Source organism: Hyperoodon ampullatus, assembly GCF_949752795.1.
Source record: "Hyperoodon ampullatus genome assembly, chromosome: 19".
NCBI lineage: Eukaryota > Metazoa > Chordata > Mammalia > Artiodactyla > Ziphiidae > Hyperoodon > Hyperoodon ampullatus.
This window is the reverse complement of record NC_136932.1, coordinates 32,972,887-33,117,065: the sequence shown is the minus strand read 5'-3', so window position 1 is coordinate 33,117,065 and position 144,179 is coordinate 32,972,887. Positions and strand designations below refer to the sequence as shown.

The following is a 144,179-nucleotide window of genomic DNA, read 5'->3' as shown; positions in this document are numbered from 1 at the left end:
TCCTTTCAGCGGAAATAAGCCTATTTCTCTGGAAATAAGATGCTCTTTGGATGAACAGCAGAGAATTGCTGTCACCAGAAGCTGATGGGAATCAGCCCATCTCCTCCACTCCAGTGACATGTCCATGTTTCTGTAAGGAATGTTCAACGTGTAAATTCCAACCTCACCTGAGACCCCAACTCTGGAAAAGTTCCCCACGATTCCAGGAGGACCTGGCACAGGGCAGTGTAATTGTGGGTGTCAGCTTGGGACCCATCTGAGAGCCGGGCTGGACTTCTCTGCTGCAGAGTCATCACGCCCCAGGTCGTCCCTCCCAAATGCCTCTCCCAGTATCCACTCTTCTCCATCCCCCCACGGCTCTGTCCCTGCCTGCAACCTGCCCAGCCAGGAATCCAGCGTCCTCTGGCCTCTCTGCACCCAAGCAAGCACTTCATCTCCCTCACGATGGTCAGCAATGTCCCGTTGTCTCCAGGGTTCTCTGGCACGTGCTGGGGAAAGCCCAGGACCAGGAGGCAGACGTGTCTCTCTGTGTCACAGCCTCATCACTTAGTGGCAGGAAACCACACACCCAAGTGTTCTGCGGCACAGACCCACGTTTCCTCCTGCCCACGAGCCAAAGCCTGGTTGCTGTCCTTCTCTGAAAGCCTTCCTCTATCCATCCTCTCTCCAGATTCTAGTTCTTCACGTCCCATCCCTCTCCCTGGGCATCCTTCCCCCTGCTAGGACCCCAAGTCAGTGGGGCCTGCCTGTCACCTCTCCTCGGGCACCATGAAGGGCATTAATAAGAGATGGAGCCTGCAGGGCCTGGCTGTGCGGGCACACTGTGGGGTCTGCACGGGCAAGGAAGGAGATGAGTTCTGAGAAGCTCCACCCTCTCTCCCGGCGGGTCTAGGGAGACTGTGGACACCTTCGTGTGCAAAGGCCAGGGGCAGCGGTAGGTTTGCAGTGTTGGGGGTGGCAGGTGACCACGGTTTCACAAGAACCTCCACAGACACAACCCATAAAGCCTTCCACAGCTTGAAGTGGCTCTTTGAGCTCTTCACAGGACTAGCGCTGCAGGTGACAGGGACCAGGGCCCAGCTGGGAGCCAGGTCCCTGGACCGACCAGTTAAAGAGCCTTTGGGGAGTGACATCAGCCCCGCCACCTGCCAGCACACAGGGGAGGCCATGATGCTAACCACACCCGCGTCTATGTCATTCATGGCGAGGCTCCAAATCTCACAGAGAAAATCCATGGCCCGAGTTATTTTCCTCCTACAGGGCCTGCCGGGCCTTTGATTGTCGGCTTTGGAGAGGTGCATTCTTCCCTCCTCTGTGGGCAGCAAATTCCCCGAGAGTCAGCACGCTGTGCCTCTGGGCTTATCCCCCCACTGCTGTCACCTCAGAGGGACCAGCCGAGGCAGTGTCAGACGCCCCAGGGCTTCCAGGGTCCCTGGTGAACCCGACCGGCCTCAGCAGGTGCTGAGCCCAGCCCTTCCCTTCACTGACAGCACAATGAGTTAGGGCACCCGGGGGTCACCCGTACACACACCCCGTGCCGGGGACTGTCCTCAACTTCCCACACACTCACCGATCTGACGTTCAAAATCTCCTCCACGGCCTAACAGGTAGGTTCTACTACTTTAGCTTGACAAGTGAAGACACTGAGGCACAGAGACAGTGAGTGAGTTTTCTGTGGACACACACTCTGTAAGTATGAGAACAGACTCCAGAACATACGCCACCGAGAAGGGGAAGCCCAGGCAACTATCTGCATCAATTCATCGTGAGGTCCCACTCGAAATCCATGGGGGGACTGCCCGGACCCCTAGCTCCCACCTCTCCTGCAGGCCCTCCTCTTTCCCCTCCCCCTTCCCAAATCACTGGCTAAACAGACTCAGAAATGTCTCTTTAGCACTCAGACTTTCTAGGAAAAATGAGAAGAAAATCAGTGCTTTGGGTCAGAAGTTGATCAAACCTCTCTCTGGGTCCTCAAGTTGCCTTCCAGGTGCTAAACACCAGCACACATCACCCCTCCCTACGAGAGTCCCCCATGGCCCTGCACGTCCACTTGAGTAAGTCAAAGATGGACAGATGATCCCAGCAGGTGGTCCACTGCCTGGTCTCTGACCTGTGGCCTGGCCTGGAACAAAGAGAGGACCTGGGCCAACCCAGTTCTCTCGGGAACGCCAAGAGGAGGGAAAGAAAGGCCTGGCACTGACAGCTGGAGCCCAGCCGAAAGGATGTCCTGAGGAGCACAAGGCCATGAGGGGTCACGGCAAACCCAAACAAGGCCTGTGGGCTGCAATCGGTCCATCCACCTCTTAAGTCTCTTTTATTGTACAGGTTTGTACAATAAAAACTTTGGTTCCTTGTGTGTAGAAGGAACTGAGTTTCCCACGGTCTGGATTGTACTGATTACATCCCCATGGTGTCCTTGAACTACGTGTTCCTCTGTCCCCTATGAACTGGCTATAAGATAGAGAGCCTTGACTGGGTCCAGTTTTGCTTTTCCAGAATCGGTGTTGTAAATATCAGCAGGCATGTCGTCTACTCGGTAGTGTCTCCTTTTGTGATGTTAGCAGCTGTGGATGATCCATGACTAGAAAAGTTACTTCATGGGCAGTTTCAACAGGTAATATTCTAATTCTATCATTCCTTCTTCATTTTTCATCCAGAGCTCTTCTATAAGGAGACACTTCTCACCGACTCCTTGGCTACACTGAGGCGCAGTTCATGGGAAAAGCAGGACAAATCCTGGATTGTTTCCCCTTATCAGTTTTCTTTTCTTTTTTGGCCATGCCACGAGGCTTGTGGGATCTTAGTTCCCTGACCAGGGATCGAACCCATGCCCCCTGCAATGAAAGCACCGAGTCCTAACCACTGGGACTGCCAAGGAAGTCACTATCAGTTTTCAAAATAATAACCTGGGTGCTTTGCATGCCCCAAAAGTGACTAGAGTTATTGGGTTTTGTAATGAATTCATGGGTTTAAATATATTTGAATTGTTTCAATCCATTACAGCTCTTATTCTTAGGGATGTTCAAGTATCCCTCCTCTAGCCAGTCAGAGCCTTTTCACGCTAGTTCCTGAGTCCTTTTGACATGACCCTCGAGGTCTTTGATAGCTTCCTTGCTATTTTTACAACAAGCTGCTCCAGGCTCATCTACAACATGAGATAAGCAATTTCCCTAAAGAGCCCTCTTCCTCTGGTGGGGATTGGTTGTCAGAGGCTGCATGGAGACTCACTCCCACTGCTGTCTGTGGACCTGTCCTCACCCCTCCAGATGTTCTATGCAGGACCTTCCCGCAAAGCCCCGCCCAGGGACAGCCTGCAGACCCCATAACATAGTACCCCAAGGTAGATTTCCAGAGATCCAGTGCTGTACTAAAAACCATGCTTATTTCACTTAAGCTCTTATGGGTCTGGAATTCAGGAAGGACTTGGCTGGTCAGTCCATCTCTGATCCACGTGGCATCAGCCAGGGCAGCGGGACTGGAGGATCCATTTCCGAGACGACTTCTTTATTACACGCTGGCTTCTGATGCTCCTTGGTCTCTCTCTCTCTCCCCCGCCATGGTGCCCCATCCTCCAGGCCTCTCCATGTGGTCTGGGCCCCTCAGCAGCAGGGTGGCCTCGGGGTGGCCACACCTCTCACGTGGAGGAAAGAAGTGGAAACCTCAAGGCCAGTTAAGGGCTGCTACTGGAACCAGCAAGGCATCATTTCTTCCATATTCTATTGGTCAAGGGGGTCACAGCACTTAGCCAGACTCAGCGGGGTGGGGGGGCCAAAACAAACCACACCTTCTGATGGAGTGACAAGAACAAGTTGCAGAAGAGCACGTGAAGTAGGGGTATTATTGTGACCGTCTTCAGAAAATAAAGTCTGCCAGAGTAACTACCTCACAACCCTAGGAATCACGCACACGTTCCCTTGACTCATTCATGCATCCATCCAACAAATAATCTCTGAGTGAGGCCAATAACTCTTGCTAAGGACTTTATACAGAATTTCTGAGAAAATGAAAAAGGTTCGGAAACAATTTCAATTTTTTAAATTGACTTTCCCCTTTAAGTCCCAGCTTTTTTCTCTTAAATCTCATAGAAAGAAAACCTTGTCTATCTTGGGCCAGCTCCATTGTCACCTCCTCTAGGAAGCCTTCCTTGATCTCCCTTCAGGCATACTGTTAGCCCTCAAGCACCCTGTTCACAAGCCAGTGTGATGCTTATATCTGATCTGTATCTGAGTTCACATCCACCACAAATAAAGACTACATTTCCCAACCGCTTTTGCAACTAGATGGCCATAAGACTACGTTCTGGCCCGAAAAATGTAAGTGGAAGTGGTATGTGTGACTTTCCATAGAGGTCCCTAAAGAGAGGAACTGTACCTTTATCCTTTCTTTTCCTCCTTCCTGCTGCCTGGAATGAAGTCCTGATGGCTGGAGCTAGAGCAACCATTTTATACCATATGATGACTTTGGGAACAGAAGCCACATACAACAGAACAAGATAAAGAGCTCAAGTTCTTGACACTATGGAGGGCCACTCCCACGCTGGACTTCCTACACCCACGTTTTTACATGAGACTGAAATGAACTACTATCTGGTTTAAGCCACTTTTGGGATTTTCTGCCACTCACAGTTGAACCTGATCCTAGCTGATATGACACATCTCAAGTGGGGGAAAAAGGCAAAAATGCCATGTGATGCCTTCTTCACTGAACTATATGCTCCTTGAATTCAGGGTTTGTGTCCCTGTCGTGCTCACGTCTCCAGAGCCCACATGGGTGTACAGTAGGTGCTTGATAAACATTTTCCAAATTAAAGACAAGCACACAACATTTTAACATATCAAGATACATAGAAATGAATTATATGAGCTTCTAACAGACACAGACAGAACTTGCAGCTACTGGTGGGAAATACTAATTCTACTAACAGCCCAGGCAGGAGAACGAGTACCTCAAATAGTAACATAATGGCCTCCAACAATGCATCTGGGGACATTGTTTATAATGTCAAAAGTCTGGAAACAACCTAAATGCTGATTGAGGGGGCGTGGATTAAAATATGGAACATCCCCATAATGGAAATTCTATGTCTCTATTTAAATGAATGAGGCAAATCTATATATACAATGATCACAGTAAGTATTGAAGTAAAAATGGAAAATACTATCACCCTAAGGGAAACCAAAGAAAGTAGGTTAAAAATGAAAAAGGTGGTCAAAAGTGGATAACCGCTGAAGCTGGGTGATGGGTATGTGAGGGGTTGCTGTATTTGCCTCTCTAACTGAAGTGTACATTTGAGAAAATCCTGTAATAAAAGTGAAAACAGAAACAAAACCATGTGGTTCTGAGCCTTGTTTTTGTTTTCACATTTGATTAAAAATATTTTCAAAAGGCTGCCCTTGTGAAAAACTACAGGGAAGAAGGGAGATGAATATACATTTCAGTGCTTAAGTATGCACAGAAGATTTGTCTCTGGCATGCCACAAAATTCCAGCTGCAACTGAGGAGGGGAAGATGGGAGACGGGAAACTTACTCTTCATTCTGTCGTTTGTTTCACCATTCGCCTGCGCAGCCCTGTCATCGTAGACAAACTCATTGTAAAAGGAAGCATGGGAAAGAGTGTCACTAATCACCGGTAGGGTTGTAGGCCTGGAGGCAAGGACATAAGAAATCCCCATCTCCCTGCCGGCCCCCCATTTTGCTCCCTGTCTGGCTAATTCAGAAACAACCTTTAAGTTCCAGGTCAAAGGCTATCTCCCACGGTGGGGACCAGAACCTAGGGGCCTTGATGAACAGGGTGGAAACAGAAATGCCCCCCAAAAATGAGCTTAATTCACTAAGGAGCGATGGGGATGACGGCCTGCCTAAAGATGTTGAATTTGAAAATCGTTAAAACACAACAGCGGGGCTTCCCTGGTGGTGCAGTGGTTAAGAATCCGCCTGCCAATGCAGGGGACGTGGGTTTGAACCCTGGTCCGGGAAGATCCCACATGCCGTGGAGCAACTAAGTCCGTGAACCACAACTACTGAGCCTGTGCTCTACAGCCCGCGAGCCACAACTACTGAGCCCACACACCTAGAGCCTGCGAGCCACAGCAAGAGAAGCCACCACAATGAGAAGCCCACACACCACAACAAAGAGTAGCCCCCGCTCACTGCAACTAGAGAAAGCCCGCATGCAGCAATGAAGACCCAATGCAGCCAAAAATAAATTAATTAATTAATTTAAAAAAAAACTCACAACAGCAGCCCAAAAATATCTGTGTGTCAATGAGGTCTGAGCCTTGACTCCAGGCTGCCATCCTGCAAAATTGCCTCCCCTCCCCTTCTACCTGTCCCTTCCCCACCTAGAACTGACTGTTCCCTCCACTGGGCCTGTGGCCCTTTGATCATATGTCTTTCAGGGAACGTACATTGTACTACAGGCATTCACGTGCCTATCAGACTGTAGGTCTTTGAAGAATTAATGACAATTATTGTCAGCCTTTACTGAGGGCTTATCAGGGTCCAGGCAATAGGCCAAGAGCTTTACATCTATTTTCTCACTGGGTCCTCAAAGCCAGCCTAGAAAGTAGGCTTTTTCAGATGAGGAAACTTGAGTTTGAGGAAGGTTAAATAACCTGTGGTAGGTCACAGAATGACCATTTGGGTGGCGAGCAGAGCTAGGACTTGAACCCAGGCATTTTGGCTCCAGAATCAACTTGCTTAACCAACACTTTATTTTAGAAGAGAAGGCGTCTGTCCCAATCCTACTGGGAGATTGGGCGCCTAGCACCTTAGCTGAAATCCACCTAAATTAATGCAATAATACTTTATGGGGCAACTATGACATGCAAAGTTTGCTCCCTACCCCGATAAAAGTCGTAACAGGGAATCATTTTCATCGTGTCTCACCTGACCCACAGGTTCTTCTCAAGAAAAAGAGCTGCTACGTGGATAAACCTTGAAAACGTTAGGCTAAGTGACAGTAGCCAGTCACAAAAGATACCATATGGTATTAAAACAGAGCAGGACGCTATGGTCCTTGTGCCCCCATGTCCTCAGCCTGCCTTTTGTCTGTGGAAAAGCTTTAGCCAAAGAATAAGTTTAATCAGAGAAGTGAGAAAATGCAGAAACAAAGGAAAACAGTCAAAGGAGACCAAATAATAATAGTTTAGTCATTAAGCAAAGTCAAGGACTTTCCTCCTTAAGGGCTATAGGTAATATTCTGAGCCATGTCCTGGGAGCTGTCTTATAGATACTGAAACCCCACCAGGTGGAAGAAGTTAACTACATGATGACCAGGCTGTAGCCATGACATAAGCTGCCACAATTCCAAAAACTGGCCTCAAGGAAATGGAAACAAACTGACCCTGGAACTGAAGACTAACTGTACCTGCAACAATCGAGATGACGCTGGTCAGACCACCGATGACCAATTTCAAGGTGACTGTCAGAGCTGACTGCACTGTTTCTGCAGGCAGCCCCCTCCCTCTGTCTATAAAAGCTCTTGCCCCCTGATTGTCGGTGGGGGGAGTCGGCCTTTGGACAAGTGTCCACCCTCCCCGCCGCCCCCCGGTTGCTGGCCTCCGAAATAAAGCAACCTTTCCTTACCTACCAACACTTGTCTCTCGAGAACTGGCTTCCGAGCATCGAGCAGCTGGACCTGGGTTCGGGAACAGATTTTGGCGCCCGACGTGGAGCTGTGCTCTCGCGGCATCTGGCTTCCCCGGGTCTCCCAGAGTAGAGCCACCGGCTACGGCAAACGCCGGGGTAAGCCGCGATGAGCCAGCTGCTTGTGGCTAGCCAGCCCCGAGAGGGGGATTTCAGAGGATGTTCCCAGCACTGCCGAAAGCATTTGTTTCGGGGATCCTCCCTGTTTCTCCCCTGCTCGGCACTGGCTCGCTTTTGGTTGGTGGAAATGAAACGTGCGTTTGGGACGAGCTGATGAGCGCCAAGGCTGGGAAAGTCCACCCGCGTGCACCCGGGCAACCTTCCCATTTGTGAGCACTAAGTGCTATCTGGGCCTTTTTGCCAATTGGTTCTGATGTGTGTCTGATGTTGAGGACCGTTTGTGAGCACTGACTGCTCAGGGGTGGGGCAGTCGGCCTTTAGACAGGCGTTCGCCCTCCCCCCACTGGCGGCTGGCCTCTGAAATAAAGTAGACTTTCCTTTCCACTGACGTGGCCTCTTAATTGGCTTTCGAGCGGCGAGCACCCGGACTGGGGTTTGGTGACAGTATGATTCCATTTATATGAAACATCCAGAATAGATAAATCCATAGAGACAGAAAATAGGGCTTCCCTGGTCTGGGAAGATCCCACATGTCTCAGAGCAACTAAGCCTGTGCGCCACAACTACTGAGCCTGCACTCTAGGGCCCGCGAGCTACAACTACTGAGCCCACGCGCCACAACTACTGAAGCCCGCATGCCTAGAGCCTGTGCTCCACCACAAGAGAAGCCACCGCAATGAGAAGCCCGCGCACCACAACAAAGAGTAGCCCCTGCTCGCCGCAACTAGAGAAAGCCTGCGTGCAGCAACGAAGACACAACACAGCCAAAAATAAATAAATAAATAAATTTAAATCAACTGTACTTCAATTAAAAAAAAAAAAAAAAAGACAGCAAACAGCAGAGAGAGAGCCTTAGACACCTAGCTGTGTATACACAGCACATTCTGACCACTTCTGATGCCCCATGTCATCTGGGTTGACTGTTACTCTGTGCACCACAACTCCCAGCTTGGAATGTGTTATCATGTCAGAGCACAAGACATATTCTACCCAGTCAGCCCTCACCTTTCAACTCAAGAAAGAATGCTGCGATACAGTGATCCAGACCCAGGCAAGCCCACAGGAATTTCTTTTATCTCTGGAACACTTTATGTAATTTATTTCTCAAGACATCCAGACACCTAATTCCATCTTTCATTGGCGACTATTAATAGGAGTTCACGCTGCTCCCAGATGAAACTCTGGAGCTACAGGGGGTGCTGGTGGAGGGTACGGGAGAAGAGGTGGGGAGAGAGCAGAGTCCGCATCAGGAGCCCTGCAGCCCTGAGAGGAAGGGACTCTGGCCAACCTGACCTCAGCTGTGGACCCTGACTGACCCATCAAATGCAGACACCTACCATCCAACAGCCCCCTGAACCAAGCAAGAGGAGGGATTCAAACGCCTCATAAGGGGTTGGGGGCACGAAACCAAAATCTTTTTTTTTTAATTTTTTAATAAATTTATTTATTTATTTATTTGGCTGCGTTGGGTCTTCATTGCTACTCGTGGGCTTTCTCTAGTTGCAGCGAGCGGGGGCTACTCTTCATTGTGGTGCACAGGCTTCTCATTGCAGTGGCTTCTCCTGTTGCGGAGCGCGGGATCTGGGCGCTCAGGCTTCAGTAGTTGTGGCACGTGGGCTTAGTAGTTGTGGCGCACGGGCTTAGTTGCTCCACGGCATGTGGGATCTTCCCGGACCAGGGCTTGAACCCATGTCCACTGGCAGGCGGATTCTTAACAACTGCACCACCAGGGAAGTCCCATGAAAGCAAAATCTTGCCCCGTAGGAACCAAACAGAACCTCTGGGGGACTTATTTCCCTCTGAGCCCAGTCAGTGGGGCCAGCGTGAAGCTCCGAATGCTCCACATTCCCAGCTCCATCAGGCATGTTCACACTGTGCCCTCCACCTGGAAAGCCCTCTTCTTCTCAACTGTGCACAACTGTGTTCACCCTTCAAGGCTCACTTCACCTCTGTGAGGCCTCTGACCCCACCAGTCAAAGCCCCTCATTCCCACCTGGAGCTCCCCCAACACGCCACTCATACGTGTCTCACTGTAACAGCATTGCTTCTTCACATGTGTGTTTACCCCAGCAGGTCAATGGCTTCTTGTTTTGTTTTCGTTTGGCCGTTAGGTATTCATTGGTACATGTGGTCTTAGCAATTCTCTCCTAATAGTTTCAGAAGTGTGTAAATAGAAATAAATTACACAAAAACAAAAAAATCTAAAGGCATGAGAACAATATTGTAAATAGTGTCAAAGTGTTTACAACACAATAATATATATGATAGAGCTTAATTTTGTCTTTAGTTTTTTTAAATTAACTTTTATTGGAGTATCACTGCTTTACAGTGTTGCACAGGGAACTCTATTCAATGCTCTGTGGTGACCTAAATGGGAAGGAAATCCAAAAAAGAGGGGATATACATATACATATAGCTGATTCACTTTGCTCTCCAGCAGAAAGTATCAATGGCTTCTTAAGGGTAGCAATCGTGTTTTTAGTTACCATTCCATCCGAGGCATAAAGGGCTGGCGATGTGCCTGGCACACCTCCTGCCGTACATTATTGAGCTACTGGTTTTTAGAAATCCCATGATTAATTTAAGATACTACAACTGTACTGCACTGGGCTTTTAGTCTATTGAAAAGTATTATCTTTTTTAAGACTTTATTTTTTTAGAGCAGTTTCCAGTTTAAACAAACCTGAGAGGGTGGTACAGATCTCCCTTTTCCCCATGCCTCCACACGTGCATAGCTCCCCTACTATCAGCATCACTCTCCAGAGTGCTACATTTTCTGCCGAGGATGAATCTACACTGGCACAGCATAATCCCCCAAAGTCCAGAGTTTACCTTAAGGCTCCTTCTTGATGTTGTGCATCCCATGGGTTTGGACGAGTGTATAAATGACCTGTGTCCATCATTACAGCCTCATCCAGAGCATTTTCACTGCCCTAAACATCCTCTGTGCTCTGCATACTCATCTCACCCTCCAAGCCCCTGGCAACCATTGATCTTTTTATTGTCGCCATAATTTTGCCTTTTCCAGAATGTCATGTAGTTGGAATCACACAGTATGAAGCTTTCTCAGATTGGCTTCTTTCACTTAGTCATATGCTTTTAAAGTTCCTCCATGTATTTTCATGACTCGATAGCTCATTTCTTTTGAGCACTGAATAGTATTCTATTGTCTGGATGGACCACAGTTTATCCGTTCATCTACTGAAGAACATCTTGGTAGCTTCCAAGTTTTAGCAATTATGAATAAAGGTGCTGTAAACACCTGTGTGCAGGTTTTTGTGTGGACATAAGTTTCAGTTCATCTGGATAAATACCAAGGAGCACAACTGCTGGATCATATAGTAAAAGTATGTTTCATTCTGTAAGAAACTGCCAAAATGTCTTCCAAAGAGTCTGCACCATTTTGCATTCCCACCAGCAGCGAAGGAGAGTTCCTGTTGCTCCACATCCTCTCCAGCATTTGATGTCATCTGTGTTCTGGATTTTGGCCATTCTAATAGGTGTGTCGTAGTATCTCATTGTTGTTTTCATGTGCAATTCCCTGATGACATACGATGTGGAGCATAAAATTATTATTTTTTCAAATTAAACATCAAAAATATCACAGTGAATTTGGAAACTTGTTTTCTCATTCCTGCTTTTTACAAGTCCAGGAACTCTGAAGCGGCCTGTGGCTCTCTTGACCTCCAAGAGACCCTGTGCCTACATCAAAGTCCATACAGAAGGTATTCAGGAGATAACTGCTGATCAATTGCTACTTTATGGCAAACTTCCTTTGAGATGGACCAAAGCCAGAGACGGTAGCTTTTCTATAGGAAGACAAACGTGATACTTCTCGATTTGCTTTATGGAACTTGATTTGCTTCACGAAACTGAAAACTTAAGCGTGTAAGGCTCTCAGCTGCAAGAGATGCACTCTGGGCTGAATTGCGTCCCCCCAAAAAGATGTTGAAGCTCTAATCCCTAGGACCTGTATGTGTGACTTTATTTGCAAATAAGGTCTGTATAGAGGTAATCAAGTTAAAATTAGGTCATTAGGGTGGGCCCTAATCCAAAATGCCTGGATTTCTAAGCCATCCAGTTTGAGGTACTCTGTTATGACGGCTCTAGGAAACTTATAAAGATGAACACTAGCTGAAGCAGAAAAAGCAATGTCATCAGAACTTGGTGTTTCTCGGTTTCTCTAAGCTCTGCTTTCCTCAGTCTGGGCTCCACTCCCAGGCAAGCTGTCATGACAGGGTGGGCCCCAACAGCAACAGATACACAGCCTTCCGGCTTCAAGTCCTCTGCGGGGAGAGCTTCTCTGCCCAGGAAATCCAACAGAAGACCTGGGATCCAGTCTTAGTGACTTGAATATTGAGGGTGAGATTAGCCTCCTCCCACACCCCAAGGTCTGAGAACAGGAGGAGGATTTTTCTTCATGGAAAACCAGGGTTCTCATCCCAAGAGTGGGGGAAACAGATGCTGAACGTTAGGCAGGTAAAACACAGGAAGGTCTCTGGAACACATCTGAACACAAAGGATTCATGCATCCATATTCAGTCAGCAAGTCTTTCTTGAGTGCACGGCATTATTCTAGGTCACTGGTCCTACGTCAGTGGGCAAAATGGACAAAGATCCCGGCCCTCCTGGAGCTTACAGTCTCGTAGGAGAAAGAGTAAGTTGCTGAAGGCCGAGGAAATCACTGTGGCAGATTCGGTGCCGGTCATCCTGTGGGCTCTGAGTGTTTACTGAATGAATAAATGAACAGCAGTGAGAACAAGTGGCTCTGCCTAGTGAATCCCCGCTGCGTCTGAAGCCCATAGAGACGGGTTATGGGATTCCCACACGCCATGTGGGATGGGACTTCAGTACAGAGAGAGCCAGGTGGACCTCTGAACCCCAGGGAGGTGATAAGAAATAACTTCACCCAAACTGGAGAACCCAATGCCCGGTGATGTGACATTCTGTGACAGACACACGGAAACGTGATAAAAGTGGACACACACACAGAAAAGCCTGTTACAATGGTCCTTTATGGAGTGAAAACCGGATGTCACTGTAACACTGTTTTTCTGTTCTTTCAAGGAACGCTTGCTAGGCTGGCCCAGTGAGAAGAGAACTATGCTTCTTCTAAGGGGAAAAAAGAAGAACATGAACTCACCCTATTTGGCAATCAGGATTTTTCAACATCCAAACATGTTTAAATCCAAAACGCTCCCTCCCGAATGAGATCACGGACGGAGTGAGAACTTGCAGCTCAGTCGGTGAGCTTTCAGAAAAAGCAGAATTCTAAAATAACGGCCCCAGCACATGCAGCTCCCTCTGAAATTCTGAACCATTCAAACAGGTTCTGCTCTCTGAGTGAAGGACATAGTCTCTTTGTTTGCTTTAAACCAAGGGCAAAGGTGGTGCCACTGGCAAAGGCTTTAGTGGAAATTCACCACCTTCCAAATCATCAGTGGCATTTTACTCATTTATGTATTTGCCCATCAACAGATTTTTCTGAGCACTGTGTTCAAGCATGATCAGCAAAAACAGACTCAGTTCTACTCCGATGGAGCTTAGGGCCTATCCTAACTTACAGTTTGTAAGAGCCTACAGACTCCCATCGATCCATCACAAGTAAACATAGAATTTCAAGTTGCATGAGAACATAAATGTGGAGATTTGACCCAATCAAAGGGGTCAGAGAAGACTTCTCTGAGGAAGTGATAACTCAACTGAAATTTAAAGGATGGAGCAGAAGGTACATGATGACGAGAAAGGAGAAGCAATCATTCCAGGAAAAGGAACAAAATGTACAAAGCAGCAGATCTTGCTAATTAGACTGGATGCAGAATTGAGTGTGAGAAGGTGTCAAGGTCAACTCCTGGATTTCTAGCTCACATAATTGGATGGTTGGTGGAGCCATTCACTGAGATAGGGCTGGAAGAGGAGAGGGGTTGAAGAAGTTAGTTGCCGAGTTTGTTGTTGTTATTGTTGTTTTAATTAATAGACTTTACTTTTTACAGTAGTTTTAGTTTTACAGAAAAATTGAGAAGTACAGAGTTTCCATACAGTCTCTCACCCACTTTCCCATTACCAACACCCTACACTAGTATGATGCATTTGTTACAACTGATGAATCAGTATTGAAACATGATTATTAACTAAGGTCGGTAGTTTACATTCGGGTTCACTCTTTGTGTTGTATAGTTCTGTGGGTTTTGACAAACGTGTGATGTCATGTATCCACCACGGCAATACCACACAGAATAGCTTCACTGCCCTAAAATTCCCCTGTGCTTCATCTATTCATCCATCCCTCTCTCCTCCCACCCAAATTCCTGGCAACCAGTGATTTTTTTTACTGTCTCTATAGTTTTGTCTTTGCTAGAATATTGTACAACTGGAATCATACAGAATATAACCTTTTCAGATTATCAATATGCATTTAAACTTCCTACTTGTCTTTTCCTGGCTTGATAGCTTATTTCTTTTTCACACTGAATAATATTCCACTGTGTGGATATACCAGAGTTTATTTATCCATTCACCTACTGAAGGGTATGTTGGTTGCTTCCAAGCTTTGGCAATTATGAATGGAGCTGCTATGAACATTCTGATGTAGGATTTTGTGTGACATAAGTTTTAAACTCATTTGGGTAAATATCAAGAAACCCAATTCCTGATTCATATGCTAAGAGTATGATTAGTTGTGTAAGAAACTGCCAAACTGTCCTCCAAAGTGGCTGCACCATTTTGCATTCCCACCAGCACTGAATGAGAGTTCCTGTTGCTCCATATCCTTGTCAGCACTTGGTGTTGTCAGTGTTTTGGATTTTAGCCATCCTAATGGGAGCGTAGTGGTGACTCCTTGTTTTCACTTCCCCTTCCCTGATGGCATACGATGTTGAGCGTCTCTCCATGTGCATATTTGCCACCTGGATATCGTTTTCGGTGAAGTGCCCATTCGGATCTTTTGCCCACTTTTTAACTGGCTTGTTTGTTTTCTTATTGTTGAGTTTTAAGAGGTCTTTGTATATTTTGGATACAAATGCTTTATCAGACATGACTTGTCTGTGGTTTGTCTTTTCTTTCTCTTAACAGAGTCTCTTGCAGAACAGAGGTTGGTGAGTCGACTTTGAACTTGATAACCCTGAAGAGCCTTTGTGGGGTCAAGGTGGAAATGCCAAGTAAGCAGGGCAAAAGCCCTGGGACAGGAGAGAGCGTGGGAAGTTCCAGGAACCCAAAGAAGGGAGTGTGCTGAGCAGGGTGAACAAGCCCTGTGGGTTTGGGAGAGGAGTTTGGTCTTCATCCCATTGAAGGGTTAATTCCCGAAATGCTGATGAGTCACCTCTGAAGCCAAGCCTTTCACGTTATTCTGATAGAGTTAACATCATAGCCAAATTCCCTTCTCAAAGGCCGTGGGAAATCACACCTCAGGGTTTAATGCAGTGCCTTGGGTTGCATATGTGTTTAATCAATATTTGTTGAGTAAATGAATTAAATGTCTGATTATGTTGTATGGTGGCATTTATATAAATACCCACATAAATTATTTCATTCATTCAAAATATATTTCATGAGTGACTAACACATGCCAGGCATTATACTAGTTGCTGTGAACCAAACAGACTAAGATCACTGCACCCCTGGAGCTTACATCCTAGCAGGAGGAAATGGTGAATAAAATACAAACATAGCAAGTAAATTAAATCAGCCATGAAAGGGATTACCAAGCTCTGGGAGAAAAGCAAATGTAAAGCAAGATAAAGAAAGTGCCCAGTTTGTGACGTCCAATGGAAGACCATGGCATGCTCCACTGACAGGTGACCTTTAAACAAAGGTTTGAGGGGGAGGGAATAGCTGTGTGTGGACACCACAGGGGGTGGGGTAAGAGCTGAGGTCCCAGGTGGCAGGAGGCAGGCCCCGTAAGGTTGTGTGTGTGAACCCAGGCTTTCTTTGGGTGAAACGAGGAACGGTTGCAGGGTTTTGCCTGGAGGAGTGACGTGATCTGGGCTGCATTTATACAGTGTCCCCCCATCTGTGGAGGAGGGTGGGGGGCCAACCAGCTCATGACCGCAGTGATTGGAGCAGGAGGTTGAGAGCGGCTTCACTCTAGATCAATGCTGAGGACAGGTTTTCCCGACAGACTGGACATGGGATGACGAGAGAGTGGAAACCAGGACGACGTCAAGGGCTTTGACCTGAGCAACTGGAAGGATGGACCTGCCAGCAACTGAAATACGGGAGCAGACCTGGGGCAGGTGACCAGGAGCTCAGTCTGGAGGTGCCGGCGGCAGGTGCCTGGAGGAGGGCTAAGGAGTAGAGGTGTCGGGTGGGCAGCTGCGGGGAGCCTGCGCTGGATACAGGAGTTGGAGGGCGCGTAGAAGACACTTAACACCGTGACACCAAGTGAGGTCACCCAGCGAGGACAGACGGAGAGGACAGCCCACACGGAGCCCGGGTTCTCCAGCGCACCTCTCCTCACCACCTCCCCGCTACCCCCTGGTCCACAACCCAGCATCACCTGCATCTCACAGCCTCCAGCTGGCCCCCCTGGTTCCACACCTGCCCACCTTCAGCCCACGCTCCACGCCGCGGCCAGGGTGGGCCCGTTAACGCTCAGACCCTGCCGTGTTAGACAACCAGGATGTCTGTCAGCGGATGAACAGATAAAACAAACGTGGTGCGTCCAGACAACGGAATAGCATCAGAAACGTAAAGACTGAAGTGTGGATACACGCTACAATGTGGACGAAACTAGAAAACCTTACGCTTGGTGAAGAAAGCCAGTCACAAAGATCCCATATTACAAGGCCCATCTACATGATACGGCCGGAACAGACAAAGCCATAGAGACAGAAAGTAGACTGATGGTGGCCACGGGTTGGAGGGAGGGAGGGAAGGGGAGTGACTGCCGACAGGGAAGGGGACTGAAAACTTACATAGTGGTGACGGTGCATAACTCGGAATGCACTAAAAACCATTGAATGGCACAGTTTATTTTGTTTTTGTTTTTTTGTTTTTTTTTTTTTTTTGTGGTACGCAGGCCTCTCACTGTTGTGGTCTCTCCCCTTGCGGAGCACAGGCTCCGGACGTGCAGGCTCAGCGGCCGTGGCTCACGGGCCCAGCCGCTCTGCGGCATGTGGGATCTTCCCAGACCGGGGCACGAACCCGTGTCCCCTGCATCGGCAGGCGGACTCTCAACCACTGCACCACCAGGGAAGCCCTGTTAACTTATTTTTTATTGAAGTATAGTTGAATTACAATGTGTTCATTACCACTGTACAGCAAAGTGACTCAGTTATACATATATATACATTCCTTTTTAATATTCTTTTCCATTATGGTTTACCATAGGATACTGACTAGAGTTCCCTGTGCTATACAGTAGGACCCTGTCATGTATCCATTCTATATATAACAGTTTGCATCTGCTAATCCTAAACTCCCACTCCATCCCTACCCCCCACCCCTTCCCCTTGGCAACCACAAGTCTGTTCTCTATGTCCATGATTCTGTTTCTGTTTCATAGATAGATTCATTTGTGTCACATTTTAGATTCCACAGGTAAGTGATATCATATGGTATTTGTCTTTCTCTGTCAGACTTACTTCACCTAGTATGATAATCTCTAGGTCCATCCATGTTGCTGCAAATGGCATTATTTCATTCCTTTTCATGGCTGAGTAGTATTCCATTGTATAAATGTACCACATCTTCTTTTTTTTTTTTTTTTTTTTTTTTTGTGGTATGTGGGCCTCTCACTGTTGTGGCCTCTCCCGTTGCGGAGCACAGGCTCCGGACGCACAGGTTCCGGACGCACAGGCTCCGGACGCGCAGGCTCAACGGCCATGGCTCACGGGCCCAGCCGCTCCGCGGCATGTGGGATCCTCCCAGACCGGGGCACGAACCCGTATCCTCTGCATCGGCAGGCGGACTCTCAACCACTGCGCCACCAGGGAAGCCCCACATCTTCTTTATCCAGAATGGTACAATTTAAATTGGTGAATTGCATGGTATGTAAATTACATCTCCGCACAGCTATTGAAAACGCCTGCAGGGCCCCCATCGAGTGCAGACAGGAGCCTAGTCACTCAGGCCCCCACCAGCTCACACTGCTTGTCTCCGGTCTGATCTCTACTCCTCTCCCCTCCCCCATCCTCCTGCCGCAGGCTTGCTGTCCCGCAAACATGCACACTTGCTTTTCCTTCCTAGTTCACCACCTCGGGTCCTCATTCCAATGTCACCTTGTCACCTTGGCATCCCACACGTGCCTGTGGTGGCTGTGACTCCCCTTACCAGTTTCTCACCTCATCCTCTTCTCACCACCTAGCCCACTGTGGACTCACCCATGGGCTTTACTGCCTGTGTCCCAGCTGGAAGGGATGCTCCCGGGAGGCAGGGAGTTGGCATGGGTTGTGTCCACTGTTGAACCCGCAGGACTTAGAACAGAGCTTGGCACCCAGAGGCAGTGAATAAATAAACATGTCTTCACGAATAAATGGTTATCTCTGTGGGCTACCTTGTACGTACCTTCAGATTTCTTTTCTGACATAGTTGGTTTTTTTCCTGTAAGCTTTCTAGAATGACAATGCATTACTTATACAGTCAGAGGGAAAATGTCATATAAGGAAAAAAAAAATCCTGACACTGCTCCCCACTGCCCACAGGATGAAATCCTAAACTCCTTAGCAGATCCTGGCTTTTCTAAAAGACAAGCTCCCCAAAATGGTACAGATGAACCAGCCTGCAAGGCAGAAATAGAGACACGGATGTAGAGAACAAACGTGTGGACACCAAAGGGAGGGGACGTGGTGGGATGAATTGGGAGATTAGGATTGACATGTACACACTGATATGTATATAACTAGTAAGTATGTAACTAGTAAGAACCTGCTGTATAGCACAGGGATCTCTACTTCACTTCGCTGTACAGCAGAAACTAACACAACATTGTAAAACAACTATACTCCAATAAAAAATAAACAAAAGACAAGCTCCCCATCCCCTCCCTGCCCAAGGATGGGATGCATCCTACGTGGTTCTGGTTCACCGAGTTAAAAGTAAATGTTTTCTGAAACAGAAAGGGAGGCTCCTTTGCTTACAAACAGTTAAACAGGTTGTGTCTCGTTTTGTTTGTTTTGCTAAGGGCCTTCCATACAGGCAACGCTGCCTGACTTACTCGACCCGGGAGCCCCTTCGGGGCAGGTGGCTGGTGTCCAAGGAGGAGAGTTCCACGGAACAAGCCTAGGAGCACCACCCCAGGCAAGCAGGGCTCCCGGCAATCCAGAAGCACTTCACAGTCTCTCAAGAGACGCGGCTGGAATCCTCAACCCTTTTCCCCGCAGAGACGCTCCTCTTGCTTCAGAACCCAGTCCAACAAGGCCCCACCTGGGAGGACTTCCCCCAACTCCTAATCCAAGCTAATGCCTCACTCCCTTGCATTCCTACAGGACTCGGTTCATACGATTTGAGCTTGTGTTATAATCGTTGCTTGAGCGCTAAGCGATTGTTTGAATGTGTCTCCAGCACCAGACCGTGAGCCCCCAGAGGGTAGCAGTGGTGCCTCTGCTCTTGGGTACCAGGGGCCCAGCAAGAGGTGTTTGTGATCCTGGACCAACTCCCTGGAGGCAGATGGGTCCCCCAACCCTTGTGGCCGGCGCTGGAAGCAGGCTGGAGAGAATCCCATGTTCGCATTCTTTCCACTCGCCCTTCTCCAGGTCTCTGGCACCTTAGGGGTGAGCGAGTGTCCAGATATCTTTTTCTTAGCTGTTCTCTTTCTGCATCTTTGGAATTTTTCTAAAAGGCTGGGGGATTTTCTCCAGTTTTACTGTGATATGACTGACAATATAACATTCTACTCACTTCAGGTGTGCAACATAATGATTTGATATATGTCCATATTAAGTCTAGTGATCACAATAAGTCTAGTTAACACCCATCACCTTGCACAGTTATAACTCTTTTCTTATGATGAGAATTAAGATCTACTCTCTAAGCAACTTTAAAATATATGTGTATGCAGTATTGTTAACTATCATCACCACGCTGTACATCACATCCCCAGGACTTATTTATCTTGGAACTGGAAGTGTGTACATTTTGTCCACCTTCACTCATTTCCCTCACCCTCTGTTCCCCATCTCTGGCAACCACCAAACTGCTTTCTGTATTTATGAGTTCAGTTTTTCTAGATTCCATGTATAAGTGACATCATACAGTATCTGTCTCTCTGCCTGACTTGCTTCACTTAGCATAATGTCCTGAACGTCCAGCCACGTTGGCACAAATAGCAGGATTTCCTTCTATTTTATGGCTGAATAATATTCCATTGTACACATATACCATGATTTCTTTATTCATTCATCCATCTATGGGCACCTAGGTTGTTTCCATAGCTTGGCTATTGTGAATAATGCTACAGTGAACATGGGGGTGCATGTATCTTTTCCTGGTACTGTTTTCGTTTTCTTCAGATAAATACCCAGGAGAGGAATTGCTGCTTCATGTGGTATAGCTCTCCTTTTAATTTTTTGAGCAGCCTCCAAGCTATTTTCCATGGTGGCTGCACCAATTTCCATTCCCACTCACAGTGGACAAGGGTTCCCTGTTCTCTACATCCTCGCCGTCACATACCTCTTGTGTTTTTGATGAGAGCCATCCTAACAGGTGCGAGATGATCTCTCCTTGTGATTTTGCATTGCATTTCCCTGATGGTTAGTGACGTTGAACACTTTTTCAGGTACCTGTTGGCCATCGGTATAAAAGAGCTGTTTTTAAATCAGAGGATCTGGGTTCTGTCATACTGAGCCTGTCATGCCGAGGCTGACATCTTCTACCAACTTATTAGTTGGCAAAGGAGCTGTTTAGAAAATAAAAACTGCCCACTCTGTGGAAGGAGGGTGGATCTGCTAGAAACTGCACTGGCCTGTGAGTCAGGAAACTCACATTTGAGTCTGAGCAACATCACGAATACCGTAAGGATCTGGGTCAATCGCTTAGCTCTCCTGAGCCTCTTATTTCCTCAGTTCTAAAATGAAAGGAGCTCAGAGATCCTTAACTCTTAACTTAGCTCCAAGACTAAAGCTCAGCTGAAAAGGAATAGCCCTCAGGGAACACATTTGCTGAGAACTTTCCCTTGAGACAGTCTGATGACCGTACAGAACCCTCTAGTGCAGGAAAGCTCCATGGTCTCCACCACCATAAACAAGAAAAATCAGATGGGATTTTCGCCCCCCTTGCTAGCCCCTTCCTAGATGGTCTTTGAGGAGGTGTGTGGTCATCTTCTATCTGGTAGAACATGGGTGGTCAGGTCAGAGAGAGCTTGGCTGTGCCTGGCACTCACCCTACACCGCCGCCCTCTGGGCAAACCATGTCCAGAGAACCCATCACGAGTCCGGTTTACAACACGTGCTCCTCACGCACCATCAGCACCCTCTCTCCATCCAGGCCTCTTGTCCTGATCTAGTCTGGAAGCAAATGGTTGCTAGAGAGATGGCTCTGGCCCTCCTGCAGGCGAGAAGCTCATGGGAGAATGAGTCAGCTCCTCCTGGACTTCCAGCAGCCTCCGAGCAGAGGGAGGAGGACAGGGAAGCAGAAACAATCAGAAATCCTGGAGAGACAGTCACCGAGCCTTGCCGTGGGGCCGATGCTGGGACCCTCCCTGCACAGCGGGGAACGGCCATTGATCTGGTTGGGGAACGCGGTGATACCACGGGGCAGTGTCTCTGGCAAGGAAGGCACAGATGTCCGTGCTGGCTGAGATAAGAGGCTGCTCGGGAAGCCTGAGTCACCGTGGGCCGACCGTCTTTGGAAGCAGGGAGACCTCCAAGCAGTGCAGCCCAGAGGCAAGGCCGAGCTTCCTCCCGGCCTGCGGGCCCTGGGAGGCAGCATTTCCTGTTGGTGTCCTCTGACCTGGGTGGCCACCACCCCTGGGAAGTTTCTGGCCACCCTCACCCAGGCACTGTCAGCTTGCTGCCCCGAGGTCTTTGTCTCTCTGCTCATCTTGCATTTGTTTCCTCTGGAATGTTCCAGGCCCCCTGTAGTGCCCTGTGCCGTGAATCTGAACATTCCAGAGCGGGAGAGGCTTCACGGCACTCATTCCTCCTGGGGTTTCCTGATGAGGATCCAGAGAGCTGAATTGTGGTCCAGGTCTACAGAGTACTGGCGGTCACAGTCAAGGCCCCCTCTAAGCCTTAATTTCCTCATTTACCTAATTGAGGGTGAGAGGATGGAACAATTTGGGGAAAACAGACTTTTAGAAGTAGGGTAATACTAGCACCCTATGCCTCCTGCAAGTGATTTGCTACCTGCTGGCCGACACCTGCCATTCCATCATTGGATGGAAAGGAAGTACTTCAGGCTGTTCTCATTCATGATTTCTGATGGAAGCAGAAATAACGGTAAATTCCACAAAGGCACTGGTTCCCTTCGGGGGTGCAGGAAGCCCTGATGAAGATTGGGGAAGGAAGGAAGCACAGAGAGAAGATTCCACTTCACACATTTCTTAGGTTGTGACCCAAGTGAAGGGACTTTCAGAAATTAGGGTGTAAGGGATTACGTGTGAGAGTAAAGAAGTCCCTGAAGGTCAACTAACCCACCCTGGATTTTCCAAGGAGGGAGACCATTACGTCAGTCTTATGAAAGTTCCCAAAGCCAGGAAGGGTGCCTGGAACCTCCACTCAGCAACTCACCACTCTGGGCAAACACACAATCTGTCGGGTCTCAGTTTCCTCAACTGTCAAATGGGGACGACAGCAGGATTATGAGGATCAAGTGAGGCGCTACCCATTACGTCTGGCCAGCGGTCGCAGGCGGTAAATGTTAGAAGGGTAATAATAGCAAGAACAGTAAAAATAGTAGATAAGTCACCCGGCTCTCCGACAAGTTCTCCCCCAACAGCCACAGCTAACCATCCTCCTAACCAGCACTCTTGACCCTTCGGTGAGACTTTTTTAAAATGGAGGCAACACAAAATTGTTCTCAAATGAACCTGACTTCAGTTTTTCACACCCCCATTTCCCCAGACCTCCCTGTGCTAAAGAGGCAAAACCAGCCATCACCATCTTGCCCCCGTGGGGGTCACTCTGGGGTCATTCAAAGGAATGGCGCTGCTGGAGGCCCCCCTACCCCCCACCCTCACCAGTGACCCCAAACTCCCGGAGAGAAACCAGCGTGGAGGTGCGATCACACAGCTACCAGGCTGAGGGAACCGGAGAGGAGCTTGTGTCCTCAGAGACCTCGCACGGTGGGGAGCAGGCTCCCCAACCCAAGCCTGGTCCTGGCGCGAAGGCCGAGGGCTGCTGGCGGGGAAGACAGCCCGGTGCCTCCCGGGCCCGGGGAGCAGGACACAGGGACCAGAGCCCACCCTGGGTGGCAGCCAGAGCCACTGCTGGGGCCGGCGTCCACTGCTGAGCTGTCCTGCGCCCCAGAGCACCAGTCTTTGTCAAAAGAAGGGATTTGTGCGGTGCAAACCCCCAGGGCCCGGCTTTGTGGAGCTGTCCGTCTGCGTTTCAGCTCCGGGCTTCACCCTCTGGTGAAACTGATCCCCCAGTCACAGTGCATCCAGAGCAGAAACAGCAGCCTCACCCTTTTCTGCTGAGAGTTTTGCGTGACGGGGGCGGGGGACTCCCGGAACCGGACACCTGCCCCTGCCCGCAGGGTCCTGCTGTCCTGCTGGGAGAAGGACCCCTGGGCGTCTGGAGTCACAGGAACAAAGTGCTGTCTTTCTCGGCTCTGGCGTCCTCGTCTGAAGGAACACTGCTGACTCAAGCTCCATCTTTCCTAAAAGGGGCTGAACACCACCTGTCCTCCTGGAGGCCTGACAGGAACCTGAAGGCGGCAATGCCGATGGTGCTATTCTGAGCAAACTGTGATGAAAGCGTCCTTCACTGCATGTCACGCTTGTCGGGAGAGCCGGGTGGCATTATCACTGGCCGCCACCCAGGGCGGGCTCTGGCCCCCGTGCCCTGCTCCCCGGGCCCGGGAGGCACTGCGCTCTAGGGCCCGCGAGCCACAACTACTGAAGCCCGCGCACAAAGAGCCCGTGCTCCGCAACAAGAGAAGCCACCGCAATGAGAAGCCCAGGCACCGCAACCAAGAGTAGCCCCCGCTCGCCACAACTAGAGAAAGCCTGCACGCAGCAACGGAGACCCAACACAGCCAAAAATTAATTAGTTAATTTTTAAAAAATCACTTCCAGGTAAATCAATTAATTTTTTGTAGAAAAAAAATGCAAAATCATGTTTCCCAAGGAAAATAAACTTATTTTGTCACTAATGGTAGAGACCAAAACACAGAGACATTATTCTGAGTGAAACTAGAGTAGCAAAAACAGTTCACACTATTTCAAAGATGCTGGGGGGAAAAAGACTAAAAGATATGACAAATGTTGGGCTTAGAATAAAAGAATGCTTTTATTTTAATTTATCAATAAATTCCTTTATCACATGATCCTACTGGATCCATCTGATATAAAATCACTGACCATAATGTCAGTGATTATGTGTAAGAACGATTACTGCTGAATGTGACAGCAGATACTTTCATCTGTAATTTGTCTCAACTGGTGTTTCTCAACTGGGGGTCAGTTTTGCATGCCTCCCCCTCCCCAAGGGACATGTGGCAATATCTAGAAATATTTTTGGTTGTTATAGCTGGAGCGGGGGGAGGGGGAGTGCTACTGGTGTCTGTGTGTAGAAACCAGGGATGCTGCTAAAATCCTACAATGCAAAGACTGTCCCCACAACGAAGAACTATCTGCTCAAAGGTCAGCAGTGCCAAAGTTGAGAAGCTCTGGTCTAAACCACTAATGTGCAGACGGGTCAGCTATGTGGGTAGATGGAGAGAGAGAAGGAGAGAGGAGATGATGGGGGGTGGTGGAGAGCACAAAGATTCTTGGTTCTGTCTTTTCTTGGAAATCCATGCTCTAGAAGAAGACTGGTTAAGATAACGGTTCTGTTCTGAGCCACGATGCTCAGCTACAGGTGCAGCCTCTCTGCTTGATGAGCCGACCAGCGCCCTCCCAGCCATGACTCAGTGGTGAGGTAAATCATGAAAACTGTGAATGTGGTCAACTTGTGGTCACTGAAAGCTCACCTTTTCAGCTCATCTTGTGAGGAAATGAGCCCAAGTTCAAGGTCCTCCTTTTCCGCCCTGCAGGATGCAGGGACTCAGGGAGGAAGCACATTCTTGAGGTTTTGAAAAGAGTACTTGAGTTAAAACTTCCTGGATGAAAATTATATCAGGAAAGGCCCTTTTCAGGATTCCGGGTAGCTCACGAGGGAGGTGTATCTCACTGCTGTGTTGAGGATGAATTTTCAAGGCAAAAACTGCCTTTGCACAGGAGGGAACGGAGCGAGCTGCCCTCGTGGCCCTCTTGCGGGGTTTCCAAACCCGCCTGGGGCTCTCCCATCGTCCCCACCCCCGCTTTGGAGGTAACTTGGGGGGGGCGGGGGGAGGGACCTTCTAAGGGAACTTAAGTCTGTCCTTCCCCTTCACCTGTCTCTCCTCCAGACCAGAGGGAGTGTCTAAGCTGCTCTCAGGCGAGAGTGTTTCCATTCCCCAGGGGAACGTGGCCCCGGGAGAGTAGGACAGAGACCCCTGCAGGGGGGCAGTCCAGATGGCTAAGCTCCTCACAGAGTCCTGCAGACCCCGGGGTCAGGGGAGCGGCCACTGCTTGAAGGGGAGCAGACAGGGACCTGAGAGCTGGCGCACCTGACGTCCGAGGGCCAGGACACACATGCGGTAGGGACCAAGCGACTTGAAACCCGGTAAGGATAAGGACACATCAGTGGGTATAGTGCTGATACAGCATCCCTGGGACTGAGGCCTCTCCACTGCCCCCGCCTGTGTTAGATGATGGGTGACAAGACTCAGGCACCTTTCTGGAAAAACAAAGGCAGTGTGAGAACCCTAGATCTGAATTTTAGCGGAAAACACAGAGTTCCTGACTTGACTCTGAAGCAGCCAAGTTGTGTTTCCTACTCTCAGGTGGAACTGAACCTCAGAATCGAGAATCTAAGGATGCTAATAATGTTAATATCATGATTATAAGAAACAGAGCTCCCCTTCTTGCAAAGCCGAGTACAAAGTTTGAAAATGTGAGCCCCTGGCACTCGTGAACTTACTGGAAATGGAGAAGCTTGAGGCAGACGTGGCTTTCTATCCTATGGAGGGGGCAAGGCTCAAGAGAGGGAATACTAGCCCTTGAGGCTCCAACGTCAGAAGTTAAAACCCCAAACCCGGGGACAGCTGTTCCTGCCTTGGCTTCGATCCCAAGCACCACCCAAGCATGTGCTCAATGCCTGTGCTGGGAGTACTCTAGGCCCAGAGACATTTGGAGAACACTGAGAAGAAACATCCGTCATTTGCACTGTTTCCTTCGAACAGATTATTTGGGTGTTGGAGTCTTCTGAAACCTAGAATTTCCTTTACAGAAAGCAGGGTGAAGGCCAGGAACTGGGGAGAGGTGCTGGTGACGAGAAGGAGTCCAAGGAATGCGTGGATTCTGCTCAATAGAAGAACACGGGCAATTGCGTCCTGTAACTTCCAAACAGCTACCAATCCCCCAGGAGCACAGGTTCACCCTGTCCAGTGGCAGGGGGCGAAAGTGTACGATAACAATCACTTCCAAAGCCACGCTTCGAAGTTCGCTCCAAAATCAAGCACACACCCACATAAAACAGACCACTAAGCTCATCAAATGTTAGAGCTGAAAAGTGCTTCCAAAATTATCCAGTCTGGCGACCTCATTCTGCAGATGGGGACTCAGAGACCACGTGCCCTAATCTTGTCACCAAGTTCGGGACCAGGAATAAAGCTGGGAGTAAAACTTGTTCTCCGGTTTCCAGGGCAGGCTGCTTTTATCCACGGCTAACACTTTTTGAAAACAAACAAAACAAATGTTGGGTTTTTTACTATATTTTTTTCAGTACTGACCTCCTCCAGGATGACAGCAGGACACAGCAAGGAAGTAAAACATGACAGTGTGACCCAGATGCTTCGCTCCCCGAGCTGGTTCCAGCTCCCCCTCCAAAGTGATCAGGGTCTGGTTGTGGCTCTGCCAGGGGGCGCGTCTGAGTGTCGCTTCAGCCACGACTGTGGGACATCAGGCAAACCTCTTCTCGGCTCTCTGCCTCAGTTTCCCTACAGTAAAACCAGCTTAGAAACATGATGACTCAAAGCCCCAAGGAAATTCCTGAGCAGCTCTGTGTCTCTGTGCCTCCAAACCGGCGAGTCCCCTTCCAGAGAGGACGGATGGACCTTCCTCTGGGGACGTGTCAGGTGGGAATTAGCACAGAGAGACTCAGGCCTCCCCGGGGTCACAGAGCTTCCCTGCTGCAGTGGCCCTAACTCTCCCCCGGAAGCCTCTGCCGGTCAGAGCCCCCATCTTGTTCCGGGACTATGGCCCCGGCTGCAGGAAAGGAGATTTATGTGGTTTCTCTGTCTCTGTTTTGATTTTTTTTAAATTGTCCTGCATATCAACCCAGCAGGCTACAAGTTGTTTTATCTAATTTGTATTGGATGGAATCCAATGGGAGACCTGACCATCCAGGCCATACAACGTATGACAATTATTATGCTGGATTCTTGATTACTTGATCTCTTTGAACTTGCAAAATTGTTTTTCATTCTATGATTTATTCAATCATTCAATAAGAATTTGTTGAAAATTCATCGTGTGTGAAAATACCTTGTAAACTCTTAAGGATATATGCAATTATTAAATTTTAAGACGTGTGGGAGATACGACAGATGTAGAAGACACAATCTCTGCCCTTAAGGAGCTTATAACTTGTTTAGCCTATAATGTGTATTTCCCCTAAACTTCTTAGACCAAGACTTGAGCGTCTCCTAATAACAGAGAGAAGGTGCCAGGTGCAGCTGGAGCCTTTCCATCGAGGTTTTCCCAGTGTCCCTCCCTAGTCATCACTGTCCCATCCCAATGACTCATGTCAACTTGGGATTCACTATGATCACTAGATGCTTTTCTTTTGTCCTCTATTCCATTTGGAGTTCATTCTGACCACTTGGAGATTATTTAATTCCATAGACACAAAGCCTACCTCCCCAATCTCGAGCTGACTTTGACGACTTATTAACAATAGTTTCTATTTCATTCAATGTGTCATTGGGGAAAGAGGGGGACATCACATTTGTGGGACCGGCTGCAGCAGGCCCCCAATCCGAAGGCTTGTGACCTGCTACTAATGACATTTCCTCGGGAAGCCCCTGGGGAAGGGGGCCAGAGAAGAGCCTCACAAAAAGCCAGCCTGGCCTGGCCTGGAGCTCTGCTCACAGCTCTGAACACTCTTCCACACGCTTTGCCAAAACACAGCCTTCAGGAGCAGTGAGAGAACGATGAGTTTGTCCCCAGCGAGGCAGCCAGCTGCAGTGGTTGAAAACAACGTGGTTTAGGTGGGAAGGGTGAAACAACCAGATTCAGGGGGTGCCACCTGCCTGAAAGCAGGTGTAAACAACCCCTCAGCGGGCAGGGCTACAGGCAGAGCTCCCGTCCACCTTAGCCACGAAGGCATCTCTGGCCGCAAGAAGGGGAGGGAGAACTGGACCTCACTCCCTACCTGGAGAGGGTGCCTGGCTGGCCCTCTGTCCCCATGTCCGTCCCCCTCTGACCCCTGTCCCCACCCAGAAAGGTGCCTGGACCTCACTGGACAATGGATCACATAGCCTATTAGGCACTAACCACTTTCTACAATCAAGGCCCAGAAAAAAAATAAAAGGGGAAATCCAATGGGGGGAGGGGTGACTGAGTGACACAGAAAGTTTCTGGAATTGGACCCCTTCAGCCGTACCCATCAGTCACCCTCAGAAGCAAGGGTACGCATGCAGAGGAGGAAGGTGGACGGCCTCCGCCCTTCCCTCTTGGTCCCCGGCTAGGAGGGACCGCCATGCCAGTATGAGGGGGCTGGCAGGGCCTGCGCTCTGGGGACCCTGTCATGTCACCCTTTGTTTGGAACCCTCTGGCTCACCGCTTCCTTCCTCCAGGCCGTGCGCCCCGTCCACCGTCCACCGGAGCGGACGTGCCAGGGGTGGGGCTGGCGGCGATCGAGGGGCGGAGGCACACCCTGCCCTCCACGACGCCGGGCTGCTCTGCGTCTGCTCGGCCCTCTTCCCCTCCCCGGTGTTTCAGGCTGTTTCTCTCTCTCCCCAAGTCTCTTCCAAGGAGACGAGAGTCAGACCTGCGAGCGTCGCTAATGCGTTCCAGGCGCCTGAAGAAAGCCTGGCGCGGCCTGCCCCGCACCCCACCCCTGGCCCAAGCAGGCAGGTGGCGCCACCCGATGGCCGCGGCCTGAAGCTCAGCGGGAAGGAGGAGGCTTTTAGGGTGGGGCTGGAGGTTTCCGGCGACCAGCTCAATTCTGAGGCTCTGGGTGGAAGAATTCCATTTACCCCATCAAAGGTCCTTGTGGCAAAAGTTCCATAAATGAGAACGCTTCAGTCCTTAGAAATGAACGGCGAAGAGCACTGAAGATTTCTGGGCCGTTCGGACGGCCCTCTTTGTTCCATTTTGCTACCTCCTTACTTCTATCAACCTTTTTTTGTTGTTGTTAATTCCAGTCTGGAGCCCAGCTGGGTTGTTTCTAATGTCCAGTCCTTTGAAGAGTGGAGATTTGTGCTTCCAACCTCGTGTTAAACAAAACAAACCAAGAGAAGACGCTGTGCAAATTAAACTACCTAGTCAGTGTGTGGCCTGGTGAAATCTAGAGGAGGGGAATTTGCAGTAAACGAAGCAAGTGGAAATAAATGATGGTCCTGTCTTGTTAAAAAGCCTCTGGAAGGAATGGAGAGACACCACAGGCCACTGATGTCCACTCGGACCCCAGACACGTGGGCCAGGGGGGCTGTGTCCTGCTCAGCCTGGCCAGGAGCTGCGCTCCCGTTCCTCAGACACCAGTCTCCAGCGTCCAGACTTCCAGCTGCTCTTTATGTTACCGAGTCCAAGCTTGCTCTGCTCGCTACATGACAGACCAATGAATGGGAGACGAGGTGTTGCGGCAAGGAAGACGACTTTATTGGAAAGCCGGCAGACCGAGAAGATGGCAGACTAGTGTCTCCGATAAACCGTCTTTTCGGGGTCTGGATGCCAGTTTCTTTTATAGAATCAGAGAGGGCAGTGAGGAAGTAAAGTAAAAAGGCCATCAGTCTTGCAAAACATCGCCTGGAATGACCGGCCTCGGTGAGGGGATGTGTTAGTTTCTTTTTTCTTGCAGCCATTCACAGGTGGGCAGGGTTCCCTGAGGCAGGTCATTATGTACAATTATAATGACAAAAGCAAAGGTTAAAGTCAAAGAAGCAGATCCAACGTGGAGTCCAACTTAGCTCTTCCCTGTTACATTTCCACGGGGCTCACAAGCCCCCGGACCCCTCTGTTGCCAATCCCCATGTCCTACCAACCTCCCAGAATCCTCCTCGCTGGAATCCATCTTGGCTGAGTGATGCACGCGCCACCAGGAAGGACCCTGAGTCAGAATGATTGGCCAGAGACAACCCGGAAACTAACCCCCATCACCATAAAACCCGAGACTGCGAGCCTCGTGGCAGAGCAGTTCTCCTGGGTTCCCTGACCCTTGTGCTCTCCACCCGGGCGCCCCTTCCCAATAACGTCTCTTGCTTCATCAGCAGGTGTGTCTCCTCGGATAACCCATTTCCGAGTGTTAGACAAGAGCGCACTCTGGGGCCCTGGAAGGCGTCCCCCTTCCTGCAACACCTCCCCATGCCCCTCCCCATGGCTTCCCTATTGTTTCTCTCTGTGCACCCAAAGCTATAGGTTATAAGACACACCGTGCTTTCAGAGTTGTTGGAATGTGTTTTAAGTGCTACTTAGAATTAATGAAACACAGGGCCTGGTTTCTAGCTGCCTTACCCCGTGTCTAGGACAGTGTTTTGCATGCGGTACGTGTTCAGTTAATCTTTCTGTGCTTTGTCGGAGGGGCTGGCATCAAATCCCAGGGGAGGGAGTGGTGGAGCAGAGCAGGGCTGGAGGAAGATAAAGGCAGAAACGGAGGAAGATAAAGGCAGAAACGGACGAAGCAAGACAAGATGAAATCCGGGGAGCCCTGCTCATGGGTCGGGCACGTCCGCTCCCCGTGGTTCAGGGAAAGAGCTCGGGGCTGAGGGCCCAGTCACCCCAGAGTTCCAGCTCTCTGATGGCCTGGCTGTCACCAAAAAGCCACTTCATCCCTCTGTCATGCCCCACATTGAACAATGACAAGTTAGTAACAGCTAATCTTTACCAAGTCCTAACCACACACCTGAGATTTTACATGTATTAATGTATTTTCCTTAAAAATGGAGAACCAGAGTCACTGGCCCTTTTCATTTTAAGAAGGATAACGGGAGGGGCAGCCACCCACAGGTCATGTGACCTTGGACAAGCCACCACCCACGCTTCACAGCTAAGGAAACGGGATCACAAGAGTTAATCACAGATACCCTGTCTCCACTAGAGGTATTTTATAAAGACAAAATACAAGACTGAACATCAAAGAGCTTTGGAAACCTCAGAGCCAGACAACTGTGAGAGGTTATTATGGGCAAACAATGACATTACAGATTGGGAAGTGCTCACTGCCATCAAGGACAAGGGTCCTATTTCGCTCCAATGCATCACCGTAAGAGAGACAGTCCCTGATCTCAAGGCATAAATTTGCCCCAGTGAAGCCTTCAGAGACTGTCCAATCGTTAAGTCATTACTAGTATCAGAAAACAGAATATAGGGCAAAAAAAGCATCAAGATGATCTTATTGCAATTTCTAAAGACATTATAATAGATGTGGACATTTATGCATTAAATAAAAGTGTGTTGTGTGTATACTTTTTTAAAGGTGAATTAATGGACACTTCTGGGATTTTGTAACCAACTCAATTTATAAATATTAAATTTTATATGGGCTTCCCTGGTGGCACAGTGGTTGGGAGTCCGCCTGCCGATGCAGGCGACACTGGTTCGTGCCCCAGTCCGGGAGGATCCCACATGCCGCAGAGCAGCTGGGCCCGTGAGCCATGGCCGCTGAGCCTGCGCGTCCGGAGCCTGTGCTCCGCAACGGGAGAGGCCACAACAGTGAGAGGCACGCGTACCGCAAAAAAAAAAAAATTAAATTAAATTTTATACTTATATTTTATATGTTTTTCCTTTTCATCTTTCCAAGATTGAATCTTCTAATAAATAGTTCATTAGTAAATCATAGCAGGAAAAAAAAAAGCATCCTAGATGTTTCTACAGATTCCAGGAAAGGTCCTGAAGAATTAGAATCATTAAGAAATATAAAGTACCAATAGAGATAATGGTAGTCCTACAAAGATGGAGGATAGAGGGGTTTTTAATTAGTCCCATTTTCCCTTTTCTCTTTGTTCTAATCAGAAAATCATTTCAGTCGCTATCTTCCTCCAGATCAGTATGGCCTTGAGTTTACAGGATGGGCTTCCCTTGCCTCCACCTGATGGCTCAGGAGCCACTCTTAATACTGCTCATCTCCCCTCTTCAGTAGTATTTGTAACTCTGTAAAAATAACTTACAACAGCTAATATGTAAAAGTTCGGCAATCTGATACCTTTAAATAAGCTCAATATCAGACTTAATTTATAGAAGGGCAAGGAAGACTCAAGGAGTTGGAAAGTACGGCTTCTTTAGCAGTCATGTAGAGGAGTGATTCTCAGTGAGCATCAGGACCCCTGGACCACTTGTTAAACACAGATCCCTGGCCCCATCCTCAGAGGACTGGGGTGGGATTCCAGAACCTGCATGTCTCATAACCTCCCAGGTTACGGTGGTGCTGCTGGCCTCGGGATCCCACTTTGAGAACTACTGACACAAACAATGGTTACGGGAAGAGCCTGCAAAGACAAACCATGGAAGCCTTCTCTTCCGTTTTCCTTGGGATGTGGGTTGCTACGGGCAAAGGGGCTGGGATTAGGAAAAGACTAGGGAAGACACATTGGGCAGGGGGACGGGTCTCGTGTATAAAACCTTTGCCACAGTGTCTCTGAGTTGGGCTGTATATGCGCCCTGGCATTCTCCATCAGTGGGCTAGACATCATGAGATCTAAGGTTTTTCTTTTGGGACCAGATCCTGTCTGCCTCCCTGGGATTCCAAAGGGGCTTTCCCTGAGGTGACTCAAAGAGGCCAAGGCTCCAGGGGGAATTCTCCAGCACCAGTAACCATGACAGAGCCCACACAGCCCCTGCAATGCTCAGGGGCTCATAAAGAAGGGGAGTACACTGTCCCATCTGGTGGTACCCAGCCCCTGAGTGGGAAGGGATCTGTGTTGCTACAATCTGAAACTACTGGGAGCATTCTCTCTCTGCTGTGCATATTGATTATTAGATAAACACTATAGATAGGTAGACAGATAGATAGATAGGAGAGAGAAGGGGGAGAAAGAGAGATAGAGAAATTTTAAATAGCCCATAGATCATTGAGATATTTTGCTTAACGCAACATAGATCAGATTTGGAAATACTGGGTCACACTCCCTGTTTACCACCTCCTGAAGCATCCATGTGTGTCAAGCAAACCAGTGCTACCACCATGACCAGACTTAACTGCACCAAAGGAAGGTGCCCGGATTAGGAGCTCCACTGAATCAAGAGGGAGCCGGCCCCCCACTCCCCCGCTCGGGTAGCTGAAGGAAGGGAAGCAAACGGGCATCATGAGGCCTCCGCAAGTGCCTGGCCCTCCCTGGGCTCTCATTTCTTCCTCAGCAATGTGAGGATGCTGACTTCCACCAGCCCAGGGGCCCTTGCGCCTCTGACCGACATGAACACAGTAACCTTCTGTTCTTTCACACGCCACCACAGGTCCCCTCTTCTCTATGCTATGCCCGGAACTTGCTCTATCATCAGATTTGAGTTGGGGGGTGTTGGATGCTCAGAAAGGCTGAGAACAGCCCATAGGAAACCAGGGCCGACTTCACACTGTACGGTCAGACTCAAATGGCAAGGACCTTAGACAATGTTACATTGTGGGGTTTAAAAACACTCATTTTTAAGAGCCTGGGCTTACTGAGTCAGCGATCTGGAACATTCTCAAGACACTAAAAATATCCTGAGAGTGGACTGAATTTTAAACTGTGCTTTAAGAAACTTTCTGTGCGAAAACAATTGGGCATTTCTTCTTTACAACAGTTATGCATTTTCTTTATTTAGATTTTTCACTACTGGAAAGAATAAGAAATATAGAGGGTGTTCGAGCCTCAGAGGGGAACTGAACGTCAGGGCCCAAAAGGCCATCCAGTCCTAAGATTCTATCCAAACAGCCAAGATTCTACCCAGAGGACCAAGATTTATAACCTTAAATCTCTCAATTTACATTTTCAAAGCAAAAAAGGTAAAATGCTTTCTTTCCCTTCTGACTGATAGTTTGAGGGTTCCCGTTCCAGGCATCAACCTGCAGGACAAAGGGTTCTTTTCAGCCAGGAGTTGGCATCTGCTGAATGCTTAGTTCTTGGAATTGCCTGCCTGCTCCTAGCAAGACGTGAGCAAGATATCTGTAAACGGTCTGAAACAGGTAAAATGGACACCTGGGTCTCACCACCACCCAGGCAACCTTTTCCTAATTCGCACTAAAATACATTTGGGGACATAGAGAAGGCAAAAGTTCATGATACTGAAAACTGAACCTGGTAGACCACTGCCTGGATCCCAGCACAAAACAGAAGGAGCTGAAAGGAGAAAGTGCCTTCTGTGATATTCTCAGATGCGCTCTGAATCCAGGGGCCGACAGTGAGGGAGGCACAGAGACCCAGCGGCCGTCACTCGCCAGAAACCGGGGCATCGAGAAGCTGCCAAGAAGACGTTCCTTCCCATTCGGGGGGCTCGCCCAGGGCCTTCCCTTGGGCCTATGGATTCAGACTCTAAAGATGAACGTGGACCATCGATCTGGCAGCAAACACACCCTTTAAAACTAAAATAATCTCCTCTCAGGCTGGAGCAGGCTCTTCATCCGTCTGGTCTTAGCTCGGGCTGCCAGAACAAAATGCCATAGACGAGGCGGCTCAATCAACAGAAATGTATTTTCTCACAGTTCTAGAGACTGGAAGTCCAAGATGATGGTGCCAGTATGGTCAGTTTCCAGTGAGGGCCCTCTTCCTGGCTTGCAGGTGGTCACCTACTTGCTGTGTCCTCACAGAGAGCGAGCAAGCGAGCTCTGGTGCCTCTTCTTTATAAGGGCACAAATCCCATCATGGGGGCCCTACCCTCATACCCTCATATAAAACCTAATCATCTCCCCAAAGCCCCATCTCCAAATACTTTCCCACTGGGGGTCAGGGTTTTCACACATGAATCTCAGGAGAGACACAATTCAGTCCACAGCATGTCCACCTACTGACCACCTGTTATGTGTCAGATGTGCTGGTTGCAAGGGATGCAGACATCAAAACACAGACCCTGGCCTTAGGGAGTTCCCAGTTGGGAGCTTTGCCCACAGCCCCAGGGACCCCTTCACTGTGGGGGGGGGGGGGCATCCTTTACCTGGCTTCAGGGGGCTTTTTCTTTCCAACAGCGCACAGATGCAAGTCTTTTTTGGACAGCTGCCCTTGGGCTACTGGAGCGGCTCTTCCAGAACCAGCCAGAAATGGCGGGGAGCCTCCAACCCCCGCTGGGTGTGGCCCATGGCCAGCGTTTGATGGGTAGGAGCCCAGAGAGCCCGGCTCCCTTGCTCTTTGCTCCCAGAGACGCACTCAGAACTTACAAAGGCCCAGCTGACACTCCAGGGTTCCCCTTCAGAAACAGGCTGAAGCTACCCCTCCGGGACTCAGCCCAAAACCACACCCTCTCCACCCTGCTCCTCCCACTGCTGTGTGGGAACCAGGAGCACAAGGCTTGCAGGAGAATCATCATCTCGGTATCCCTCCTGGGGGGCCTGACCCAGAACCAGCACCTGGGTGAACGGGGCACAGCGCCAGGCTCCATGGAGGACTTGCCACCCAGAGCAGCAGCATTTCTCCACTCGGGAGGCCTCCCTGGGGTACTGGGCCTGAGCAGCGAGACAACGGCTACTACGCTGGATGTGACTTTTATGACGAAACGTTACCAGAGTCACTTGGGTTCAGAGGAGAGAAATCATGGAGTATTTTTTTAAAATCATTTTTGCTTGTGGAGAACCAGAATCCAGAAAGGCCAGGTAATAGAAGACAGGCCTCTGAACGGCACACCAAGGGGTTGAAACTGTAATTATCCTAAATCCCATCTTTCATCAGTATCTCCCTTGCTCTGGAGTCTCTCGTCTCCAGGGCAGATTGCAGGTTCCAGACACAGTGAGCTCGGGCCGCCACAGCAGGGCGCCAGAGCAGAGACAACAGCAGGAACAGAGAAGAAAGCCGGGAGGTGCTTGTTGAGGGAACCCCAGGGGTCTGGAAGCTGGTGTGAGAGGTGAGATGGAAAATGGTTAGTGTCGGAGTGGGCTCAGGACCCCGTAACAAAGCACCACAGGCCGGGCAGCTCAGACAAGACCCTGACTTCCTCACAGTCTGGAGGACTCTGAGATCAAGGTGCCGGCAGGGCTGGTTTCTCCTGAGGCCTCGCTCCTGGGCGCTTAGATGCCGCCTTCTGCCTGTGTCCTCACCTGGTCGTCCCTCTGCGTGTGTCTGCGTCCTAATCTCCTCTTCTTGTAAGGACACCAGTCTGGGCATAAAGCTTGGACTAGACGAGCCTGCGTGCCTGCCCACCTCAGGCCGCCTGGCGAGGTGGGCACGCAGCATCTCACCCTAGGGGTGCAGGTTCAGAAACGCAGCAGGGTCCGATCCCCAAGGGCTGACCAAGCCCCGGTGAGTCAGTTCACACCCAGCAAACTCAGAACAGGCGGCTCCGTAAACTAGAGTGCCTATCTAATAACCTACCTGCAGAGATTTCTGGAAGGTTACTGAGTGCCCGTCATTTCCGTGGGACCCTCCTTTCCTGCCCCATCCCATCACCCCACACTGATTACAAGCTTTCCGTGGCCCCCAAACTGTGTCCTACTCGATTTCACGTCCCCGTTCACTCATTCCCAAATGTATCTTATTAATATTTGTCCACCCAGCACCTAACACAGCATCTTGCACGGAGCTGGTGGCCAACATATACGTGTTGGTGGCCACGCTGGCGACACGGGGAGTGGCAGCTAAGGGCACAGGCTCCGGGTCAGAACCCTGTTTCTACCAAATGCCAGCTGTGTGACCCTGGGTAGAACCAACTGCTCTGAGCCTCAGTTTCCTCATCTTATCAAGTTAGGATGATACTTACAGAACCTCACAGCATATTATGAGCGTTGACTGAATTAATCCATGCGTTCATTGTACCTCACAGAGCAGCACACGGCACACAGTGAACAGTATGTTCGTGCTGGCCATTTTTTTTTTTAATATCCACTGTGTGCTTGACACATTACCTAGTTTTTTCTCATTAAATCTCCAAACAACTATCAGGTGATGTTGTCACCTCCTCCTTAAAGAGGTGGAAGCCAGGCTGCTCACCTGGTAAGTGGCAGAGAGAGAGAACACGAGCTCAGAGCTGAGTCTCACACCTGTCCTCTTTCTACTGCAGCGCAAATTAGGCTGAAATGATCCTCAGCCAAGAGGAACATCTGCAGGTGCTCACAGTCCGAAGTGGGAGGCCAATATTGCATCAGGCTCCACCCCCAAAATAAGGGGTTCAGAGATGTGATCAAGTCCCCACTCCTACCCTACATGGTTGCAACCCTGGACACTATATCAATATCCCATCCAAGTTCCAAAGCCTTTTCACTCCATCAGCCCCAAGGCGTTCCTAGCATTCAGTGCCCCCAAAATGTCCCCCTGGCTCTCAGCCAGACCACCAGCATGCCGGCTGTGCCCACGTACTGGAAAGCAGATGACAGCTGGTGAAAAACATAGACTGTGACCAGGACAGGATATTACTGTGCTTTTTGAATCCTAAGCATTCCTTCAGCCCCAGGATGGCAGATAGTTAAACACTGTCAGCACTAATTCTAATTAATTAGAAGCAACAGTCTAGAACCATGGCTGAGGCTGAGCTCAGTGGAAAAGAACTCCATGCTTGACTAACAATGTCCGCCGGGGGCACAGGAGGAAGGGCAGCACACAAGGTGCACGTTTGCCAGCCCTTCCTCAGGCCAAGCCCCTACGCTCAGGTATTGAGAAAGCGCCTGGTACCCAGGGGGCTTATTCCCGGGAGGGGAGGGGAGGGGGACATGAAAACATAGATGTGACATGGTCCCTGCCTTCAAGGAGAAACACATGGAGGTGAGAAATCAAATAAAAATATAAATACAAATGATGCATAGGGAAAACTGCTCTGTTTTTTTATGGGGTGGGGTTTTCAGGGACTTTCAGTTTTCTCAATAGGCTTTAAAAACAGTCAGTTGTCACCTGCCTCTTACAGAAGCCAGGCTATCAAAACCAAACTATAATCAACCTCGAGACTGGGCCCTGCACAGCATTTAGCCCAGCCCCTACCCCCTGCAAAACGACCTTTGGCAACAACCTGGCGCGCTGCCCAGTCCCTTCATCAGCCCAGCCGGGCCCTGCAGCCGCTCCAACCCAATCAACCACGACTACTAGAAAGTGTTTCCTTGGGCTTGGCCCAAACCTCTTTTCCTAATTTCCATCCAACCGTCCTGATTCGTCTTCCAGGGCCATACACAGCATGAAGAACACCATTCATCTGAGGTCAGCGCCTTTCCTGCTCCCAGTTAAGCAGTCCCAGGACTTGCCCTGTTTTCCAGGTGACCTGGTTTTCTCAGATCACCTAACTTACCCTGGGCTGGCTTCTTTGGATCTTCTTTGATCTCACAACTCAAGGTGGCTGCCTGCCTCTCTCTGGGCTCCTCCTCCCTGATCCTGGTGTCAAATTGCCTCCAGGCAGAAAGCCCAGGTTACAAGGCTCACTTCATTGTTATCCCTTTTCTCAGGCACCACAATTGTGCACCACCTGTTGTCCAATGCCTGGGAGAAAAAAGTTATTTTATGTATCTTGTTCAGCTTTCCAATTGTTTACAGTGGGAGGTTAAGTCCAGTCCTTGTTACCACATCATGGAAGTCCCCACAACATATATTTGTGATTTTGAGAGTTATTTCTGCGTGTTTTTAGAGATCCATCCAATTGAGAGTCCCATCAGAATGTCTGGTCCGGGAGCTCTCCAAAGGGTTTTTTATGTCTGAATCTATACTATGTATTACCAGGTGCTGGCATATATGTTATCACTTAATTCTCACAATTCTGTGAGGTGGGTATTATTACCTCCATTTTTCAGATGAGGAAACCAGGCTTGAAGGGATTAGCAAGGTTAAAAGTGATGGAGCTCCACACCCACAAGGAGAGAACCTGGACACTGACGGGGGTGGGACCAAGTTAGATACAGCCAGAGCTCCTCCCTCTAAGTCCCAGCCTCCCAAACACATACCTAAAATTAAAGTGTAAATGGGAAATGTGTGCTTTCTAGTGCCTGTGACTCTACCTGACCAAGAGATCTTTCTAAAACTCTGGTCTGATCATGTTTTCACTCCCATGTTTCAGAACTGGGCAAAAGGGACAACTCTCTTAAAAATATATAAAGAACAGACAGACCCAAGAAAAGCAGCCTGAACAGACTAATAACAATAAAAGTAATCAAATTAGGAATTTAACACACACACACACACACACACAATCACCCTACCTAGAGTTTCAGAGGCAGTTTCTATTAACATTCGAGGAATGGATAATTCACATTTTACACAAACTGTTCCAAAGGAAAGAAATATTCCCAAACTGATTTTGAGGGTAATGTGACCTTGATGCCTTCCCACAAAGAAAACACAAGGCTCAGGCTGTTCTTCCAATGTACCACCAACTATTAAGGAAACAATAATTCCAGTGTTAAAGAAGTGGATGATATAGGGAACAAGGGAATGCCTGCCAGCTCACTTTACAAGGCAATCATACCCTTGATATCAAAACTCAACAGGACAATTTGAAAAAGAAAAATTTCAGATCAGTCTCACTCATGAACGTGGATGAAAAATATTCTTTTAAAATATAAAATCAACAACAACATGGTTGGACTTGGAGGATATCATGCTAAGTGAAATAAGTCAGGGTCAGGCAAATACTATATGATATCACTTACATGTGGAATCTAAAAAATAAAACAAACTGGTGAACATAACAAAAAAGAAACAGACTCACAGATATGGGAAACAAACTAGTGGTTACCAGTGGGGAGAGGGAAGTGGGGAGGGGCAAGATAGGGGTAGGGGATTAAGAGGTACAAACTACTATGTATAAAATAAATAATCTACAAGGATATACTGCACAGCACAGGGAATCTAGCCAACATTTTGTAATAACTATAAATGGAGTATAACCCTTTTTACTGAAGTATAGGTGATGTACAATATTATATAAGTTACATGTGTACAGTATAGTGATTCACAACTTTTAAAGGTTAAACCCCATTTATATAAACCTATACAATATTGTACATCAACTATACCTCAGTAAAATATTAAGTTAAAAATAAAATAAGGACTTCCCTGGTGGTGCAGTGGTTAAGAATCCTCCTGCCAATGCAGGGGACATGGGTTTGAGCCTTGGTCCGGGAAGATCCCACATGCTGCAGAGCAACTAAGCCCATGGGCCACAACGACTGAGCCTGCTCTCTAGAGCCCACAAGCCACAACTGCTGAGCCTGCGTTCTACAACTACTGAAGCTCGCGCACCGAGAGCCCGTGCTCCGCAACAAGAGAAGCCCCCACTCACCGCAACTAGAGGAAGCCCACGTGCAGCAATTAAGACCCAATGCAGGGCTTCCCTGGTGGCGCAGTCGTTGAGAGCCTGCCTGCCGATGCAGGGGACACGGGTTCGTGCCCCGGTCAGGGAAGATCCCACATACCGTGGAGCGGCTGGGCCCGTGAGCCATGGCCGTTGGGCCTGCGCGTCCAGAGCCTGTGCTCCACAATGGGAGAGGCCACAGCAGTGAGCAGCCCGCGTACCACAAAAAAAAAAAAAAAAAAAAAAAAAGACCCAATGCAGCCAAAAATAAACAAATAAATTCATTTTTAAAATAAATTTAAAAAATAAATTAGTAAAATATAAACTCAAACCCAATTAAATATATTTAAAAATGGTAAAGTAAGTACTCAAATAGAGAATTGGAACTGAAAAGAGATTCCAGAAGCAGACCCACATGCGTGCAGAAATTTAATTTATGGCAGAGTTGGTACTGGAGATCAACGTGGTAAGGATGGATATTTCAATAATTGGTTATCCATATTGAAAATAAAAATAAATTAAATCTAGTGTTAGTCAGCCATGTTGCTGCAATGATGCGGTATAACAAACATGCCACAAGATCTCAGCGGCTTACAACAAACAACATTTCTTTCTCATGCACATATAGGTCTGTATGCCAGCTGTGACATCTAACAGTTCAGAGTCAAGTCTGCTCCAGCTGTCTCTCATTCTCTGAGCCAGGCTGGAGGAGAAGAGGGGACCTGGGACATGCACTTCTCATGTTGCAGGTAAGGAACCCAAGAGGGTAAGCCAAACCACATAGCACACTTAAAGTCTCTTGTTGGCTGGGGCACACATTATATCTGCTCACATTCCATTCACCAAAGCGAGTCACATGGTTAAGTTCAAAGACAGTCAGAAAGTGGAGTATATTCTGCCCACAGTGAGCTATGGCAAGGGCATAGAGGAAAGGAAGAACTGTTTAAAAATAATACAATTTACTACGGATCTCTATCTCATACCATACAAAAAAAGTTCATCTTAGAGGCTTAAACACATAAAGGTTAAAGACAAAGTTACAAAACTTTTAGGAGAATATCTTTATATCCTTAGGGTAAGAAAAAGATTCCCAAATATGATACATAAAAAAGAAACCATTGGGCCTCCCTGGTGGCGCAGTGGTTGAGAGTCCGCCTGCCGATGCAGGGGATACGGGTTCGTGCCCCGGTCTGGGAGGATCCCATATGCCGCGGAGCGGCTGGGCCTGTGAGCCATGGCCGCTGAGCCTGCGCGTCCGGAGCCTGTGCTCCGCAACGGGAGAGGCCACGACAGTGAGAGGCCCGCGTACCACAAAAAAAAAAAAAAAAAAAAAAAAAAAAGAAACCATTAAAAATTGATAATTTCAACATTAAAAGTAAAAACTTCTGTTGATCAGAATTTCAAAATGAGATGAAACATTTGCAACATATATCAATGGTAAAGGATTAGTATCCAGAATATATAAAGCACCCTTCCAAATAAATAAGAAAAATAGAGCTGTGCATATGGCAAACTTGATATTTGACATAAGCAGCATTACAATCAGAGAGAAAAATCTGAACTGTTTTGTACAAGGTGCTGAGACAACTGACTCTCTATCTGGGGAAAGATAAAAAGAGATCCCTGCCTCACACTTATACCAAAATACATTCTGGATTATTAAAAAAGCTAAATATGAAAAGCTACATTGTCATTTTAAAAGAAAATATAGAGTACCACTATGCACTGCTTAAGGAACAAGTGTTTTAAATGAATACTGAAAAATCAAGTCATAAAAGGAAAGGTTGACAAATTGACTACATAGTTTTTTAAAGCTGTTATGCCAAAAAACATCCTAAACCAAGTTAAAATTGAAGTTACAGAACACGTCATGGACAAGGGATAAATATCCAGAATATTTAAAAGATGTCTTGCTAAACAAAGCCTTGCACATCTGAAGAACAATGAGGTATCTCTCGTGGCTGTAGCACAGAGTGGTGTGTGTGCGTGCACGCACATGCCCAAGCATCTGCATGCTATGCTCCACGCTCCTGCACAAGGAATTCTTTTGACTTAGAATGCCCTTTCCCTGTTTTCTTCTAGGAGTTGGAAAAGACTTCAGGGAAGTTTCCTTCCTTGATGCTTCTCTGGCTCATTTCACATCCTCTATGAGACAAGCTTTAAAATATTACAATTCGTTATGATTAGTATTGCAGTGGCAGCTTGGGCTATCATAAGAAAATACCATAGATGAGGTGGCTTAAACAACAAATTCATTCCTCACAGTTCTGGAGGCTGGAAGTCCAAGATCAAAGTGCCAACGTATTCAGCTTCTGATGACAGCTCTCTTCTGGGCTTGCAGACGGCCACTGTGTCCTCACATGGCCTTTCCTTGGCATGTGCACATGGAGAGATCTCTCTCTTCCTGTTCTTGTAAGGCCACCAATCCTATTAGATTAAGACCCACCCTTCTGACCTCATTTTACCTTAGTTACCTCCAAAAAGCTCTACCTCCCAATAGTCACAGTGGTTAGGGCTTTGACATAGAAATGGGGGAGCCAAGGGAGGTGACACAACTCAGTCCTGGCAGGTATTCTGCCTCCACCACCCCTGTTTTTTAAAAAGCTTTCTGAAATCTGTACAGGTCTTGAGTAGCATCTGCCACAACCCACCTCTGTCCTAGGGCTTAGGGTATCAAGATGAATTTGGTTGTCATCAGGTTACTTCTGTAGATACAGCTAACGAAGGGATGCGTCCATGCTTCTAGGAGGGCAGCATGACGAGATCCCAGAGAAGAGAGAGGAGGAGGTGAGCAAGTGTTCCAAGATGTGTTTAAATGCTCTTCAAGTAAGAGGTGATGCCATTCTCTCTGAAGTGGTGGGAGGTATGAAACCGATGCCCAAGAAGGCTCCCCGAAGGACTGCATTTTTAGCCTAATTTTTGGTGGATGCTTCCACCATCTGGGTGGCATCCACTATCCTGTCTCCATATTTTATCAGAAGAGGCTGCCAGGCCTCAGAAGGATGCATGCAGGGCTGGTCTTTCAGTGACCATAGGCACTCACAGATCCACAGTTATCCACTCTTACCTAACCTCACAGGTTGTGCTGCTTAAAAAACTTTGTGCCTTCATCCCAACAAAGACAAATAGCATCAATGGCTGGAAACAGGTGCCAGCAGAAACCTAAAAACAGAGATAGTGTACACCCAGCATTCTACAAGGACCCCCACCCAGCTCTTAGTGGTGGCAGCAGCCCTGCTCATGGCCCCAGCTGGCAATGACCGTTACTTCATCTTCATTTCTTGCTGCTCAATCCAGGGGGCTCCAAAGGAAGTAACATATGACTCAAGACACTGAAAATCTGTACCTCTCCAGGTCTACAGTTGAAAGTTCACTTCCGCCCAGGCTGTTGGACCGTTAGTACACACTCAAATAAGGTTTGTTGGGTGCCGCTGGGTGCCTGGCATTGGCCAACAAGAAAGAGAGCCTCGTGCTGTCACAGCGTTTGCAGACCGCTTGGAGAAGAGTGATGGTTAGTTTTAGATGTCAAGTTGGCCAGACTACAACACCCAGGTCTTTAATCAAACGCTAATCCAGGTGTTGCTGTGACAGTATTTTGTAGATGTGGTCAACATCCGCAATCTGCTGACTTTAAGTAAAAGAGATTACCCTTGATAATGTGGATCGGCCTCATCCAATTAGTTAAAAGGCCTTAAGAGCAAAACTGAGTTTCCAGAGGAAGAAGAAAGCTGGCTCAAGACCAAAACATCAGCTACTCACCAAGAGTCCCAGCCTGCTGCTCTACCACACTGACCAGGCCTGGCCAGCTCCCACAGCTGCATAAGCCAATTCCTTGAAATAAATGTGTGTGTGTGTCTGTGTGTGTGTCTGTGTGTCTGTGTACATGCACTAGGTAGATATAGATATGGAGAATTTATTTCAAGGAATATATCCATAAGATGTAAATATATAGATCTATAGATATAATTTACATTTATATCTCCTACTGGTCTGTTCCTCTGACTGGTACAAGGAGACTCACACATACACAAGGTATTACTAGCCAGTGTCCTACGCACGCTGATTGGGGGAGCATCACATGCAGTACTTAACAGTTTGAGCCTAAGTCGGACTCTCCAGATCTGAATCTTAGAGCCATCATGCACTAGATGCACCATGACCTTGGGTCAATTCTTATGCTCTGCAAGCCTCAGTTTCCTCACCTGTAAAATGGAGATAGCATCTTCCTCCTGAGGTTAATGCAAGGGGTCAAAGAGGTCACCTGTCTCGCCCAAGAACACGCCGCTAGGAAGTGTGAAGCCAGGACTTCAACTCAGGAGGACTGTCTGCCACCAGTGCTCGTCCCCCTAACCCTCTGCCATCACCTTCTCCTTGGGGATTACACTTCAGCTCTTTCTTCAACAGACACTCTGCTCAAAACAGCCCGCATATGTTGTTACAACTTCAACTCTGCTCTGCAGAGATGCCTCTTAAATTCATAGCTTCTGCCCAATCCTAAGGTAGAATTCCATGCTTCCATTGCATTCTGGTACTTGGATGTGACCACTGGCTTCAAACCCAGCATATCTTAAATTCAAACTCATCATCTTCCCCTGCCACTGACCAGTCCTGGCTTCATCTCTCTCTAGTTGTGTGACCCTGGGAAAGCTACTGACCCTCCAAGCCTCAGAGTCCCCATCTGTTCAATGGAGGGAGGGGGTGGTGATATGAGGAAAGCAGACACATATCCTGTATGTAGACCTATCTCAGGGTCTGGTACATTGTAAGCACTAAATATATGATTGTACTTAGTCATTCAGCATCTATTCATTCATCAGCACTGGTTTTAATTTATTCTACAATAGGAAGCATGGATTTAGTCCTAACCCACTACTTGTAGGCTAATTTTCCAGGAAAACTATCATTTCCCACTAAATCGAGTAAATAAGATGCTACAGTATGGCTGTTTCCTTTTCATTTTATGTTGGTGTATTGCCATCTAGTGGACAACGCACAAGTTACAAGCAAAAGAGGAAAAGGGCGCGCAGGAAAAGGCGAAAATCCTAAAAGAAATGTTTACCGTGAAGACTGGTCCATAGCATTGTTGGATTTCAACAACTATCTGAAAAACATAAATAACAAGATGTGCTCTAAATAGAAAATAAATTGTAAATGAACACTACAGTAAGTTACCAGCTTATAATCTTACAATCTCTAACTTGTTCTAAGCAAAATAAAAAATAATCAGCATTCTTTCCTGCAACTGATGGCTTTTCTCCATTTGAATTCTCCATGCCACATATTGGATGGGAATCTAAATCATAAGGAGGCCACTCAACCAGGGGTTAGACCTCCTGACTGCTCTACCTTTAACTAGCTAAGCAACTCTGTTTTCCTTTCTGAGTATGGTACCATTACGGAGTGCTTACCATATGCTTGGGACTATGCTGAATATTTTATACGGATTATCTCACTTAATCATTAAATTATTAATAGTGAACCACTAGTAATAATGATTAGTGGGTTTTTTATTTCTCTCTTCAATCCTCTGACCTTTTGCTTCATGCATTTTGGACCTCTGTTGTCAAGTGCATATATAATTGTTATGTCTTCCTGATGTATTGACCCTTTTATCAGTATGTAATGTCCTTGTCCCTTGTAACAATTCTGTCTTAAAGTCTATGTTGAATGTGTCATCTGACCTCATGGTTTCTGATGAGAAGCAAGCTTTTAATCTTATTGAGCATCCTTTATATGTGATGGATTGTTTTCTCTTGCTGCTTTCAATATTCTGTCACTGGCTTTTGACAATTCAACTATGATGTGTTTAGATGTGGATCTCTTTTGAATTTATCCTTAGAATTTGTTGCACTTCTTGAAAGTGCAGATTAATGTAGGGTTTTGTTTTTTTTTTCCAAGTCTTTCATGAAATTTGGGAAGTCTCCAGCCATTAATTCTTCAAATATTCTTTCTGCCTTTCTCTTGTCTCCTGGGACTCCCATAACATATATGTTGGTATGTTTGATGGTCCCACAGGTCCCTTAGGCTATATTCACTCTTCATTCTTTCTTTCTGCTCCTCAAACTGCATTATTTCAATTGTCCTATTTTCAATTGTTCTCTTTCATCTGTTGAACTTCTCTAGTGAATTTTTCATGTCAGTTACCATTTTCAGTTCCAAAGGTTTCTATTTGCTTCCTTTCTATTTTTAATCTACTGATATTTGCATTTTGTTCATAGCTCATTTTCCTACTTTCTTTTAGTTATTTGCCCAAAGTCTCTCTTAGCTCTCTGAACATATATGACAGCTGATTTAAAGTCTGGGCTTCCTCAGGGAAGGTTTCTGTTGAATTTTTCCTGTGTACGAGCCATTGTCTTGTTTCTTTGCATGTCTTATAATTTTTTGTTGTTGAAAACTGGAGGATCAGCTCGGTGCTTTGTGACCGCCTGGAGGGGTGGGATGGGGAGGGTGGGAGGGAGGGAGATGCATGAGGGAAGGGATGTGGGAACGGATGTATATGTATGACTGATTCACTTTGTTATAAAGCAGAAACTAATAAAAAAAAATTTAAAAAAAAAAAAACTGGAGGATTTCAGTAATGCAAGGTGGCGACTCTGGAAACCAGATTTGTGGCCCCTTCCCTTTAATGCTTATTGTGGTGGTGGCTGCAGGTTTTTTAGTGACTTTCCAGAACTAATTCTGTAAATCCGTACTCTTTGTCATGTGTAGCCACTGAAATCTCTACTCAGTTAGCTTCATCTTCAGCTAATAATCAGGCAGATATTTCCTTAAGCACCTGAAATAAGTCTTCTGCCTTTTGCTGAGGGGCTCATGTGTATTGGGACACACCTTCAACACTCCAGAAGTTTACAACTCTACCTAAGCCTTTATTTCCTGTCTGTGCAGAGCCTCAAGAGACCATCTAGAGATGAGAGATTAGGGCCTTTTCGGGTCTTTCCTGGGCATGCAAATCCTGCACATGCATGTGACACATAGTCGGGTGCTTGCAAATATACATATAATTCCTGTATATGTGGCCACTACAAAGCAGACTAATGCAGCTGCAGTGGTTTTAACTTGCAATTCAAATGCCATGAGCAACACTGACATGAAAACGTGACAGTTTTCAAACTGGTGAGACACTCTTGGTAAGGTACTGAAAGAGTACAACCTTCCTTTACTTGATAGTTGCGTTTTTGGGTAAGTCAAGTGTTGCAAATCTGCAACAAAAAAGGACTTACAGTCTACGCTCAGATAATTATTAATCAGTGTCAATGCTCACCAGCTAGAGACCATGCGGAACACAACTGTGGTTGAACCAAAGTGGGTTTATTTGCACAAGGAAGACCACACACCATGGGGTGTCTCAGTACAAGGGTGCTAGGACGGGCTTATCAGAGAATTTGGGCCTGTGTTAGGGGATTTCAAGCAGGGTTCCATGAACCATAGTTTTACTCCAGATTGGGTGCTTTCAGAAAGCAAAGCAATTGTGAGTAGGTATCTTGGTAATTTTCATCTAGGTGGTAGGGAGAACAGAGTGGTCTAAGACCACACTCAGCAGAGAAGCAGCAGTCTCCACATAAGCCAGGAGAGGGGGTGTTTGCTCATGTTTTGTGGTTTGCACGGTATTTTTGTTTCTATGCTCCAACATGACTACAAAGCATCCTCATTTTTGTCTTGCTGCCTCATGGTCACAGGGCAGCCTTGTCAGATGTTGGTGTCGTAGAGAATTACTCATGTTCAAAGAGAACACCAGAGCCTAGCTGTAAGGGCCAGGTCAGCCTCCAGCTGACAGCTGTCAGGGGTTGCTTTTCCTTTCTCTTTATAGCAGGACTGTCACGTACATAATTTTCATGGGACACATGGAAGCTATAGAGATGTAGGACAATTTGGGGTTGTACAGGACTGTCCTATGCACTACAAGCTCCAGGCATCCCTAGCCTCCGCCCACTAAAATAACCAATTATCGTGCTAACCAATGATTAACACATTTACAAAAACACCCTCCCTTGGGGGCGGCACCACCTCAAGAGAACTCTTGAGGGTGTAGGCTCTAAATATCCTAAGTCCAACCCCCAAATCACATTAAAGTAAGAATATATACGTAAGAGTACAGCAGCCTACGCCCTCACAGAACTATTTCACCAAATAGTGCTTTAATGGCTTTGCATCAAAAGTTGGCTTTAAAAAGGCCGTCCAGATCCAAGGCTATTTATTTACTGTAGAAACGGTGCCACAGCAGCAGCCGGTGCCCTCTACATAAAGCCCCCATGAGAAGTATGTGGTGGGCGCTGCCAGTTTCCTACCCCATGTCCCTTTCTCCTTTCTACCCTAACAAAACCTCACTTTTACTCAAGGCAGCCATGTGCCCACCTTCATACCTGCTTTTCCAGACTTCCGTACACCTGGGTGACACCACTTTGGCCAATGAGATGTAAGCAAGCAGAAGCAAAAGTCTACAGTGGTTTCTGAGAAACCTTTTGCTTTTCTGCTAAAAGGGAATAGATAGGACGGGAACCTCCACTCTCCTTCCTTACTTATAAACAGATGAGTCATCTTCAGCTGTGACAGTCATCTTGTGACCCTGAGGCAATGACCATGGGGACAAAAACCAGCTGAGGAACTGTTTAGTAACTGCATCAACACCAGCAAGTGCCCACTTTTAGACTTCCTTTGTAGAGAAACACACAAACCCTTTTTTTGTTTAAGCCACTATTATTTGTGGAATTTCCTGTTACTTGCAGTTGAACAAATTACTAATAAAGAAAACAGTTAAACATCAGATAACTTAAGGAATAAGAAATGGAGGTTTATGTTAAGCCTTTAACGTTACAACCAAGTAGGGGGAAAAAAAAGTGCTCAAACTATATGAGGGGGAGGGGTTTGAGTTAAATCTTCATTTTTCTTAGCAGGAAGCCAACAGCTACTATAGAAAGTTGATAAGTCAAGAAACACTGTACAAACAATAAGCATTTTATTTAGTATGGAAGTAAATACCCCAAAATACAAAACCTGCAGCAGCTGAAAATGTTTGCTTCTGGGGAGCAGAACTGAGAGTGGGATAAGACTTGCATTTCTTTGTAGCCCTTCGGTTTTCTCACCATGACTGCTTTAATTATTATTTTTTAATTAATCGTAGTGGGGAAAAGTTATATATAAGACTACATTTTTTCTTGGCACTAAATTTAACTTCTTTAGGAAGTGACAGGATTGCTCTTTTCCTTTTAGAATAACAATATTAAGGTTTTAAGGAATGTTTCCTGCTTCTCACAAGAATTTGATATTATTTCGACTTTATTTTTAATTGAAAAATGTATGTGACATATGATTTGAGAAGGTGTTCCTCAAAACCAGGCAGACTTTGGTTTCACCTCCCCAGCAGTGGCTTGCAGCAAACAGTGGCTCGGGGGCTCCTTGGAAAATGGTAGTTAGGGCTGAGCAGGTGATTCCAGAACCTCCAAACCTGTTTCCTCTAGAGCAGCTCTGCTTTGCTCATTATAGATATTCAGCTTTGACACAAGACTTAGAAGAAAGAGCTCAACTAATTTGAACATCACTGCACTGCCACGAAAGTTAGCACAGCTGAACCTGACCTGCAAACATACTCAGTTTGACTTCACGTTTGTTTTCTTTTAAAATTTAATTTATAAACATTAAAAGATCAGATTTCATATAAACATCCAGATTTTCCATTCCTCTTAAAAAACTGAAAACCCTAGCAACACAGGAACCACACTCCTGAGTGGCAACAAGTGGCTGGAAATGAGAAGCTCCTGTCCCTTTAGATGGAGGTGGACTCTCCTAGTTGAATTTTCACCTGGTCAACTTCACCTGTCTGTTCTGATTAGAATTGGTGATGCTGCACTAAGGGACCAGATTCCAATTTCTTTCCTTGCAAAAGGAAATAGCATGGAACAGTGGAGGAATTACTGAATTAGGACTTAAAAGTTTTCTGAGTATTACTTGTCAGTTGTGCACCTATATTCGTCAGAAGAGGCTATTACGTTGTGTTATGTTATGGAAACAAATTAACCAGGAAATCAAGTGACTTCACACACCAAAAGTTTATTGCTCACTTACGCCATTCGTCCAACAGGAGCAGGTGGGGGATTCTGCTCTACAAGCCACCCAGGGACCCAGCTGGCCGAGGCACCATCTCGAGCACCACTGGCTGCCACAGAAGGGAAGAAAGATTAGAGACTCTCACATCAGTTTCACCTTCCTCACCCAAAAGCGATGCAGGTCACCTTCACTCACATCACACGGGCCATAACTGATCTCACAGCTTCAGTTAATTAGGGAGCTGGTGGGAAGTACAGGAGAACAAAGGGAATACTGGGGGAGCATCACTGTCTCTACTACATGCAATCGTCAGTAAATTATTTTACTTTTCTCCGTCTTAGCTATTCATCTGTAACATGAGGTTATTCATGATCTCTCCTCCTTCTAGAGGTTATGGGGGAAAATCAAATAAGGTAATAGACATAAAAGAACTCTGAATGAGCTCTGAAGAGTTTTACAAATTTAAAGGACCACAGTAGTGACACCATGGTGGACTTACTGTGCCATCACCTCCACACAACCACACACACCCTTGCCTGTGTTTCAGAGCTGTGGGCCAAACAACAGGCACACTGGGGGCTACAGAATGCAATGTTACTTTCATTTTAATTGCACCATTCAGTCAGTTCACCTGTGCTCAAGGCTGACCAGGGAAGATAAAAAAGAAAGAAACACCTGCTACCCTCGGTCTCTTCAAGTAGTTTTCCAGTCTTGAGAGGACTATGTGTGGCAGATTTTACTTTCCAAAGATGGCTGCTTTGTCCCCTCCCCGTGAACTCAGGGGGACCTTAGTGGCTGCTTCAACCAGGGTATGGCAGAAGTGACACTATGTGAACCCCGAGACTAGTCATAAAAACGTCACACACTTCTCTGGCTCCCTGGGGAAGCCTGTCTTAGACCCCGGCTACCAGGCTGTGAAGAAGCCCAGATGAGCCTCCACAGAGAGACGACCCAGAGGTCACAAATGTGGGTGTTCCAACCAGCAACCTGGCTGAGGTTCAGCTGACAGCCACCATCAATCTCCAGACCCGTGAAGATGCCCCCAGATGCTTCCTGCCTCCTGGCCAATGTGCAAAACCCAGCCTTCAAATCTCTCAGCCGAGCCCCAGACTGTGCAGCAGAGGAAAGCTGTCCCCACTAAGCTCCACCCAAATTCCTGACCCACAGCTTGTGTAAGCATAAGAAAATGACTGTTTTACACTGCTAAGTTTTGGGGTGAATTTTTACGCAGCAACAGCATCTAGAACAGCTGGACTTGGTAGCATCTATAATATTAGCTTAATTACCTCACAGAGAAAAGAGCAAATATGTATTTGATGAACTATTACATCTCAAATACTATACTAATGGAAACAATTATGGGGACTGCTGAAAATATACTGTATTGATAAGAATTCACTTAGGCTGTAGCAACAGAAAAACCAAAGCAATAACACTTAAACAAGACAGAAGTTTGTTTCTCGTTTAAAAATTCAGACAGGCAGTTCAGGGTTGCTGGCCCCATCAGAGGGAACTCAATCTCTACCTTATTTCTCTGCTGTTCTCAAAATAAGGCTTTCACCCCATCGTCCATGACAGCTGTTCAAGCGCCATCTATTCTGTCAACATTTCAGCTAAGAGGGGTGAAAAGGGGAGGGGACGCGCATGCCGGGCTTCTAAGAATACTTCCTGGAAGCGTAGCCAAGGTGCAGCAAGAAAATCTGGGAAAAACTGTCTTTGTTGCCATGTCCTGGCTAATAAGTGGGAAATGAATAGAAGGGGAAAATGAATATTGGGGGATAAACAGTAGGTCCTGCCACGTGCATATTCCAAAATTCAATTCATATTTGGTTTAGGATTGCAGCCTCAAATAACAATAGTTACCTCAAGAGCAACCCCCCCATGAGACTCTCAGCTCTACAGACTGACACCAGATCTTTCAGGTTAAATAAAAACATTTACACAGCATCCACTTTCCTCACCAGACAAGTATAAATAAAATGGGAAACAAGCACTTACCAAATTAATGACTTAGTAAATTAATGATTCGTACGAAAGGAAAGGATATTTAGAGACAAATATTTCCTCTAAAATCAGTAATATGTCCTGATGGGTCTTCCTGTAATCAGTGTCTCCTTGGGCAAGTCAGTCAATAACCTGAAGTCCTGTTTCGTCACCTATAAACCGGCATCACACATAACAGGCTTGTCGTGAGGATCAAATGAGATTACGAGTGTCAAAGTGCTTTGTAAGCAGTAGAGTTTTATACAAATATAAAGTTATGCACCTTCAAAGCTATCACGCCAATAAGATACATTCAATTAAACAAAACACCTTCAAAAAATTTTTAACAATGTATAAATACAATCACAAAATAATCTATCTGCCGATTAAAACAAAATTTACAGTACCTACAACAGAATTTACAGATGCCTACAACAGTTTGCGGATTGTTACATATATTGTTTTAAGAAATACCATTAATACAAATACATGATTTACGATATCCCCATTATAGCAAGAAAAAAATAGATTCGTAAAATAAAACGTCTTTTAGGCATTTACAATGCCAAGTATTGAAATGATTATTCTCACTATGACATAAGAATAATACTCTTTCAGTGGTAAAAGGTAGATTTCATTAGGCCAAGGACCACTGAAGAGCTTCTGGCAGGTTCCAAAGTAAAATCTGGCTATCTTTCCCCAAAAATAAATAGAACAGCAGCAATGCCTACGTATCCCATGAACATAAACTATGAAAATTCCTTTTATATTAACTGGGCCTTAAGTACGTGACTCATTACAAATAAAAATAACAAAATTTTAGAAACTAGTTAACACCAATAGCCCAAATTTGGTTTTTACCTGCCTGTAAACGCCTAGGATAAGAAGTTTCATCATGAAGTTTCATCACATATATTAAGTGTAAAATTAACAATTATTTCTAACTCTCTATATAAGCCAAAGTGCTCACTCTTACCATGGAAGCAAAACCTAAAATAATCTACAGAAATAGTATGTAAACACAGAGAGTTTTGAGATAGACTAGGAACATACTCCTTGTTCTGTGGATCAAAATGCAAAGGTCTCCATTCCATATGGGCATGAACACAAACACTTTTGTTAATTTAAGACACATGGATCTTACACGACTTTGTGCATACACATATGTACACCATGAACCAAATGTTAACAATGTTTCTAGCTACACCACACCTTCAAGCCCCATATGCTAGAAAGTAAAAACTTAATATGAAAACTACTTCTCCTTTTTTTTTTAAAGTAAACTTTAAAATGGAAAAACAAACCCAACACTCCTCTTTGCAATAGGTACTGAGTTCTAAAGGTTCACAGTCAAGACCCCCTTCAGTTGTTCCCGATGGAAAGAACACGCAGGCTCCCTCACTCTCTTCAGGAGGTCTGATCGTCTCCAGTGGTCTGCAAAAGAGAAACAACTCCTTAACACTAAAAGCTATTTTACTTGCAAGAGAAACAACTCCTTAACACTAAAAGCTATTTTACTTAACATACCAGATTTAAAGCACTAGGAAAACATTTTGTAATTGCCAGCACAGCCAGCTACTACATTACCTGGCATCCCATGGCCCAATTACGTTAAAAATTACTGTCATGCTAGAGAAGTAAAGCAACGGGTCCACCCAGATGTCCAGCAAGTCACTCTCATTTTAGCAGAGCATCACCAAGTGCCATGAAAGTCTACTGACCCTGTCCATGTATGTCAAGCTCAAGGTTCAATTTCACCTGAATGCTGGTAATCGTAAGGGAAAAAAAACCTATTAAGCACACACTTGACAATTACCATGAGGTGGACCTTACCCAGCAAAGGTATACTGGGACTCTGCAAAAACCCTCAGGAGGAGAGTCATGTCCCTACAAGAATCCTCATTTTCCCTACTTCTTAACTTTTATATAAGAGAAACTGTACAGGAAACGGCACTGGATTGCAAGAGAGCTGAGTTAAGCCCTAGCTTTGCACCCTTTTGTTTCTGTATGTTCCTGAGAAGTCACTTAGCCTCTCAGGGCTTTAGTCACAAATGTAATCCTTGAACCAGCAACATCAGTACCACCTGGGAACCTGCAAACACTTGACCTATGAGACCCGGCCCCAGGGCAACTAAATAAGAAACTTTGGGGGTAGGATCCCACAATCTGTGCTCTAGCCCTCCAGGAGATTCTGATGCATGTCCAAGGTTGAGAACCCGTAAGTGTCCTGTATAACGTTACCTGCCCAACCTACTGCATGAACACAAACACGAGACATCACTCATACAAAGACCTAATCAATTTCCCAAAGGTTTTACCAAGTACTATTTACCTATGAATACCACTTACCCCATGGAAAACTCCGATTTAAATCTTCATATCGGGGAACTATAGTAAAACCTATACATTCTTCAAAAACAAACCGAGTACTTTAAAACAATCTTTAACAATACGGTCTTATTATGTTTCTAACTTGTTCTTACTATAAAGCCTAAAACCATACAATATATTGATACATTCTTCAAAACTGTTCATTTAGAGCCACCAGAAGTAATGGAAAGCAACTGAACTTCAGCTAATTAAAAAAAAAAAAGTTATTATCAATGAACATTTATCCCTCTGGTTTTAAAATAATTTCAGGATACCGACAATACATTTCTGGAATGCCCTATAAGCCTCCAAAGAGAAATTAAAATAACTTTATCATCATGATGTCATAAGTATGTCCCTTTAAAGACTTTTTTTAAAGTACTTCATAGAAATTAAACTCTACAAGAGTTAGAAATCATCACTGCATTAGTCACTGACCGCATCCAAATTACCCTGACATCCAGAAAACACTTACTTGTCTTAAAAACTGCTTTCCAAGGTACGATGTAGCCATGCTGGTTAAATTCTTCCTGCTGCCCACTTTGCACCTGATATAGCCATACAGGTTGGCCCCTTGCAGCACCACACCCATGATAACCACCGCCTGGGAGAGAGGAATAACCAACAGTTACGGGCCTGACATTGACTGACCGTCTCTCTGCCATAAACAAAACGCGGAGACTGTCTCGGGAAAGAGCAGGAAGAGGAAGCTCTGTGAAGAGGGGTTGTGGCCGTGAGACTCCCGTGCACCCTCCCTCCCAGGGCAGACCCGTCCAATACGCACCCTGCACCACCCAACAAGCACCCATCAACACACATGCTCTGTGCCAGCCCCGGGGGTGCAGTGGGGGGACCACTCTCTAATATTTTCCATGGTTCTGTGAGTAAAGATATAAAAAAAGTAAATGAGACTCAGAAGGGGCTCAAATGTCAACTATTTCCTTAAGAATTCCAAAAGAATGGTCAAGAGATAGATCAAGTTCAACACACTGAAAGCACAAAGAGCTGAGTCTCTGCTCTATGCTAATGTGTGGGCAACACCTGGCGTCTAAGAAAGCAAACCGGTGCCTCAAGGTAGCAACCAACAGGGGTTTGCCTTCTGTGACAAGGAGATGGGGGGGAGGGCGCAGAGGGGGACACAGCACTAGGAAGAAATGCACTTCAGCAGAGTTGTTTTTTCCTTGTGGCCACAGTCCTATAGGTGACCCCACTAAGACCGCTAAGGACTGAGAATAAGAAACACAAGCCTACTATTTAAATATTATTAAAGAAAAGTTAATTAGAACAACATGAGGGGATCCCACGGTTAAATATTCTACAAAGCTTTTGTGTAAAGGGCCAGATAATAAATATTTTAGGCTCTGCAGGCCATATGGTCTCTGTTGCAAATACTCAACTCTGCCATTCTAGCCCCAGAGCAGCCACAGGCAATATGTAAACAAACAGGCAAGGCTGTGTTCCAACAAAAATTTACAAAAACAGGCGTAAGGCCAGATTTGGCCTGCAGGCCAGTTTGCCAAGCCCTGTTCTAGAATAAGCAAATGGTCTGCGTAGGCAGGAGGACCAACGGTCATCAAGCCCATCACCACAGAGAACAGTGGGTGGGGAAGCTTGAGGGACGGGATGCCCCCTTCCTGCCCTGTGGTCTTAAAACAGGAGCCCAAACCACCTTTCACCCCCCCTCCCCGCTCTGCTTTAGGGAAGGGGAAACACTGCCACAGAAGGACTGGGCTGCCTCCCCAGAGAGAGGTGAAGGCTCCAGGGGCTCACAAACGATCTAAAGCAGGAGGGCAGAACCACGACAGAGCAACAAGAACTCCACTACGTAAGGGAAGGAACCCGGGCAAGGCAGCCGGCGGCAGGGCTGTGGTCCCCTCCTCACACCTGCGCCTTCAGTCGACCAAACCGCAGCTCACAGCAGAGCCCAGATGTCTCAGACAACAAGGAAGGCAGGCAAGGAGAACTCACCCACACGAAACCAACATAAAGAGAAGGTCTGGACAGAGCTGCCACTGCGAACAGGAGCAAAATGGGGAGGGGAACAGGGAAAGGCAGCTACGCAGAACCACAGCAAAAAACAAAAAGAAGAAAGGAACACAGTATGCAAAAGGCAGACGAAGAATTGATTCTAAAAAGAAACAGAGTCCACCAAAATAACAGCATTCCTGAAGCATATGTCACCCTACAGAAGAACCTAAAGATAAGAATTCAAAGGGAATGAAGGTAAGACAAGACACCAGAAGGAGTTGAAAACAGAGCTGGCAGAGCTCAGGAAACGCAGAGAAGCCCTTGCTAAAGCAGCCCACTCAGCTCTCCCTGGCACTCTCCACTCTGTTACCTTGTATCACCTTTCTAACAACCCTTATTTACTATCTGTCTACACTCTGCTCCACTAGAAAGTGGTGCTATTGGAGCAGTCATCTTGTTTATCAGGCCCTTAATCATATCCCCAGTGCCCAGGACAGCTCTGGTGTACGGCAGACTCTTTTAAAAAGATGTGCTGAGTGAATAACCAGAAAGGAAAAAGATGAGAGACGAAAGCATTTAAGATAGTAGATGAGAACAGATAAAAATGATCCAACACAGAGGTAACTGGTACCTCAGAATTAGAGACACCAAAAAAACAGAACATAAATAAATGTAAAGAGAACAGAAGATAATTTTCCTGATTCAAAGCAAAACCTGTGCCTGTATATTAAGAGGGGCACACAGTTTCCAGAAAAAGCAATACAGAAAGATAAACACAAAGACAATCTGGTTATGTATGCTATTTTAAAACTTCAAGAATGATTAACAAAAATTATTTGTCCAGGGAGAAAAATAATTCACTCCCTTACATGGAGGTTAAGTAAGCCAGGCCTCAGATTTCTCTACAATATTCAATATTAGAAAATGAGTAAGTAATGTCTTCTAAATGGTGAGAGAAAAAGGTTGTGACCCAAGAATATTAACTTAGCCAATTCTTTATTCAAGAATAAAGAATCTTTTTTCAAGAATGAAGAAATAAAGAATTTATTCAAGCATAAAGAGTTTATTCAGAAAGAAAAAAGAAAAGTTTATTCAAGAATAAAGTCAACAGGCTCATATTCTTAAACATGACAGAGCCAAAGGAAAATAATACCCACAAGTTTTTTGAAAAAAATCACCCAACAATGAAATTCAGCCAACCAAGAGGTAAAGGAGAAGTTGCAATAAAAGGACTGAATCAATTTATTTAAAGGTAAATCAAAGACTGAACAATCAGTAACAAATATCGTTTCAAAAGGTAATTGTTATAAACCTTGACAACAAAAATAATACTGGAACAAAGAAAGCTCAGGCATAGAAAGGGAAGAAACAAAAGAGGGAATATAAGAGTGTTTATTTCACTCCCTTTCTAAACAGTCTCTAAGTCAATAAACAGGAGTAAGTATATTACTTAAAATAACTAAAGTTAAGACTACAACCAACAAAAATCCAGAAGTGGAAGGAGGGAGGAAAAGTGGGAGAAGGCATGAATGTTAACTTTACATCTTTCACAGCAGGAAATCAAGATATTAAATACATTTCTTAATTCATGAAAGGTATGATACATGAAATGCATGAAAGAGGGTTATGTGATACAGATAACTACTAGAAAAACTAAAAACAGAAAATAAACCTTCCAAATCTCAAAAGGGAAAGTATTTAGGTATGTGTATGCACAAAGGAAAAGAGAACCTATACAGCGAACTAGACAAGGAAATATTAAAAACAGGGGAAAAAAACACAATTAAGGCCAAAATACATCTGATACCAGTAAGTATTAAGTGAGATACAATCAATTATTAAAAGAATAAGACACACAGTTTGGGCTAAGTGACAGATTATATTTTCCAAAGATGGTGGCAACTGTACCTCCACATGCTCTTTCTTCTAGAATCTTCTTACTCCCCCATCAAGCTGTAGAGCCTAATTTCCATTCTCCTGAATGTGGACGGGTGCCAAAAGTGATGCTGTGACTTCTGAGGCTAGGTGGTTGTCATGGGCTGAACTTTGTTCCCCCAAAATGTATATGTTTACATATATATATATCATCCCAGGACCCCGCAATGTGACTGTATTTGGAAACAGGGTTTTTAAAGAATTAAGGAAAAATAAGGTCACTAGGGTGGGCCCTAATCCAATATGATAGGTGCGCTTATAAGCAGAGGAGATTAGGACACAGACATGTACAGAGGGAAGACCACGTGAAGACACCGGGAGAAGACAGTCAACAAGCCAAAGAGACAGACCTCCAGAATTGGGAGAAAATAAATTTCTGTTGTTTAAGCCACCCAGTGTGTGATACTTTGTTATGGCTGCCCTAGCAAACTAATACAGTTGTACAAGGTAATACACCTTGTGAGCTAAAACACTCTCAACTGGAGCTGTGACCCTCCAAGTAAGCTGTGACCCTCCAAGTCTAACTGCCATGAGGCCACCAGACTGTAATGAAGCCCCAACCAGCAATGTGGAAAGACCGTGTTAAGAGGCCATGGGACCCCATAAAGAGGAGAAGCCTCACCAGCCCCCAGCCACTGTCTGACCACAAGTACAAAAGATCCCGAGCCAGAACTTTCCAGACAAGCCCTTCCCAAACTTCTGAACCAGTGAAACTGCAAGAGATCATAAGATGACTGTTGCAATTGATAACCAGAACAGGTTACCAACCAGTATTTTCAGAAAAGACCACTCTGTTAGTTCCAAACCAAGTTAAGCACGTTTGGAGTACACTGACCATCCCCAACCGACAAGATTATGTGATAAATGTGGTAATCACTGAACAAGATGGGCTAAATCAAATTCTGCTAAGCACTTGGAGAACTGGTGAGATGGAGTCTTTCACAGGACTCTGCTCTCTGTACTTAAGAGAAAAGCAGAGTTGAGAAACCAAACTTGGGAAATACATGATGAAGCTGCCTATTCAAGATGGGGCCCTGAGGTTAACACAGGTGGTTGCTTATTATGATTGTCCATCAGCCACCTTAGTGAGTTACTGATAGCTCCACACTGATACTCACCAACCACTTCACTCTGAAGGAGAAGAGGGCACTAAAGGCAAATATTACCCACAGCACCGGACAGGCAATGAGTCCTAACCAAAAGATTCTTGATTCAGCCTCTGAAACTGTTTTACTGTCTTGAGGAGAGGCCTACAAAAGAACATGAATTTAATAACCAATGTTCTGTGATATTTATCAGCAAGAAGTTTAACATTTTTAATGAAAAACCTCTTACCCTCAAATTCAAATAAATTAATACAGACAACCCAAGTCCCAAGTCAGAACTCCTACCCCTCACCCCACAATCTCCCTCAAACAAAACAGTAGATCTACCACTACTGTAATTTTGGAACTGGTCTTAACATACTTTGTTTTAAATCGAGAATGTTTCATTTTCAGGGCAGAGTGGACAGTCTGTCATCACCCAAGACAGTAAGCGTGGCCTCTGATAGGTTTCTAGTCAATGCTTCTTGCACTTATACTCATTATTTATAAGCAAGCTTTGAAAGATGCCTTCTTAGGTGAGGATTCAGGAAATCAAGGCTATGGTCATCCTGGAGACTAAAAGGTCAAGTCAGGGTCCACAGGAAGAAATGCAGTCAAGGGATTCCAGACAATGACCAGAATGTCTCAGCAACACCCAGGAATTTAAAAGGGTGCTGAGTGGTTTCCAAGGTAGACTTTATAATATAAAGGACTATGGGCTCACTGAGCACAATGCTGTTTTCTGAGGAGTCCTAGTCAGGGCCTAACAAGCAGAGGCAAGCAATTTAATTGGTGCTGTCTCCAGGAATTTTGTCCTCTGGCTCCCAAACTGATTTCCACTACAGATAAGCAGGCTAACCCAAAACAGAGCAAGGTCCCCTAGGGCTTCTGAAGGCACAGCCTGAAGAACAGACTGCTCTCTGCTTAACTCAGATTTTCTATCCAGCTGCAAACCTCCTCTTTCTCCTGCGCACGAATGGAGGACCCCGGGGGCAAGGACAGAGGGAGCCACTGGAGGGAGCTACACTAGGCAAGGCACACAGGGCTGAGGGTCCCAAACAGAGACCCTTCAGCAGCAGCCCCCTGGGAGGCAGCTAAGCACGCGGCATAAACCCTGAGCCCAAGCCCTCTCAGGGTTCTTTCCTGGACATGCCCTGTTTCCAGTCGGAACTAGAGAAACGCAAGGCAAGTTTAGAAGGCCATCTGGTTCTGTGCTATACCATGCCAAGCAATCTGGGGCGGTCCCTTATGTGCAGTAGATGCATCTGAAGTGTTTAGGTAATTGACCCTTAAATACTCAAATGTATCTACACTTTTTTTTTTTTTTTGCGGTACGCGGGCCTCTCACTGTTGTGGCCTCTCCCACTGCAGAGCACAGGCTCCGGACGCGCAGGCTCAGCGGCCATGGCTCACGGGCCCAGCCACTCCGTGGCATGTGGGATATTCTCGGACCGGGGCACGAACCCGTATCCCCTGCATCGGCAGGCGGACTCTCAACCACTGAGCCACCAGGGAAGCCCTACACATAATTTTCTGAATGACGCTCAAAAAAAAAAAAAAACAAAGGCAGTTTACCTTCCTGGACTCAAACACCCAATGGCTTTTTCCATCTTCATCAATATGATTCCACCAGCGCAGGCCAACCATTAGTCTACCTGTGACATTCTGGTAAAGATTAATATATGCACACACATTTTAAAAACATTATTTACAGGTCTACCATAACATCGTATCTTAGTGTAACAGTTCACAAACAAGAAATCATCAACTTTCCCGCCATAATATCCAGTTAATGACCACTACGTACCAGGCCTGGACAAAAGAGTAAATAAAATGGCAATGGCAGGCCCCACAGGGGCAGAGGTGACAGGGTCAGCACACCCATAAACATTACCCTTCTTTTCCCTCACGAACTCTTGTCCTTCCTCCAGTTCCCTAATGTGTTTCTAAACCCCTTGCTCTTTAGCTACTGGGACCTACTTTTTCCTATATATCCTGACCACAGTACATATACTTTATAACTATGCATCTCTAAAAAAGGTTATGGACTGAATACTGTGTCCCCCCAAATTCATGGGTTGAAACCCTGCCCCCACCCCATCACCAAGTGATGGTACCAAGAGGGGGCCTCTGGGAGGTGATTAGGATTAGATGAGGCCATGGGGGCGGAGCCTTTGTGAATGGGATTAGTGTCCTCGTAAGAGTCAAGAGACAGCTTTCACCCTCTCTCTGCTCTCAGTCATGTGAGGATACGAGACGTCAGCAGTCTGGAACCGGAGAAGGGCCCTCACCAGAGGCTGACCATGTTGGCACCCTGACCTTGGATTTCCAGCCTCCAGGACTTGGAAAAATAAATTCCTATTGTTTGTAAGCCACCCAGTCTCTGGTATTCTGTACAGCAGCCCAAACGAAGGCTATGGTTATAGGCACTGACCTTCATTCAGTACTTGAAATGCACCAAGCTCTTTCCCTCTTACTAATGTAACAAACTGCTTTGATAGCTTTCCTAACATTATGAAAGGAAAACAGAAGAGAAGAAGAGGAGCCTTAGAGACCAAACTTCATTTTGTAGAAACGTTACCAATCAAAGGCTAAGTAAAAGAGAAGAGCTGGCAAAGAAGACCGAGAACAGCCAGAGGTCTATTTTAGTGGCACTTTCAAATAACAGCTCTTAGAATAGTCTCAAACTCCTCCATTTTCCCATTTTCCAATTCTTTACTTCCTGTTTTTGTCATTATTAGTTTATTTTCCGAATTTCTCTCAAGCTTATTATTTTTGTTTTTGAAACTTCTAGACCTCTAATAAAAGACTTTTGTCTATTGTTTTTCTTCTGAATTCAGCTTTAGACACGTTTCAAAAGTTTGAATGCAGATGATCATTATCATTAAGGTACAAATAATCTATATTTACAGTTTTTATTTCCTTTTTAAGCCAAGATATTTAGCAGAATGGCTCTTTTTAAAAATCCCAATTTTGACAACCATTTTTTTTTTTTATTAGTCTCCAGTTCTGTTGTACTGGACTAGAAAATGTAGCTGCTTTGGGGAATTTCTTTGGATCTTCTTCATAGTGATATTTAGTCAACTTCTGTACATGTTCCACAGAAACTGAACAAGAAGGTATTATGCCTCTACATACAGAGTTCCAAATACTGCTATGAAAGTGACCTTGTTATTTCATTCAGATCCTTCAAACCTTACGTATTTTTTGTTGCTCTGATCTGCAAAGACAATGGTTTGTTAGACTTCTATCACAACAGTGTTCCTCCATCTTCTCTAGTGTTTCTAGTAGTTTTTCACTATAGTTTGATGTGATGTCATTCTGTGAATGATCCTCACTGTGACTCATCAACTGACCTTTCTTGTTCCACTGAACTCTGTCTTACTCTCATTTCTGCTTTGTCTGATAATAATATAGCGTCAAGTTTCTTTTTGTTTGAATTGGTCTTATATTATCTTTGCCTTCTTTTACTTTTTCTAATGTTACAATTATAATTAGATCTTTTGGGTTGGACTTTGATTTTTGACCAGATCTAAGAATTTTTATCTTTAAAAAGAGGGTTTAATCAAATTACATCTACAGCTGTAACTAATGTGCTACTGCTCCCTTCCCCTTGCACTCTGCCCTATGATATTTCAGGTTCCTGGACGCTTGCTTTGTTCTCCTTCTCTTGATGTATGTTTTAGTTGCTCCTGTCTTCTCCAATGTTGTGGAAGACACACAATGTTTTAAATTTTACTAATAGTTAGCATAAAAATTTGAAAACAACTATTTATTCTTTTTTTTACTATATTTCTCAAAATAAAGAATAAGACAAAAGCCCCATATGGGTTATAACATTTAAGTTCTTTTCATTTTTTAAATAACTTTATCTTATTTATCTCTTATTTTTTTAATAATTATCTCTTCTTTTGACAACTGCCTGGAGATTTACAACTACGACACACTGCTGTTCTAACTACATTCAGAACCCTGCACACCCCCTTCCCCAAGTCCATTTAATAATGGACTGGTATTCTGTACATTCCTGACTTCTTAATTTCATATCTCAATTGTCTGCATATCTGTAAGTAATTCTGCCACAGATGAAAGGGTATTTTTTAAGCCCTTGTTTTAAAAAAAAAATGTTATCAGAAAATATACTTTCTGGCCACATTTCTTTTTTTTTTTTTAATTTGTTCGTGCTGCGGCTTGCATCCCGGTATCTCAGTTCCCTGACCAGGGACTGAACCCAGGCTATGGAGTGAAAGCCCGGAATCCTAACCACTAGGCCACCAGGGAACTCCCTCTGGCCACATTTTTTAAAACTCTAAACCCACAAGGATCTAATTATATAATTTTTGGAAATCACCAGGAAGAACTGACTGAAGGTGGTGTTCTATTTGGCTAAGCAGAAATTACATGAACAACAAAAAGAAACGTTCCTCAAAACAAAACTGTGACCTGGATACAGTGAACACTTTAGAGCATAAAGCAACAGAAGAAATTCAAAGAAATACAAGGCAAAGAAGACTGTACAAAAGAAAAGCCTACAGGATACAGACCTTTGTAATCTTTACTCTCAGCATTTTGTGGCCTATGGAAACTGGCCACCACCAAGCCAACCACTTCTGATATCTGTAACAATCAAAAGATCTAAAAATGGCTGGGTTGGTGGGCATGAGCAGACCTGTAACATCTTACTGGTTTTTGAATCAATATACATATCTCAAATTCCAAAAGTAGCTTTTGCCTTTTTTTTTTTTTTGCCTTCAATTTTTCCCCCTACCATTTTATTATGAAAATTTCCAAACACACAGAAAAGTCAAGTTTTACAGTGAATACCCATATACCTATCACCTAGTGTCTACATTTAATATTTTACCATGGTTACTTGATCACATGCCCCTCTATCTATATACCTCTCTCTCTATCCATCCATCCCTCTACCTACCACTGCCTCTGAGTTTGAACCATTCCTTACACTCTTTTCTATCCCCTACAACAGGATCTCTCAGCCTCAGCACTATCCACATTTTGGGCCGGATGATTCCTTGATGTGGGGGGCTGTCCTGTGTGTGCACCTTAAGATATTTAGCAGCATCCCTGGCCTCTACCCGTGTGATACCAATAGCACACTTCCCCCACCCCCAGTTGTGACAACCAAAGATGTCTTCAGATACTGACAAACGAACGTCCCCCTGGGGGGCAAAACTGGACCTGGCTGAGAAACACTGCCCTCAAGCTCAAATAGGAGCCTTTGCAATGGTCGGTACTTGAGTATTTGTGGACAAACTACCCTGGGGCCTTATCTAGAAATCATACACGGCACAGCCGGAGGTGACCCTGAAGCAAAACCAGTGGTGAGGATTAGAAGCAATACACGTAGTCTGTAGCTGCTGGTCACATTTTTGTTTGTTTGTTTAACTTTAAAGCTGATGTAGGTTAACATAAAGCACAGACAAGTCAGTAAACCTACACGTGATCTGCCACAACTGGCACTTTGACACAGGCGAGGCCCAAGGTAACAAAAAGATAAATTAATACCAATCGGAAATACTAAGTGTCTTTTTTTTTTTTTTTTTACTGTTTACACGTCATTCAATCTCATCATATAAACACGATTTTAAAATAAAAACAATCAAACCTACCTTGACTGCCCAAAAGTCACATGACAACAATAAGATAATTGTCACCATACAGGCAATAAAGCTGCTGCTGAACAATTCACAGAGAAGATAGACTATAATTGCACTGACTCGAAAGAATAAATGGAAAAATGATGCCACTGGGTGTCTGAAAACCAAAACATAATAAAAGAAATGCAATTACATTTACAACAGGTACTGTAGATGTAGATGAAAATGTTTCAGCCATAGCAGAACCATGCAGAGTCTTGCCAAAATAAAAGATGACTTGAGGAAGAAGCAAACCGCCTACCTCTCTTTTTTCATAAGTCCCATTATTTGACTAGGCCCTGCTGTCACAGAAAATACACTATGTAAACGTGACTTTAACACCTCATTGATTATAAACTTTCACAAAATAAATAACAAGAAACTTTACCAAGCTTAGAGGAATTAGGAAACTACACTCTTAGGACTGACTCCTATTTTCACATGTCTAAAAATCATGCCCTAAGAATTTCTAGGCCCTCAGAAATCACTTCAGGCATTAAGACAAAGTAACCATCAGGCATAGTTGCTGTTTTATCAACAGCTTCGTTGTGATAATAATCCACACGCCACACAATTCCCCTATTTAAAGGGTATAATTCAGTGATTTCTGGTATATTCACAGAATTGTGCAATTATCACACAATTAATTTTAGAACTTTTTCATGACCCCAAACATAAAGCCTATACCCACGGGCAGTCACCCCCTCCATTTACCCCAATCCCACCCCTCTCCAGTCCTAGGCAACCACTAATGTACTTCTTGTCCCTATAGATTTGCCTATTCTGGACATTTCACATAAACAAAATCATATAATACATGTTCTTTTGTGACGGGCATCTCTCACTTAGAGATGTTTTCAAGGTTCAGGTAGAATTTGATTTCATCAAGTGAATTTCTTTAGCGGTAACTGAGTTTGGGATAGAAATATATTTGGCTTGATATTCTCACATTAGTTGATACAAAAGATACAATTCTGAAATTTGCATAATAAATCAAAATGTAATGTATCTACAGAAACTATCTAAAGAAATGGTGCATTCTTGGTACAAAAGTCAGAATTAAAAATACCAGCGCTCAAAAAATTGGATTTGCAGATTGAGAAAACTCAGTATTGCATAAAATGCCGTATGTCAATTATTCCCAGGGAAAACGTGAGATGTCACCTCATCTCGGACTAAAGAGCAAAGCAGCAATACACAATATTCACCAGCACATCACAACCACTCTGCCCCGAACCCCGTCGCTGGCACCAGGCAATGGACAGAACAGCACCAGACACTAACCCGAGTCTTGTAACTTATCGTCGTACCTGATTTTGGATTTTTTTGGTCTACTAGTTGTCTCCTCTTCTGCATCAAACAGTGAAACATCTTCAATGTCATCATTACTGTCCTGATAGGAAAAGCAAATATTCATGAAGCAGAATGAAACTCCGTATCGCTTGCCTACTACATGCAAGGCAGCACGCTAGTCAATACGGAAGATGACGGTAGGACGCGGTCATGGCCACCTGGAACTCACAGCCTAGGGAAGGGGCGAGGGCAGTTCCCTCCCCCAACCCTGATCACCTGGCCAAACCCCACGTGGCAACCCAAGCACCTGCCGTCTCCATCCCACCCAAGAAGCTGCCAAGCGCAAACTCAATGCAGCCACCCTCAGGGGGCTCTCCCAGGTCAGAGAAGGCTGAGGCTGCCGAGATAAACTCACTGTCTCTGGCTCCTCCACAAAATCATCTGACTGCAGCTTTGTTTTCCCGACCCCTTCTCACAACTCTGTCCCCTTTTCTCCAAGGCTAAACCAGCTACTTGTAGTCAGAATCCCTTCTCTCCCCGCCTCCTTGGGGGCATGTTCCATCACTCTTCCCCTTTATTTACAGTTTCCTGTATCTTCAGGTCTTTCTGGTGGATCTTTCTCATCAGCATACAAGCTTCTTCAGGTGTCCTTTACAGCGTGCAGAGATGTTTTAATGTCCTGATGCTGAATCTCCCTTCTGTCCTCCACTTCCCTTCCCTCCTCAACCTCAGGTCTCTAAGTGGTTCGCACCTCAGCTCACTGCAACTCACCTGCAGCCTCAGTCACGCTTCACACCTTCGTGTGAAGGTGCCAGCCCCTTCACAGTGCCAGCCCCTCCCCACTCACCTGCCATCTCTGGCCTCACCCCCGCTCCACTCCAGCCCCTCATTACCCGGAGTATCCCCCTAAATGGAGAGCATACCATGTCACCCCCCTGCCCAAACTGTTCAGTGGCGCCCCTCCCTGTACAGGATAAGACTTAAATCCCTCAGGCACAGCAAACCAGAGCTCGTGGCAGCTCAGGACCTGTTCCCGAGCCCACCTCCCGACAACGCCCCCTCCCACTGAGCACTGCAGCAACGCTGTCACTACCTGCTCTGGGAAAACACTTCGGGCCCTCCCACCTTTCTGCCCTTCATGTTTTCTCTACCCAGAAGCTCTTCCCTTCCCCATTCCCTATGAAGCGGACCATCAGGCAAACGCCAAATCATCTTTCAACTTTCAGCTCAAATACTGCAACAGCTGAGAAACTTGCCCTGAAATCCCCAGGCATCCCCCTTCCCACGTTCCCACAGCACCTGGGGGCTGAAGAAACGCTGAAGGTTTGAGGGAGAAGCCCTGGAGAGCAGCCTAGGTGGGAGGGAGAGGGGGCTACGGAGGGGGCAGGGTGACTGCCTGGCGGCCCTAAGGGCTCGCTTGAGGTGCCTGGCCACACGCTTAAGTGGGAACAGTCAGTGCCGTTGTGTGTTTTTCTCCAGCCTCCTTCAGCCGGGGCGCAGGTGCAGACCATCACCGGATATTCCCCACTCCGGTCACCTCCCCGGAGCAGCCCTTTCCGACCCTAAATCCCGAGAGCGACCTATTCGCAGACACCTGCCATCACATCACCCTGGTTCTGTGATCGCCCTGTGAAAACTACCTTCAGTCTTCTAACTTACCTTGCCTCCCCACCTCCGGCACCCTCCAATTCACCCTCCGATTCAGGGCAGGAAATCGTCTGTGCGGTTCGCAGCCCTTCCCCGGGGCCCAGCACAGTGCCTGGGCCACAGTAACCCCTCAAGAGGAAAAAACGCCTACAAAATCTAACTAAAGGTGTAACTTTTTTAAAAATAGGAAGAAACTATGAAATGATTCTTACTAATCTCTGGTCCTACACGTGAGGGCTGTAATTAGCTCGGAGGGGCAGATGCGGTCACGGGAGTGGACCAGCCACCTCCAACGCTGCTGTGACAGCACAAACTTGAACGCGAGGCCGGGCGGGGGTCCCCTCATCCCACGTGCAGGGCGGCGGCCCCCCTCCCCTCGCCCCGCGCCTCTCACACCCGCGCCGGCCCTCAGCGCAGCCCGGACCCCGGCCCCGATCCCGGCCGCCACGCCCGCCGCCCACCCGCTCCTCCTCGGGCTCCGGCAGCGGCCCCGGACGCTCTGCACGCGCCCCTCAGACCTTGCAGGCCTGGCCCAGCCGCCGCGGCCCTCTCTCCGAACCCACAGCCCCTCACCTGCTGCAACATGGCGGCCCACGCCAGCCCCACTTCCGGGAGCCACGTCAGCGCCGCAGCCGCGGGCCGGGGACCAGAACAGACGAGGAGGGTTCACTCCGGGCCTGGAGGAGTCGGAGTAACAGCGGAAACCCGACCCCACTTCCGCTTCCGGGCCCTCAGGGGAGGAGCAAGTAGGGTTGGATGCGAGCGTGGGGGCGGGGCGATTCGGAGTGGGAGGGTCGGGGCGGGGCTAGAGAGTGGGCGGGGGCGGGCGCGAGAGTGGGCGTGGGCGTGGGCGTGGGCGTGGGCGTGGGCGTGGGCGGGCGCGAGGCGAGGCGAGAAGCCAGGACTCGGGCTGGGGCACGGGCCAGTCCAAGCAGGAGAGGAAAGTAAAAGATGCTGCTTTAGGGACTTCATGGTTTGTCACCTGGAGATGTTGCTGCTGCCTACAGAGTGTCATTCCGCTAGTGTGGATGTCCTGAGGGCAGGGGTGGGGGTCAGGGGCATGATTATTCCATAGTTTTCATTTCGTTTGAGTGTTTTACGATGACGTGTAATTCCGTACAGGATTACTTTTGTACCTTAAATAGTGGAAGCAGTTGAAGAAATAAATGTCCTCCTGCGAAGGGGTAAATGTTAAGAAGAACGAGGCAGGAGGACCCTAAACGTGGCGGATCTTATTAAGGGAGAAAGATAGACCTGGGAAACAGTAAGGAGAGAGGCTGAGAGCGAGGGCCCCGGAGTCTGAGCCCCCTGGGTTTGAGCCCGTCTACTCCACTTAACCAATTTTCTAGCTAACCTCTATGTGTCCTTCCCTTCCTCAGTAAGGTGATGATAATGGTATCCCTACAGGGTCCATACCTACTCAATAGATGTTATTCTTATCACGGTTTTAAGTTTAGCCGCGAATATTGTGATCTTGCCCCTTGAAGGAGCTGAAATTCAGGGACTTTATGTCATCTTTGATACTGTATTATAACAATATCCTATCTGCCCAGCCTGCTGTCAAACTGCTGTTGGAAGGCTCATGGAATAATGTGTAGAAGCACGTTTCCTTAATTGAAGGGATTCTTTCCATTCAAATCACAATTTTTACATGGCTATTTGCCAGTGCTACTTTAAACCTGATTTCCTAATAATGGAGAAAAAATTCTCCAGGGAGAGAAAGCTTGGCAAATGATGGTATTCCTGCACCTGGAGGTGAAAGCGGAGGCTGGGAACAGGTGGCCTGTGCATCTAGCCTACCCATGCCAGGGTTCTGGTGGCCCACTCAATGTGTGTGTGGGTTGTGGAGTTTTGTGGGGTTGGTGTTTTGTTGTTTTGTTCTGCATTCTGCTTCAATGGTTTCCATCCTACGCCATGCTGAGCTACTGAGTAGGAGCTACCCCCTTCATATGGGGCTTGAGTTCTTTGATGGGCCACAGGCCCTATGCTGGGCTGCCCACATCTAAATCACCTGCCTGCCCCTGACACCAACCTCAGCAGGCTTAAGTAGCAACCTCAACACACATGCTATTAATGTAGAAAGGATGAATGTGCCTAATTCTCTTCCATAGGAGTTAGCCCTGAGGAGGAAAAATGCAATTTGAGGGCTTCTTCTTTTAGATTCTTAGTTGAACTTACTGAGCTTCATCAGGCTTCCATACGAAAATACCAGGGAACTCCAGTGCATTATTCTGATATAATCCCATCAGTTCATTTGCTAGAAGAAACGATAGCCCTAAATTGGTAGCCATGAGTAGTATTAAACTTCCAACATCTCCCATCAATGAAACAGGGCTTCCATGCCTCTCACTGAATGGTTTTCAGTGGGACTACAGATGCCAATCACCCGCAGCCTCTCTCTGTTTTCTTACTTTGATAAGTATCAGTTCTTTGGCTTATAGGAAAATAATCAAAGAGTTCCCATGTTAATTGCCAGGGAACAGTTGAAAACAAACAAACAAAAAGAGGCCAAACACCAACATCCACTTGGTTTTTTGTTTATTATAAGACGCTGTAATTTCCCAAGGCTGGTTCAGATAAATACGTTTTGCCCAAGTTCAGGGGCTGCTGTTTTTCCTTGCTTCATGAAATTATGAATGGGCAGGCCTTTGCTCTTCCTGACCCAGGCAGCTCTGCTGGCTTTTTCTGGATCAACCCCTCCAGCCGGCTTTATGGCCTGAAACTCCTTCATCTTGGCCTCCTCGTACTCTTTCTCCTCCTTCACAGTCAGCAGCATGAACTCCGTGTTCACTCTGAAGGGGTCGAGGGCCGTGTAGAAGCGGGACCAATCTTTCTTGGCAGCCTGGGCTGTCGTGCCCATCGGCGGAGCCAGCACGTGGTTTGGTTTGATGACCTGTGTGCTGGTTAGGGGGCTGAAGCTGCGCACTGCCCCATCAGTTGAACTGGTTGGCGGGTCTTCACCCTTTATGCTGCCAGAGAACCTGGGGCAGATAAGCACCGGCTGGGGGATGGTAGACTGGACTCTGGGGCTGTGCACGGAGTTCTTCAGGTTAGGCCGAAGCTTCTGGATTTCAAGGGGAATACTGGTTTGTTTCACATCTATGGGAGGGTTGCTCAATCTCAACTGATCGACTGCATGTTGGACCAATCGTCCCTTCAAACTCAGGACCTTCCTTGGGTATGAAATGGAAGGTCCCCAGGAATCGATGACCTGGGTTTGGGGCCTCCGGGGATAGGCAAACTCCCCAGAATTATGGGCTTTCTGCAGGGCATTCACAGTCAGGAGGAACTGGTCAGGTGACATAGGGATGCACCAGGACTTCTTCTTTGAGCAACTGATCAAGTCTCCCAAAGTTCCCAGTTGTCCTTGTTTTGGTATTTTCTCCACATCATCCGCTTTTTAAAAAAAAGAAAAGAAAAACAAACCAGTGTTCCATGAAAACCATTAAGTACTTACATATGAAAGTTAAATCCATTCCAACTGCTATTCAGACTATGGTCTTTGTTACCCAATGGACATGCTGCCATCATGTGAGCAAAAATCCTCTATGAGACGAGAAATTACAAAATATTTAACACAAGTTTTTAACAAATATGCTAGTACTTGTGTACAAGTGTGTATTAACCTCTAGATATTCATATTTTGGAAGGAACATATGTAATGCCTATGCTCCACACATTCGTGAAACTTCCCTGTGGGAATGACCTTCACACCCCATTCATAGGCCTTACAAATTTTCAGTAACATACCTATATTTTTAAATAAAACCTGTATTGCAAAGCTTGATTTCCACTTCATTAATCAAATTTGACTCCAAATGATCTTTGGATGTTTCTCAAAATCAAAACTGCCTTCAAAAAACACGTCACCCCTGCAAAATTGAAACTATCAAGTGGCCAAAAGGCAGTTCCTGAACAGGAGTTCCCAAAATGTTTTGAACATTTTGTAGGTCCAAAAGTCACTGACAAGGACAAGAGATTCATTCTGGCATGCTACTTTAGGGTCAAGGCCTCCAAGATGCCTAAGGCCCTTGAGTTAGCAACGATGTCTTCATAGGTGAGCAAATTTACTATGTCTCTCATTTGGGCTTTTGAATCCCTGCAATACCTCACAGACACACGGAAAACATTATCCTCCTTTTACAAAAGGAATAACTGAACCATGAAAAGGAGAAGGCATTTGTCTAGTCTGACCTAGCAAGTAAAATCTGTACCTCAAACTGCACCAATAAAACTAGCAAAGAATATGCAACAGGGTACTGATTTTACAATTTTATAACAGTGTATAATTTTCCTTGACCAAGTAGGTCTTATCTAAATGAAATTAAGATGTCAAAGTCTTCCCCGTGCTTTGTCCAATTCCAGAATACACCACTGTGTGTGTGTGTGTGTGTATGTCTGTGGGTGTGTGTCTGTGTGTGTGAGAAAGAAAAAACACAGTTTTTCTCCTTCTATTAAAAGGAATTGTGATGGGCTCATTGGTCAGTAACTTGTTTTTTTTTCATATAATAATATATTATGGATCTCTTTCCAAGTCAAAAATGGAGCTCCTCATCCATTTTTAGCTATTGTATAATACGCCTTTGTCCTAGTATGGCTTTGTCATCACCTACTTAGTTACTGCCCACTGAGGGACATTTAGTTTGTGAGTGATCAACCTTAAAGAAATGCAAATATGGGCTTCCCTGGTGGCGCAGAGGTTGAGAGTCCGCCTGCCGATGCAGGGGACGCGGGTTCGTGCCCCGGTCTGGGAGGATCCCACGTGCCGCGGAGCGGCTGGGCCCGTGAGCTATGGCCGCTGAGCCTGCGCGTCCGGAGCCTGTGCTCCGCAACGGGAAAGGCCACAACAGTGAGAGGCCCACATACCACAAAAAAAAAAAAAAAAAAAAAAGAAATGCAAATATCATTTTTACTTATCATATGAGCAAAATGATGGTGAACACCCAGTGTTGGCTTGGGAGCAGTGGGAGCTCTCACGCATTGCTGGTGGGAGTGAAAAGTGACACAGCAGTTTTTAAAGACAACTATGGCAATCTCCTTCTCGCTTTTAAAATGCAATCATCCTTGTGGCTAAGCGATGCCACGCCTAGGACTTTACCCCGCAGGCATACCTATACAGGTACACAGACACGGGTATATGCAAGGATGCCCACTGTTATTACAGACCTCACAAAACTCAATTGTTTTACCCTCACCTTGAAGGTAGTCTCTGCATGGAGTTTGATTCAAAGAAACACTATTATATTAGCCAAAAATATTTGAAAGGCATTTCAAATCTTTACCAGAGTCTCTCAAAAACAACAAAGGGACACCCAATTCATGGTAACTCTTCTCCAAAGTCCCTCCCCGCCTATCTCCCTGACCCCCTTATCTCACATGTAGAGCACCCCCCCAATCCCCGTGAACCCCCCTAAAATGCCTCTGCAATCAGCCCCACTGCCTCTTCTCCCTTCCGCTGTGCCCATTACTCAGACTGATGACACAACAGTCCAGGAAGTGAGGAGGCTGTGAGCCCCAAACCAGAAGCTCAGCTCTGAGAAAGGCGCTCGCTCTGTGTGGCCTCAAGTCAGAAAGGGGACGATTAGGGAAAACCCACCACTCTTAGGAGAAGCTGGGCATTTTATCCATTCAGAATCCAAGCAAACTGATTGATCAACCTGCTGAAAAATTAGACTGAACAAAGAAAGAGAGAGAGAGAGAGAGAGAGAGATTGAATCTTGCCACATGAATTCAGAATAAAGGATCACCGTTCTTGTTATCTCCGGCAAGGGGTTTTGCTTCCAAACTCTCTTGCTCGGTGCCCGTGCCATTTGCTTCCCTAGAACTCGGTCTCTTCCTGCCAACTCTTCGGGGTGACTTTGGCTTTCCTTGACTTAGAGGTGCCTCCGTTAACACTCCTAAATTAAGATTGAGGAGGAAACTGTAGTAATTATATGATTCAATTAGGTATGAATACTGGGGGCGTAGCTGATAATTCAGCTGATTTTCACCCAAATTATCACTTTACTGTTTGTTGCTTCCTGTTGTCCCATGAAACTAGGCAATCACCTGGAGCCGAAGGTCCATCTAGAACCCCCCTCCTACCCCCATTTCCTACTGATTATCAAGTTTTAAGCATTATCTGAAATTCTCGGTCCTCTGTCCTAACTGACCGTCTGTGGTGTAATACGATTGGAGGTGATCTACTGATCTAGTATTTTCCAGGTACGTGTGTTATCAGTCAGAGGTCTACAGAGAATACATTCCGCAGAGGACATTTTTCTGCAGGACAATAGATCTTGTCTGTGTCCTAAGGAAATAATCATGTACTATATGCTTGGATCAGGGGCAACGGGGAGGATGCTGGTTGTGTTTTTGTTTTAATGGCAAGTATGAAGGGCTAGTGTCATCTACTGCAGAAAGATTCTAATAAGTTTGAAAACGTAGGCCTTGAAAATCAGGAGATTCCCTTGAGCTGGCTAACAAATTGTCACATCAAAGAGAGTGACATAAAGGTTGGGATTTATATCATCAAGAAACCATTGACCAAAATATTCCACCGAGAAACTGGTCCTGGAAGCCCCTCACCTGCTCCACTGGGTACCACTGGGGTGGCCTGGGATTCAGTTCTTACCTGTAGGTAACCTGGCTGCCCTCAGGAGAACTGGGGACCTGTGAGATTTGCTGAACAAGGACTCCTGGGCCGTCTGTTTGCTAGATATGGATTCCTGAGGGCTGTAAATCTGAGTGCTCGACTTGGAGAGGACTTCCGTGAGGCCATTTTCTCCCCTGTCATCCTCTTTGTCCTTCTTCTTTTCTTTGGCCCGTTCCAGGGAATACTGCCACTTGATATTCTCAAACTGGAACATGAGGATGTCGCCCTCCGTGTTGATCACCATCCTGGAACCAAAGCAACAGGGTTGCCCACAAAAGGAGTGTGGAGGCTGCCACTGCCCGGCTTCCAAATATGCATTTGGACTACTGTCCCATCTGATCCTGAGGCCAAGGTATCAGTGCCCGGGAAATGACCGCACAGACAGGGTGGTGTAGGTTGTTTCAGGGTCCACGGCGGAGAAAGGTGGCAGGCCGTGCAGCAGGGGTCGTCAGCTCTGTAGCTGTTTTCTTTAGAAATTAGATGTGAGCAAGGCACACATGTCCTGATTACTTCGCTTCTGGGATTACAATATTTTTAAATGAATTTCCGATCCTGGAGTGAGTGCCAAGAACCTGGGGTGCCCGAGTCAGAAGGCTTAGCTACTCTGCACACAGTTGTCTTCAAGTTCACTCCTTTTTTCTTAAGCACAGCATCCAAATGCCATGGCTCTACTGCCGTGATGGGATGAGGAAAACTCTAATGGGGGAGGCCTTCAAGCCCTCGCTGACCCTCCAGCCCCACCCGCTTCACGCCATCGCTCTGGGTGTCTGTGCACGCTCTATGTTCAGACAGAACATTTGTACTTTGTAAAGCAGGAGGATTTCTGTCTTCCCTAATCCCCACTCTCATGCCACTAGAGAAAAAAAGAGTTCTAAACCTGGGGTCCCCAACATCGCCTCCTACCCACCCGCTGCTCCTAGGGTTCACAGCGTTCACAGGGCATTGCTTTCCCTCCCCCACCTCTGCTCCTAGGTCTCCCATAACCATAAACAAGAAATGGAAATGCTATGTGTGGGCTCCTTTCTGCGCCAAAAGGCTGCAATTTTAAGACTGTCACTGTCAGCGTAAACTCTCCATAAAAGTGACTCATTACGGTTGGAAGCACTGGAATGGAACTTGGGGAATCATTCCAACTAGGAATCTCTTTCAGACCTATTTTTGCTCAAGCTGACATCTCTCTTCGGATGTCATGATTAAGAAAAGGTCAAAGGTGACCTTTTTTTTTATAGCCTTCTGACTTCATAGCTGAAAACGATTAATTTATTGAGTCTTAGTATACTAGCACCCCCCTGCTTTAAGCAAGGAGGACTAATCATTAGGAGGAAGGCAATGTGGTTCGAAGTGATTAAGTGACGTCTTGAGTGAGGCTGTGGTAGAATTTAAAAGTTAAGTCTGGCTGGGTATTTTCACATAATATCGCCCTGAACCTAGCCTCTAACAACACAGTATTATATACAATTAGTGTCATCATGGTTCTGCTTTCTGTAAACTCATCTGCTCAGTTCTGCCCCACTGGACACTGGGCCGCCTGCCAGTGCCACTCCCACCCTCCTGCAAGTCTCTCTGCATCAGAAGCGAGACACAGAGAGCTGGGGAGCTCTCAGGCTGGACGTGGGATCAGGGGCTGCAGGCTGGCAGAACCTCGGTCCCCACGGCAGAGCTGTATCAAGCCCATTGCGTGATTGGATCAGACACCCAGAACGAATGAAGAGTAGTGTGGTCCCTGACTGCTAAGTTCTGTGTGAAGTCCCGTGAGTCCCCCATGAGCCTATTACTGCAGCCAAGACTGGAGGGGAGCACGGCCCACTCTCTCCTGCTGCCAGCAAATCCAGGGCCAGTGTCCCATAGGAGGAAAAAACATCATCCAAACAGAAATGCTCAGGGCTCTGACCTCCACACCTACCACCCACCTGTTGCCTTGAATAAAGAAGGACAGCACAGGATAACCTCTGCTATTGGCTTTCATCACCTTCAGACAGTTCCCATTTAGGAAATTGTAAATGCGGATCTTGCCATCTGCACAGGCACTGATGACCCGGAGGAAGAGAAGGGCCACGTGGAGAACCTCCCTGGAAGGGAACAGAGCAATGGGCAGTACCCACCTTCTGGCAAACTGTGTGGGTGTGTCTGGAGTTGGGGCATTTCAGGTACTGTTGGGAGGCAGGGGTCGTGACTGTCCTTGAAACGATGTTTGCCATCATTTTATGATTCTGGATGTAAACCATTAACCCTCAAGACACAGATGGAATCTCCCCCCCCCCATTCTGTGTTATTTTTCCTGCAATTTGGTCACAGTGCCACAAGGTGGCAAAACAAAAAAGCTTAAGTCACAGATTCTTTTTTTTTTTTGGTCTGATACAGAGATGACCATGCTTCTCTCTTACAATTTGATTCCTAGCTAATACTTCTCATGCTGAGAAGTATTTAACATTTTGAATCTTTCTAAGAGTAGCATTGTTATATAAAGAAAGAAAGAAAAAACAAGGGAAAATGATCATCTTTATAAGAAGCACCCCAGACCTGAGAGAGAGAACATACACATAAACGCCTATATCCCCCTCCACCACCCACAAAGCCAGTCTGCCTGTTCAAGAGGTTCCTGTGAGGGTACAAGGAAATATAGGGCCATATTTCACTAAATAACTATCCCGTGATAGATCCTCCTGGAAGGCCCATTTACTCTTTCAATCGATTGGGACAGCACTTAGTTTCCTGGTATTTCTTATAATGCACTCAGGGGAAGAAGCATTATTCGTGCAGTACAGGAGTGGCATAGAGCAGCCTGTAAAACCCATGACTGTGGCAGAACCATTAACTGACCACAATATCCTTTCAAATAAGCTTAGATGTGACCTCAGAGTACTTCTTTTTTTTTTTTTTTTGCGGTACGCAGGCCTCTCACTGTTGTGGCCTCTCCCGCTGCGGAGCACAGGCTCCGGACGTGCAGGCTCAGCGACCATGGCTCACGGGCCCAGCCGCTCCGTGGCATGTGGGATCTTCCCAGACTGGGGCACGAACCCATGTCCCCTGCATCGGCAGGCGGACTCTCAACCACTGCGCCACCAGAGAAGCCCTCAGAGTACTGCTTAATTGGCTCCAAGCAGCCACCACCACTAAACTGGGATTGGAAGTGTACAATGAAATCCATTTGCTGTCCTGGAATAGGATCAAGCCCGCAGGCTTTAAGGGAGCTCCTTCTTTAAGCCCTTGGTTATTTTTAAACCTTTGGCACTTGGATAATTTTAAGCTTTTGTGAACACGCAATTCCAAGATTTTAAGCTTACTGGAGCTGGCATTGTTTGGGGGACAGTTCTGCCAATATTCCTAAGTTTGGTAGGTAACAGATACAAATTTATCCCATGTGCCGTAAGTGTAAAGTTTCAATAACCTCTCAAAATCCACATTTAGTAGTATTTCTTAAGAGAAATAAGGGAGGACAGGAGAGGGGGTGGTCGTAGTGGACGACACGCAGAAGAAGAGGGACCAGAGACGGACGAGGAGCAGAGTCAACAGAAGGTCAGCAGAGGGGACCGATCTGCCGAAGAGCGAAGTCTGGGCTCTGGCAGGAAACGGAGGGGGGCAGGAGCTGGGTCACGGCTTCCTTGGCACCTACTTTGGATGCTTGAAGGCCATGAGGCACCGCTCGTACTTTCCCACCATGCTCCAGGCCATCACCAGGCCGTCAGCGCTTCCCGACAGGAGATGCCACTGGTCGAAGCACAGACACTTCACAGCTCCCTCATGGCCGTTGAGCGTCTGCAAGAAAAGATGCCTCTGCTTTCAGCCCGTCTTCAACTCAGACTGTGACTCCTCAAAGGCCAGAGCTGGAGGCTTCTTGAGAGGAATCCCAAAGCCACACTCCACCAATCTGTGGCCACCACCACTTAGCATTTATCTGAGCTGACCGCACCTTTGCTCTAATGAGGCCGGTGGACTCCATGCCCCCCGGTCTCCGGAGCTCTCTCCCGAGTTAAGGAGGAAGGTGAGCAGGGAGAGGCCTTGCTCCCGGCGGGTCTGTGGCAGGGCCGGCCCCACCTTCCTAGAGTGCCAGAGAGGGCCACGATTTACCTTCCTCTGCTGCCAGAAGGGCAAGGCTCAGGTGTTCCGTCCCCAGCTCCTTGCCAGGACCCAGAGGCAGCTGGGCTTCCCTGTGCCTGCAACTGCTGGGCAGACCATGCTGACGACATCACTGGTGGCAAGAGCCTGCCAGCCAGGCCAGTGCTTCTCACTGTGATCCTGTGTCCCGGCACAAATGACATCTCCCCACCACCCACTAGGGCCAGGGGGCTTCCAATTCAGCGAGAACGCTTTTTGTGTGTGAACAATCACTTTCTAGACAGCCAATGTTCTCTTCTCATGAGAGGAAGGAGGAAAACAGTTGTGGCTTTGTTCATTCCTATACCCCACACCAGAATCAGGCTGGAATGTTCCAGAAGAGGAGAAGGCACTTTACTCGTGCTGCTGTTAAAAGACCCCGAACCCATGTATCATGCAGAGTCAGAATGCAGCCTCCACCACCACCACCCACCCGTGACAACGTGGTTCACACGGGCCTTGACCTTCTACTGGCTCAGAATGGCCCCTTCTTGGGGGGCCTTCCCCTCCCCCTTTTCAGGACCACCCTCTTTAGGTGACTGTCACTCAATTGCTCTAGGGCAGTCTGGGGAGCTACCTGGAGGGGGACTGCCAGTGTCCTCCAGCCCCTCACCCCCAGTCCCCAACCCTCACCTTTACCAGCTGGGCTGTGATGATGTGCCACACTTTGACCAGCCCTTTCTCACAGCTGCTCACGATGTATGTGTCATTGATCCTGGTGGCCAGGATGGGGTCTTTGTGTTTAAAGGTCTTCAGGCACTTTCCTGTCTCGATATCCCACTCTGAAAGGGAGGGGGAGAGAGGGGTAGGTGCACGGAGAGGGTGGCAGTGGGGCTCCACACCCCATCGCAGAAGCTACGACCAGCCGAGCCCATCGTGTCAGACCCCGGAAGCCTTCACCTGGCCCGGCAGCTCCAGAGGCTCACCCACAGTCCACGTACCTGCAACCCAGCGCTCCCCGAACACAGCCCTCAGGAGAGCCAGCAGTGCGTGGACCTTGGCTCTGACCCTGGAACTTAGCCTCGGGATCCAAGAGTCAGACAGCTCATCTCTAATAAGTCTCCTCAACTCTAATAAGCCTGAAAAATGCCTCCTATGGAGTGGATTTCAGGAAAATCACGGCAGATGTTCATGTCCTCATTCCTCCCGGATGCTGTCCTCCTGACCCACACCTTCTATCCCCCAAAGGAAAGAAAGCTGTCTCTCCTCATTTACATTTTAAAATATTTCTGAATCTGGCTTTTGGATTGATTTTACTTTTGCGAGACTGTCACGGCTCAGGGCAGGTCTAATGCTGCTGCTACACAGACAGCGTCAGAGCCACTGTACCCCAAACTGTAAGTGTTGGGTGGGTATGTGTCCCTGGGTGGGTGGGAGAGCCGAGCTTAAGGGAAGAAGCTGAAAGCAGGCACCACGAATTCAGGGGTGAGGGCATTAAAGCCCCTGAAGAACCTTCCTCCTCGGGTAACAGAACACGTAACCCAGGACCGGAGAGTAACCATAGATGGCATCCACGCTGCGCCAGCTGTGAGCCAGGCGCCACTCAAACTGCCTGACAGGCATTAACTCATCTTCACAAGGCAGAGCTATTACTATTCCTCACCGTACAGATGGGGAAACTGAGGCCCAGAGAGGTTCTGTAACCTGCTCGAGATCACACAGGTGGTGAGCAGATTGAGCTGCAATTCAAACCCAGGGAGTCTGGGTCCACAGGCCACGCTCCTAACCATTAACCAGAACTATGTGAGTACACTTTTCTACACTTGTTTTTAAATATATATTGGCCCTTTTATCCAATTAGGAGTGGGAAAATTGAAAGATGAATTAAAGGAGTTATTGGTAAGGTGTCCTGACTTAAAGAATTTTTAAAGTGTGGGGGGTACCCTTCAGGTCTCTAATTGTCTCCTTTTTGTTCTATTTTGGTAACCCAGGAAGGTGGGAAGAGCCCAAGCAGGCTGGCTGGTAGCTGGGGCCAGGATTAGGGTGGAGTGAGAGATCTTCGGATGCTTTTTTCATTGTGTATTTTGCACGTTAATTTTGACTTTTAAAATACTGCATTAAAATAAGCATCTTGATCACTGAGGGTTTTTTTCTGTCCCCTTAAATTTTGCACCAGAGGTGAGGGCCTAACTCCCTTTGCCCTATAGCCCTGCTGGTGGCCCACAGGACTCTCTCAGCTGAGTGGGAGGTCAGGTCCACCCTTCCATCTTCAGAGCCTCATCCTTCATCCTTTCTGCTCCACCCCTCAAAGCAATCACGGCAATGAGACGCTCAGTCAGTTGGGGAGGGCAAAGAGGTAGGGAGTAAGGCTTCCCAGTCAGCTCTGAGCATCCGTGTGTGTCCCGCCAGCCCACTGTCCCTTTCCCGGCATTTTCCTCTGCCCACTCCTAACATGCTGTGGGTTCCTGAGGCCCTGGCTTCTCTTCTCTTTCACTCTTTCCTCCTGCTCTGCAAAGGAAACCTCACCCACACCTGGGGCTTCCACCTTTCACTGTACTTGGTAACCACCAAGCTGACCCATCTGGGGCTGCATCCACCTCCTGCTGCCCTCCCCCGGATGTCCGTGGTAATCCCACGCTCAATGTGTTAGCTTCCTATTTGCTGCTGTAACAGATTACCACCAGCTTCATGTCTGAAAACAACAAACGGATTATCTTACAGACATTCTGCACAACTTCACAAGGCTAAAATCAAGGTGTCAGCAGGGCTGTGTTCGTTTATGGAGGCTCTGGGGGGTGGGCGGGAAGGAATCCATTTCCTTGCCTTTTCCACCTTCTAGGGTCACCCACATTCCTTGGCTCAGGACCCCCTTCCTCCATCTTCAAAGCCAGCAACACGGTATCTCTCTGACCACTCTTCATAGTCATGACTCCCTTTGATCACAGGTAAGAAAATGTCTGTTTTTATGGATCCACGTGATTACCCATGGGCCCACACCAACAGCCCGGGAGCATCTCACCATTTTAAGGTCCTTAACTTCAGTGCATCTGCAAAGTCCCTTTTGCCATGTGAGGCACAAGAAGACACAGCCGCTGGTGTCCGGGATTAGAACGTGACCATCTCTGGTTGGCCTTTCTCCTGCCTGCCACACTCAACGTGTCCAAAATGGAAGCCTTCACCCCCTCCTCCTTCCCTCCCCCACCCGACTCTTCCTCTGAAGCCCCGCTTCCATCAGCCGTACTTCCAGACACCCAGAGGCCTGCGTTATAAAGTCTGGCCCCACCCTTTGCCTTTCTCTCTCACTTTTCATCTCCAGCTAGTGTTGAAGTCTCGCCAGTTCTCCTTCTAGAAGTCTCCCTTCTCTTTGTACCATCTCGTGTAAACTCGCATCCATCTGATGTCTTCACACTTGCCTGTTCTCGGATATTCTGAAGACATCACAGGTTCTCAAGACTGAGTAAGTACCTTAACTTGCCCCCTGTCCCCCAGAGTCACCACCTCTCCAAATCCTTCTTCCACGATATCACCAGAGCAATCTTTCTCGAATACACATTTCATCATACCAATCCTCAGCTTAAAACTCATCTACCGCCCCCCACGTCTTATAGAATAAAGTTCAATTTCCAACCACGACGCAGAAGGCCCTTGACAATCTGGCCCCAGACAAACGTATCCGCCTGATCTCCAACACCACACGCTGCAGCCCAGCTGTACAGAGCAAAGGGAAATTCCCCAAATTCTTGTTTTCAATATTCTGTGATTTGCCTGAGGTGTTCCTTCTGCTTGGAATGCTCTACACTCTCCCTCTGCGTGTAGAACTACTCCTCCTCAAGATCACACTCAAAGAGCACCCTGCCTGCAGTGCTTTCCCTTTTACTCTTATTTCTACGGCCCCTTAGTACTCCACAAGCTCACTGGAGCACACGTTTTAGAGCCAGACAGCCCTGGGTTCAAATCCCCACCCGACTACTTAGCAGCTTTGATTTGGGGCAAGTTGTTTTTCTGAGTTGTGGATTCCTTATCTGCATCCATCCCATAGGGTTCTTTTTTTTCTCTCTCCCTCTTTTTTTTCTCTTCTTTTTAAAATTGATTGTAATTTAAAATTACAGTCACCCCATAGGATTCTTGTGAGAGTTAAATAAGATAATGTATGCAAAGCACCTATCACAGTGCCTGTCTCAAGGTTAGTACTCAATGAATAGCAACTGTTATCATTCACATATTTACTATAATCCCCATTATATATTTCTACGTGTGTCTCCATTAGAAGACCATGAGACTCTTGGGGAAATAAAAAGCCACATCGGAAGGGCCATATCACAAGCGCTTTTTTCCTTACCGCCTAGCACAGCACCTGGCATTCAATCAATAGTTGTTGAGTGAATGGGTCAATGGATACATGGACGGTTGAAAGGATAAATGACCGCCCATAGAAATGAGCAAAACAAGTCCTTTGGCAACCCATGGATTTGGGGAAACTTCTTAGAGAGTTGGAGGTGTTTCTTTCTCACCTTTTACCTGGCAATCTTTTGCTCCAGATGCGAGCTTGTTCTTACACACATCCATGCAAGTGATAGTCCCCTGGTGGCCACTGAAGATGCGTACGCAAGCCCCACTGTTCAGATCCCAGTATCTGCAGGAATCAGGCCAAAAAAATTAATAATAATAAGTTTTTGAGATTTTCTGAGGGCCCAAGGGATCAGACGGTATAGAGTTCAATAGGCAGTTGGAAGGCAGCAGAGTTTTATGAGTCCAAGGCCTGGATCTGAATCCCAGGTGCAGCACCTATTAGCTGTAACTTTGGGAAGGTTACTTAATTTCTGAGTAAGCTTCATTTCCCCATTGATAAAATGGAGATGATAATAATAGCAGTTAGCTCACAGGGTTTCTGTGAAGAATTAAATACACTAATGTAGTGACTGTCAACCAGGGGTGATTTCTACCCCCAGGGGTGATTTCCATCCCGTGACAATGTCTGCAGGCATTTTTGGTTGTCACAAGTTGGTAGGGAGGTGCTATTGGTATCTAGCATGCAAGGTCCAAGGATGCTGCTAAACATCCTACAATTCACAGGATGACCCCCCACAGGGCGAATTTTCCAGCCCCAAACGTCAATGGTTCTGAGGTTGAGAAACTCTGCAATAATGCATGTAACACTAGAACAATGAGCAGTGTGTAGAAAATAATTGATAACTGTTAGCTGGTATTAGGTGGAAGGGCCCCTAGAATGGTCACCAGGCTCAGAATCCATGGCACTGATTCAGTGGTAGATCTGACCTTCAAACAAGAACACAACAATTGACCTGAGCCACAAGAATATTTTATGTGCATTTCTAAAGCATATCTAAGAGATAACATGGGAATGTGTATGAGTCACACTGTTTTTTTGTTTGTATGTTTTTGTCTGTTTTTTGGCCACGCAGCTCGTGGGATCTTAGTTCCCTGACCAGGGACTGAACCCGCACCCTCAGCAGTGAAAGCACAGAGTCCTAATCCCTGAACCGCCAGGTAATTCCCAGAGTCACACTGTTTTTTAATACGCAAACCTGCCTGAGGTCTCTCAACTATCATTAATACTGACTTCCACTTCAGCCAAATGCCTTTGTGACAGGACAAAGTATCGATATAATGTCAAGATGGTGGGCTCTGGAGCCAGGCTGCCTGAGGTCCAATCCCAGGTCCATCACTTACTAGCTGTGTGATCTCGAGTAAGTTACTGAATCATTCTGTACCTCGGTTTCGTCATCTGTAAATTGGGGATAATAATGGTACTTACCTCATAGTTATTATGAGACTTAGCACATAATAAATGATTAGTAAATGGGTTTTTTGGTTCTGTTTTTCTTTAGATTTGTTAGGCTTTTCCTTCTAATACTCCTAAAGGTTCTATGGCTTTACCTGCTCATGAGAGCCTGCTCCGCACCCATAGTGGATTCAACAATGTCCCACTGGTCTGAAAAAAAAGCATGTTTTTTTTAAATTTATTTTTGGCTGCGTTGGGTCTTCATTGCTGCACGTAGGCTTTCTCTAGTTGTGGCGAGCGGGGGCTACTCTTCGTTGTGGTGCGCAGGCTTCTCATTGCAGTGGCTTCTCTTGTTGCAGAGCACAGGCTCTAGGCGTGCGGGCTTCAGTAGTTGTGGCGCATGGGCTCAGTAGCTGTGGCTCGCGGGCTGTAGAACGCAGGCTCAGTAGTGGCACACAGGCTTAATTGCTCCGCGGAATTTGCCATCTTCCTGGACCAGGGCTCGAACCTATGTCCCCTGCATTGGCAGGCGGATTCTTAACCACTGTGCCACCAGGGAAGTCCCAAAAAGCATGTTTTGAACTTCTGTCTCTAGCAACATGGCCAACCACACGTCCAGGTTGTTTTCGTAATTCATGCAGAAAAGGTATTGATATTTGAGAAACACTTTTAGAAAAATAGGAATGGAAGGGACTTCCTTGACTTAGCAAACTTATATAAGAAAGTCATAATGGCAGGCATTATGCTTAATGGAGAAAAAACAGATGTACTCCCTTCAAAAAGGGGAAAAAGATAAAGATGCCTTTCACAGCTACTGCTTAACTATAAGGCCAAGGCAAAGTTAGAATGAAAGAAAAAGAAAAAAGCATAAGTATCAGAAAAGAAGATAATATATTGCCATTATTTCCAGTTGATAAGATCATCTACATGGAAAAACCAAACCAACATACATACTTTGAGGTTAGCAAGAGAGGTTAGCAAGGTTGCTGGATACAAGATCCACCTATAAAAATCAATACCATTTCTCAGTACCAGCAATAACCAACTTTAAAATATAAATGGAAATAAGATACCACTCAAAATAGCAATAAAATTATAAAGTTTACAAGTATTAAATAAGACTACACAAGACTTTTATAAAGAAAAAGTATTAAGTTCTAAGAAAGAACAAAGAAATGAATGTGTTGCCCAAATTGTTTATAAATTCAATGCAACTCCAATTGTAAGTCTAGTTAGATTTTTCAAGTCGGTAAACTTACCCTAAAACCTCAAAAAATATATACCATAGCTAAGTTATATAAAAAAAGGAAAGTGAAGTGTAAAACTTGCCCCACCATCACATGTTAAAACTTTCCAACTGCATAGCTAAATACAAAACAAATCAAAAAATTTTAAAACAGGGTAGTCCCAGGACTCCCTGGTGGTCCAAAGGTTAAGACTTCACCTTCCAGTGCAGGGGGTACGTGTTTGATCCCTGGTTAGGGAGCTAAGATCCCACATGTCTAGCAGCCAAAAAACCAAAACATAAAAAACAGAAGCAATATTGTAACAAATTCAATAAAGACTTTAAAAATGGTCCACATCAAAAACAACAACAACAACTTTAAAAAAATCTTTAAAACAAAACAAAACAAGGTAGTCCCGATCAGAATCCTAGCAAGTTATTTTGTGGATATTGAAAACTCATTCTAAAGTTTATAGGAAGAGGCATGAGACCCAGAATTGCCAGAACAATATTGAAGGAGGGGAATAATGTTGGAGAACTGACACTACCCAACTTCAAGACTCACTACAAAGCTATAGTACTTAAGACAGTGTAGTGTTGGTGAAAGAATAGACAAATAGATCAATGGAACAGAACAGAGAACCCAGAAACAGACCCATGTAAGTACAGTCAACTGATTGCAAAGGTAATACAATGGAGCAAAGAGAGTCTATCCAACAAATGGTTCTGGAACAACTGGACGTCCACATGAAAAAAAAAAAAAGAATTTAGCCACAGACCTTACATCCTTCACAAAATTTAACTCAAAATGGATCATGGACTTAAACATAAAACACAAAACTATAATATTCTTAGACGATAACATAGGAGAAAACTACAACCTTGGGTATGGCAATGACTTTTAGATACAACACCAAAGGCATGACCCATGAAAGAAAGAACTGATAGACTGGACTCCATTAAAATTTAAAATAGCTACTCTGCAAAAGATAATGTCAAGAAAATTAGAAGACAAGGCACAGACTGGAAGAAAATATTTGCAAAGGACACATGTGATAAAGGACTGTTATCCAAAATACATAAAGAACTCTCAGAACTCAACAAAAAGAAAACAAACAACCAAAACAAAAACTGGGCAGAAGAGCTAAATAGACATTTATCCAAAGAAGACATACAAATGGCCAACAGGCACATGAAAAGATGCTCAACATCGCTAGTTATTAGAGAAATGCAAGTCAAAACCACAACCAGGTATCACCTCACACCAGTCAGAATGGCCATCATCAAAAAGACTACAAGTAATAAATGCTGGAGAGGGTGTGGAGGACAGGGAACCTGCCTACACTGAACTTTTCCACAGTGCAGCCACTGTGGAAAACAGTATGGAAGTTCCTTTAAAAAAGCTAAAAATAGAGCTACCATATGATCCAACAATCCCGCTCCTGGGCATATATCTGGAAAAAATGAAAACTCTAATTCGAAAAGATACATGCACCCCAATGTTCATAGCAACACTATTTACGATTGCCAAGTCATGGAAACAACCTAAGTGCCCACCAACAGACAACTGGCTTAAGATGATGTGGTATATATATATACAATGGACTATTACTCAGCCATGAGAAAGAACAAAATATTGCCATTTGCAGCAACATAGATGGACCTAGAGAATATACTTAGTGAAGTAAGTCAGATGGAGAAAGACAAATATTATATGATATCACTTACATGTGGAATCTAAAAAATAATAAAAATGAATCTATATACAAAACAGAAACAGACACACAGACATAGAAAACAAACTTATGGTTACCAAAGGGAAAAGGGAGGGTGGGAGGGATAAATTAGGAGTATGGGGCTAACAGATTCAAAGTACTAAACATAAAATACATATACAACAAGGAGTTACTGTATAGCACAGGGAACTATATTCAATATCTTGTAATAACCTATAATGGAAAATAATCTGAAATATATATATGTATGTATTTCAGCTTTACCGTACACCTGAAACTAACACAATATTGTAAATCAAATATACTTCAATTTTTTTTAATGGGCCAAAGATCTTAACAGACATCTCACCAAAGAAGACATCCCCAAAAGATACTCCACATCTCAGGTCATCAGGGAAATGCAAAAAAATAACAAGACACCACCACACACCTATCTGAATGGCCAAAATCCAGCACACTGACAACACCAAATGCTGGTGAGGATGTGAAGGAACAGGAACTCTCATTGATTGTTGGTGGAAATGCAAAATGATGCAGCCACGTTGGAAGACAGTTGGCGATTTCCTACAAAATTAAACATACTTTACCGTGTGATCCAGCAATTGTTCTCCTTGATATTTACCCTGAAAACTTATGTCCACACAAAAAACTTGTAAATGGATATTTAAGCAGCTTTACTCATAACAGCCAAAATTTAGAAGCAACCAAGATGTCCTTCAGTAGATGAATGAATAAATAAACTGTGGTCCATCCACAAAGTGGAATATTATTCAGCATAAGGAAGAAATGAGCTATCAAGCTATGAAAGGACCCAGAGGAGCCTTAAATGCATATGACTAAGTGAAAGAAGCCAATCTGAAAAAGCTATGTATTGTATAATTCCAACTATATGACATTTTGGAAAAGGGAAAATTATGGAGCCAGTAAAAAGATCTATGGTTGTCAGGGGTTAGGGGGAAGCATGAATAGGCAGAGCATAGAGGATTTTTAGGGCAATGAAAATACTCTGTATGATACTATAATGATGAATACATGTCACTATATATTTGTCCAAATTCATAGAATGTATACCACCAAGCATGAACCCTAAGGTTTACTATGGACTTTAGGTGATTATGATGTGTCAATGCAGGTTCATCAAATGTAACAAATGTACCACTCTGATGGGGTATCTTGAGAATGGGGCAAAGGGTATATGGGAAACCTTTGTACCTTCCTCTCAATTTTGCTGTGAATCTAAAACTTCTCTATAAAAACTATCTTTTTTAAAAAGGCGGTTTTGATGCAAGAACAGAAAAACAAGCCAACAATACTGTGTTGTATGTTTGAAAGGTTCTGAGAGAGTAGATCTTGAAAGTTCTCATCACAAGAAAAAAAAACTGTCACTATGTGTAGTGATGGATATAACTAAATTCACTGTGGTAATCATTTTGAAGTATATGCATATATCAAATCATTATATCGTACACCTAAAACTAACACTTTGTCAATTATACCTCAATAAAAAATAAAAAAACTCATGTACATGGGTACCAGGAGACACATCCAGGAATGTCTATGGCAGTTCTCTTTGAAAGAATAAAGAACTATAAACAATGCAAATATCCGCCAACAGAAGAGTACATAAATGAGCTATGATGTATTCATCTAATAAAATACTGTATCTCAGTGAAAAATTAATTACTGCTACCTACATCTTACAAATGAATCTCAAAATCACAGTTCAGTGCAAGAATCAAGTACAGATGAACTTTTAAGATACAATTCCATTCATGTTAAGTTCAAGAATGGACAAAAGTAATTAATATATCGGCATATATATAAATAGGTAGCAAAACTATAAAGAAATACAAGGGAATAATTAGTATAAAATCTAGGATAACATTACCTCTGGTTGGGAGGAAGAAAGAAGGAATAAGAGAAAGGCACAAAGGGGATTTAGGGAATGGTAACACCCTATTTCCTGGCCTGAGTAATGAGCACATGGGTGTTTATTATATTGTTTTAAAATATACAGGGCTTCCCTGGTGGCGCAGTGGTTGAGAGTCCACCTGCCGATGCAGGGGACGCGGGTTCGTGCCCCGGTCCAGGAAGATCCCACATGCCGCGGAGTGGCTGGGCCCGTGAGCCATGGCCACTGAGCCTGCGCATCCGGAGCCTGTGCTCCACAACAGGAGAGGCCACAACAGTGAGAGGCCCACGTACCACAAAAAAAAAAAAATATATATATATATATATATATATATTTAACACTATTTTGTTTCCATACCCACAAAAAACTACTTTCCCCTGAAGAAATCTATAAAAAGAAATATAAATTATGCCTTCACCTAAGAATGCTAAAGAAAATACTTTTTGAGTCACAGCCTTCAGCTAGAAAATAGATCTGATAATTGCTATACATCTATCTCATCCAAAGTTTAAACAATATACAAATTTTTGGTTTTTATCTTGCCAAAAAAACGTGGATTATTCTAAAAGTCAGTGTAATTTAGGATAACTGTTGCATAAATACAAAAAGGTAAAAGTATGCATGCTCTTTCCACAAGCTGCATTTAGGCCTGGGCAGGTTGGGGACCACAGCTTTCTTGGACCACTTACCTGATACTCAGGTCATAACTCCCGCTCAGGAGAAAGTTTTCCTCCTCACACAAGAAGAGGGTACGGACACTCCCAGTGTGGCCTTGGAACTTGATGGGTATCTGCTTTATTTGTATGATGTCCAGAAGCTGGATCTTCCGATTGGATGACACAGCTAACAAATCTCCCCCAGAATAGTGGATGACTCTGCTTCGGTCCCACCTGAGTTTCCAGAAAAAGGATGATCCATGGAAAGAAGAGTTACTGTCCTTCCTAGAACTCACTTAGCACAGTGCCTTTCACCTGCAGCAATACTATAATGGAAAATCCAGGGCCTTCCAACAAGGGATATAGCAGAAGGCAAGGCCTAATGTTAACAGTCCCTGATGGATCCCCACCTCACACCATAACAAAAATCCATTTCAAATAGATTTAAAACCTAAACACAAAAGGCAAAACTATTTTAATAATTTCTGCTAATGTATGATAAATCATCAAGACACAGAACAGAGTATGCAGCATTTCCCACCTTATTTGACCATGGAAACCTTTTTTCATGGAAAACCTCAGAGGAACACACTTGGGAAGTCCTATACCCACTGCATGTCCCACTGTTGGTTTTTTGCTGTTTTTCTTTTTTCCCTTAACCAATAACCAGTGAGCATATATTAGGGGCAAAGTCCTGTGAAAATAGGTGCTAATGGGAAATACAAAGATAGATGAATAAGATATGAATGGACCTTGCCCTCAATGAGCTTACAGTCCAACAAAACAGGGTGAGTTGAATTAATTTTCCAATCATAAGATTATTAGCAAATAGATAAAATATGAGCAGGATGACCAAATAATTTATTGTCCAAACTGAGATTTTTTTTATTGTGAAAGGGGACACTATTGTTAATTATTTGAGGACCACAGAGTAAAGTGGAATTGTTTCAGTAAACAGGGATATAAAGTCACTCTAAATATGAGGAGCAATTCCTGAGGTTTTTGTCCTCATTCCATTTGTCCTATCTAGAGTTCAACCAGTCAACTTCTCTTCTAAAGAGCATGTATCACCATACTATCCATAAAATCTCAGCTCTGCCTTTTCCCATCTGCTCTGTCTTCCCCCTACGGGCTGGTCAAGAAGCAATTTGTTAGTAAGGTTCACAACCAAAAATAGAACAATGATGGCCTTCACAAAACTTTATGAATAAAGAGTGAAGTCCTAGGTCTAAAGTATGGCAGAAAGTTGCCTATTAAAGGGTCTTCTTATGGCATATTCAAATGATGCCACACTAGGTAGTTATCATAAATACCATTTTCATATTTAACATGGAAAGACATTCACAGTACCTTGCCAGAGTGGGTTACAGAACTATGTATAGCATAGCCCCATTTCTATTTAATATATGTATTTATAGAGGCAAAGAAAAAATTCTAGGGTAGACATCAATATTAATGGTAGTTATCTCTATGTGACAAGATTGTAGGAGAGCTTTCCTTTCCTCTATACATTTCCTGGCATTTCATGGATTTTTTTTCCAGTAAGGATATATTACTTCTAAAATAAGAATTAAACAGTAAAGATATTTTTAAAAAAGATTTCATGCCTGTGAATTGTGCAAAAGCTTGTTGGTCAGTGTACAGAAAATTTATAAGGGGAGAGCGACCTCCACCCAATGCCAAGAATGGTGCAAAAATCAAGCACCTATTCTCCAAATGGGATCTCATGTGGGTTTGAGGCTGGGGCTTGAGGTGAGGAAGGACTGCCTTTCCAAGTGAGCAAAGGTCATGGGAGTCCTCAGATGCCCGTGTGGGTAGTTCAAGGATCCCTGGAGACCTGGACTCTGACCACAGTACCTACATGTCAGAGAGAATGCGGATGTTATAAGTGCCACAGAAGACATTCCTCTCCTCCATCTGCACCTGCTGAGTTTCCTGGTTCTGGTATGCGGTCCACAGGTCGTAGTCATTCTAACAAGGGAACACTTACAGTCAAAGGACGGCAGCAACCTGACCCCAGACACGCATCCCTGAGACTCTCCCCTGGTGAGGGTACAGGGGCCCAAGAGCTCCTCCTCTTCAGGCTGTGGCCACTGCTATGTGGTGATGGGGAGGGACCCGTGAGCAAAAGGAACCCCTGAGTGAGAAAATACTGAGTTGAAGGTCCTGATCCTTCTTCTACCTCTGATTCTGTGAACTTCCGATGCTGCTGATAGCACAACTTTTCCAAAAATGAGCTCACGACCAGGATGCACACAAAATAAAGTCACTGGTGCCCATTTCACAGAAGCCAGGGTTTCAAGTTCCTGTTGTGTGTGCACGAGACAGTACAGAGCGTACTCGTGGGAACTCAAGTCACATGTGAAATTCCTGTTGCACGCTCTACGCACTTGTGTGTCAAAGATTTCATACATCTGCAACCTTCATTTCTCCTTACAGCTGCCTCACAAAGTACATCACTTGCCCCACAAAGTATTCTCACCATTTTACAGATGATGCATCTGAGCCTCAGAGAGGGGAAATCAATTTTATCAAGTCTCAACAGGGGTGTTCCCCATCCCTTTCCAACATTCCTTCCTCCTTCCCTCCTCCCTCCTTCCCTTCCTTCTTTCCCTCCTTCCGTCCTCCCTCCCTCCTTCCCTCCTCCCTTCCCTTCCCTCCTTCATTCCCTCCTTCCCTCCCTCCTTCCTTCTCTCCTTCCTTCCCTCCCTCCTTCCCTCCTTCTCTCCTTCCCTCCTTCCTTCCTCCCTCCCCACTCCCTCCCTTCATCACACACTTTCTGAGTAGCTATGGCCCTCCAGGGATGCTAAATTCTGGTATAGATGATTCAACTGGAATTCCAGTTCCAGTCTTCTTCCCAGCCTCATTTTCTTCAACCTCAAAAAGCAGGAAATAGCAATCACACTAACAGGAAACCAATAAGACAAGGTGAGTTTATGATGACAGCAAAGAGGACCACAGTACGACGTTTGTGTCTGGGAACCTGTCTTCCTTCCCAACCTCAGCCTTCTCTTCCATGCCCGTCCACTCTTCCTCAGCCCATCCTCCTTCTCAATCTTTCACCAGGTCCTGACGTCCACAAAGAAGTGTCTCCCCAGAAGAATCCATCAGCCTGCTTCCCCTAGCATGTTCAGACAGCTCTGATATCCTGCCTTGAATTAAACGAGGCTTCCCTGGCTCCTCACAGCCCAGGCTGGGATTCCTTGGCTCTCGCTCACCCACTGAGCTTTGAGAGCCTGGAGGCTACTCGGTGGAGTTGATGGGGTGAAAAAGATCTGGGTTCGAATCCCAACTCTGCCATGACCAGCCAGGAGACCTTGGGTAAGTATTCTAAGAGCACAGCCTCATTTCCACACCCACACACTGGGAGCAACACTGTCCACCCGACGCATCGTGAGGCTCAAGTAGATCAAGAAGATCACAGAAATCAAGCCCAGGCAGTACCCGCTGTAGCCACACACACCCCCCCCACCGAAGCACTCACCACTCGCCTCCGCCTCTTCCCAGCAGCCCCCTCACTGCTCAGTCCCACTGCTTCCCTACCGGTCTCCATATCTTTACCTGTTTCTCTTTCTTTTCTTAAATTAATTATACATTTCTAAGCATCAAACACTGTCTGGGTAGTCCTTGTTTGTCTGGCAATTACTAGCTACATCACCTAAGGAAGAAGGGTGTTGGCTGTGTTACACTTAACAGAGCGACGGGCTTGGAAAGAGCGGGTCAGCCTTGAACTTATGTCTCTTTCCCTCCAGTGGAGGCCTGACACTCTATTTCTTCATCTATAAAATGAGCGGAGGGGCCAACTCAAAAGATTTCAACAATTGCAGGCCCACAAATGTGTTTTCTTGGGCCCATGTAGTTTGGGGGTTTTTTTTAATGCTTTTAATTGGCTGCCAGTATTAAAGAAAAGAAGGAGCTGTGCCATGATAATTCAGATTTCTCACTTCCCTTGAAAGCTCAGGTGGCCTGGGAAGCCGGGGTGCACAGTCTCCCATGGCAATGCTCAGCTGGACCTGAGTAGTGACTGGACCCCCCAGAGTCACCATGGTCCCATCATCCTGCTGCCCTCCCCGCCCCCCTCCCTCCTTTGTGTGACCAGAACAGCCTCTATAGACATAAGAACTGGACACTTCTCTTTCTCAACTTCTAATTGAAACTGAACAGTCTTCCTATGGAAAGCTACAGTCTGACCACCCTTGTTAAGTATCCTTTTGGGGCCCATTGAATAGATTTCAAAATAGAAGGCCCTTGAGCAGAGAGGAGGGGGCAGGAGTCCACTGGTCTGGTGAACGACCACCACGGCTGAATGGGCAGAACCTGGAGCTCAGAGTCTTCCATCTGAGACACGATACTTTTTTTGTTAGTGCCCGAGGTTTTGTAGAGAGGTCTGAGACTAAATAACGCTCTCCTCCGTCCTAGAACCAGAATGAACCTGGAAGTGAGAGGTCGGAAAGCTTAATTCATTCAGGACCCTGGACATTTGGGGACGGCCCTAGCCCTGCCCTCATGTCCTCAATCCCGAGCGACAGACCCCCCCTGCAGCCTCTCAATGCAGGGACAGAGGTGGTGAGGAAAACCCCAGTGATCCTGACATTGCTCCTGGCTCTGAGCTCCCTGCTAGATGACAGATGCCATGGACACAGGACCTGACGTGGGAGCTGCAGTCAGGAAGAACCCTGAGAAGACATCCAAATCAGCCCCCTCATTTAACAGAAGAGGTAGTTAAGGCTTAAGGAGAGAAAGTCACTCGCTTAAGGACACACAGCACCCAACTGTGGTCTCCCTTAGGGAATGTTGCCTCCCATACCCTATCCATATGCTCTGTCCTACATCTCCCATATCCGACATCCATATGCTCTATCCTACATCCTCCCATATCCGACATCCATATGTGAGGGCCGAGTCTGGACTTCGGCCTTCAATGGCCAGTTGGAAAGGACGCCCACAGTCGCTTGGCCCAAGTGCCATCAGAACCCACCTTCGTTCTCAGTTTCCATTTCTGATTTTTCACACATAGGTGCTTCCCGTCATCTGCCATCTTAGGAACCGGGACAGTAATCTTGTTGGCGTAATTAGGGTCTATTCCCCTGGTGTAGGACCCCTGGGGGAAAATAACCGAAAATGGCTACTCTTACTTCTTGCACTCCAAGAGGAAGGGAAAAACCAGTGCTTGGCAAGATCTGAAAGATGGGTAAGTTCTGTGCAAGGAAGGCCTGGGCCTGGCCAGCTAGGCCAGTGGTGCGTGTAGACTGGCTGAAGGAGAGTAACGCCCACCAAACATCCGGAGAGGGACCAGTGAGGATGGTGGGCGGTTCCCAGATTCCAGCATGTCCCCTGGCTGAAGGCCTCCTCTCCCTCTGCTGGGAAAAATCCAAGCTACCAGGAACCCATGATTTAGGGTCAGGCTTCTGGCAAGAAACAGAAGTATAAATGCCAGAGGTGGTTACTATCCAGGGAAAACTGCATTTTAATCTAAAAAAATACTTTGTGGCTCTGTAAACATCTGTGTACATGAAGCTTTCTTATATTGCACAAGCTGCAATATGGCTCTCTGGGGAAAGTTCCCTGCTCTGTGAGGCTCTGGAAAGGCTCTGCCTCTGTCTTCCCAAGAGGTTTCTATACGTGTCATCCCTGCTAGATGCACCAACAAGGGGAGAGTAAATGGGGATATCGGGAGTCCGGACAAAAAGGCAGTTGAGGAAGCAGCAGGAGGCCAGCTCAGGGTCTACTGCAGACATAAAGGCTGGTGCAGACATGAGGCTGGTCTACAGCTGTCCCCTCCCAAAGAAAGTACCTGCAGTAAGGTGATCTGGTGCTGGATGAAAGCGTGCATGGACAGGTCGGTCTTGACCTGCTGCACCAGCACTGCCCAGTGCTGGCTCACGAACACACACCTCTTCAGGCTGTTCTTATCCAGCATACCTGGAAAACAAGAGGTGGACCTGGGGACCTCCCAAGTGCGCTGCAATGGTGGCAGGCAGGGAGGGGGGGGTCTTGATAAATCCCCCAACAGACCCCGCGTACTGAGGATATACTTGGAGAGATGGACCGGCAGGTGACGGATGAAGTCGCGGTATCTGCTGACCCCAGAAGACAGCTCTCTGACGGCCTCCAGATCCACCAGCACATCGGCAGCGGGGGCCGAGCCTGCTTTGGACACGCTTGCTTTTTCAGAAGACAGCCTATTCATCTCGGAAGTATATTGGAGTGAACTCTTCCACTGTCCTTCTAGAGGAAAGCCAGAGAAGGGGGCACGGTTGGGGCGTCTTTGGGGTGACTCCGGGCCGAGAGCAAGTCCTTGCCAAAAGCTGTCCCCCAAAACAAAGCTCATCAGGGTCTACCCTGAGGCCACCAGGGTTTGGTCATTTCTTCTGCCAAAATGAAAATAGAGCTTCCCCAACCAAACGCACAAGCAGTTTTCAACGTTCCCAGCTCAAGTTGATGTCTGTGGCATCAAAACTGCCCTGCTGGTGAAATGGCATGGTGTCTGGAGTTTCCTCTAAATGAGCCCAACAAGAAAAAGTCTCAATTTCAAAAGAGGGGGATGGAGGAAATAAGATTGGTAAAATGGTGATAATTATTGAGGCTGGATGATGGTTATGTGGGTAATGATTACACTATTCTACCTACTTTTGAAACTTGAAAATTTCTGTATAAAAAGCGTTTCTGAATCTATGTTTTGTGTTTCCCGTAATTATTCCGTGTATATGTCTTGCTTCAAAAACCAAGTGAGGACAGCCTTAAGGTCAGGGCCCAATTCCCCACTGCTTTTGTTTCCACCTCAAGACTGAATCCAATGCTGAAAAAATAGCTCCTGGTGGGTTGGATTCTGGAGGTGCCCCTCCCCATATCCCCACACACCAGAGGTCAGGGGCTAGACTGAGAGATTCCGGCCTGGGGCAGAAGGGGACTTAAGTCACATCGACTGATTTTATTTTATCTTTTGGCCACGCCCCACATTATGTGGGATCTTAGCTCCCCAACCAGGGATCGAACCCGCACCCCCTGCAGGGGAAGCACAGAGTCTTAACCACTGGACTGCCAGGGAAGTCCCACACTGACTGATTTTAATCCTTGTTTCTCCCCTTACCAGATGTGGGATTAAATGAGGGAATAAATTTCACAGAGCCCAATCCACTTTGTAGGTGACAAGTGAATGTTAGTTGCCCAACTCTGTCCTCCCTAGATACGGCCGCCCTACCAGCCCCTCCATCTCCACGGGACTCCCTCCCCATCGGCTTTCTTCCTACCAGCGGACTTACCAGTAGTGGCTGCTCCCCACCACACATTTTCATGCAAGCTTGCTTCTCCTGTAGTTTTGGACAACGGGAAGGATGTGTGCCCGGGTCTGGCTGCCCAGCAGACTTGTGAGGTCTCGCACGGGGCCGTGTGGGCTTTCTCAGGGACGAAAAACAAATCCTTGGAGTCTGGGTCGTTCCCTGAAAAACAAAAGGCCAAGATGAGCGGCTCTTTAGGCAGGTGTGTGGAGAGCAAGTGGTAGAGAGAAATGGTTTTATTCCTACTGGCTTCTTTTTAATCAACACAAAACGGACCAGGCCAGTTATGTCTGTTTTTATTTGGGACCTCTGAGTTTCTACGTAAAAATCACAGAAAGCCTCTGTTAGCCTTTGCCAGCCCACCTGCACTGCAAACTTCATCAGAGCTCTATATACACGAGGACAGAGAGAAAATGAGAGGGAGAGAGGGAGGGAAAGAGGAAGAGAGAGAGCGAGGAGCTGGAAGAGGGACTGCTTTTCTGAAGCTTTTGCGTCATGTTCTTCAATGATATGAATAAATGCCCTTGAGTCAAATTAGAAAATTCAATTTTTTTTCTTTCTTTTTGGCCGCACCACGCAGCATGCAGAACTTCCCCCAGCAGGGATCGAACCAATGCCCCCTGCAGTAGAAGCACAGAGTCTTAACCACTGGATGACCAGGGAAGTCCTAGAAAATTTAATTTTTAAGAGAGAAGCTCCCCTAGGAAAAGGGGAAGGTTGCCACAACCTGTAACTGGACTTACACAACTTTTAATACAAGGAGCTGATTCCTGCGGTGGGTGAGGACCTGTGTGTACAGATGAGGCTACTCGAGACCTGCCACCCCTGTCCAGGGGCCAGCATTGCCCACGGGAGATGATCAGGACGGGGGGCCTGGTTTTCAACCCCCCGACTGGGTGACCACGGCCGAATCACTGAGATTCCCTGAACTTCGACTTCCTTACCTATACAATGAAGGAGCTGGACTGATCAATCTCTAATCTAACTTATGGGATTCTCTGATTTTCTCCACCACTTCTTCATTCCAGATGACTATTCTTTTACTTCCTGGACACACCAAAAAAATCAAGGGCATATAACGGGATCTAACTGCCCCCAAGGCCACGTAGCTTTAAACTTTCCTGGGATTCTATGAGTCCGCCAACAGGACCACAAACCAGGTCTCGTGGACAACAGGAATTCCCTGCCCTCAAGAGCTCAACCTCTGAACCCCTCCATCTGACGCCCTCTCCCAGCCTTGTCCCAGTCTGCTAATCCTCTGCTTCTCGTACTGGACCCCCTGCAACCCCCAGTCCCTTGCCTCCTTTCTGGTTGCTTTTGCTGCCCCAGTCCAGCTGGCCAAACATTTCCAAGACCTAGTCACCGACACCCTAGACCACCAGCTCTCAATGTGAGGTCACCAGACCAGCATCAGCATCTGCTGGGAACTTGTTAGAAATACAGACTCGTGGCCCACATCACACCTGCTGGGTCAGGACCTTCCGGGGAGGACCCCGGCCACCTGGGTTTTAATAAGCCCTCCCAGTGATTCTGATACAAGCAACGATTGAGAACGCCTACCCCAGCCTTATTTGGCCCTTCCACTACCTCCAGCCTTGGATAAACTCCAAGTCGAGGTTGGATTTTATGTGCAAGCAAGGGATACAGTGGGATGAATGAAGGAAAGCCCTAGGTTTTGGCCTCTTGGCCTAGTTTCCGTGCAGTGCAAACTGAAGGGCAACACAACTCAGTAGCACCCCCCTTACCTCCTTCTCAAACCCGCTTCAATCCCTAACCCGCTAAAGCAGGAACCGCCCCAGCATTAAGTAGCAGAGGCGCAGACCAGCCACTTCTGGGCCTAAGGGATGCAGAAATCCCTTTGAAACGCCTGACAGTTGAAAGTTCCTTCTGCATTTGTCCTTTTATAATTTTCTAGAAGGAAGTCACATTCAGCAGCTTCTCCTTTGGTCAACAGGATCGGGTGTCAGGACAAAGCGCTCTGTTCTGCAATCTGGAAGATCCCCATCTACCTAAGCTTGTCCATACCTCCCACTCCTTGACGGGCTCCTGAAGTCTGGCCTCCTGGTCTCTGGGGACCCTTAGGTCTCTACCTGTGGCCTCGCTCACCTGAGGCATCGTTCCGCCCTCTCAGAAACAGGACTCTGATAACATCAACAGCAGTGAGAAGTAACTCGGGGTCGCACATCTGCAGCAGCAAGAGTGTGTAATTCGTCTTCGTCCGGTAGCTGCTGTTCCCAAACCAGTACAAAATCTCCCTCATCTTCTGTTCTACCGTCTTGTCCAGCATTCGGTTCAAGGAGGACTTGACGATTTTCTCCTCCTTGCTGAGGTTGACCCGGGACCTGTGGTAGATAAAATCCTTCCCCTGCGTGGTCTGAAGGATATTTTGAAAATAGTGTAACAAATACAAACTATCCAGCTGCTGCAGGATGCTGACCAGAAACCTCCTCTGGGACATCTTGCTCACCCTTTGGAACCACTCTTTGGTGGAGAAGATCTTCCAGGCCAGGACACACGTCTCACACTTCTGGCACATGGGGACAGAATTGTTCCCCTTCTCACATCGAAAATAAGGGGCATTATTGAGCCTCGATTCCATGTTTTCCATGGTCCCGAGATGACCAGCTCATTTTACCCTTGCCGGTTGTCAACTGCACCAAACCCCAGAGGAACAGGAGAGGCTGATAAGTATCCCAATGGAGCCTTTTCAAATGTGAACATCTCCCAAAGAAAAAGGAAACTGCTGCAGTGGGCAGAAAGCTGCTCTCCCCAGAAACTGCCGTTGACTCTGGGTTTCCATACTGACCTCCTAGGAAACATGCCTTTACCGTAAATCTCCTAAGCCTGGCGCTGCTCAGGGGGAGGCAGTTGCTGTATATTCTGAAAGAGCTGGTCATGTCGTTTCTAGAACAACAGGAAGAGAGGTAGTCAAATTTAAATAATGTACGGACCCCTTTCAAAGGGGGAAAAAAATATTGTGGAGCCTGGTGTTGAGCTTCCTTTGTTGCTGTTCGTGAGTGACTTTTAAATATTTGTGAATATGAAATCAGATGGAAACGTCTGTGTATGGCTGTTTGGTTAGACTGATCTTGAATATGTTTACAGTCATCTTCTTAACTCATCATCAAAGTGAAAACACAAATGTTTAATATATATTTGTTACTTAACTGCTTCAGAAGGTTAACCAGAAACCTCTGCAGGGAAAACTCCCTAGTGGAAAAAAAGTGTCTGTGGGCCTGAGAATATATTTGGGGACTTGCAGCCTCAATCACACACCAACCCAGGTATCGGGAGGAAGCACAGCTGAGCAGAGTGTGGGGTCTGGGGTCAGACTCCTGGGTTTGGACCCCAGCCCAGCTGCTCACTAGCTCTGTGAACACGGGCACATTACTTAACCCTTTATGTTTCAGTCTCCTCACCTGTAAAATGGAAACAACAGTAGTTCCTACTTCAGAGGCAGTGTGAGGATGAAATGGGGTATTATATGCAAAGCACTTAGAAGACTGCCTGGTGCATATTCAGCCCTCAATAAATGCTAACTACCGTCCTATTGTCATCAGTATTATGGTCATTGGGATCATTATTCTGGGCAACCAGATAATCAATGTCCACTATGATGTTTATACATGCATATGTACAGACATTGTGATACATGGGAAGAAACAGTATGTGTGGAGCTTTTAAAAAAAAAATGACATGACAATGACTTACCTGTTTCATGAGATCATTACCATTTAGCACTGGCTTGTGATCCACTCAGAAGTGGTGCCTTGGGCCATTACAGCCAAACATGTGAGCACACACGGCCCTCGGGGCCCCCAAAAGATGGTCAGTGATGACCCAGAAGGAGACCAGGGGCTCACTGAGATTGCCAAAACTTTTTAGTAACAAAAGCCTGTTTGCAAATTATATCTTCTGTAAAAACGCAACATGCAACATAGACACACTGATAGTCTATTAGTACAAATTTATAAGTTCAAAAGTTGACTTGTTAGCAGCGCAGTTGTTGAGAGCAAGGGGGCTATTCTGAAGACAAAACCTTGACACCTAAGGCCAAAGATGACAGACATTGTCTTACACCAGCTTCAGACTCCACACAATTTAAATTAGCAGCAGCTCCAGAGAACCCAGTCCACAGAAAACAGCTTGAAAATCACTCCTAAATGCTGACATACTCAGAATGAAGTGTCTACAAATAATTTTCAAAAGGTCTGAGAAAAATATGCACACACACACACACATTACACACATATTCAATGTGTGTATGTGTATACACAGAGAGAAAGACAGCCCAAATGCAACAAACTGCTCATAATCAGTGAATGTGGGTGAAGAGCATATGAGTGTTCATCATTCTATTCTTTCAGCTTTTCACAGGTTTGAAATTTTTCAAAATAACTCATAAAGCTATACTGCTAAATTAGGAAAAATGACTGTAATAGACTACTACCTAACCATAGCCCCTCAGCTCACCACCGCAGCCAAAATGGCCTTGCAAACGTAGGACAACCCAGAAAAGTTTTGAGGACACACTGAGACAACTCTACTTCAGGTGGGACCAGGTTCACACACTGATTCTGGTACCAAGGAGCTGGATGATCATGAGCTCCCAGCCTGGCTTCTCTGAGCCTCAGTTTCTCCATCTTACTGATGATGAGGAAGGAGGAGATGAAGGCAGGTGATGAAAATTACGCTACCTTCTAGTATCAGATCAAATGTGTGAAGCCAGTTGCCTCTGCTCTTGGTGTTGTTATTACTACCCCGGATTAAACCAAAAGGTTGGCAATACCGTGAGCACGTCTAGCGCCCACATCTGGTGACCGGGCACCGATAGAGAAAGGCAGCGTAAGTCATCGCTGGGTTGTTTGGCCGTGAAGGTCTTGTAAAGAGTTGGGATGGGGACAGGAACCAGGCCGGGAAGGAGATCAGTGCTAACAGCTCAAGCTCCTCTGTCTGACAGATGCCTGGAGAAAAGGCCAGAGTGGAATAGCATCTCACCCATCAGGAAGGCCAGACAGAGGAGGGAGGCCCAAAGCACCTGAGTACATAAGGGGGCACATTACCCCCAGAAATGTTACAAGCTGAAAATACAATAGCTTGTTCCTAAAGGTCCAAATAAATTAGGATTTTAATCTGTGAAGCTGACATACTTCAAGGGAGCAGTTTTACAATCCAACTCAGCCTTGGAGTCAGAGATTGGCTGGAATCCTGCTGCTTTCTTACTAGGGCTGTGGCCTTGGGCAAGCCCCTCGGCCCCTCTGGGACCCCATCTCTCCTCCTCTGTAGAGGATGTGTGATCACCAGTGCCCTGCAGGGTGTCGTAGGGTGAGGCTTACATTCGTTAGTGTAACTAAGCCTGGTGGTTACTTCTGCTGCCGCCGCATCCCACACACAGGTGTGAGCACGCACACACGTGCACACACAGAATGTCAGACAGCTCAGGAGGGCAACTGGAGCCATGTGAGATCGGGTGTTAGAGTTTAGAATGTGACCTTGGCGGATGGCGGAATGCAACGGCCTGATGGGTTAGCCAATGGTGGGGAAGTGGCGCCGGTGGTACCCAAAGAGGTAGGCGGGCAAACAGGTCTCGGTGGAGTAAGACCCAGGAGGGGAAAACACTTCTCAGAGGAAATCTTTGGGGCTGAGACGTACATCTGGAGATTTCTCAGATATCCAGGCTACAAGCAGCCTGCAGCCTCCATGCAATCCCCGAGCTTCCTTCTGACCTTTGCATTGTTTTGTTCATGATTCTGATTAAAGCCTATACCACCCCAAATCTTCACCTCCTTTACCCGCCCCCTGCATGGTGTAGCGAGCCCCAGAAGGCATGGCTGCTGTACCCCCATCGGCTCCGCTGTCCTGCCCAACGACGTGCACCTGAGGTTCTGCTGGTTCCCACCCAGCATCTGACCTGGGTCAGATGGCGGGAAATCAGGGAAGGGCTCAGGCTGCAGAGCAGGAGGGTCTCGGCTATGGAGCAGCAAACATACCTCCACCCCGCGACTCACTTGCCGCCCTCAGCTGCCCGCCTCTGTAGGTGGAGATCATGAGTCCACCTCGCTCACAGGCGGGTGATGTGTTTGCAAAGGCACTTGATCACATGGGAAAAGCTGTACTAGGATCGTTCTCAAGAGGAAAGGTGGGAAAACCATCGTGTTTGAGCCACTGCCTGCCCATCAGGTGGTGTCACACTTGTTGGCAAAGTTAACTGAGACAAGTCTTCGTTCCTGAGAAATCGTGGAGTTTCCAGTTGCCATTTGCCCTTTGGTTTAAAGAGAAGCAGGTGGGGAACGAGGGCATTGGCTAGAAATGTCTCCCTCTCCGGGAAGGGGAGAAACACGAGAGCACAGAAAAGTTTGACCCAGCTGACATGGCCGGGTCCTCAAGGAGATCGGGTGACTTCCTGCTTGTTCGGGAACTCGCGGGCACTTGCTATTGGTATGAAGGGGGGAACAGATTCAAGTGAGTAGATGGGGCAGACAGAGGCTCTCAAACCCAAGCCTGCATCAGAATCCCCAGAGGCCTTGTTAAAACACTGCCCCAGAGCTTCTGATTCAGCGGGTCTGGCTGACGCCCGAGAATTTGCTTTTCTAGTAAGTTCCTAGGTGGTGCCGATGCTGCTGGTCAGGAAGCCACACTCTGAGAGCCACTGATGTTCATGTCTCAGAACCTGTGAACGTAACCTCGTTTTAGAAATAAACACAAACGCTTTTTTCAAAATGTCCTACTGAGCATCCTTGACCAAGTTTTGACTCTCTGAGCTGCCAACCTTTTCATTTTAATTCCATAAAACAGGGAAAATATTACCTATCTCACAGGACTGCAAAGATTAAATGAAGTAAGAAATGGGGAACGCCCTCAAAATGCCAAAGCCCTCCTTACTCATCATTAACTTTAAAAACCTAAGCTTTTTATTTTTTTTTAATTTTTTTTCCCCCCAGTACGCGGGCCTCTCACTGTTGTGGTCTCTCCCATTGCGGAACACAGGCTCCGGACGCGCAGGCTCAGCGGCCATGGCTCACGGGCCCAGCCACTCCGCGGCATGTGGGATCCTCCCGGACCAGGGCACGAACCCGTGTCCCCTGCATCGGCAGGCGGACTCTCAACCACTGCGCCACCAGGGAAGCCCTTAATTTTTATTTTTTGCCGGCGTCGCAAGGCAGGCGAGATCCTAGCTCCCTGACCAGGGAGCAAACCAGAGCCCCCAGACCCCACAGTGGAAGTGTGGAGTCTGAATCACTGGACCGCCAGGGAAGTCCCCAAACCTAAGCTTTTTAGAGGAAACCCGAGGGCCTCAGCAAAACTTCAGTGAAGGAACACGGTAGCCAGCGGTGGGTGTGAAGAGGAAAGAGGATCCAGAACCTCTGGAATGTCGGATCAGCTGCATCTGCTATTATATGTTCCTGTCTATGCTTAGGGAGTTGCCAAAGACAGTGGAGGCTTCTGTGGGACATACAGAAGAGTGGCATACACTGACACAGCTTGGGGACAATGACAGAGGGCGTAAAATTGGCCTTTGTTATCTTTTTTGATTTTTAATTTTGTTTGTTTTAGGCGATTTTCAGTTTTTGGACCCAGGGGAAGAAAAAAGATATGCCCAATGCTTAAGGCAATGCTAATGCTCAATTTTGCTTGGATCTTCTATATCGAGAAGAAAGGTCTTAAAACCAAAAATGAGTGGACAAAAAGAGGAACTGAAGTTCAAAACAGGTAAGGAGACACCCAAAGGGTTCCTTTTATGAATATGAGTGTGGCCTAAACAAATTACATCTCACGACACTGACACAATTTACCAACGTGACTGAAATCCAGGCAGTAAATTTTGAGAAATTGGGGAGAATGGTGGAGGATGAAGACAGGCAACATTGTCTTGATTTTTTAAAAGAAAAAAATGGTAGATTCTGGAAACAGCAGATGAGGTGTGAACTTACACCAGAATTCTAAAATGGTTTGTCAAATATTATGTGAGCATTTGGGGAAGAAAGAAGCATCAACAACCCAGCCAAGCTGATCTCACTTTCCCCCTAGAGAGCATCATTAGAGAGGAAAGGCTGACATAGTATATCCTGATCTCTGCCGCTGAAAAGTCCTTCATGGTGTGCAGTGGATAAAGGGGCATAAGGTGGGCTACATTAGCAAACAATTCTACTGATGCATAACTTATTGAATAACTAAACCCAAAAGATATTGGCTGAGGACTGCAAGATTCTAATCAATATAGGTATCAACCTAATCAATATGTATATCAACAAGAGTAAGATTTAAGAAGAAAGGGTTACCAATTCTGTAGGTGACACCAGGCTAGGAAGGAGAGCTATTACACTGGGCATAGAGTCATGAATAAAACTATCTCCGCAAGCAGCAATGATGTGATGAAATTTAAAATTCAAACTTACAAATTTCTAAGGATGCACAGTATAGCCCAGGGAACTCTACTCAATACTCTGTAATGGCCTATATGGGAAAAGAATCTAAAAAAGAGTGGATATATTTGTTTGTATAACTGATTCACTTTGCCGTACAGCGGAAACTAATACAACATTGTAAATCAACTATACTCCAATAAAAATTTTTTTTAATATTTTAAAGGTCAATAAAATTCAAAGCTTTTAAATTCAATTAAAAAATTCAAATCCTATACTATATAAATCCTAGAATTCAAATGTAGGGCAGGGTCTCTGGAAACGAGTCGAGTGACGCTCAAGTAAAGTACTCTCGACACAGGACCGTCAGACTGGCCAAAGAGGAAGGGACTTGACTTGACACAGGTCACGGAAAAGACCCAGAAGTTGTATTTCCAGGGAATCCCGAAAGGGGCCTCAGGTTATGTCCTTAGAAACCCATTTGAATACAATTTGTCATTTGCCTAAGGGTTTGATGAATGTGTATCATGAATGTTAGGGAGCGCATCTGTAGAAAGGAGGGGGATGTGATCAGAGGAGTAGAAGGTCCGGAAACCACAAAGGAAAGTGGGAGGTAGAGTGAGAAGCCAAGGATAGAGTGAGAAACCAAGAATAATTCCCGGGGGGGGACGGTGTGAGAGCTGCCCCCAAACACATGGAGAACTGCCCTTGAATGAGGAATCAGACGCATCCACATCGTCCGGGTGGCTCCAGAAGAGAGGAAGGAGCCCTGTCGCCTGAGGTTACAGGGACTAGGACTCGGACCCCACTAAGACATTCCTGCAATCCTCACTGTCCCCAAACCAGGTGAGCTTCCAGGTGAGGTAGTGAGCTCTCCATCACAGCACAGCTGCAAGGCCCAGTCAGACATGCAGGTGCAAAGCGACGGAGGCTGTAAGACACTCTACTCCTACGAACGCAGTTCATGATGTGGTTTATTCCCGTGCACACAACACCCACCGTCTAAGGAGGAAGGCAGCGTGGGGTCGTGGTTAGAAGTTCAACATCAGCCCTCCTAGGGGCCACTCACTCACCACGTGACCACGATGACCCCGAGCAAGTTCACTGACCCCCACCGGACCACAGCTTCCCCACCTGCAAAATGGGGACGGTGTGAGCAGCTACCCCACGGGGCTGCCATGAGAGCCACGAGGGCTGACGCACGGGAGGAGCTCGGGACAGTGCCGGGGACGCGGGGGAAGCGAGATAAAGTTAGTGATTTATTCTGATTCCTCTGCAGTCTTTCTGATGGTTCTGAGGATTCCTGGTGACCACCTCTGGGCACAGTGCGCTTGTTCACCCAAGCAGACAGGACATCACGAGAAGATGGCAAGGGGGACTTAGGGCCTGAGGATTATTGCAAACGTGGGGAACAGCGCTGCATGGAGCCCAAGGCGGCGGCCAGAGAGCCTTCCCCTCATCCTGTGACCCACGTGATTTCTAAAGCCAGCAACCGCTGGCAGGGATTGTGCCCCCCAGTCAGCCTTAAAACTCAAGCTGCCGCCCCGTCTGTGTGTTAGCACAGGTCTGGGCTCTGGACCCCGGCATCTAGGGAGCAGGCTCCACCGGGGTCGGTGCCGGCTTCTCGGGTTCCTCTCCCAGATCCGCAATCCGGATGGCGTTGTCCTTCTTGGAAAGCCAGAAGGCTGGGTAGACAGGCTCCAAAAACTTACAGTCGAACCGGTGCACCAGCGTCATGGCCTCCGGCTCAATGCCGTAGAAGGAGAGGACGCCTCCGGGGAAGTCCACGTAGACCCCCAGCCTCTGACAAGGGCGGGCCTCGAGTGGGGTCTCCGTGTCACTGTGCCAGGCCCTGAACCCCTTGCCATCCCACTGGAGGCTCCAGGAGAAGTTGTTTCCGGAAATGCAACCATTGCGTTCCTCGCCCTTGCGGTCGATGCCCTGGCATGTCAGGCCCACATAGATGCCCGCCCCGGAGAGCTCCACCTCGAAGTAGTACCTGTGCAGGTAGAGGCTCTGCTGGGCCAGCACCTGCCGCCAGTGTGTGAACCTGCTGGGGAGGCCCGGGTACGGGTGCGCCCAGGGCGTGGTGTTGGTGACCTTGCGGTTGTCCTCCTGCAGCCGGAGGTACCTGTGTGCCGTGTCGGGGTCGAAGGCAATGTCACAGGCATCTGAGGGGACACAGAAAGTCAGGGACCGACAGGTGATTCAGACCCAACCCTTCAAACCTAGCGAGCCTCCAAGGGACGAAAAGACATCTGTCTCCCAGACCCCTGTTCCTTCCCAGAAAAGAGGTGGGGGAAAACCAGAAAACAGAACGCAAGTGTGATACTGTGATTTATAATAAATATATATTTGGTCTCTGGTTCCCGGTTGCCGGCACAAAGCTCCCTGTAATCTCCTGAGATAAGAGCACTAGGACCATCTGTTGTTCTAATATTTGGTCTTTGGCCCCTGTTCCTGACACAGAGCTCCTGAAACCCTTGTAATTTCCCAGGTTACACATGTATCTTTTGTTCTGACGAGGCAACTCTGGGTGGGCTCCTGGAGGGGGCTGGCTGGTCACCAGAAAGACCATGTCATGACTAGAAGCTTGGAACTTGCAGCCCTAACTCCTAATCTCAGGACAAGTGAGAGGGGCTGGAAATGGAGTTAGTGGGCCATCATGCCTATGAGATGAAGCCTCCATAAAATCTCAATAGTGCAGGGTTCTGAGCACTTCCAGGCTGGCAAACATCCACACCAGAAGGCGATGCACCCCATCTCCAGGAGGACAGAAGCTCCTGCGATCGGGACTCTCCCCGGCCTTGCCCCGTGCATCTCTCTCTCCATCTGGCTGCTCATCTGTGTCCTTTACCACATCTTTTAATAAACTGGTGAACCTAAGTGTCTGCCTGACTTCTGTGAGCTGTTCTAGTAAATGCTCGAGTCCAAGATGGGGGGGTGCGGTCCTGGGAACCTCTGATTTGTAGCCAAGTCGGACAGAAGTTGTCCGTCACCTGGGGACCCAACACCTGGCAACTGGCATCTGAAGTGGGAGCCATCCTGTGGGATCTGACGCCATCTCCAGGCAGTGCCAGAACTGAGTTAAACTGTGGGACACCAGGCCAGTGTCACAGAGAACTGCTTGCAGGGGGCACCTCGCCCATGCAGGTCTTAAGTGGTCCCAGACCCCTTTTGACAAGCCAACCCATGTCTTTGCTTCCTGAAGCTCAAATTGCTTGGAATTTACTGTATTATTTGCTGAACTGAATCAAGAAGTAAAACCTGCGGATGGGCTCATGCTTTCATTCATTCGACAAATACGTCCTGAAATCCAGGCACTTTTCTACCCAGCGTCGGCAAGGGTTTGGGGCAGACAGGCACTCATACACCCACATTTGATTCACTCATTTGTTAAAATATCTGGCCAATATTCAGCAGGGGAACTCTCAAGCAGTCCCCCGCCCCACACATTCTCTTCCTGGTCCCAGAGAACAACACCTCCACGCACCCAGGTGCCCAAGTCACACTCCATTTCTTTTCCCTCATCCTCCCACGTCTTGTCCCACCACACACGCAGGCAGCCCTGAGTCCTGTGGGTCCCATCCTCTCAGTGCCCTACCTCACCCCCATCTAAGCCACCCCCAAATCTCCCCCAGAGCGTGCAGTAGCCCCACGCTGGTCGTGGTGCTCTCTCCCGCCTCCCCCGCCCAGACCTTCTCCCCGACAGGAGCTTGCTTCAGGGAGCCAGCTAAGGTGAATCACATCACCCCAGCTTATAGCTTCTGATGGTGCCCCTGCCCTTAGGAAAAAGCAGTGACCTGCCTCCCTGGCCTCCCGGCCCTGCGTGACTGGCGCTTGCCTGCGTCAGCAACCTCATCTCCTGCCCTCTACCCCTTGACCTCCACACTCCAGCACCTTGACCTCAGACCCACCCAATGCTGAACCCACTCGGGCAGCTTTGGCACAGACCGTTCCCTCTGCGGTGGGGTCCTCGCCCTGACCTGAGTCAGGGAGGTCCCGACTGATCCGTTCGGATTGTGGTTGTGAGTCTGTCCTCAAAGAGGTCTCCATGCCTGCCTGTCAATGTCTCTCGGAGCACCCTGGCTTTATAACTTCCTGGTACTCATCACAATGTGTAATTATTTATCAGTGTGTTTGTTTCATGAATGTTCTCCTTTTATTCTATCAGCTCCATATTTTATGTGGGACTCTATCCTGGGGGTCTAGCTCTGAGAAGATGCTCGGTATACACGTGTCAAATGAATGAGTGCGTTAGTATTCCTCTCATCTAGGGGGACCCGGGGCTCCTTACAGGGTAGGTGATTCTATGCCTTGGGACAAGAAAACCAGAATGGGTCTGGAACATTCTGTTAGTGCCAGAAAGCAGCAATACTTTTCAGAATGTCAAGGGCAGAAGGTCAATGCTTAAAGGACAAAGGGGCCAGCTTACAAGTGGCTCCCACTGGTCAGTCAAGCTGGCAGTTTGACAGAACTTGGACAGGTGAAATGATCTGAGTCCATAAAAAGCTAAAAGTTCACAGCAATGCTCTAGGAGCAAAAGTTAATGTCATGCATGAAAAAAGATGACTGTCATGCAACAGAAAACAGATTGTAATAGGATGTGGTTCATTTTTATTTTAATGTTAAGCACAAAAGGTGTTTGGCTTCTTGTATTAACTATACCTGTTAGTAAAACATACATGTGGGGCTTCCCTGGTGGCACAGTGGTTAAGAATCCGCCTGCCAATGAAGGGGACATGGGTTCGAGCCCTGGTCCAGGAAGATCCCACATGCTGCGGAGCAACTAAGCCCGTGCACCACAACTACTGAGCCTGAGCTCTAGAGCCCGTGAGCCACAACTACTGAAGCCCATGTGCCACAACTACTGAGCCCACGCACCACAACTACTGAAGCCACGCACCTAGAGCCCGTGCTCTGCAACAAGAGAAGCCACCGCAATGAGAAGCCTGTGCACAACAAAGAGTAGCCCCTGATCGCCGCAACTAGAGAAAGCCCGCATGCAGCAACTAAGACCCGACGCAGCCAAAAATAGATAATTAATAAATAAATAAATTTATTTTTTAAAAAAAACATAGATGTGCTGGTGTCAGGAAGCAGGAAAGAATAAATCAAGGAAACTGTGTGGAAACTGAGAGGTCCTGGGGAAAATAAGGAGCTGTGGAAAGAACAGGAGACAGTCATCGAAGCCGAGGCTCCACGTCACGACCAGAGCAAAAGGAGTTCAGGAGTTGGTCAGCCAGCGCTCACCCCCAGAAAGCAAGCAGAAGCAGGGTTCAACGGCACATTGCAAAGAGATGAAGCAGATGCATGTCCTAAAAGTGAGCCTTGACTACCCAGATGCAGCCCTTCCTCTCCTGGGAGATGAAACCTCCCTGCCTTCTTAACCATAAGGAAGTATTGATTAGAAATAACATGTTTTCAAAAATGCTGACAGCCCAGGACACTCCCACATCATGACGGGACGATGGGTTTTGCAGTTCTGGCCAAGTCAGACTTAACAGGGACCCATCTGGGAACTAGCCAGGATCTTTGAAAGGGCCAAGGTCATGAAGGACACAGAAGGACAAAAGGACTGGACCCAGACTGGAGACAAAGAAACATCTGTGACCTTGGACCGGACTTCCAGCCAGAAAAAGGACACTGGGAGGAATACCTCGTGAAACCTGAATAAATTCCATAGATTAGTTAATAGGCTTGCAGCAATTTCATTTTCCAGTTTGGATCAGTGCACCGTTGTAACGTAAAGTGTTAACGTTTGGAACAACTGAATGAAAGGTATACAAGAATTCTTGGTCCTCTTTTTGCAATGTTTTCGTAAGTTTGAAACTGTTTCAAAACGAAAAGTTCAAATTTTTTTTAAATTAAACTTTTTAAAATGTACCATTTGGGCACAGACCCTGATGTTGCAAGAACCTGAAACCTACGTGAGAAATGGCATCCCTGCTTCCAAAGCCTCACACGTACATCCACACCCAGGGAAAGGGAAGCTGTTCACGACTTACACTGAAGGAAGTGCTGCCTGGTGCTGGGCTCTGGTTCTGAGGTCCAGTGTTTGTGCTCAGTGACGGCACACACCTGAGTTCCGATGTCGTACTCCTCTAGAAAATCAGAGAACTGTGAATGCACACCTGTCCAGGTGGGCAGGAGAACCTAAGAAGCAGGAACCCCCAGCCCCTCTTCCCTGGGCTTCCTCGGGGAAGAAGGGCCCGGACACTAGTCATGTGTCAGAGACCCCTGCTCAATGGACCACACTAAAGTAAAACACGCCAAGGAAAGGCCCCAGCCTGACTTGGATTTCACTTGAAAGTACAGGCATCAGCAACCTCAGAAGCTAGTCTCGGAGATGCTGGCCAAGGGCGTGATGTGACTGACTCACATTCTCTGGTGTCAGTCATCAAGGTAAGTGTCCATCAGTAGCACGGTGAGCCAGAGGATGGCTCTGAAAACGAGAAGCTCCCCGGTTCTGCTCTCCCTCCCAACTCCCACCTCCCGCGTCAGCCCCTCCGAGACACTACAAGCCACAGCTTCTCACCTTCCTTGGAGAACTCCTGGAGCTTCTCCTTGTAGTTCTGCAGCAACTGGATCAGGTGTGCGGTGGAGTCCGTGATGACCTTGTGGATGCCCGAGAGCTTGTCCTTGAGTCCAATGTAGACACTGGGGAAAGCATCGTCCTTCATATTCTTGAACTTGCAGTACTCCTGCAGGAAAGGACACATGGCAGAACTTGTCCTGGTTTCGGTGCTTCTTAAACAGGGCTGCCCTCCTCAATACGGCACCTTCCTCATCTGTAAAATAGGCTGATGGTGACGTGCACTTCACAAAGAAAGTGTGTGTAATGGGTCCAGCTCAGCGTCTGATAATGTAGAAAGCATTCGTGTTTTTTAACTGGGAAAGTGGACTTTTAAAAATCAAGAGATACGAGGCACCCACGAGCAGATGCAACACATAGCCCAGACAGGGAATCGAAGAACAAATGTGTTACACCAACACCGCAGATGGCGGTAACATTCCTGCAACCTTCATTCTATCAGTGCTTTTTTTTTTTAACTAATTTAAACACAAGCCATGACAGGGATGGAGGAACGGGTGTAGCATTTGGAAGATTCACAGACAAGTCCTCAGGCGGGAATGCTTGCTGCTGCATTTTCCTAGTCGGTTCAATCCAATACACAGTGTTCTCTAATTCTTGTTCTGTGCTTTAGAGTTTGAAAAGTGTTTTCACATAGATAATCACATTAAGCCTCTCATGCTTCAAAACTCTGCAGTGATCAGGAAAGGTTGCTTTCAGGTGTAACACATTATCAAAATTCAAATGCAACGGAAGCACTGAATTACAAACTGGGTACAGCAGAAAACTTAGTGATGAAAACAGTTGTACCAGAATGGTTAGATTAATGGAAGAGAAGAAAGAGGCCAAGCCAAAGAGTAGATAGGAAGAAAAATGAGCATTTTATGTAGAGTTAGTGCCATATATGATAAAAGTAACATTTTAGATCACTGGGGGGACTTCCCTGGCGGTCCAGTGGTTAAGACTCTGTGCTTCCAAGGCAGGGGGCGAGGGTTGGATCCCTGGTTGGGGCACTAAGATCCCTCATACCACACGGCACAGTGAAAAAATAAAAAATAAAATAAAATAAAATGGTCTATTTCTAAAAAAAAAAGAATCACTGGGGAACAATACATGTCATTTCGATTGGCTAAAAATTTGTGGAAAAAGATGTTTAACTAAAATAAGTTGTCCTATTCTAAAATATATTTTACACATATTAAAGTTTTTATGTTAAAGTTACAAAAGGAGAAAAAAATAGATTTTATTTCTTTTTTTTAATTATTTATATGCTCTTTAGGAAACTCATGACATGGGAAGCCAAATTTTTCTTCACAGTTTCTTTGTTTTTTTGTTGTTGTTGTTGTTTTTGCGGTACGCGGGCCTCTCACCGTTGTGGCCTCTCCCGCTGCGGAGCACAGGCTCCGGACACGCAGGCTCAGCGGCCATGGCTCACAGGCCCAGCCGCTCCGCGGCATGTGGGATCCTCCCGGACCGGGGCACAAACCCGTGTCCCCTGCATCTGCAGGCGGACTCTCAACTACTGCGCCACCAGGGAAGCCCAGTTTCTTTGTTTTGATATTGTAAAGTAAAGGAACTGAAAGACATTCTTTGGTATGTCTGTCTCTGTCTGTTACTCTTTCAATCTCACTCATTACAAGGCTAATGATGATTACCTTGGGTGATGGGAATATTGATGATCGTGTTCCTTTATATTTTTCCATATTTTCCAAGTTTTTTTTCATAATAAACATTTACGTTTGCCGTTAACTAGAAGGGAATCTCTTCCCAAAATGCAATAAAAGAATTATTTGTATGTAGGAATATTAGCACTGAAGGAGCCTTGGAAATCACTGCCTCCGACCTGCTTGTTTATAAATGAGGCATCTGAGACCCAAAAAGGTTAAATGACTTGCTAAAAACTACACAGCGCTCTAGTGACAGATCCAGGAAGATGGAATGTCTGATGGCAGGTGGCTTAACATACAATGAATGGCACATTGTAATGAAAGGTCTCATCTTCTCTGCTGGGCTGTCTGTCCTCAGTCACCCCAGCACGGGCAGCCCTCTCTGAAAGGCAGCAGGACCCCGGTCTCACCCCGGCCCAGCAAGTATCCCTCCACTGTCGGAGTGGTTCATAAAGCACACTGAGGCCTGAGCTCATCACCCCTCACCTGAAGTCCTCCCTGGGCTGCTGTGACTGCACGATGAAGAACAAGCTTCTACAACCAGATGCCCACCTGGCCCCGCCAGCCTCGCCTCCCATCACTCTGTGCCCAGCGTCCCATACCCCATCCTTGTGAAAGCACCTTAGTTCCCCACATCAGCTGTGCTGTCTCAAACCTCTCTGCCTTTGCACATGCCATTGCCTCTGCTGGCACATAATGCATCTTCCACGACCCGGTTCCAGCCTCTCCGCTCTGGAGAGCCCTCCCTCTTGTACTCCTGTACTCAGCTGCTCTCTGTCCTCACAGCTCCCTGCGCACCCGTTTATCAGCAGGCAGTTCCCTTCCCCCGTGTGCCACAGGCCGAGCAGAGTGAAGGTCTCCCTGGCATGGGCGGCACGGCAGCCCATACCTCCAGGAAAAGCACGGGGTTGCCGATGGCGGCGATTCTGTCCAGTTCCTGCCTGGTCTTCTCCATCTCTGCACTCCTGTACTCCAGGTGGGTCTTGATGCCATTGGCCTGGCCCAGGGCAGCTTGTTCCTTCTCCTCCAAGAAAAGCATCACGTCAGCCTGGGCCTTCCTCATGGCAGCAAGGAGATCCCCAAACTGCTCCTTGGCCACCGCCTTTACCTCCGACACCGACACCTGGCGGGGTTGGGGGGGAGTGAAGATCCTGTTAGTGAGGCATCCAACCTTCTCAAAGCTCAACACGCAGAAATGCAAACCCGAGAAACCCGCAAAATCAGGGAGCAATTTCCTATTGTAAAAGGAAGCCTTTATTCTCATTTGAATCCTGGGTTCCCGGAAACAAGAAGGACTCTCCAGGGTATAAGTACTTATTTGCCAATCATTCCCTTAGTCTCTCATCCATCAGATGAGAGAGTGAATTATTTGATTTCTGAGTCCAGCTCTGACAGTCGGGCTGCTCTTCAAGTTTGTGACATCCATCTTCCAACCAGGACAATGTACGTATTCAGTATACTTGATAGTCATGTTTCTTGAGGTAAAATAATAATTTGGCTTCTTTATACAAATCAGTAGCATGAATTTGCTTTCTTAGCATTTCATTTATGTCCAGTTAAACTGCCCACCGGGTCCATCTGAGCCAAAAGCACATCTAACCCTATGGTGTCTGTGCCAGGCACAAAATGTTTAGGGTGTGTGCAGGTGTCCACAGCACCTAAGCATCGCAGGACCAGCCTACCTATGCAGAATGGAATGTCACGTTCAAAAATATATAAAACAAATTCCACGTGATAAATAGCAAGGATTTGCACGATGGCACTCGTGCATGTGGGATTCTATCCTTCCACATCCTTTACAAATGCCTTCAGTCAATGTCATATTTACAACTTCAGTCCACGTTTTCAATGGTTTCCACTTCTCTTTGGTAGTTCTTAGGTCCTGGTGCTGATGGCTCCCTCTGACAATGCCCGACTCCAGATCGTTGCCCCAACACAAATTACCTGGTTAAACTTCATGTAAAGTTCTTGGAAACACTTTCCTTTGCTCACCCTCCCTTCACCCCACTCCACAGCCCGGAGCCCATGCCCTGCCTGCCTCAATCTCTCCCATTGTCCCTCCATGACCATCCCATCTGAGAGCCCTCTGAGCAGCCCCTCCAGGTACTGTTTTCTGTTCTCCTGGGGTCCTGCCACCTGCCTGGTCACTTTTTAATTACATAACATAGTAATACAATAACGGCCACATTTAGTAAGTGCTTATCATGGGCCGGGCACTGTTCTGAGCACTGTATACATATTCTCTCATGGCAACCCTAGAAGGTAAATACAGATGGCCCTCCATATCTGCGGATTCCACATTCACGAATTCAAGCAGCCACAGAACGAAAATATTTGGGAAAAAATTCCAGAAAGTTCCAAAAAGCAAAACTAGACTCTGCCAAGCTGGCCACTATTTACATAGCATTTACATTGTGTCCAGTATTGCAAGTAATCTAGAGAAGATTTAAAGTATACGGGAGGATGTGTGTAGGTTTACATGCAAATACTAGGCCATTTTATACAAGGGACTTGAGCATCTGCGGATTTTGGTATCCGTGGTGAGGGGATTGGGGGCTGTCCTAAAACCAATCCCCTGAGGACACCAAGGGACGACTGTACTACAACAGTCCCCATTTCTTAGATATAGAAACTAAAGCACCACCATTTCAACAGACTGAGTAATTCTTAGGTCAAGGGAGCAACACTCCCAGGCTCTCCTGTCCCATCAACCTAGGGGCCCTGGACGGTTCTTGTTGTCTCTGTGTCCTCATGTACCTCCTACATGGTGGTCACTGTGGTAACTACCTCACCTGGTTACCATGCAGTTAAGAGAAGAACTGAGTAGGGATCAAAGTGTCTGGAAAATAAAGAGCTGGAAAAGGCAAGATGCTCCATGCAGTTCTCCAGATTACACTGAGCATGGAAATCAACAATCTCTGAAGGTTTCCAAGACTTTAAAGGGATAATTATTGTTCTTCTTTTCATAAGATTATATGGATAAGAAATAGGTATTCATTCTTCCACAGCTAGTTAGTTATAAACACCAAGGCGGAAGAAATTAAGTTGAAATGGTTACATGTATTAGATATGGATGGATGGATGGATGGATGGATGGATGGATGGATGGATGGATGGGTGAGTGGATGGGTAGGTGATGGATGGATGGATGGACGGATGGGTGGGTGGATGGATGGATAGGTGGGTGGATGGATGGATGGATGGGTGGATGGATGGATGGATGGGTGGATGGATGGATGGATAGTGGATATGTAGGTGGATGGATGGACGGATGGATGGATGGATGGACAGTGGATACATAGGTGGATGGATGGATGAATGGATAGAATCATTCTTGATATGCAAAGATGCTGCTGCTGACTGACTGCCATAGGGTAGTTGTTTTGCATTCTCCTCTGAGTTGAGGTTATTGGCTTGCCACTAATGAGAAACCTTTGTGGAACTGTTTGGGTCTACTTAGAGTTTATTATAGAAAGTGGTCATAAACCAGAGAGACTAAAACTAAGTAGCCTGGCACGCCACTGGCCTTATCAAGTACCATCCACTAGTCCAGCAGCTCTCACCTCTCTTTTCTGGCTTTCAGGATTTAGGACTGGTGAGAATTGCATGCAGAACACCCTCCTGTGATGGAAGAATCCAAGACTATACATAATTTCTGGAGCTCTGGCTAACCACCCCCCTTGACTCCCACATACACCCTTTTCTCCCGGTCAAAAAAGCATATGCACATGTACAAATAAGGACACTGTCATTACAGGACTAGCTTGCTTCTACTCTATAACATTAAAAAGTAAATCACTTGCCAGTTCTGAATCTTGAACTAATTTCATAGCAAATCCCCATAACAAGTTGAAGCCACCCTGCAGTGTGGCTGACCTTATCTGTACCCACAGTTCTCACCCAACGATAAAACCCACGGGGCCCGTGGACATGGGGGCCGGGCCTACACCCTGCATCCCACAACCCCGGGTGGGCCTGGCTGAGCATGCAGCAGCTGCCAGGTGTGCCAAAGCCCAGCAGGTGACCCCAGCCAGCCTTACCAGAACGGACTTATGGTTGGCTTGGAGCCTGGCGATGGCATCTTCATTCAACTTGAGTTTCCGCTCCAGGTCTAACTGGGTGATCCGAAGCTCAGCCTAAGAAGAGGAAAGGTCAGCGTCAAGGAGGAAGGAGCCCAGGGCACTCGGAAGGTCCCCAGGATCAAGGGCACCGTCTGCGCTTCTTCCATGGATAGGGGAGTCTGTCTCAGACGCTGCTCTCAGAAGCCAGGCTGGAGCACCCACCCTCAGTGGAGGCACAGAGGGTCAGCTATGTGCCAGCACTTCCTGGGGTGAACTGGCTAAAATGCAGGGAGAGCTTACGCTGTGCTGGGCATCGCTTCAAGCATTTCTCTGTGTCACCTATCATCCTGACCATGCCCATAGCAGGTAAACACATTATCTCCATTGTACAGGTGAGAAAATGGAGCCACCTATCCAAGGTCACACAGTTGTCAGTGGAGTTGAGTCCAGCCCATCCGGCCCCAGAACAGCCTGACAAGGAGCACAGGGCGCTTGAAGTCGGGGGTGGGCATCCTAGGTTTCTACTTAGCAGATGAGACTTCGGGAAAATCTACTTAATGCCTCCACACTTGCATTTCTTCACCTGTGAGGTGGGAGCAGCTAAAGTGCCCAATTCACAGGGTTCCCGCAAGGATGGGAGGCGTGTCATCAGGAACTCTGTACAGTAGCAGGCACGTGGCAGGTGCTCCATCCGTGTCGGTGGTGTCATTATCCTCATCATCGTTACCAGCACTACCTCGGCTGCTTTCCATCACGGACTCTTATTCTCTGCCGGATGCAGGCCGAGCGAACCCTCCCCGCCGAGGCAAGTGCCTGCCTGAGAACCCCGGGTTTGCCCACGTCGACGCCCCTGCCCAGCCCCACTCTTGCCTCCTGAAACTCCCCAAGCACTGTCTGCCGAGAACGTGCCAAGGCATGAAACCAGAGCCCTTGCAAACTTCAGAGGCCCTGTCACTTTCTGTGTCCACAAGGGCACGAGACAGCAGCAACAGAAAGAAGAGCTTTCACTGATTTTCACAGCAGCGTGTGTCTGCACTCCAGCTGTGTCGTCATTCACCCTAACAGAACTCGGGGTGCAGGGGCACCGTGATGCGTCTCCCCTTCCTCCCACTGAAGCCCGCAGGAATCCCAGGCCCCACTAGTGGCAGCCCAGGCAGGCAGGGGACTCGCCTCCGTCTGCAGAAGCCCGGGAACAGTTGCTCAGGCCCTGCGGCCCTGACTCAGAGCCGAGTGAGCCTGGGTGACCTCCCGCCCCTGAGACCTGAGACCTGATGCCCGGGAGTGGGGGAAGCAGGGAAGATGCGGGGTCCAGCCTATTTGGGGGCAACGTGGAATCTTGGTCTGTCTAGAAGGCTTATTACCCAGTGACCTGCTCCAGGATGGGAGGGGACATGAGCTGCTTGTTGAAAGATGGTGGGAGACACAACAGAACACACAGTAGCAACGAGTGCAGAGTGTGTTAAAGCAGTCGGCCCCAGCACCATCCGGGGACACAGGAGACCCCCAGAGTGTCCAGGGAGGGGGCTTCTCCTTACTGTCTGTGGACTGCCATAAAAGGAGAAAGGGATTCCCAAGTGCCTAATGGGGACCTCTGAGTGAGTCACCCCACAAGCAGGTACTCCTGCTTACCACAAGAGGCGGGGCCACTTGGGAGACCAGCATCTCCAGTTTTTCCTGTTCCAAGGAAATGACGGGGTGCCTCAGACCCTGGCTCCGGGGTGTCCCAAGATGTGAGCCATATGCACATCGCAGGCCCAGGCAGGCCCCACACAAAAGCAGGACAGCAGTGCCAATGAGAGTAGACGGCCCCATGTCCAAGGGCACAGAGAGTCCTCCCCGCTTCAGCAGGCACCATATCTGGGGTACAAGACCTGCCTCTCTCAGGCTCTATGACCCTCATCAGTTGGTTCAGCGTCTCCTCTGGTGCCTCAAGAATATGTTAACAAAATCGTTCTTGCTTCTATCTCCAGGGCAAAGGTGGTACCCAGCTCAGTGACCAGGGTCAGGTTAGAGATGCAAACTGGAACAGCAGGGGGAGGGAGAAGAGAGAAGGAACTTCCAGATGGTGCCAGTTGCTTTGTGTTTCCCTCTGGAGAGTCTGTGTCTGGGAACACTAGGGCCCCCACTGGGCCCTGACTTCACTCCTTGGCCAGCTGATCAGAGCTCACTACATGCCAGTCCAGTTATATAAGACACTGTCCCTGCTCTTGAAAGATGTACAGCCTGGTGGAATGTTCAGGATAAAACAAGTTGCATAATACTGAGTCCAAGGCACTCCTCGGAACTTCTAGAAGAAATTCTCCTGAACAGCCTCAAACCATCCGCCTTTTGGCAGCAGATGGGCCGTGAACAATGCTGGTTAACGGCGCCCCCAACAAGCGGGAACACTTGTGGCTCTCAGAACTCGGCTCCAGCTCTACCTGGAGACTGTGTCCAAGATCCCCACCATATCCTGAGCTTTCTGGAACCAATGCTGAGATTGGATGCAGTGACCTGCCACTAATGGACTTGAAGGTCTAAGACGGGGCCCAGCCGAGCCTTCCTTCCCCCAAGATACCTGCCCTGACCTCACTGCCGGGGGTCTTCCTCCTTGGAACACGCAGCAGGGCCTCTGTGCTGCCCCAGCCCTTTGGCGTCCAGGGAGACGTGGACCTGCCCTGGCTTCCTGACTACAGCCCACGCTCCCTGAGACAGTGTAGCACACTTAGCCCATAGAAAGTGCTCGATAATGTTCGATAAACGTGAAAAGGAACAGAAAAGAACAAACAGGAGAGCAGTCACAGAAAGAGTGCCAACTTCACAACTCACACACACGCATGCCACAGCTTCATTTCCCAGCAGCGAGCCTGAGTTCAGAGAAGGTGAGTGGAGTTAAGATTAGCTGCTCTAACTGATTCACTTTGTTATAAAGCAGAAACTAACACACCACTGTAAAGCAATTATACTCCAATAAAGATGTTAAAAAAAAAAAAAAAAGCTAAGGGAAGGGCTCCCCTGGTGGTCCAGTGGTTAAGACTCTGCACTTCCACTGCAGGGGGCACAGTGGTCCCGGAAGTTCTGCATGCTGCAGGGTGCGGCCAAAAAGAAAAAAAAAAGCTAAGGGAGAGGGATGGTCTGGGAATTTGGGGTTGGTAGATGCAAACTATTACATGTAGAATGGATAAACAACAAGGTCCTACTGTAGAGCACAGGGAACTATATCCAATCTCCTGGGGCAAGCCATAATGGAAAAGAATATTTAGAAAAGAATGTATATATGTTTAAAACTGAGTCACTTTGCTGTACAGCAGAAATTAACACAACATTGTAAATCAACTACACTTCAATTTAAAAAAACAAAACAAAACAACTAAGAGGCTTTGGGGCGCTGGCCTGGGCAAGGGGAAATGCTGAGTCCCCATTGGGAAGAGCTGGCCTCTGGAAGCCCAGCGGCACAGAACAAATAATCAGAGAACACCCAGAATTCCCAAATCCAGAGTTTTTGCCCACTGGCATAGCTAGAGACCATGGGAGCCTCAGAAGGGGCTCTGTCGGTGAACTGAGAAATCAATCACTCTGTGGACCCAATGCAGCTCCCAGCCTCTCTGTGTCCCTGTGGCTGACCCTGCTATTCACGGTTTCCCTTGCACAACATGCCTGAGTGACTAGCGCTTAACTCGATCCAAAGTGACCTTCAGCAAGCAGCTCCAGCGGGCTTGGGCTGGCTGGAGGAAAGATGGAGCTTCTGGAGCCTTACTTATGTCTAATAAGACTTTCAAAATAATCCTGGTGGTGGCTGCAGCCTCATCCAGGTACTGTGTCTTCGGAGCTGGTCTCCTGGGCTCCTTGCAAGAAATCTTTTGGCTCCTGAGCCGTGGCAGGGCCACCCAAAAAGCGCTTACAGAGCACACACTCACTCTCAGAGTTGAAAGCAAGGATGCAGGGTGGAAAGGCAGGAACTCTGACAGACACACTGGGGAGCGGAGGCTGGGAACTGGGCCCGCACCAAGGATCTGGGGTACGGGGCTGCTGCATCACACCTGTAACCGGCCTGCTTTCAGCACCAAGAACTGCCCCAGTTGTCTGTATTTTACCTGACACAGCTCCCTCCTGGGATGTCTGAATTTGGGGTTCCACACACGAGCAACACAACTCTCCCTGCTCAGAATGACAATTACCCTATGTCTCGGTAACGCACCAGCTTACACTACGTTGAAATTCATATTGTATCTATGCTGCTACAGGCACAGAATTTCCGAAAGGAAACAGAAGAAAGAGTAGATCGTGGTGTCTGCCTCTGAGGAGGGAGAAGGGCAGATCCAGGCTGGGAGGGAGGGCTTTTCTGGGAAAATCTATCTCAGTGTTTGGTGGAGATTGTTTCTGAACAGAGACATGCATCACTTTTCCAGTTAAACAAAACAGAATTCAGATATTATACCCTGAACAAGGGAAAAGCAGTACATTCTGCTTTAATCTCTCTACGACATGTGTGGCAGGGTTTTGGTACAAAAAAAAAATAAAGTAAGGTTATAATATTGTGACCTTGGGGTCCTTCCCTGTGTTCCTCCGGTGGGGTGGCTTTCCAGAAGCTTCCATTCCCACTCCATGGCTTAGTCATCTGCATGAGTCTGGACAAATTTGGTGAAGATGAAAAGAGTCACCACCTCAGTGAGTTATTCCAGGACCGGATGGGAAAATCCACGGAAAGCACATAGCACATGGCAAGGCTCCATGAAGACCATGTAGTCAATTACATGGAGCTTTATCCTCTGACCTGTCTGCTGACCCAGAGCCTCCTCTGTGAACATGGCTGTGAACGTGGGGAGTGGGTGGCAGTGACCTGCTCTCCTGACTGGACATTTCCTGGCACTGGAGATGCTGGGAACTGTTGGCAAGTAGATTGTAGAGCTGATAACGGTGACTCACTGGCATCTGGAATACAGAGCTTTCTGGAACAATTCCCACTAACGCTGGATAAAATCCACACTTAAGGGAGGGTGTGGAGGAGCGGGTCCTCCTCCAGGAAGCTCCTTGTCTGCTGCCCAGGAACCCCGGGGCCAAGACGCTGCCATGGGCCTGGTGGCCATGCTCAGTGCAGACAGGGAGCTGCCCGGAGTCTGGACACAAGAAATGTGGGACAAAAGAACTGCACTTCACCACTGAGAAGAAACGTGCTCATGGAAAGTCCGACTATGAGAAACGAAGCATATGAATCCATTCCCAGGAACTTCTCCAGGCTCTCAGCTTTCTCAGGGCAAAGAAAAGCCAGCTGTTCTAGAAATGGTTGCCCTACCTGATGGGAATAAAATTACAGGCTATGAGTACAGTATTTCTCAGTCTCTCCTGATACCTCTATCTGATGAGGAGATTTATTTTCCCTAAGGTAAGCAGTCCTTGACATTGTACCCGGAGGGAAGTTTCCAGTTCTCTGTTATCTCGGCACTATTCAAGCTCTTGGATTTCATACCCAGTATCTCCAGAGGGGCCCTTTTGCTACTGATCTCTTGTTTGGGGTAAAGGGAAAAAGAGAACTTCGGGGAAAGTTTTGGCTCTTTTCTCTTGAATTTCTGCCAAGCTTTACATTGCATTCATTGCCACTCAGATCCAGCCAGAGGGAAACACCTTCTGCACCCAACACCCACCCACAGATCAGTCACCAAAAGCTAAGTGAGAAATAGCAGGAAACTAGCCACAGGAGCGACAGATGCAGACAGAGAGAGTACAGGGACAGCAGGACCGAGAATGGCGACAGAGTAACCGGCTCCAGTTTCCAAAGCCAAGTGCAAGAGACAGGGATGCTGGCTGCACAGCCAGGGGCCAGAGCTAAGAGCACAGGAGTGAAGCCGGCAGCCCCAGGAGCCGAGGCAGAGGCCAGGCCTCTCCCTGGCCCACGGCCTCCCCACCTCCCTCTCCGCACGGACCCCGGCACTTGCCTCCTTGTCCCTGTGGGCATCATCGAGGGAGACAGAGGCATGGCCCCTGTGCTCGGCCCGGCCGCACTCCTGGCAGATGCACTGCCCATCGGGGCAGCAGAAGGCAACCAGCGGGCTGTGGTGGGCCGCGCACACGAGCAGGTCCCGGTCCTTCATGGGCTCTGTCAGCTGGTGGCCGTGCAGCCTGCTGTTCTCCTGGTGCGGCCGCAGGTGCTCCGGGCAGTAGTTCACCATGCAGGTCAGGCAGGACTTCGTGGCCCTCACCCTGCTGGCCCCGAGGCAGAAGTCGCACGGGACCTCCTCCTCTGCCTCCGCCCCAGGACCCCCCTGCCAGGCAGAGCCATGGCTCTGTCCCCGGCTCTCCCCCGGGGAGCTCCCAGGGGAGGTTGCGTCTTCTGCTGCTGGGCTGGCCGACCCAGAGTCTGGGCTGAGAGTGGCCGGAGGGTGAGAGGGGACCCCGGGCAGCGGCCCTGGAGCCATCAGATCAAACTCAGCCATGTGGAAGTTCTGCGTCAGAGCTGGGCTTCCTCTGCTCCCGGGCCCAGGATCCTGCGGCCTCACTCAGATGGAAGAACCACGCCCAGCTGACTGCAGCTGCGGCAGGATTTTAACTGTTTCCTCCCCCCAGAGGAAGCTCGGTCGGTCGTCATCACTCTGCTCAGCTTAGAGGACGGCCAGCTGCAGTGGCCACAAGGCAGCCCCGGTCCCCAGGCTCAGGGAGGCCCAGGCTGTCTCCCCACAGGCTCCAACCCGTCCTCCAGCCCAGACCCAAAACTGTTATTCTTCTGTGAATCATTCGCCTCCCCATAATCTCAGCCAAGCTGGGGGATCGGTCTGGAAAGGACTGGAGATTCCTGAGCTCTGCAGTGAAAGCCGACGTTGCTTTACGTGGCTTGACAGGTTCGATTTTTTGTTTTCACTTTTTCTCTATTTATTTTTTTTGGCTGCACCGCGTGGCATGGGGGACCTTAGTTCCCTGACCAGGGATCCAACCTGCACCCCCTGCATTGGAAGCATGGAATCTTAACCACTGCACCACCAGGGAAGTCCCCTGTTTTCAATTTTTAAAGGGACCCAGAATGTAAGGACTTTAGCAATAGGGCAGCCCTCATCCCATCCCACCTCGTAGAACTGGACATGACACAGCTGGGAAGAGGATCCGTGTCTCTGATCCTGACCTTTTCCATATGACCTTCTTGCACATTCCAGGAGATGGACTTCTCTCAGAGCGGGATTCAGTGGCGATCAGGAGGCTCAGGAAGCACGTGTCTCCTTCCACATAAAGCTCTAAGCAGACAGCCCTCCCGGGCTGCACAACCTGCCCAGTGGCTCCTAGAGAGGGGTGGGTGCTTTATCTGCTTACTAAGGTTTTCCTAAACGTGGTGTATGGGTTTGCTCCCAGTGCCATAACAAAGTACCACAGACTGGTTGGTTTAAACAACAGAAATTTATCTTCTCCCAGTTCTGGAGCCTGGAAGTCCAAGATCAAGGTGTCGGCAGGGTTGGTCTCTCTTGAGGGCTCTCTCCTTGATGTGTAGACAGCCGTCCTCTCCTTGTATCTTTACATGCTCTCCCCTCTGTACACATCTGTGTCCTAATCTCCTCTTTTTATAAGGACAGCAGTCAGATTTGGATTAGGGCCCAACCTCATGACCTCATCCTACCTTAATGACCCCTTGAAAAAGCCCAGTCTTGAAATACAGTCACATTCTGAGGTACTGGGGGTTATGAAACAGAACGGGGCCCCATGGGGCTCCCAGACATGGAGGGCTTTTTCTTTTGTCCTGCATTTCTTGTAGGCAAGACTCCAGCCTCCATGACCTTCCCTGAGATCCAAAGAGCAGATTCCCTTTGAACAGTTGCTCATCAAGGGAGAAGCAGTCAAAAAAACACCTGAGGCAAGATCCAAGGGACCAGAGAAGCTCATCAAGATTAGGAGACCCGGGCTTCCCTGGTGGCGCAGTGGTTGAGAGTCCGCCTGCTGATGCAGGGGACACAGGTTCGTGCCCCAGTCCGGGAAGATCCCACATCCCACGGAGCGGCTGGGCTCGTGAGCCATGGCCGCTGAGCCTGCGCGTCCGGAGCCTGTGCTCTGCAACGGGAGAGGTCACAACAGTGAGAGGCCTGCGTACCGCAAAAAAAAAAAAAAAAAGCCTGGATGAATGTAAAACGTGAATGACGACAAAGGTGGGAAAAACTCAGCCTGAAGAAATCCAGACAGAGGTAGAGGAGGACCTGCTCTGACTTCTGACCACTCACCCCTAATCTGTTCAGATCCTGGCTTTCTCCCCAGCAAGACCTATCAGCCCCAGCACGACCTATCAGCCCCAGCACCTCAAAGCTGGACAGACTACATCCTAAGAAAATGTGCATCAGGGAAGCTTCCTGAGGCAGGCAGGTGACGGTCTCAGGATCAAAGTAACATGTGCCTTAGATCTGCTGCCCCGACCACGAACCCGAACACGGTGCTTCCACTGAACCCTTAAAGCATGTGTTCCCCTCCCGCTCTGGACTGGTGCAGTGTGGCTTCTGGATCGGTGTCAGGTTTGAAACTTGATCCTGCCTGGGACCTATCCTGACACCCATATGAACCTATTGGTTTTGTTTCCCTCAACTGAGCATAGGGGTTTCTGAAGTTTCATCTTTGAAGTATGGTGTGGCTTCACCTTGGGGGCCTGGGGAAGAGTGTGTTCATTCTGTCCCCATAAAGCAGAAGCCCAAGTGGACCCACGGGCCTGGGAACATCGGGTCAGGCCGAGGCATACAACACACGCCCTCCAGGGTTGCATGAGAGCAGTGGAAATTACAAGTCTGTGCCGTGGAAGCTTTAGTTCCTGCACCACCACTCATTCCAAAAAGCAGATGCAAATGTTCAATAGAAAGTATATAAAAAGGTCATAGGCAGTTGGGTAGGACTGAAGGTCATCCAGCCAACAAGCCTTGTTTGCTTCTGGCAAGTTGTTCTGTTTGCTTTTCTCTAAGTCATTCAAACCGGTTACTCATTATTTAAAGGCATGAGGAAGGATCACAATATATTAAGTTTCTTAAAGGTTATAAAATGGATCATACACTTTGAGACTAATTATGTCAAAAAGAACAGCTTTAGTGTATGTGCGTCTACATGTAGACAGCGGGAAAAGAGCTCCATGAAATTATCGCAGGTAGTTACTTTTTTCCCATATTTTCCTTTTTTTTTTTTTCTTTTTTGCGTTACGCGGGCCTCTCACTGTTGTGACCTCTCCCATTGCGGAGCACAGGCTCCGGATGCACAGGCTCAGCAGCCATGGCTCACGCGTCCAGCTGCTCCACGGCATGTGGGATCTTCCCGGACCGGGGTACGAACCCGTGTCCCCTGCATCAGCAGGCGGACTCTCAACCACTGCACCACCAGGGAAGCCCTCATATTTTCCAATTTCTAAACCAACAACTCATAATGTACAAAATCATAAAACTGCAGCTTCAAAAAATAAACCTGTTTGTTGGCACATCTCCTGGGGCCGCTCAGTGATCGTCTTCCAAGCAGAGACTCCCAGGATTCAGGAGTCAGAAGATGGGTTTGCACTCAGCTCAGCTGTTCGTTAGCCACTTCCAGATGTCATTTGCCTTCCGAGCCTCTAGTTCCTTCACCTGTAAAATTACTCACTTTGTCTAACTCTCAGGGTTATTGCAAGATTCTAAATTTTAAATCAAGATGATGTAGTGGGAAGTTCGATAATGACTAGACAGCCTTCCAGGGACCCCCTTTCTCCCAGTCGCCCTCATCTCCCGGCCACTACTCTCCCATCTGCTCTTCTTGCTTCTCTCTTTCTCCCCAGCTGGTAAAGACGAGAAGCTCTTTGAAGCTCAAGCCACGATCACTTCCCCTTCCCAACCTACTCTCTGCCCTCGATGAGTTCACCCCTTCCTTAGACTTCAGCTACCGTCGGTACAAACTGACGTCTCCAGCTCAGACTTTCAAATCCGTATCTCCAACTACGTTCTGAATATAAAGACTTGACGTTCTCAGTCACCTCAAACCCAGCACAGCCCGAATGAAACTGACGACCTTTCCGGATCCCCCCCAGACAAAGCCAGCCCCCTTCCTGGTTCTCTTTCCTGAGGTTGCTGTCAGCAGTCAACCTGATACCCAGGGAGCGCCCCTCCCTCCCCCTCCACATCCATTCCATCACCAGTTTACATCCCAAGTACCTCCAGAATCTTTACTCTTTATGTTCCATGACTGTAGTCGGAGCCACCACTGTCTCTCACCTGCATTACGGTGACAGCCTACAAACTGGAACCCCTGCATCCACTCACCACTCCCTGCAATCCGTTCTCCATAGTGCATCCAGGAAAAGCTTTTTTATTTTTTTTATTTACTTATTATTTTGTGGGATCTTAGTTCCCCATCCAGGGATTGAACCCAGGGCCACCGCAGTGAAAGTGCCCAGTCCTAACCACTGGACCACCAGGGAATTCCCGAGGGAAAGGTTTTTAAAATCCACCTTACCGAGGTGTAATGTACATGCAATCGGAGTGTTGCGTTCCTTTACACAACACCCTCCTCTGTGTACCTCGCCCCACAGTTTCTAGCTGCGTCAGCTGCTCTGGACCCTGATTTCTTCCAGACCCTCAGCTTAGCGGGACCTCTGTGTTCTGCTGGACTCCACCTCTCTGTGTCATGGTTGGGAAATTGTTCCCAGACAGAAAGTTGGGTGGCCATTGGGCTCACCTCATGAGTTTTTCCTTCTGCCAGGGATCAACAGTCTTGTGCTGCCTGTCATTCAGTGCCTGAAAATAGTTATCTCTTACATCTTATCAAGTTTTATAGAGGTTTGTGGTGGGAGGGCTAGTCTGGTACCAGTTACTCCATCGTGGGTGGAAACAGAAGTCCAGAGAAAGCTGAATAAAATACAGATCTGATCATATTATTCCTCTGGTCAGGATCCATCTATGGATCCATGGCTCTAAGGATAAAGACCCAATTTGAAACGGCCTACAGGGCCCTGTGTGATCTGAGCCTGCTCTCACTCCAACTCCATCCCCTTCTCCTCCCACCTACGTGCCTTCTTCAGCTTCTGGCGACTTTGAGTCTCTTGCCATGTCTTCTCCTCCCACTCGGCTTTTGTACATCACAGTACTCATCCTAGCACTCTTCCCCCACTCCTCACCAGCTATAAAGCTACCATGAACAAAACACTGTGAAGCTGGCACAAGATTAGATAGAACAGAGTCCAAAAAGAGACACAGGGATGCATGCAATTCATTACAAGGGGAAAGGAGGGAATTATTTAATAAAGGCTGTTAGTTCGATTGGCTAGCTATTTGAGAAAATATTAAGTTTTATCCCTAACTCACCCCTTATTCAAAATCAAAATTCAGACAAAGTATTAATAAGCAAAACATATAAAGAACTACTTCAAATTGATTTTTTAAAAAAACAAATATAAAAATGGGAAAGGGAAATACACTGATAAACATATGAAAATATAAACATATAAAAATATATCCAAACTCATACCATAAAATATAAATTAAAGATAGTAAAATATCAGTAGTATCCAATGTAGGTGAGAGTAGGGGAAATAGGTCCTCTCCTGCACTGTTAGAACATGAATTAGTGCTGCCGTGTCATCAAGTTTCCAACGAACATACACTCCGACTTATCACATTTCCAGGAATCTATCCTACAGAAATAGCAGCATGGGGACTTCCCTGGTGGTGCAGTGGTTGAGAGTCCGCCTGCCGATGCAGGGGACGCGGGTTCGTGCCCCGGTCCAGGAAGATCCCACATGCCGCGGAGCGGCTGGGCCCGTGAGCTATGGCCGCTGAGCCTGCGCGTCCGGAGCCTGTGCTCCTCAACGGGAGAGGCCACAGCAGTAAGAGGCTCGCATACTGCAAAAAAAAAAAAAAGAAATAGCAGCATGACCGCAAAATTGCTTGCATCAGCAAAAAAAAAAAATTTTGGAAAGAACTCAAGTGCCCATCAATAAGAATATATATAAATAAATTATAGTGCATTAATACACCAGAACACTGTGCATCCATTTAAAACATGAGGTAGCTCTAAAGTACTTATAAATTTGTCCACAGTATGATGTTGAGAACTAAAAGTGAGTTGCTAAACAAAAGAAACAGTACGATACTAGTGACATGTGTGTCCACACACACACAACATATGCATATATATACACACACATATCTGAGAAAGGAATTGGGATAGATCCTCAGATTCAAACTCAATTCTTCAAGGGTAAGACTTAAAGGGAGAACAGAAGAACCCTCATGTTGTACTTCATATACTTCTATATTATTTGAAACCTGTTGCAAAGAATGTTTCACTTTTGTAATTTAAAAACAACTTGTGTGTATGTTAAGAGTGATGGACTGTTATGACAATCAACTGTGGGGCTGGTGAGCGCCTGTGATTTAACATCTCAGCAGCAGGCATGACTGCCGCCTGGTGGTCACATGCCGCCATGGCGGATTGCCTATCTGAGGGTTTCTCAGCCTCCCCACTGTTGCCACGTGGGGCGGGATCTGACACCCCCTCCCCAAGTGGAGACAACCAAAAAGGTTTCCAGACACTGGCAATTGTCCCCCTCAGGGGCAAAAACATCCCTGGTTGAGAACCGTGGATCTAAGACTCTTGTGAGTGCAAAATAAATAGATAAAATGTGTTCGTTCATTCGCTCACAAACAGCTCACACGAGGCAAAGTCTTTGCGAGATAATTTCCTAATGCCAGCTGGAAGGAATGAACTCTAACCCACGGTGGCTCTTCACAGCTTTGTGAGGTTCTGAGCTTTAAATTCAGTTAACAGGAAAATCCCCTCTTATCCAGTGACCCACACAACCGCCTCAGGCAGAAATAACAAGGATGGCGATTCCTGGCACACATGCCCCACACTCTACTCAGACCTCTGGCGGCAACTCACAGTGATCCACGCTGTGGCCTCATCACAGTGCTCCAGTCAGCAACTGTCACAACCATCACCCAGACAGGAAGCCTCTTTATCCCTTGGACTTGAGTCTTCCCTCCCCCACCTAGAGCTGAAGCAGGGGTGAAGTGGCACTGACGAGGGGGATCCTGTTTGAGAAGCCTCTCTGTCCCCCCAAACCTGAGACCCCACTCACCCACAGAGAGAAACCAGGCTCCAGATGGCACCAGCAGGGGGACCCTGCCACAACAATCGGCTGGCCCAGGAAGTACTCTGTCTCAACCGGACCTGGGAATCTCCACCCCTCCCCAAAAAACACACATACACACACACACACCCCTAGAGACAGCAGGTGGTTGGGTGGTACTGGCAGTGGGATGCCACCACAGAAAGCACCCGACCCAAGAAGCACTCTTTTTCCTCAAGGGCTGAAGACCCCTTTCCCCACCTTGGACCAGCCTGGGGAAGCTCTTTCCACCCACTCAGGCAGCATCAGCAGGCACCAACAGGGGCCCTAGAAGTACCAGATAAACCAAGCAGACCAAATTAGTACCACAAAGCCTCTGAAAATTAAATTGCCATTGAAACCACAGCCCACGAAAGTACACCAAGACCTATAAATAGGTTGACGATGTTCTAAAATAGAAGATTTACATAGGACCTAGAGTCTCCTAACATAACAGACAAAATATCCAGGAATCAATACAAAATCATCCATTATGCCAAGAGCCAGGAAAATCACAACCTGGAGGAGAAAAGGCAACAAACTAACACCAATACTGAGACAAATCAGACATTGGAATCATCTGACAAGGATTTAAAGCAGCCATCATGGACTTCCCTGGTGGCACAGTGGTTAAGCATCTGTCTGGTAACTCAGGGGACACAGGTTTGAGCCCTGGTCCGGGAAGATCTCACATGCCATGGAGCAACTAAACCCATGCACCACAACTACTGAGCCTGTGCTCTAGAGCCGGCAAGCCACAACTACTGAAGCCCGTGCAGCACAACTACTGAAGCCCGCGGGCCTAGAGCCCATGCTCCGCAAAAAGAGAAGCCACCGCAATGAGAAGCCCGCGCACTGCAACGAATAGTAGCCCCCGCTCGCCGCAACTAGAGAAAGCCTGTGTGCAGCAATGAAGACCCAACACAGCCAAAAATAAAATAAATAAATAAAGCAGCCATTGTTTGAAAAAAATGTTCAATAAGAATTTACAAATTCTCTCAAAACAAACTATATAGAAAATCTTAGCAAAGAAAAAGAAGTTATAAAAAAAAGAACCAAAGGAACATTATAAAACTAAAAAATACAAATACTGAAATTAAAAACTCACTGGATGGGCTCAACAGCAGAGTGGAAATGACAGATTTTCAAATCACTGAACTTGAGGACAGATCAACTGAATGTACCCAATCTGAACAACAGAGAGAAAACAGACTGAAAAGAAATGAACAGAGCCTCAGAGACCTGTTGCGACAATGACAAAAGATCCAGCAATCTTAACATCAGAGTCCCAAAAGCACAGGAAAGAGAAGGCGGAGCTGATACAGTATTCAAGAGAACAATGGCAGATAAGTTTCCAAATTTGGTGAAAGACACAAACTTAACAGATTCAAGAAATAAACTCAATGAAATCCCTGCTGAGACACATCATAATTAAAATTCTACAAATTAAAGACAAAGAAAAAAATATTGAAAGCAGCAGAGAGAAATGCCGCATTAGCTACAGGAGAGCATCAATCTGAATGACAGCAGGCTTCTCATTTGAAACCATGAAGGCCAGAAAGAAATGGCACATTTTCAAGTGCTGTCAACTTGAAGGACAAGAACTGTCAACCACAATTGAATATCCAGCTAAACTATCCTTCAGGAATGAAGAGGAAATCCAGACATTCTCAGATGACTGGAAACTAAAAGAATTTGTCACTTAGCAGACTTACCCTTAAAGAATGGCTAAGAGAAGTTCTTCTATCAAAAAATGAACGCTGGGCTTCCCTGGTGGCGCAGTGGTTGAGAGTCCGCCTGCCGATGCAGGGGACACAGGTTCGTGCCCCGGTCCGGGAAGATCCCACATGCCGCGGAGCGGCTGGGCCCGTGAGCCATGGCTGCTGGGCCTGCGCGTCCGGAGTCTGTGCTCCGCAACAGGAGAGGCCACAACGAGAGGCCCACGTACCACCAAAAAAAAAAAAAAAAAAAAAAGAACGCTAAAGGAAGGAATCAGGGAGCATCAGGAAAGAAGAAAAATGGAAAGAGCAGAAATATGGGCAAATACAATTGACTACACTTATCCTCATGAGTTTTACAAGTATATAATGTTCCTCTTTTGTCCAATATGATGTTTTATCTTGAATCTAATAATAACATTGTGGTCTGGGTATTCTTTTAATTCATATTTGCCTGGTATATCTTTTGCCATCACTTTGTTTTTCATCTTTCTGTGTTGCTTGGTTTCTGATGTAAAGAACATATTGCTGCATCTTGGGGTTTGTCTTTTGTGGGGGGGTTTTCGATTTGTTTGTTTCTTTTTAATTTAAACTGAAGTTCTCTGCCTTTTGATCAGTAGGTTTGGCCCATTTACATATATTGTGATAAATGATATAACAGGTCTTATTCTGTGTTTTCCCTTTACCACACTTTCTTGTTTTTTGCTTTCCTCTTGTCCAGTTTTCTATTGAATAATCAATTGTTTTCTTCTGGTTTGAGTGTTATACGTTCTACTTTTATTCTCATGGCACTTGTACCTAAGTTGTAAAACCCACACCTATGTTTCTTCTCTCTCTATCATTTATTAAGCTTGTGAATATGTACATCCCCTCTCTAATCAAGACAAGTAACTTACTCTCACTTTCCCATTTCTACTTCCCACCCTCCTCCCCACTGGTATCATTAAAATTTTAGTATCCCACTGTTACGTACATGTAGTTGGTGTCACCCTGTCTCACTATCTCTGCTCCTGATTATTAAGACGATAACAAACTCTTTACTAAATTATTCTTTTTTTTTTTTTTTTTTTTTTGCGGTACACTGTCCTCTCACTGTTGTGGCCTCTCCCGCTGCGGAGCACAGGCTCCGGACGTGCAGGCTCGGTGGCCATGGCTCACGGGCCCAGCCACTCCGCGGCATGTGGAATCTTCCCGGACTGGGGCACGAACCCATGTCCCCTGCATCAGCAGGCGGACTCTCAACCACTGTGCCACCAGGGAAGCCCTTTACTAAATTATTCTTATCCTTACTTTCTTTGTATCTTGAAGCGTCTCCCTCATTTTTTCCTCTTCTTGCTGAAATACTTCCTCCAAGAATATTTCCAAGGTCTTACATGTGTAAGAGTATCTTTATTTTACCTCATTTACATGATTCTTAAGTAAAATATCAAATTCTAGATTCAAAGTTTTATCTTTTACAATTTGAAGATATCATTACATTTTCTTGTTGCAGTCAGTGCTACTGACAAGTCAGATTTATTTAGTCAATTGTTACTCATTGAGGGGCCACAAAATGCCAGGCACTGCTTTTGACACTGGTTTTTGACCCAAGAACTAGACTCAGGCAACTGGAGGTTCCTCACGTCCTCTCTGTCCTTGGAATGTACATTCTGCCCACTGTTCCCACAGTAGGAAATGTTTCAGGGATGCAGCCTTGAGAGCAGTGTTGTTGAGAACATCTAGACTGAATACGTGATTGAACCCAGTTAAGGCCTCTGTGTAAACTTTTAAGATTCTGGTGGTTGGATGCAGAGATCAACTCGTCTTGTGGCCGGCCCAAGACAAGGCTCGTATCTGAGTTCCCTTATTAATCCTGCCACGTACCAATCTGGATTGTGGTCTGCATCTTTCTTTGGTCTCTCCTTGCCCCCCATATACAGGGGCCAGTTTCGAATTTCACCCAGGAAACTCCCGAAGTTGCGAACCAACATTTATGGTGTTAGATTTTATTATAACGTGTAATGTCTTTTCTTATTTTTCCTGTTTGTCTTTCAATGAGCACTTTCCATCCAAGTTCTTTAACCTTTATTTCTCCATAATTTGTGGTTGTTATTTCTTAAAACATGCTCTCCTCTCTGTTTATTCTTTCTTCCCTTCTAGGACTCTCATTATATGAATATCTAGTCAGTTTCTATATTGCTTAACATTCCTTTCACATTTTTCAAGTTTCTATCCCTTCCTGATATCTTATGGCAAAGTAGAGTTCCTTGATCCGAGAGTCCAGATTTCAAATTCACTCTTCAGTTTTACATATTCTGCTATTCAATAAAAAATTGAATACTATGACAAGTTCTTGCTTAATATTTCTTATGTCCTCCTTTAACTCTTTTAGGATAGCTTTTTAAAAATACATACATTCTAAATGGCCCACTAATTCTGCCTTATCTGTTATAGATCGTTCAAATTATTGTTTTTCTTTTATAGCAATAGAATGCTTCAGATCTTATTTTTTCACTGTGATTCCACATTCCCCAATCCCAGGATATAAGCTGGTAATGTAGGGACAAAGGGAACCAAAACCCTGGGGTATTTCCTATACCTCCTTCAACTCAACAGGAAGGGAACAACCTGTGGCTGAATTATATGTATGTATGTGTATGTGGGGAGGGAAAAGGGGGCTTAGGGAAATTGAGTTATTTTCAAAGCAGAGAATCTATGATGTTAAAATTGGGGCAAGACCATTCCCCATTTACCTCCCTCTTCCTACCAGGTGATCTTATCCCACAAGGAACCTCATCATCCCACCTCTTTTTTGTAATAATCACCTGGCTCACCGTGTGTGTGTTCGTGCATGTATATGTGTGTGTGTGGGGGGGTGTGTTTGTGTGTATCAGGGTGGGAGAAAGGTGAATAAAAACCTTTGAGGTGGAGCTGCTTGTATCTTGTATTACTATCTACGCCTCTCCCAGACCAGCTCTAAGGTTACCCTGTGTGATGGTGAAAGAGTGGGCAAAGATATACCTGGGGCAATTTGGGAGTGAACAGAAAGGAGCACACAAAACAACAGAAAGCACCTCCCTGCAGTCCCCTTGGGGCATCTGGAGCTATCCATTGCTGCTACCATTCCCTCCCCACACAGACACACACACACACACACACACACACACACACACACACACACACCCTGTAGGACCAACTGTAGCCATCTGTCTCCCAGGAGGTCTCCGATCAGTTTTTCAATAGTTTCTCAATCCTACAACCTCCCTCCTTCCAGAGGCATCCAGGTTGGGTTTTGGACAAGGAGCTAGCCACTTACATTAGGATGCTGTGTTAGCTACCTTTTTCTGTGTAACAATATTACTACAGACTTAGTGGCTCAAAACAGCACACACTTATTATCTCACGGTATCTGTGGCTGAAGGTCCGGGCACAGCTGAGCTGGGTCCTCTGCAGCCAGCTGTCAAGGTTTCAGCCAGGACTGGGTTCTCATATGAAGACTCTACTAGGGATGATCCACTTCCAAGCACCTGGGGGTTGTTGGCAGGGGTTAGGTCCCTGCTGGCTGACAGTTCCCTGTCATGTGGATTTCCCCAACATTACACTTGCTTCACCAATGCCAGCAAAGAGGGTTACCCTAGCAAAACAAGCATTAGAATCATGTCACCTTTGTTATGTTTTATGGGTTAAAAGTGAGTCACAAGTCCTATCCACACTCAGTGGGGGGTGGATTACACACAGGTGTGAATACCAGGAGGCTCTGATGATGAGAACCACATTGGAAAATGAGAACTGGATAAGGGGGTGCCTTCTTGTAGGAACTAAAAATCATCTTTCCCAAAGTTTTTGAAAGCCATTGAAGGGTTAAGTAACATCTTATTCTTGCTTTAGAACGATCACGAGCCAGAACGTGTGGCAAATAGATTGGTGGGAAAGCAAACCTGACTTGGGGAAATCAGTTAAGAGACTGGTACTGTAATCCTAGTGAAATGTCGGTGTCTAGAACTAGGGTAATACTGGTGGGAAAAGAGAAAGATGGACAAACTGGACAATACAATAAATAGGACTTCGTGATGAACAGATAGCAAGAGTTGAGGATATTCTGCTTCTGGCTTTTGCAAATGGGTTTGTGAGCAGTAATATTATTCACTAAGAAGAAGAGGGGCATTTAGACATTTTGAGTTTGGGTGTGTCCAGTAACAGAAGTAGAGACGAAACGTGCTCCCTTGAGAGAACACCTCCTTTGATAAATCTAATTTTTATGCTTGCAAATAACCTGTTGCTCAAATTTGTTGAAACTGGTTAAATCTTTTCAACTCCCCTATCTCACACGTGTGAATTTTCAGTATAACAAGTCGCCTACGGACGCATGCACATCGGTTTGCAAAGTACACCTTTCACATTGTTTGACGGCAAAGGATGAGTCTTGGGAGGACAAGACTATGGGGAAAGCCATATACTCTAAGATACCTTGCACTGGAGTGATTTGCATGGGCAGCTTCAGCAGTCTCAAGTGCAGAAATAGCACCGGACCGGCAACAACGCAGCTCTGCGGTTCACGCTCTCGCGTGTCCGCAGGATCCCGCACGACTTAAGCGACTACTACTCTCGCGAGAGGTAGGGAGACCGCAGCTCCTTGGATTCCCCAAACCGCGCTACGCGAGCTCCCACCTGCCGAGGAGCAGAGTCTGGCCACTCCCGCGGGCTTCTGGGAATCGTAGTTCCGAGGCCGGACGAGGCCCGCCAGCCTTGCTCTGTGCTATTGCGCATGCACGGCCCCGCTGGCCAGAGAAGTTCATAGCCTTTGTGAGGCCCGGTGTGGGAGGTGAGTTGTTGCTCAGGTGCGGCTCTCCTTGATCGTCCTCGGCGGTGCCCCCGGGACATTAGTCTGCGCCGAGTCGGGTGGAGTGCGCGCTGGAGAAAGGGACGTCGAGGGCAGGCACAAGCCCCATCCCCGAAGCCCCGGGGCGCGGGGTGGGCGGGGGGCTTGGTCTGCGCGGCGGCCGCTTGGCTGCGGCCCCGGCGCCTCTCCTCCGGCCGCGCGGCCCCCGCGCAGCTCCGAGCGGCAGCGCCAGGCGCGAGCGCCCAGCCTCAGGGATGTTGTCCCGGCTTTCCAGGTGCCAGCCTCGAGGGCCAAGTCGGCTCAGGACGGAGCGAAGCCTTTCGGAGGAGCCCCCCCGAGGGGAGGCGGGAAGGAGGACCACGAGGCCTCGGGGCTTCCCGCTCCTCCGCGCGGAGAGGGCTGCGCTGGGGGGAGAGCTGAACCTTCGCGGCCGGGAGGAGGTGGTGACCATGGAGACAGATATGGCCGAAATGCCTGGGAAGAGCGGTGAGGGGGGCCGGTGTTGAACTTGTGCTGGGGGCCGGGCCGAATTCTTCCTTCTGAACGGGAGTCACTGCTGTCCGGCTCCTTTGTCTGGGGATGGAAGGGCTCTTTGGGTGAGAGTGGAGGGCTTGCTGTGGGATCTCAGCTGGGTGCACAGCGGACCCTCCAAAGACACCCCCAAAATGTGAGCGAAATGTCAGCTTCTGAGGCTTGAGCATAGTCTCATACTTTGTCTCACACCTTCTTCCTCCCGGGTGATTATACCATCCTAGCCTCATCAGTGGGTCTGACAGTTTAGCTGTTTTTGGTTGGCACAAGTATTTTCCACTCCTGTACCTCCACTTTGGACAAAAACCCTTTGGTTTCAGTAGAGCAGATACTTTTGCTTAATAGAGGAGGCACCAGGCAGAGGAGTCAGTGACTGGCTTCCAGTTCTCCTAGAAGTTTGGTCTGTGACCTCTTATATCAGAATCCACACCCCGCCCCTACCTGTGCTTGTTGGATTTCTAGATTGTACCCCAGTCTCAACTAGTGATAATTATTTAGAGATGGGATCCAGCAAGCTACATTTGGACTAAGCTTGCAGGGTGATTTTTCAGAACGGTTGAGCTTCTTTTTCCCATATTAATTTAATGTAGATTAAGCTCAGAGAAAAAACTTATTTTAATCTCCAGATCAGAGAGTGCCATCTTCCAGGACGTCGTTGTTTCAGGCTCCTTTCAGTTGCAGTGTTTGTAGGGACGACCAGGAGTACGGTGGTGGGAATTTATTTTTTTAATATTTATTTATGTATTTGGTTGCGCCGGGTCTTAGTTGCTGCAGGTGGCCTCCATAGTTGCGGTTCCAGGGCTCCTTAGTTGTGGCATGCGAACTCTTAGTTGCGGCATGCATGTGGCGTCTGGTTCCCTGACCAGGGATGAAACCAGGGCCCCCTGCATTGGGAGCACAGAGTCTTATCCACTGGGCCACCAGGGAAGTCCTGAGAATTTTAAGCTCATAAATCTGAGTCACAAGATAGATCTAGGCCCTATCATGACTGCTTTCTTGCCCTTAGCTCTGTCTTCCCAGGATTCTCCTTTTTCCCAAGAAAAGAGCACAGAAGGAGGAGAAGTGGCAGCTTTGCGCCTCACAGCCAGATCGCAGGTGAGTGAGTCTCTGCTGGTTATTGAAATTCCACCTTATTTCTCAGAGTGCAGACGCACTCCCTTCTTTTTGATGTGGAGTTTCTGTGTCCACTAGAGCTGAATTCTAATTCTAAGAGACAAGTCGAGTGACTAAAGGGCTCAGTGGAAAATGTTTTCTGCTTCTTCGTGGTATCTTGTCCGTCTAGTATTTATTATCACTCAGCAGGCATAGAAGGAGCATTGCCCTTCTTTAGCCCATTAGCTAATTTCTATGCTTGTTATTTGGGAAACGATTTTAAAAGACAATGTGGTGCATACCTCTTAAAATGTATGTTTCACTAGGGGAAACAACATACACATGACTGTTAAGTAGGAATTTAAGAAAACACCTGAAGTGCTGGAGTGAATTATGAACATAGTGAGTACTCAAATAGTTCAAAGGAATGCTGGAATAGGAAGCCTATAGAAGATTTAATTTAAAGAGTTAGAATCCAGCCCAGCAAGATGATGAATGCGGATGTATTTTAGAGGTGAACTGTTACCAAGTTATAACTCAGTTTCCAAACTCTCACTTCCCCAAGGGCAAATATTAAGAATTGCTGAATTTAAGTGGTAGTTGTATATGGGTGATTAGTGTGTTAGTCTCTCAACTTTTTGCATGTCTGAACATTTTTCTTAAATGAAGGTGAGTGGGAGAAGAGAGTTCTCCATGGTGTGTGTCATACCACAATGCAAAGATTCCTCCACTAGCCTCTCTTTTTGCTACTTTAATCCAAAGTGTGAAAGTGGACATTGCACATTGCTGCCGTTTGTCAACGTGATTTTTCAGGATCCTTGTATACTTGCTTGCCTCCATTGGTTTCTTGAATACCTTACGTGAATATTGAAGACTTTATTAGTCAAGAAGCTTTAAGTTGCACCTGATGAAAACTCGATTCAAACTGGCTTAAGCAAAAAGAGGTATTTATTGACTATTATAAGTGAAAAATCCAGGTCTGGCTAAAATTGAGTTCAGGCAGTGACATTAGAATCTATTTTCTCCATTTCAGTGACCTTTTCTTTTCTTTCTCTGTGTTTTGCACTCAAGCAGGCTTTTCTTCTCGTGCAGGGTAGCCCCTAACAAATTTAGGCCTACATCTTCTCATGTTTAAGATCAGAGAAAAGGGGCATCTTCCCTTCTGGTCGTTCCAGAAGAAGGACTGAGGTTAACTCTATAATGGGTATTAGGCCCATTGTTGGACCATTATTGGCAAATCTGAGTGTGGTGATCAGACTAAAAAATATACCTGTACATACACATACAAACACACATCCCACCCATGGGTCAGAGATGGAGCTGTACTACCTGAACTGCATGGACTAAAAGTGGCCAGGCATAGCAGCCAGAGGAAAGTCAGAGTACAGGTACCAGAAAAAGGGTGAATGCTTTATACATTTCAGCACATTAATATTAGGTTCAAGACTGCTTTTATAGCTTCAGAATGGATTAAACCTTTATGGAAATTTTTAAAACTGTCCTTTTTGCCTTGCATTGGATTTTGTTTGATGCTAATACTGCAACTGTCTTTCTTATTAGAATTTGCCTGGGCTGTTTATCTTTTACTTATTAGACTTTTTTAATAATTAGAGTTTTAATTTTTGCTCGTGGTAACCAGGTGAACGGTACAGACATATATAAATATTAAAGTATATTACCCGTCCTTACCTCCCCAAGTTCAGTCCACCACCTCTCCCTACTGAGGATAACAGTTTGGTGTATATTTTTCCATGTTTTTGTTGAGCTTGAAGTACTGTAATCAAATATGTAGTATACTATATTTCCTTCCATCCCCCCCTCCATCCCCAACTTCGGGGTTTTGTCTGGATCTCTTTTCTGTAAAGAGGATGTGGCTATTTTAAGAAACCTTTTTATAAGAGAAATTAATTTATTCATATTATTATGATTACTTGTATGTTTCACATTTTTCCTGCTATGTGATTTTTATAATTCTGTTTACTATGCTTTGTTTCTTTTGTATTTTTTTCTGCCTTTTGTGCTGTAGTTTGCATTTTTGTTATTCTGATTTTTTTTTTTCTTTTATGGTTTGGAAGTTAATTTCCACTGTCAGTTTAGCTATAGATATGCAGATTTTAGGATCAAAGTCATTTTTTCTCACAGTATCTTGTCTATTTAGTAGCTGCTTAATGATTTTTACATTTTATTTTCCAAGGATGATTCTTTTATTTTTTAAGTCTCAGATTATTTCCATTTTGGGGAACTTTATTTTGAAATAATTTGAGACTTATAGAAATTTAGCAAGTGGTAGAAAGATTTCTCATATGCTCTCCTTTCAGATTCTCCAAAATTTAGCATTTCACCTCGCTTTTATTATTCTTTTTCCAAAATCAGGAAGTTAACATTGGTATAGTACTATAACCTACTGCTCTTATTCAGATTTCCCAGCTGTCTTATTTTTCTTGTTTTTCTTCCCCTTAATTTCTACTTTTATCCTGTAATTCCTTCTGTTTTCCCTAATTTGTTGTTGGGTTCTGTCTCTAACTTGATTTGTATGCTTTGTTCATTTAATTACATTAATTTTCTTTTAATGAAATGGAAGTGTTTCCTCTGAGTACAATTTTAGCCTTATGGCATTGATTTTTGCGTTTTATTTCATTATTATTTTGATATGTTTTTTCAGTTATCAGTTATTGCTCTTTTCTGTTTTGGAATTTATTAACATTTACTTTGTTACTTTTGCAAGTGCTTCATGAATATTTAAATAGAAGGTGTTTTCTATCCAGTTATAGCATTTGGTATATATTTATTTCAGTAACCTGGAATATTATTCCCATTCTCTATGTCTTTACTTGAAGAGACATGTTCAGTACTGGTATGTGTCTATCTCCATACAGTTTTTGTATTTTATGTCTTGTATAAATAATCCTATGGTATTTACCCATAAACATTTATATGTGATATCTGTACCCTTAATTGGTTGCTGTCATTTTCCAATTTAATGCATCTTGCCTTGAATTGATTCCGTGCTTCACTGGATTTGGTGCCAGTCTGTTCATTCCATGGCAGGGACTCACAAGGAGAATTATACAGACACATGCCTTTTTTTCTCTGCCTATATTTTGTTTACTTCACCAGACTACATTGTTGATTCATTGGTTCATGTTTTAACTCTTTGTTCCCCAGAAAAATTAGTCAGTGGAGAAACCGTGGTCTTGTTTCGTTTCGTTCTCATGTTGAATCTTGGACAGTGTGCCTGGCACATAATTGATACCCAGTGACTTTCCATGGAATGTCCAGGACACATGAGAATGCTTGTCATTTTTCACAGTGATTTCCCCCGTTGAATACATCTACACATCTACTCCAGGGCCAACAGAAACTGGGGCATGAAAGGGAGGCTGTGGAGTGACAGATGGTGAACAAAAGTATGTTTTGTGTCTTAGGCATCAGTGACATTCAAGGATGTGGCCATGGACTTTACCCCAGAGGAGTGGGGGAGGCTGGATCCTGCACAGAGGGACGTGATGCTGGAGAACTACAGGAACCTGGTCTCGCTCTGTAAGGATGGGCTCCTGCCGTGACTCTGGCCCCTGCTTATGGGGACATCATTACCTTATTGACAATGAAGTAGCATAACAAAGCCAGAAATTGTAAAGTATTGATCCCTTTGGGCCCAGAGAAAATCTGTTTCTGCCTAGGTTCTTGGTGAAATGTCTAGGCTTGTTTTGTATCTGGAGTCTTTGGCTTCAAGTGACAAAAACCGAATTCACACCAGCTTAAAAGGGAATCAGATATATTGTCAGGAATTTCTTTTATTTACTTATTTTTTAATTACGTGGTATAGCTTGTCCCGATCTCCTTGTGTGGCACAGATGGCCATTGGCCTCTCTAGGGTTACATTATTCTTCCAGTTAGAGAGCTAAGGAAAAAAAGAAGGCTTCTATCCTGGGAGTTTCAGCAGATAGGGTCACATGTCCATCAGTGAAGCAGTAACTCGAGCCAGGGAGATACAGTATGCTCTGACCAGTTTGGATACTGTGCCCGCCTCTTGGTGGGGGGAGGTATGTGCATGTGTACATATGTACACACATGCATGTACACGTATGTGTTTGTATCAGTGGTGGAAGGAACTATGTTAGCTCCTCCCAAACCTCGTATAATAAATTCCCTAAGAAAGCAGGTTCTAGTAACTGAAGAAGGAAGAAAGGAAAAACATCAGAAGACAGATAGTCACAGAGTCACAGGCTTGTGGTGCTGCCACTGGGGTCCCACTTCACCCATCTCCTTCCCTGAGCTGAGGACTGGTCTGCAGTATCTCCCCAGAACTCCCACAGTAAACAAGACAAATTCTCTTCTTTTACAGGCTAAATATTTGTCTTTTCAAATGCGTGTAACTCCTTATGAGGCCCAGGCTCTTGCTGCACCTGTTTTAAGGTTCATTTGGAGGCCGCCCGCTCCCTTATTCCAAAACTTCCTATGATGTTCTGTCTTTTTTGTGGATCCAGGGGTTGGGACCATGCTCTGGAATAGAGCTTTGTGCCCATCACAAAGAGTTAAGTCGCTTTTCTTTTTTTTCTTTCCTTTTTTTTTTTTTCTTTTTTAATGAGCAGGGCTTCCAGTTTCCAAACCTG

At 46.7% G+C, this 144,179-nt stretch overlaps 4 protein-coding genes across 4 annotated transcripts in view; 1 reads left to right on the top strand and 3 right to left on the bottom strand.

Annotated features, from left to right (window-relative positions):
• Positions 1–50,511: 50,511 nt before the first annotated feature.
• TVP23B (trans-golgi network vesicle protein 23 homolog B) lies at positions 50,512–65,547 on the bottom strand (the record flags this gene model as incomplete). Its single annotated transcript, XM_079724574.1, has 7 exons — positions 50,512–50,637; positions 52,527–52,684; positions 53,816–53,945; positions 55,357–55,485; positions 59,903–60,034; positions 61,445–61,534; positions 65,500–65,547. The coding sequence occupies 5 exons, from the start codon at positions 65,545–65,547 to the stop codon at positions 53,919–53,921; spliced, it is 426 nt and encodes a 141-aa protein (XP_079580700.1). The 3' UTR covers positions 50,512–50,637; positions 52,527–52,684; positions 53,816–53,918.
• A 5,491-nt stretch (positions 65,548–71,038) lies between these two features.
• Positions 71,039–100,292, bottom strand: FBXW10B (F-box and WD repeat domain containing 10B; the record flags this gene model as incomplete). The annotated part of the gene is made up of 14 exons (XM_079724566.1): positions 71,039–71,862; positions 74,214–74,363; positions 75,080–75,345; positions 77,011–77,169; positions 78,714–78,856; positions 79,829–79,977; positions 83,647–83,768; positions 90,441–90,641; positions 92,269–92,378; positions 95,386–95,508; positions 96,202–96,329; positions 96,432–96,635; positions 97,670–97,846; positions 99,791–100,292. The coding sequence occupies 14 exons, from the start codon at positions 100,290–100,292 to the stop codon at positions 71,039–71,041; spliced, it is 3,258 nt and encodes a 1,085-aa protein (XP_079580692.1).
• A 6,711-nt stretch (positions 100,293–107,003) lies between these two features.
• Positions 107,004–124,759, bottom strand: TRIM16 (tripartite motif containing 16; the record flags this gene model as incomplete). The annotated part of the gene is made up of 6 exons (XM_079725442.1): positions 107,004–108,218; positions 112,056–112,151; positions 112,586–112,751; positions 115,178–115,411; positions 118,329–118,424; positions 124,262–124,759. 6 exons carry the CDS (start codon positions 124,757–124,759, stop codon positions 107,635–107,637), a joined length of 1,674 nt encoding a protein of 557 aa, XP_079581568.1. The 3' UTR covers positions 107,004–107,634.
• A 12,831-nt stretch (positions 124,760–137,590) lies between these two features.
• ZNF286A (zinc finger protein 286A) overlaps positions 137,591–144,179 on the top strand; it is a gene marked incomplete at its 5' end in the record, with an annotated part of 6,821 nt that continues 232 nt past the window's right edge. The window contains 6 exons of the mRNA XM_079725554.1: positions 137,591–137,613; positions 137,679–137,717; positions 138,218–138,429; positions 139,481–139,569; positions 142,992–143,106; positions 144,159–144,179. The exon at positions 144,159–144,179 is cut by the window's right edge and continues 232 nt beyond it. Coding sequence (XP_079581680.1) covers positions 137,591–137,613; positions 137,679–137,717; positions 138,218–138,429; positions 139,481–139,569; positions 142,992–143,106; positions 144,159–144,179 — 499 coding nt within the window. The remainder of the gene's footprint in view (positions 137,614–137,678; positions 137,718–138,217; positions 138,430–139,480; positions 139,570–142,991; positions 143,107–144,158) is intronic.